We start from the raw sequence: 144,179 nt of genomic DNA, 5'->3' as shown, positions 1-144,179 counted from the left end.
TCCTACTCCCCTACTCCCCTGCTAACTATGTGTCTGGCTGACTGGTGGCTGCATGACTGGCTGGCCCCAGTTGTCTCCCTCTTTTTCTTCCTCATTCTCCTCTCCTGACTCCAGATTCCTCCTCCTATTTATTCTCTCTTCCTGCCAGCCCTGCCTAACCCTCTACTGTCATTCCACTTTTTATTAGATCAATTAGGTGCCTTAGGCAGGCAAGGTAAAACACCACATCTTTACATAGTTAGACAAATGCAGCATAAACAAATGTGACATGTTTAGATAGTTAAAATAATATTCCACAACAAGAGTTTTTTATTATTAAACTTTAAGTGTGATATTTAGTGTTTTATGAGATCTACGAGCTTTTGGCAACAACTTTTAAATTTAGATTTTCTTTTTATTTAGCAGGTATTATAGAGGAGCTACAAGGGCCTATGTGGTTAATTTGGGACTTCTGTGCCAACTAGTGCCATGTTAGTGTTTGTGTTACAGCTCTCTTGCTGCTACATGGAGGTCAGATCACATCACCGCACAGTATAAGGATGAACTTAGAGTTACAAGAGTGTTAAACATGGAAGGCAAAGTGGAAGCAATTACAGGAAAGTTAATTTGCATTCATATTCTTTAAAATTGCTGTTTCCTGATTTTCCTTCAGTCTGATGAGAGAATTAGAAGTGTTTTCATCAACACTTAAAAAATTAGAAATTAAGATTGGTTATGTCTCTCATTCTCAAATGTCATTGATAATGAGATAGCTCCCTAAATAGCTTTTAGTGGAATAAAATCGAAGGGGCACTAGCTCATTTGCACATGTGGCTCTGGTAAGCCTTGCCCTTCTCTCCCATCCCCTCTGACTTGCTAAAACCATTAGATTACATTCCTGAAGGTAGCCCCCAAGTCCTATCCCCTTATTTGGCCATTTCCTCCTCCTGAGGCTGACTTTCAAGGTCCAGCTATCAAAGCATTGAAGTCCAGCAATCAAAAGTCCCTTTTGGTTACCTTAATTAACCTGCCCAATTAAAAGTAAACGCCTCGCCCTAACACAGGGTTTCCCCCTTTACCTTAATAAATCGTCATTTGCCTATGTGGTAGGCAGGAGAAATATCCCTGCTTCCTTCCCCTTGTTCTCTTTTCCTTCTCTCTCATGCCCTATCTCCTTCACCACCACATCCTAGCCCATTCTAACAGACCTCCCCTTTCCTCCTCTTAAACATCACACCTGCAAGGTCATTTGCTGCTGTTTCTCTGCCTGAGTCCGAAAGAAGCCACTTTAGCTTTTCTTCCCCACTTAATAAAGGATCTCTGTGAAAACAGGTGTTTGGGTGTGGTTTCTGCCTAATCTGGGGTCCAGGAGGAAACCTACACTATGTTCCACCATGGGTCTCCTTCAAATATGATAACCTAATAATCAAATAATATATTTATGTTGTTATGAATTGCATTTAATGAAAACTTCGCTTACACTGCTTTGAACAACTAATGATGTATATGAGGACTTTGAAACTTACTGACAACTTTTGTCAAAGCTAACATTAAAATTTGTAACAGCAGGGTATGTCAAAAAATAACCTTAGATAATAATTAGCTATACTAGTTAAGGAACACTATTTTGCATGAAGACAGCAGCACAGTCAGGTAGGGGCAATCACAGCACTGTGTTCTCAAAGCATTTTGGATGTTGGTGTGTAGAACACACCAGTGTTTCTGGATGGATAGCTTGGCAGAATGTTGGGTGCTGCCATGAACCACCATGGGGAAGACTGATTGATTTTCAGAGAGGATTTGGGTGTGTACAGCCTAAGAACTAGAGGGGTATATAAGACAGGAGTAAGGGTCAGTAGAGGCATTCATTCTCCAGTCATGCTGAGGAGAGGTTATAGTCTGAGGCTTGGTGAGAGCTCATGAAGACAGGATCAGCCCATTCAGCTTGAGATAGAAGTAAGAAGCTAGTGGCCGGCTGCTTTGCTTCCCTGATCTTCAGCTTGAACCCCCATATCTGTCTCTGGATTTAGATTTAGACTTTAGTACTTAAACAACGTGTATTGTGGACAGGTTCCCCCCACCCACCCATTCTAAGTCCAGCTGCTTTCATCTGTACACCATGTTGTTCTAAAACTACACAAGACAACGTTACAAAAGTATGAAGAGTTTCTTACAAGCTTGCCACTTAGTAAGCAACAGCTGGTCATTAAGAGATCTGTTTCTCTGAGTATACAATGGACACTTTATGGGGAGTTCAGAAATCTATCTTTAATATTTTTACTTCCACTTTCCCATGGTTATCTTTTGATAGCTCATATAGACTCTCTATCTGATGCTTAGCAGACATCTGACCTTGAGCAAGATGAGTGAGGGATTTTGTGTCTTGGTTTTCACAGAAATAAATCTAGGCTAATGTATTTCTCAGTTTACTGTTAGACTTTAGAGGGAACTTAATATGCTTAGGACATTGCCTCTTACACAAGAAGCTGACATCAGCATCACTGGAAGCTTTTTTGATTGCTTCCTTCTGCTATGTCACCTGTTCCCCGACTCAGGTGCAAAGAATAGCCTGATTATGAGTGAAGACACTTAAAAATAGGAACATTCTATAATTGCCCTACAAGCTCTGCAATGTAATCGTTTTCAAAAATTCATTATTCTGACATCTAGAAGTGATCAAAACTGGGTTTTTAGTTAATCTCTTCTTAACAGCTTTATTGAAGAGTAATTACCACAAATAAACTGTCCATATTTGGAGCATAGAGCTAATGACTTTTGACATGCATGTGCACCTGCGAAACTCTCCTGGCAGTTAGTGAACAAACCCACAACCCTTACAGCTGTCTTTGTGCTTCCTGTAATCTATCTACCTGCACACATTGCGCCACCCCAGGCAACAACTATCACACTTCTACTGTTACTTATGGGGGCCGGTGTTTTATGTAAGAGGCTGTGCACAGGATAACATGTGTCTTATTTCACACCTGTGATTATTTTGAGGTTGATTCATGAACAATGTAGACCAATAGTTCATTTTGTCTTGTGCTGCTATGAATATTTGTGCACAAGTCTTTGGACATGAGTTTTCGTTTTTGTGGAATAAAGCTGGATGTTTGGTTGTAAAATTTTAAGGCATGTATATAATGCACTCAGATTATATTTGCCCCCTTAACTTCTGCAACAATCCCACCCTGTGTGTCCTTTGTGTCCACCTGACCTTATCCTGCCCTTGCCATATATAATGTTGTAGGTCCAGCCTAGTGTTCACATCTTGTGCTTTGGCCCAGCCCAGTGAGCCTAGCCTATTCTTACTCTTTCCAATCCCTAAGCCAACACAGTTTGAACATCCCATGTCCTGACCAGTCTGGAGAACCCCATCTGCCTCTGTTCATGACCTCCAGGCTTGGGTCAAGATGCACATGCTGTTCAGCAGCCTAGCCCCTCTGTGTAAGCCTGAATCCTTGGAGTGTGTTGTAGGAGTTTCAGGCAGCTCTGCTTGGCAGATAATCTCTTCTTAGTAGTCCTTACTGCTTGTAAAATCTTAGGCAAAAACATTGTGAATTTTGTATGTTTTAGGAACTTCCTGAAACTTGTGAGCTGCTTATTTCCTGGCTTATAAATTTTGTTTACTTTGAGAGTTTTTACCAAGCTTCTCTCCAGGGTGAAATGTTTCAATTTAGAGGAAACTATTACACAACAGTGACTAAGTCTTGAGCTGTGCACCTTTCTTTCCTAATAGACCTAGATTAACTGGGGAAGATTTCTGCTGGGTTTTGTACTTGGCTTAGTTATTAATTTTAAATATCTTGCTCTCTTTATTAAACTTGTAACTTATTATCTGGGTTGTCTTCTTTAATTCATTCAACTTTTTAAAAGTTCACTAATCTTTTCAAAAGTTTTGTTGAACAGTTGTGTCTTTGTGTCTCCACAAAGCAAGAAGACTAACTAGGTCAGCTCTGGAGATGGAGTTATATAGGTGGTTGTTTGCCTTCAGATGTGAGTGGTGAAACCCAACTTGGTCCTCTGAAAGAGCAATAAGTGTTCTTGACCACTAAGCTATCACTTCAAACCCCTTGTTAATCTTTTTTACAAAGTAATTTCAAAATAATTCTTCATCTGGCATTTCATCCAATTTAGTATCTTTGGAATGAGTAGTTAGGGAATTACGAACTTTTTGACTACTATACTTTTTTCCATGTATCTTGAATTTTTATGTTGAGCTTGGCGTGTCTGTTGGGGTGGCTGGCTAGCTATTCTAATTTTATGTGAGAACATTTTTACAAGGTGGTCATATTTTGACGATGTGTCCTGAGATACTGTGCTATTAAGAAGTGCTAAGTCTTTCTTTAATTTGGATTCTGCAGTTTTCTTCTTAAATCCTTGGTGGTGACTACTATACTACCCTTTGACATAGTGATTATATATCACAGCTTGGGTTTACTGCTTTCTCTTTATAGATAAAAAGATTGGGATATTTCTAGTGTATTAGTGACATGTGTTATGGAGAGTGGACTATATATACATCACCACAGAAAGTACTCTTCTAGTCTTGTCAACAGGATGTCCTCAAGCTCTACCTCTGAGCCATACCCTCCTTGCAGTTGTGATCAGTTTTGGGATTATCTCTGCCAGATTCTTTGCGTTATACTAATCCCTCAAGTTTAGTGGGGGTAGCTGGCTTTAAGCTCTCCTGGGACTCCTCAATGGCACAGTGCCTGTCTACATACACAATACACCCAGAATGCCATTCTCAACCTCCAGTGCTGTGTGGAAAGGACACATAAATTTCAGTACAGCTACAAATAGCAATGCAGCAGGAACACAAATAATGTGAAAACCAAATACTGACGATTACATCCTCAACTCTAACAGCAATAACAGGAATGGTGGGTTAACTAGAGACTTTTTAAAGATGATAAGAAAGAAAACAAAAGCAACTATGATAAGAAAATGGAAAGCAAAAGAAAACATGAGTGCTCAAAAAGTGAAAAGGGAGAAGACAGGAGAAAGATGACAATTGAAGATAGTAGTTAAAAAAATAGGCAAATATGGAGGGAACAAATGAAGTTAGTTATTAGGAGGAGAAGATGTAGAAGGGGGAAACACACACACACACACACACACACACACACACACACACACACACACACACACACACACACACACACACACACACACACACACACACACACACATACACACACACACACACACACACATACACACACACACACACACACACACACACACACACACACACACACAGAAATAACTAAAAACTAAACAATTCCCCCACACCCATTGGGTGGTCGTGCATGCCCTCTTTCCTGTGTTTTCATGGGTATGTGCACCTTGGAGAGAGGGAAGGCTGCAGGACATCCAACCCTCTTTGTGTGTGTTACCAGTCACGAGTGGTCTGAGTTAGAGCAAGTTGCAATGGCTTTGTTTCTCTGTTCCCTATTTCAAAGAGTCATGGAGTCAAAGTTTCCTCAGCTGGAGTTTTCTTTAGACAGATTATCTTGACACCTCACACAGAGGACTGGGAATGAACACCGATGTATGGGGATCTTGGCCACCATCATGAAACCCACACTGAAGGCATAGCATCACACTGTGTTACATGGATGGGATCAGCATGGGATCAGCAGGTCTCATGTTTTCTCCTCATGGCTGTGGTTTTCTGGGGTTCAACCCTGTATGCCATCTCACACCCTTGCTTACCCTCCTGATCTTTCTGACTTGACACCTAGGCTGCATTTAAAGAGAAAGCAAGCAACACTCCACCCCCCCCCCATGAGGTTAAGGCAATAATGAAGACTGAACCCAGGGGTTTTTGTGTTCTAAGCAACTACTAGAATACAAGAACTCACCAGACTGACCTGCGTGCTCCACCCCTTCTCTTTCTTTCTAATCAACTGTATTGAAGTTTCATCAGTTTAATTCATTTTATCAAATAATCTCATTGTTTTTCTCTATTTGGTTGATTTTTATTATAGTAAGTATATTCATATTAAACTACTCAAAGGCACATTTACATGACATTAGTTTGAACTGGAACAATCCCATGGATTTATTGAATTTGGAGTGCTATTTTTCACCTGTATCTTCATTTCTCTCTAGTGGTTGCTATGGAACTTCCAGGTTAAAGTAGTAAGATTGCCATAGTAAAAGCAGAACAGGAGAGACTAACTTTTCATGTCTGTGCAGTCCAGTCAGTACTAGGGACCACATAGGCATGGTCTTGGCTCTGCCCTATAATTCCACCTTGCTTTAGGGACTCTGGAACCTCTCCCTTCAGCCAGTAGCAGAGAGGCAGAAGGATCTCAAGAGCCAGGACTGACAGTCACAGTCTGGCAGGTGATTCATATCCACTTCACTGAGCAGAATTCCATCCCATAGCCTCTCCTAAATGTAGGGATGTATATCTCATGTGGTGTCAAAGAAGAAAGGCAACCCAGTTGCTTAACAACTCTCTACTCTGAGCCTGAGGTAATGTTGACAGAAAGAATGCTAAGAATCCTAGATTGGCCATAACTGGCTTCTCCCGAGGTCCCTTATCTGATTTGAACTTACATATACAACAAACTACATTGCTCCTCACCAGTAATGCTCCTGAGTGTGTGTCCCACGAGTCTAGTTCTTGCCCCAGTGTCCTGACTGTAGCCAGTTTCCCTGTGGCTTTACATTTTCTTGGACCATGAGTAAAATTGTTTCAATTGTTACTTTATATCTTAGTAATCTTTGTCAGTTTCCAGATACCTCACATGTTTCCTGGGGGCCTGCTTCAACCCAGGTGAGCCCACACCTCCATCCAGGACCACAAGTGGTACCACCCAGTACACTGGATACATTGAGCAGACACTGGTTGCTGTAGCCTGCCTCCCAAAGTACTTACATTAACATTGTCAGTGCAAAGACAATCACACTTCTGTGTCACTCTTGGGTTTTGTAATCTGGACCCCAGGCCCCCTATAGATACTTTTATAGTTTCAAGTGTTTTATAGACAGTATCATGAAAAAATCTAAATGTAACTGTTTCATAAAAATGATTAGTGCTTTCAAACTTTGTGATTCAGAATTCCTTTATATACTTCTATAAACTAGAAAGTGCTTTTTCCTCTCTTGTTGTGTATGCATGTGTGCGTGCTTGTATGCAGGTGCACCGTTTATACATGTGTTCATGCATGGGGACACCATACGATGACCTGATGTTACTCAGGTACAGTCACTTTTTTTTTTTTTTTGAGATAGGGTCTTTCATATAGATTCCACTTGGGAGGCTAGATTGGCTGGCCAGGGAGTGCCGGGGATCTGCCGTTTCCTGGCCCCCAACTCCTCAGTGCTGGGATCACAAGCATGTGAACCCATGCTTGTTCTGGGGTCCAAATGCAAGTCCTCATACTTGCAAGGCAAGCACTTTCCTGACTAAACTATTTCCCTAGCCCTAAAAAGTGTTTTCTAAAAATTAATAATATATGGCTGGAAAGGTGGTTCAGTGGGGGAAAAGGTATATAGCACAAGCTAAAAGAACATATCAATTTTTGAAAGAATAATATGTGATCTACATTATTTTCATTGAAGTGCTATTAATACATGGTGTGCTCACCGGTCACATCCATCTGTTTAGAGACCCAACTCACTCACTCATTAACTAGTTAAAATCATCATGCTGGGATTAAACCCAGAGTTGTGTACCTGAGTAAGACAAATGCTCTACTGATAAGGCATGCCCACAGCCATTTGTTTTTCTTTCTTCTTTTTTAAAAAACTATCACCTTGGGACTTCTTATCTGAATAAAACACATTCGGCCTTGGCTTTGTGTTACTCTGACGGTTAGTTGATGTACAAAAGGCACTTCATCATATATCTTTTTGCTAACCAGAGTTGATTCTGTTTTCAGGTAGTTTTTAGTCAGACTGTCTAAATGGGCTTATTGATCGAAGGGCATGAGAACTGAATTGTTCAGCCTTTTGAAACAGTAGCCCCTTTCCCATGTAGCATTCATTAGTCTCTACGTCATTGCTGTCCTGCGTAATGTTTTCTTAGCATCGATGTCTGCAGAGGCACAGATTAGCAATATTTCTGCTTTGCTCTCTGCGGCAGAGGTAGCAGATGCCTTTCTTCAATGATCTATGTCTTCTCTATGAAATTTTCAGTTCAATTCAAATTGACACACGTTAACATGATGAGGAGAAAGCAAGAATTTCCCTGACATGAACATTTCCTAGCAAACAAAGAGCCTCTGAGTGTTTGGAAAGAAACCACAAGCCCTCTCCCTATTCTCAGTCTAGAAAGACTGTGTTAGTGGTAGTGGGCTGAGTCAAGTAAGTGGAAGAGGTTAACTTGTCAGACTTTCCTGTTATATTGATCCTCTCTCTCCTGAGAGGAACAAGGTTGTTGATGTTCAGGGTTGTTATTCTTGAGATGGGGAGCCTGTCAAAGGAGAGAAAGGGTGAGTGAAAATGAGACTCTAATGAGTGGCTAACCAATGGCTGCAGGCATGGGGCTGACAAGCAGTAGGAAGCACACATCTTTGTTCTCAGCCAAAGTGCTTCGTTTCTAATGGAGATTACGGTAAGAAGAAGCTCAAGTTGTGTAAAGGAAAATAATGTCTCAGGAGCCTCTGCACCTGATTAGCCACAAGCTAATACTGTGTCTGGGGTTTAATGGTGAACAGCAAGACTATATTGTCTTTTAACACATGCCACTTATGTGCAGTCTAAACAGGTCAATCACTAGCAAGTTTCTGATGATCTCAGAACACTCTGGAAGTGTCAAAGAACAAACTCAGAGGTAAAGACGCACAGACCTGAGATGGGACACAGCAGCTTATGGAGATGGAACTTAATTTGGCAGAGAAATGAGAACAGGGTGGTGGATATTCATTTCTGTCAAATTAATTATTTATACAGGATGAAGTAAAATTTTACAAACCAAGAAATGCATATTATTTTAATTCCCAAGTATATCCCCAAGAGAGTGGGAGAAAAAAAGAAATACAGATTGGAGATTTCTTCTTCTTTTTAATATGAAACAAACAAATAAACAACAAAACCCACATTTCTTTGTTGCTAGGAACTCTGGCTAAGTTCAACACTGCAGGCTTTGTGGACAAGCAAAACAATCCTGCAGTAAACACAATAAGAGTCTATTCATCTCTCATAAATGCATATGTCTAACTCTCATTAATATTAATGGAGTCGCATACAAGCATTGAGGCGATAATAGACCCCTATTAAAATCCATTTGTATTCATGAGCTATTTTTTAAAAGGTTGCTCTTCAGCCACTTTTTTTTTTTGAGAAATATGAGTGAGTGAGCTTCTTAACTTCAAAAGATATTTCAAATGGAGCTGCCTAAATGTGTAAGAACACAATTAAAGTTTATTTGCAGAAGATTTCCATGAGGAATTTGACAGTAAATTGACACAGTTTCCCCCCCATCACCTTCACTGGCTTTATTAATGTGTATTAACTGGAAAGCACCACGTGAGTCCTGTTTCTTGCTTCTTTTAGTCTTTGTATTCTGAATTGACAGATTGTCAATTGTCAATCTGTCCACAACTAAATCCATCAACTGAATGTTTGCAGCTGGAGAACAAGCCAAGCCAGTCTACATGGGATTGCCTTTTAGACTGCACATCGCAGGCCTCTGCAAACCAGGGAGGCTTTAGAATACCCTCGGCTGAGAATCTGTGGGAATTTCTGTGTTCAAGACATAAACATTCTCTTTGCTCAAGAACTTGCTCTGATTTACTGTTGCCTGATTCCTGAGATGGACTGACAATGAAGGAGAAGATGATGGGTAAGAAAGTCAGTGGAACAGAGCCCATTTTTTCCATGCAGTCATTGTGTTTGTCTGAGGAGGAGGCAATGGGAAGGGTGAGGGATGGTGTCTGAGATCACTCAGTTCACTGACACATTTCTTCTGGATGTTATTATTAGAGCTATACTATGTGCTCTCTGGGGAAAAAAACCTTATACTTTTAGAATTGGAATTTAAGGGCAATTCAAACATTCCTGAAAATATGACACATTAAATAAAGGAGGTGGCTCATTTGTCAGTAATTCCTCCTTGAGAAAAGGACTAAGTTTAAATGACACAATTCAGTAAAATGGTAATGTGTATTTCTTGGCTAAGCCTTGTATGAGATGGTGAGGTCCCCAGATATTTAGAGTTTACATAGGAGACAGAATCTGTATTGAAACTGTAATATATATTTCAAGAAACTCCGTGTACAGCTTCAGAGAGGTGGCATGGATAAGCTAAACACAGGCAGAACATCAGTAAAAGCAGAATGTCATCCAATATAAAAGAGCCATGCTCATCCATGGAGCAGGGAAGGGTACAGTGAAGGAGGAGTTAGGAAATACATACATGCTGCATAAGAATGTAACCTGACCACAAATACTTGTCAATGTATTTCTATGTACATGTACACATATATGCATATTAAATATGCATTCTATTGCATTCAGCCACAAACATTTAAATGCATATATGAAAGTTTGCTGACTAGTTAGTAGATAGCAATGCTGGTACTATTAAAGGTCAAAAAGGCTGGATGGTGGTGGCTCATGCCTTTAATCTCAGCACTCGGGAGGCAGAGGCAGGTGGATCTCTGTGAGTTCGAGACCAGCCTGGTCTACAAGAGCTAGTTCCAGGACCGCCTCCAAAGCCACAGAGAAACCCTGTCTCGAACTGCCCCCACCCAAAGAAATTAGAGTGTGTAGGACAACTGAAGGGGATCAGCTCTTGAATACTGGCTCCCTCTCTGGCTTTGTGGGTTTCACATGGCTTGTGTGAGGTTCACTGACAGTACACAGCAAGTATCACAGAGCAGCATGACCAGATTTCGCACTTAACCGTGTCTACTCAAACACCTCAATTAAGCACCCTGTTTAGCTAGATGCTGGGCTACATTATCAGATAAAGGAAAGAAAGATGGATCCTTATCCTTGTCCTGGATTGTTTGACAGTGGAAGAGGCAACAGCGATAGATATAACAGCTAAAATCACTGATGGACATGACAACAACCATGAGCATGCTGGGAAGGAGGTATGGTGGTGGCTTCAAGGGGTGATTTCTGGAGATGTAATAATGATCAAGCTACAGTTTAGGAGATTCAGTCAGGTTTTGAAAAGAACAGTGAGGTATACAACACGCATTTGTTCACTTCTGTTGACAGAGGTAAGGGGTCCCAAGGGCCTTCACAAAAACCTGGGAAGGGGCAGAGCATCTTAGGAAGTTTTGTGTCTTATTTGGAAGCTAAGGCAAGTCATTGTGGAACTTTCAGGATTCACAAACCCAGGGCGGGTAGAATCATCACTTGCCAGTGTGGAGGATTGTTGCCGGTTACCCTATTCGGACACCCCTTGTAGGAGGAGGGTGAGAAGACCAGTACCAACAACCCAGGAACTGGGAGTCAGTGAGGAGCAGGGCATGCTGCAGACTCTTAGGCCTGCCTTTATATCCCTTCCAAAGGTCCCATTGGCTCAGGTGACTGACTCTGTTCGTTGTTCTTTTCACACTTGTTACTCCAGTCAGGTTCTCTTCATAAGCAGTCACTGGGCATAGAGGCAGGCTTGGCTCAGGGAGGAAGTACCTGCTGCGCATGCTCGAATGCTCATGCTCACTGTGGCTTGGGTAGGCTGGCCAGCAGTTTTTCCTACGGAAAATGAGGGAATGGGAGTAAAACTGGCGACACAGAGCCTCGGAACCCTTTGCACAAGTCTGTGTACACAGTTGGAACTGGAAACAAAGCACCAGTGATGTGCTGGCCATAGGACATGTCAGAAGCTCTCCTGGGGGTTGAATCTGTGGTGTATTGTGTACAAGCCGAGACAGGATGGAATCTAGGACAATTTCTTTATTTCTCTGGGTTATAGACAGAAATGATAAAAATAAACCTGATGGGGGCATAGGACACCATTTCAGTTTTGAGAAGAGATCAAGTATAAATTTGGGCACTTGGAGGTTGAGGCAAATGTGATAAATTTAATTGAAGATTGATCTCTTGACCACTGACTTGAAACACTAAAATTCAGAGCAAATGTTGGATTTCATATAAATCTGTGCATTTAGTTCATGGCTGTGGCTGATTGCTGGTTAGAGATAGGAAAATAAACTCTTCTTATTTTTGTGTGTGCTGTTATCTGTTTATTCTTCTTTTAGTCAAAGCTTTGATATTTGGGGAGGAGTCATCCTTCCAAGGAGGTGGTCATCTTGTTGTAGAAGTGGTCATCCTGCTGGGGAGGTGTCATCCTGCCCCTTAATCCAGGAACCTCAGGCACTTACTTCACCTCTGGTTCTGAGGGAAGTAGATGTCTCCAGCCTAACATGCTGGTTTTTACCTCCTTTCCCATAGTCATGGTGTTCAGCATGTGAACCACACCGGCCAATGGGGTGAAATTCCTACACATTAATTGTGGATTTTGAGAAGACAAACATGATATGTACTCACTCATATGTGGATTTTAGACATAGAGTAAAGGATTACCAGCCTACAATCCATACTGCCAGAGAAACTAGTAAACAAGGAGGACCCTAAAAGAGACAAACATTGTCCCCTGGAGAAGGGGAAAGGGTCACAATCCCCTGAGCCAATTGAGAGCATGGGAAGAGGGGGGAGAGAGCTATGAGAATGAGAAGGGAAGAAGAGGAAGGATGCAGAGGTCATGAGGGAGCAGAAAGGTTGAGTCAGGGGAAGAATAGAAGAAAGGGTATGTGATAGGTAGGGTTTTAGTTGGGGGGTGGTAGGGGAGGAAGGGAGGGAGAAGGGAACTGGGATTGTCAAGTAAATCAATCTTGTTTCTAGTTCAAATAAAAAAATGATATAAAGAAACATATGGACTGGGTAGGTTATATTTGGAAATACATATGTGTATACATATACATATATGTGAGTAATGATGGGAAAAGAGGCCATGGAATTGCACGAGGGCAAAGAGAGGTAAATGAAAGATTTGGAGGGAGGAAAAGGAAGGGGAAATGTAATATTATAATCTCAAAAATAACATAAAATAAAGATCTCTCACAAAAAAATTGTGGATTTTGAGGACCATTGTCTTGTATGTTTGGATAATAGAGACCGATTTCAGACTGCAGCCAAGTGTCAACTCTTCTTGCTGTCAGATGAGAAGACCCGGAAATGAAAACAAGACAGTGGAGAGAGAGCTAAGGAAATGAAAAATCAAGAAGAATAACAAAAAGAAACCAGCTGAGCTTCCTGGAAGAGGTTCTGACCAGAGTCACTTGGAGAGGACACTCTCCAACCTGTTGAGGTACCTGCAGGCTGTGCAGTGTGCTCCAGGCTTCCAGTTCTTGTGAACTGTCATGCATCCAGGGTGAGTTTTGGTGATGCATCTGTCTTTGAGTCACTTCAGCTCCTATAAGGAACCCCAACAAAACATTGTTTCACCAAGTTGGACCTTGGTGGTGTCCATACTTAGTTCTGTTGTGAGTTTCCCATCTGTTGTGAGTGAAGAATTGCATGTACATTGTGTCTTTCCTAGGAAAAGCCATATCTCCATAGTGACAGAAGAGAGAGTTGGGATAATTTGCCCATGGACAGAGATCTTATGGGAGTGTGAGGATTTGAAGCTTAGCCATTCTGTTCTAGAGACTCTGCGCTACCCCTGGTCTCCGCTCTACTCTAAAGAAGAGCCAGGGATGATTCCTCAAGAGCTGGGTGACAGCTGAGCCTTCTTCAGTCACTCCTTATTAATAGCAAATACAAAATGAATACAGAAGGAACAACGATGTAATTTATAGGAACACGCTGTGTCCCAAATTCTGCTCATCCTTCTGTCCAGCTAGGGATTGAGGAGAGGTGCATTTCAGAGTGGGTAAGAGGGTTACAGCCAGTTTTGGACACTCCACATTCTGAAACAGTAACTGGTAACCGATAGGGATTTAAAATGCTTGCTATGACACACCTTAAGGGCAACTTTAATGAATGCTTACAAAAAAAGATAAAAAAGTCAGTAACTTTATTTACCCTGTGGTCACACAGTTAATTATGCTTCCCCCCCATAAAAATGGGCTTCACCTTGGTTATATCTCAGGACAAGTAGAGCTGTGCAACATTTAAAACCACATTGACCTAAGAATCATACTTCCATGAGATGACTGCTCCAATTAAGACTATGTTTTTACTTATTAATTTAATATAAAATGGTAAAATAATTCCCATAACTTATTAATTGTTGGTGTTTCATTGTTTTCATTTCCTTTCCTTATTGTGGATATTAAAGGGTGTCTACATGTAGTTCTGGTATGCATAAATTTGAAAGAAACTTTACTTCTAGGGTTAAGAAAAATATGAAAAAATTATGACCTAATATGCAATGTGCATGAAATCTGGGGAGCAATTGCATTTGTGTATTTGTTTATTTGTGCATATTTATAATGCTTTACATTTTCTTACATTACTTACTCTGGGACTTAAGACTTGAAGAATTATTTTTTAAGTCTATGAGGTTTTTGTGTTGAAAGAAAAACTTGAACCATTGAAGAAGTCCTTTATAACTAAAATAGCTTCTTAGGTAAAAAGAAAAACTAAAAGTGTAACTTTTTAAAAAGTTATTTTATTGAGCTATTCAATTTTCTCCACACTCCTTTCCTCCTCCCCTCTCTCATCCCCCCTGGCTCCCACACTTCCAATTTACTCAAGACATCTTGTCTTTTTCCCCTTCTTAGGTGGATCCAGGTGGATCCTAGGTGGATCTTAGTCACGTAGGCTCTCTGGGGGGAAATGTAACTCTTATATTTAAATATAAATGAAAATATATCTTTTATTTCATGTGTATGCTTATTTGCCTATATATATGTATTGTAGCATGTATATGCCTGTGCCTGAGGGGGTCAGATGAGGGTATCAGATTTCCTGGAACTACTGGATGGTTGTGAACCACCATGTAGGAGGCCGTGAACTGCAGTTGGGTACTCTGCAAGAACAAGTTTTCTTAACCACCATGATATCTCTTCAAGAACTAAAGCATTTTTTTTAATAAACCATTACAAATCACTTATGGCTCTGTAGTAAGTTTTATGTTTGGCAGCAACTGAAATGTGCATATTCACTATATAATTCAAATGTTTTTGAGAAGATGTGTAACTGTGGTTTTAAAAAAATCACTCCTAAAACTTTTGACTCTTTTTTTAAAATAGAAAGCAGAAGGCTGTGTCAGCGCATACAGTTTTTCTAATTTTTAAAAAATCCATTGCTAGACTTGTTACATTGCATAGACATGAGTAACATTTTATTTTATATGATATAGAGAATATAGAGAAGTACAAAGAGCATTGGACTTTGGGCCTTCTTTGCTCTTTCTCTAATTAACTGGTTCTTAGTTTTTTCATCCATAAAGTCCACTGGAGTGGCCTGAGGGTTATCTTCCCAGAGCACATTCTTGGATTAGCAATACCAATGTAAATTGGAAGCATTTTAGAACTAATTATTCTTTGCTTCCATCCTGAGCCTACTGAATCATAATCTACATTTTAACACAAATCTCAGAAAATTTATGTGATGATTATAGTTGGAGAGAAACTGGGGTGGCTTGAATAGCACAGAATCTGAAACTGTTTGTCAGGAATGTTATGGTTTAATATAGAAACATCTACACACTCTTTAACCATAGTGTTGTAGTGTGAATGTAATTGGCCCCTATAAGCTCAAAGGAAATGGCACTCACTTACAGGAGGTGTGGCTTTGTGGAGTAGTATGGCCTCGTTGGAGGAAGTGTGTCACTGTGGGGGTGGGCTTTGAGGTCCCCTATGCTCAAGATATGTTCAGTGTCTTTGACACTACTTCCTGTTGCCTGCAGGACAAGATGTAGGACTCTCAGCTCCTCCAGCACCATGTCTGCCTACATGCTACCATCTCCCATCATGATAAATACTGAACTAAAACTCTGAAACTGTAAGCGAGCCACCCAAGTTTTCCTTTATAAGAGTTGCTTTGTTATGATGTCTCTTCATAGCAATAGAAACCCTACTAAGACAGATAGAAAATGTCCCAAGAGATAAGAGATTTGGCATATGACTCAGCTAACAATAGGCAATTACTTGCTCTGTATGATCTTGGGTTAGCTATTTAATTTTATGCTTTCTTATATAAAATTCAGACAATAAAAGCTACTTCTTAGGGATGGTGTATTATATGAAAACTTTGTTTTTTGAAGTAGGGTATCACTCTTGCTCATGCTGACCTGGAGCTTACTCTGTAGCCAAGTTAGTTTCAAACTCATGGAGAGCCTCCTGCCTCAGTTTCTCAAATGCTGGAATTACAGGCATGAGCCACCTGCCTAGTTCAAATAAATATCTTGCAATATAATGAACTTAACCATATTAGTTTTACACCAGGATATTCCTCTCCCCACCTATTACCAATTTGCACTATGCCACAGAGTTTGAATGGAATGAATTGAATTCTATCAACAGCAATAATATGCTCTTATTTCCAGGCTAAGTTGAGTGATTCATCCCAGTTAATGTCATACATTCTCTAAAGCTGTTTGAACCCCTCTACCTTTCCTTAAGTATAGAATGTTACCTCTCCTTGTCATGTGTCAGGCTTCTGATTGGCAAAGTTCATGACCTATAGCTATTTGAGGAGGATTTGATGTCAGGACCTGAAAGTATGATTACCTACACTGAGAGAAAACCATGGAGCACCTGTCCTACCATGTCAGCATCCCATCATGTTCAGATTCATACACAAAGGAGGGTCACTCCGTCATCTAATGGGAATCTGTGGACCTACTGGAAAGAACAGATAGTGTCTCTTTGCTTTACAGATAGATGCCTGGCACAATGCCTGGGAATGATTTCTTAGTGGGTAAGGCATGGCTGAAATGTTGAAGAGTAGACTAGCTATATGAGTGATTAGAAATGGGCAAGTTTGAAGTTTAGAAACACATTTTGTGCCTCCCCCAAATTCTCAAAACACTGCAAAACTTTCTTTCAGAGACAACCCACTGTAAGACATGCCTCTTTTTCTCCTGATTTGATGTCTGTGTTAATGCTTAATTTGTTAATAGGAAGACTGTTTAGATGAATAAAAAATTCTGCTTAATAAATGCAAAACAATGGGCAAGTTTGTTGTTAGGTTTCAAGACATCAAAATGGAGAAAGGGGACTCAGATATTAAGATATTGACCAGAACCATTAAGAGTGTAATGTATCAGGCAGAATACTGAAAACTAAATACAGAGGGAGAGAAAAATGGAAGTGGTGCCTTTGGGCTCAGTCTCAGAAACAACAGGAAGCCAGTTACTGAAATCTGGCCTCACAAAAGTACAAGGCCTTTGGCAAGAATCCTGTGGGGGTAGTTTCTATGGGGCTATCTGGAGACAAAGAAAGACCATGGGATTAAAATTCTGAGAAAGCAGCTGGATCCTTGGGAATATAGTGTCAGTGATTTCTGGCTTCCACCACGAACCCTAGGAACTTGGTGAGGTTAAAGGAGATGGATATTTTAAAAGCTCTGGGCTGACATGGCTTTGGTCACCATCATGCCTATATGACAGCAGAAACCTTTGGTGCTGATGCTGCAAGATGTCGTCATAACTCTGGGGATAAAAGTTGTGTTGTGTGTGACCTTGTCATCCCATAGAGCTTAGAAATTCAGAGTTAAGAATTAAATCCATTTTGAAAGCACTGGACTTGTGTGCTGTGGTGGTGCCCATTACACACTGGCAGTTACCTGGGCTGTAGGTGGACATATGTCCAGTTTGTGGAAACAGAGATGTATAATGGGGACAAGTATTTAAAGAGTATCTGCCTGAGCAGCTCCAGTGGAAGAGGATCCCTTTTCCAAGTTGTGCTACTGGGACACAAGGCCACATTCTCCATAAGACCCAGCTTCCTCTTTCAGGTACCAAACATTCTGCGTTTTAGGGCAGGCTGGGCAGGTTGCCCTTATGTGCAAAGCTTTGTGACATTGCCTAGACAAGTTGTTCTCCAGCCTCTTGGCTGCTAGTGCTTTTGGCTCTCAGCACTTGGTCTTCAGCACCTCAAAGAGTTCTGCTTCTGCTTCTTACAATGATCACATCATTCTGTTAGAGAGAAAAGTTAGGAAACACTTATTAAACATGATACGTCAATTATCTATTAACACAAATAACACTCTTCAGTGATTAAAGTAGTGTTTCACTGGTTTTTGCGAAGGAGGCAGCTGGCTTCTCATATCGGTCTCTTTAGCCAATCTGTCTCTCTCTCTCTCTCTCTCTCTCTCTCTCTCTCTCTCTCTCTCTCTCATCCATTTGGTGATTGGCAGGTTTATTCCCTGGTATTTAATTTCTGCAATTCTTTGTAAACTTTGGATATTACCCCCTTGTCTGAAGTGTAGCTTCAAAAGATATTTTCTCCCCCCACCTTGTTTTATTTTTTAGACAGGGTCACAAACTCACATAGATTCACCTACCTGGGTCAGCGTGAAAGGCGTCTGCAGGCAGGCTACACCAACGCCCCCTCATCGACCCGTAACCTACAAGTCTCACTCTTGCCCCAAACCCAGCCATCCCTTGAGACCTCAGTGGCTCCCTGAGACAAAGGCATCTGCACAGAGAGGACTGTGAGAGGACCGAGAGAGAGGACTGAGAGAGCTCCATCTAGAGGCAAGGACATTGCCTGCACCGATTGGAGGAAGAGATGGGTAGACACCAATGCAAGAATGCATTCAACAACCTAAAGAGCAATATGGCAACACCAGAACCTAGTGGTCCTACAATGGGAAGACCTGAATATCCCAACACAAAAGAAGCAGAAGAAAATGACCTTAAAAATAACTTTATGAAGATGACCGATCCACCTGCCTCTACCTCATGAATGCTGCAATTGAAGTCGTGAGCTACCAGCCCAGCTGTTGTGATATCTTAGTTTCAGGTCTCATGTGAATCCCACATGGTCAGGGCTGCAGTCTTGGGGTGGCTGTGCATCTCTCTAGGAGGACATCAGGAACCCCCTGGTCCTGGTTGTACAGTGTGAAAACTGCTAGTTTTCATTTACTTTGAAGTTTTATCTTCTATTTACCTGTCTGTTTCAATCTGGTATTTAAAAGTTTTAATTAGTGCAGCTTACAATATGTTTAACACTCTACAATAAATTTCTTTCTTTGTTTTTGCCAATGTTTTGCAAGAATTTTCGCACATTAGTTTCCAACTCAAACTTGGAATAATTGTGATTTTCAAAGACACTTTATGAAAATTATAATTAGAATTGTATTGTTGAAAAGAAATTTGGAGAGAATGGACATGTTTACAATGAGACAGCGTTTTGTCTTTTGTTCTTAGGAAATGGGAGGAGTATTTCTGTCCCACATACTCTCTTGTGGAGCAGGATTAATGTCCAGTATTAAGTAGCTGGAAGACCACATCTGGATTTAAGCTCTGGAGGATAATGAACATTTCTAATCTCAGCAACTGCCTTTGATGCGATGGTAAATGACAGCGGTTCACTTTTCCAGGGGTCAGCGTTAAACTATGGAATCTGGCAATTGGTTATTTCCCCATGAACTTCACTAAAGTGCTGTCTTCATGCTTAGGATGAAACCCTTGAGGCTTATTTGAAACTTGCAGAAATTAAACTCACTAAGCCTGGTTAGAATCTGCTATAGGGAAAGAGCATTATGGGATCTTCCATACAGGGCTGAGAGCTTCTACATTCTGGTCTGAGGTTTCTCCCTAACTCACCAGAGGTAAGGTCACTGTCATCTCTCAGGTTCAGCATCCTCGTCTCTGGAAGAAGAATAGCACACTGTTGTTACTCCATAGGGTAGTGAGGAATGGGAAGTATGGCGGTGGGCTTTGTGCCTTACAAATCCCTACTACACAGTCTTAGTACCCTGGAATGGGAGCACTGGGCTGGTGTCTTGAGGTTAGCTGGTTGGCGAGATAGTGGAAGCTGGGATATTTTCTAGCTTTATTTCCAGGGCCAGGAGCTGGAGTTGGGAGTCCAAATGGGAGAAGTCAAGTTGCTAGGGACATTGCCCATTTTGCTGTATGGATTGTGTTTATATAGTAGGAATTTTACTTAGAAAAAAAAGACAAAAATACCATTTTAAGCTATTTGAACACCTCTGGTGTAATTCAGATCTATTAAAAAGTTTTTAGATTTATTTATTTTCTTCTATGTGTACGAGTATTTTGCATGCATGTATGTCTGTGTACCTTATGTCTGCCTGGTGCCTATGGAGGTCAGAAGAGGTCTTTGCATCCCCTGGAACTGGAATTAGGGATGGTTGTGAGTCACTGTCCAGGTTCTGGAAACTGAATCCAGGTCCTTTGCAAGAGCAAGTGCTCTTAACCACTGAGCCATCTATCCAGCTCCAAGACGCCCAAGCTTTTTGTGTGGTGCTTGGATTGGAACTCCAATTCACATGCTTGCACAACAAGTGCTCTTACCCACTGAGCCATCTCTCCTGCCCTCCAAACTCATTTATGCAGAAGAGACTAACAGAGAAGCCGTTTGGCCATTTGTTCATCCTGATAATCATACTGCCGATACCAGAATCATGGATAAAACTTAACATTGGGCATATACTCAAATTTTTCAAAACTTTAAAATATATATATCACTTGATTATCATAGGCTTTGGGTTTACAAATGACTTTTTTGTTCTTTTCTATCAGTAGCCAGGCAACAGCCATAAATAAAATCATTATAGACATACGGTATAGATGACCCTTAGTCTGTCAAACATGTAAGTCCTTACCTTAGAACTAAGACGCTTTTACAGACTAGATTTCATGCATATTTTTGTATGGAGACATTAGGAAACCTAGATATTTAGAAAAAAATAAAAAAGGCACTTGATTGAAGTTTATCTTATTTGGGACAGAAAAGAAAAAAAAAGATGAACAGTTCTCAAATCTAAAAAAAGAAAAGAAAATTCTGGAGAAAGGTTCATATAGCTTCTTATTGAAGCATGCTTCACCTCCCAAATGGTTTTCAAGTAGTGCAATTCTTTGGGTCGTATCTACTGGTGTCAAGCATACATGATTCTGACATGCAGGCAAGAAGAACAGATGAATATTTTGTTTGGTGTCACCGTTTGCCCTTCAGATGAGCCTCCTCTATAGGCACAGATACATGGATTATTGCTTCAGAATCCAATACTTCTGAAAGAAAAATGACATGGTTGGTGGACTCTTTCTAACATGTCCTGATTTCAGCCTGGTGGACCTTAAGCCAGAATCTCAGTTCCTTTGGCTTGGAGGATGACAATGCCCAGGGTGGCTTCTGCCTGCAAACCGAGCAGGCATGTGGGTACTGCCTAGTGTGTCACTTTCAGAGTAATCCCAGCCTATGAGAGCAAGTGCCTAAGCAATATTCAACCGCCTGCAGGAGTGGCTTCCACTTGGAAGGACTCTCAGAGAAACAGGCAGGTGTATATGCTTCTCACTGCCCCTTCCCACTGTGGGGCATTGACCAGCATCTGACACGAAGAGGAGTAAAGACCTGGCTAATGTCTTCCTCACAGGTATGCTCCCATTTCCTGTCTTCTCATCAGAGTCCAGGATCCCACATTGAGAAAAATTGAAAGCAGATGATTTAAGTAATATATTCCGAGTTTCTTAGCTTTGCTGAATTCTTTAGTTCTGCAAGGCAGGGGATAAGCATCTTTAAATTTCCTGTTAACGTACTGGGCATGGCTTGAAGTTCATACTCCTGAATTACAGCTATGTGGCAACCTTCCGTAACAGGGCTTCCACCCCAGGGTCACATGGTAAACTCTGCAGAGAGCAGTGAGACTTCCCATCAGAAGGTGTTGGGTACGTATGAAGACAATGTGCTTCCCCACTAATGGGCCTTTGTTACAAAAAATGATCCACACTGCACGCCGAGCTCTCTTTAAACTGGCAAAACGCAAGTCTCGTTTTACACACACTCTGCTTTTAATTATAATTTGACAAAAGAAATAACCACATTACCCATTTGATTTGCCAGAGCCTTATCTTATACCACCTGTTGAGCCCAAGGCACTCAAATGCTGACATATTGCAGGGAACAAAATTATGTAGCTGGCATACGAACTAGCGTGAATGCCAACAAAAGCATAATATAGCCTTTGTACTTGAAATAAAACAAAAATACATTAAGCTACCAACTGCAAAGGTTTAAGAAAGCCACATTTAATTATACACAGCAGATCCTTCTGACAAAGAAATATAATGAAAAATGGTCCTGGAGTTAAAAGGCTGAAGTTTGCGAGGTCCACACTCAAAACTCTCATGAGCTTAAACAAAAACAGGATTTCACGGTACAGCTGACATATTAAATATGACAAGGGGATACTGAACTTGTTTTCGTGAACTGATGGGTTCAAGAGAGGAACATGCAGTGCGAGGGAACAGCAAAATGCATCATCAGAGCAGGGAGAACAAAGAGCTGCAATTAGTTATTAGCTGTGAGTGTACAGCTCCTGGGGCTCAAGCTCATGAGAATGCATTGCCCTTGAAAGACCACCTGCCCTTGCCTTTGCCTGTAAGTCGACTTACAGAAAGTCAGTGCTGGGAGATTCAGGGCAGTCATCCAGAGGTGTGTACGTGCCCCTTGATAAGGGCCAATTTAGGGGAAAAGCAATGCAAAATATTTGGGCTCGTCAGGCACTATATCTGCTTGTTGTTGAGCCCTTACACTGGGCCAAATCACTGAACTTTGTGTTATTTCATTTATCTTTTCAACAAATCCTACAATTATGTGTTATTATTCTTATGCTCCAGGTGATGACTATAATGTGAAGCAAGTGAGCTCGCTTTTCTGAGGCTGCCCATGAATGAAGCTAACTCGGTCCCATCTCAACATGTGTTCTCAATCTTCTCGAAGTAACTATTGATGTAACAACAGTTAATGAAAGGAAGAGGTCATGTGTTTGAAAGAGGACAAAGAAGAGATATATGGGAGGCTTTAGAGGGAGGAAAGGGAAGGGGGAAATGATGTGATTATATGGTAATTTCAAAAACAAAATAAATAAATAAATAAAAATAACTATGAAGGTCTCCTTGCAAAGATGACTTACAAACTTGTGATTTGGTATAATCAGGTTAACCCATGTGGACAAAGTCTATTTATTGCCAAGGTATACTAACAAGGTAACTTGTATGTTACATCAAAATGTAAACACACGAGAAGTGATTATTAGTGGGATGGCAGCGTTCTATGCAGAGATTACAAAAACAGTCTATGAGAAAGTAAGACATGTTCAAACTAGGACGGCACCGATGACCTTGTAGGTACAAAAGGCCAGTTGATCCTAGGAGCAAAACCATCGAATGTAAGAGAAAACAATTGAACTCACATCGCTGTCCCTCATGCATGATGGTTTTTCTTTAAAGCCGATTCTCATCTCATCAGTCAAATTTCTAACTTCTAACTCAGTTTCTGAGACAAATGGATAGAGTAGGAGGGGTCAGTCCAAATAGATGAGCAAAGTCTGTTAATCTGACATCACTTATTCTCAGTTAATAATGACTGTTCAGGTTTTAGTTGGCATGAAGAATTCTCTTTGCATGAAATTGCTTCAATATACCACTTGGAGGAGGTTCCTGCATCGGAATGAAACTTGAGGACCAGAATCTAAAGCACACTAATTTCACTGAGGTCATGCCTATCCTATCTTTGTGCTCTGCCTTTTCTGTTTGGGTTCTTGAGGGGGAACAGGGCTGGGAGCTTCTTAGCTCAGTCTCCTCGTATAGATGGAGAAAACCAGGCACAGTCCCCTCATTCATAAGATGGAGAAAACCAGGTGCTCAGTCCCCTCATTCATACAGATGGAGAAAACAAGACAGAGCAGTAAAGCATCCTGTTCAGTAGGAATAGTGATGAGTGCTGACTGCACTCTTCCTGTTACGCTCTTCCATTTATTTGCCTTAGTTCCACATACTCTGAACATATAGTTCAGTTGTCACTCATTCTAATCACCAGCTGTAATTTTAGACAAAAGCATTTAAACCTCTCCAATCTGCTAAACATCGCAGTGTAATGCTTTATCAGTTGCAGTTGGTAGAACCCTAAAGTATAGCATCAAAAGTGCTATTGAGTTGTACAGGATGTTTACACATCATCATGATAAGTGAATTTGAAAAATGTGTCACTCATTAAAACATGCCCTAAGCTTTCACAACTTTTGCAAATGACAAAACTGATTGTTGGATTGTTTATATCATGTTTCTGTGGTCTGGTGGGGCTCTGAGTGCTTTAGTGGTCAGCTGTCACTGATTTGAAATTGTTAATAATTTCCAAATCATTTAAATATGGTATAGTGATTCCCACACAGCTAATAATTAGTAAAACCTCAGACTGTCTTCAAAGTTTATGAATTTCTCCTGAAATAAATGCTGCTGTTGGATTTAAAAAATCACAATTGATAAGGATGGATTTAAAAGTACTGAATGACATTGAAAAATATGCCTGATTTAAGTGAAATATGTTTAAAATAAATAGCACCTATCTTTAAGTCGATGGAAGGCACTTCTAGAATAGGAAGGATGTTAATAAGTCTCTAGATTTTCATGCACACAACTAGAAATTTACAGCAGGAGAGGGCTTCCATCAGAAGAAAATGTTCTATTTTCTGAGTACCAACAGCTATGTCAAGCTGGCAAACACTTTACCTGGCATCATAAAACAAAAGGCATTTGGTTAGCAGTAATGGCTCATTATGCAACAGACACTTTGCAGGTGTTTGATACACCAGACTCTGCCCATGAGGTATTGCTCCCTGCCCTTACAGAGCATACATCTAACGAGGGACAGAAGCAATACATAATCCACACATGGGTTCTAAGATGGTCTGTTCTAGGTGAACTAGGTAAGCAATGCAGAAAAGGATTGGTTGCAGTTTTCAGTAGAGTCACTTGGAGGATCCTCAATAAATAGTTGATGTTGAACAAAGACTTGAACTTGTTGATTTCCAGGAAGAGAAAAGGCCTTTTTCTTTGTATCGACTTGGAACCTTCCAGTATAAAGGCCTGATACTGAAACATGTATGTCAATGGAGGTCAAGCAAGGGGTCCATGTGGCTAGTGCAGAGTAGGTAAAGGGAGGTGGTAAGGTTGTCAGAGGTGCCATGGGACAGGACATTTAGAGTGCAACAGCAGAGGGACATGAGTTGCCTTACCTTTTAACACAATTGCTCTGGCTCTTCTACTGAGAGTAGTCTGTTGGGGTCAGAGGAAGGGGGCATGAGGCAGGTATTGGTGAACCCTCTCAGTGGTCTACTGCAGTAATTGAGGAGACAGGTGCTGGTGATTTGGATAAGGGAGTGGTACAGGAAGGGAAAGAGTGGAATGTGTTTTGGATGTATTTTCAAGATAAACCCCATGGAGTTTTCTGAGAACTGGATTATAGAATATGAAACAGACAAGGATAATGTTACAGTTTTTACTGTATGCATCTGAAGAAGATGAAGTTGCTGTCGGAGCAACTGGAGAATTGTAGATGGAGAAGCTTGCTGGTTGAGGAGTCGAGATGCTTGGTGAACAAACAAGTGAAGATTTCAGACAGGCAGTTGGATGTCTGAGTCTGGTGTTCCTGTTAGTGTCAGGATTAGAGATGTGCTTTGGGAACTTAGTGGCATATATGTGATATTTAAAGGCATGGCTGTGTCAAATGATTATAGAGAAAAGGATATAACATGGAAATCTCTGGAGTAGTCCATCCCGCAGGACAGAGGAGAAGAATTAGCAATGACAATTGTGAAGGATCAAGCAGTTGGAAACCACAAGGATCTAGAAAGGAAGGGCAGGGCTGGAGAGTTGTCTCAGTGGTCAAGAGCATGTGTTGTTCTTGCAGAGGACCTGGGTTCAATTCCTCGCTCCAACACGGCAACTCACAACTGAGTGTAACTTTAGGTGACCCCTCAAAGGTACCAGGCATGGGTGGTACACAGTCATACATGTGAGCAAAATACTCATACATGTTGTGTTGGTCTGAATAGGAATGGCCCCCATAGGCTCAAATATTTGAATGCTTGGTCATTAGGGAGTGGTGCTTCTTGAGAGTGATTAGGAGGTGTGGCCTTGCTGGAGTAGATATGGCCTTGTTGGAGGAATTGTGTCATTGAGAGTGGGCTTTGGGGTTTCAAATGCTCAAGCTAGGCCTGGTGTCTCTCTCTTCCTGCTGCCTGAAGATCACAATGTAGAGCTCTTAGTCCAGGACCATGTCTGCTTGCATGCCTCCATGCTTCCTGCCTTCACAATAATGGACTAAACTCTGAATGTAAGCCAGCCCCACTTAAATGCCTTCTTTTTATAAGAGTTGCTGTGGCCATGCTTAGTCAATAGAACATTGACTAAGACACACATAAAATAAATAAATCTAAACAAATAAATTAAAAATATAAAAACAAAGGAGGAACAGGTAGTTGTGCCCAGTTGTGCTGTTGCATCTGGTAAATGAGGCTGAGGACTGCCCACTGGATGCTAAAATGTGGAGGTGATGGGTTACTTTAAACAGGGTGGTGGTTTTATAGCGCTGAATGGAGTGGGTACAAAAATCCTGTTATCAGCACATTTATACAGAGTATACGTGTAGTTGATAGATGAACTTTTACTTTATTGTAGGGCACAAAAGTCCACGAACCTTATCGCACAAGTTAATGGATAGCAATATTTGCCACATTTAAATTTGATTTATAATAGTTAAAGTAAACAAAAAACCCTTATCTTAACATTTGTGGATTCCTGGAGCAATGCTACCATTCCAGAGAACACAATTTGAAAACCACTCATACTGTGTGTAGCAGGAGCTGGAAATGTCACACCCGAAGACCTGCCTGTCTTTTGAGACTCTCACATAAGCCACAGGGTCTTACACAGCTACAGGATCTCACACCAGCTACACGATTTGCCGGGCAGGATAACTTCACTGAGACTTGATTTTCTAAGCTGTTAAAAGTGGATCATGACCTTTACCACACTGGATTTTTGCCAACACTAAATCTTTTACTATATGTTAAAGTATCCAGTATCTAAAACATTATGCCACATGGACGAGGCACAAAGATCCACTGCACGTGGATCTTTGCCAAATGTATTCAAAGAAGTCAAAAGGATTTCTAAATATTCAGAAAAATACAGGGAAAAAATAAAATAATGAAGGGTGATTATTTTGTTTGATGTGAGAAAAAGTGATTTTTTTTTTCTGGAGAGATTTTCCTAGCAGGATACGTGGAATAAAATGCCCTGCTTTAGAATGGGACAGAAATGTTCGTAATTCTAGATTGAACACTCTGAAACATTGAATGATTCACACCTAATTTAACAAACCAACCACCCTCCTTTTAATTTTTTTTTAATTCAATGGTCTTCTTCAGCTTTCCTGCAAAGCACTAGAAAATGACTAACAAAATGCCTACCTGTTGAAAAGGCACAGAGCCTTCGTGCTGCTTTCTAATAAACAGACGCCGTGTTCTAGAGTTGAAGGGTCAGAGGTGCTGCCTCTCCGTGAGCACAGTGGCTTGGGTCACCTCACTGTTACCAAGCTGGAACGGAATGCTGCAGAGCTCTCTCATCATAGACGCAGGAAAATCACTTGTTGTCTGCAGGTCCAAATGAACCCGTACCCCCTGAACGAACTTTTCCTGACATCCAAGAAAGAGCCAGAAGTATCCATGGTTTAGTGACTTTCAATTATTCAAGTATATGGGCCAAAAGTCACTGATACAAAAGATTACATATTAGTGGTTCCCAAACTTGGCTGCTCACCAGCATCATCAAGGAAGCTTGTCTGTGGAACTCATTCCCAGGGCTTACCCCAGAAATGCTGATTCGAGTACAACCATTGGCTCCGTTCTTACCAGAAGGTAAAGTCCACTGTAAACAGACTCACTATGAGACTAATATACACAAACCCGTGCTTTCCTTCAGCTGTGACAACCGCATTCCTGTTATGGTTCAAGGCACGGAGCTAGACAGCCATCTAATTCACATGACTCCTCATTCCGTTCCCTGCCCTGTCCAGGAACCAATTGTGCAGTGAATTAAGAACCACCCTTTGGTTTGAAGTCTTTTCATCTAGTCTCCCTTGTGTTTTCCCATGGCTCCCAAAATTCTCTTTGGTTTTTCTGTAAGGATTCCGGTAAATGCTTAACTTCGGTGGGAAAGCAGTCTACTGAAGGATCCTGCTAAGGGGGTAATTTCGAGTGTAGAGAACTGTAAGGAAATTTAGAGGAGCCTTGAGTAGAACTTGAACTTATTCACATAGTTTCTGTGTTTTCCTGTGTCAAAGGACCCTGAATTCATTAGTCAGTATCTCTTTTCACTTCTTACCCTTTACACACACTTCCTGCCACAGCGGGGCCGGGGGGGGGGGATGGCAGTCAAATAATCTCACCTTATTGTACTGAACGTTCTTTTTGAAATTATCTTCAGTTTCAAAATTTTTACTTATACCAAAATGTTCGGAACCTTTAAACATACAGGATTGAACAATAATTCAATAAGCGTTATGTATCCACCATGCAAAATTAGCAGAATTCAACATCTTGTTACAATTTAATCCTTACATTTTGTTGGCAAGAGTCTAAATGAATTCAGCCACTTTAGTAGGTTGTTTGACAATACCCACTAAAGCTAATCCTATGCATACATTGCAACTCAGAAATTTCACTCCTGGGTTTGTATCCCAATCTAAGTGCACACATATGCATTTGGTAGACATAAAAAAAAGACTTATTGTAATATTTATAATAGTCCCAACCTGAAGCCTCTCAAATGTCTATCAAAAGAGAAACTAAAATAAATTGAGAGAATAGTCATAAGGTGGAGTGCTCTCACAAGATGAATGAGTTTGACAGACAGACTATGATGTCAAATGAAAAAGACCCAAGAGGGTACACACTGTGTTATGCTACTTATATAAATAATATACAAAACTAATAAATGATGATAGAAGTTAATTTTTTTCTCTTCTGGGATCTTGGGAGAATCTTTTTTAAAATTATTTCTTTCCTTGAGATTATAATGTAATTTAATAATTTCCCCTTCCCTTTACTCCCTCCAAATCTTATGCACTTCTCCTTGCTTTCTTTCAAACCAATGACCTATTTTTAAGTAATTGTTGTTACATGCATAGATGTGCACATACATATATATTCCTAACTATAACCTGCTCAGTCTGTATAACCTTACTTGTATGTACATTTTCAGGGCTCACTTTGTGGTATTGGATAACCAAGGTTGAGTTCTTCCCTAGGGGGAGACCATTTCTCCCATTTTCAGCATTCCTTGGTTGCATGCAGTTCTTTGTGTCAATTTGTTGCTTTCGTGGTCTTTCCCTGTCCACTTTGGCACCTCATATTTGGGCAGTCATGTTGGTGAGACTTTATGTGTGTAGCTTCTGAAATTACCAGGAGACACCTTACAGTAAGTTGGGTTGTTGGTAATTTCTTGAGTTGGGTGGTGATTACATGAGTGCATTTGCTGTGTGAAGATACTGAGCTGTGTGCCTAACTTTTAAATGTCTTATGTTACACATATTTTTTTTAAATAATTTTTTATTTGAATTAGAAACAAGATTGTTTTACATGACAGTCTCAGTTCCCTTCTCCCTCCGGTCCTCACCTATCACCCCCCCCCCCTATATGTTATACATACTTCAGTTTGACAGTTCACACAAAAGACAGGAAGCACAAGATGAATGATTTCTGGCTTTTGAGATACAGAAATTTTAAAGAGAGAAAACAAGAGAAATTTTATTAGCTACTTTCTAACCACATTTTTAAAACAACCATACAGAGAAACTTCTAGAAAGTCCTAATTGGAAAAGAACATGAGTACTGTGAACTTAAAATTTCTCAACACTATTTCATGCCAGAAGAGAAAAGAGTAATACTTTAAAATTCCTAAAGGAAAGAAAAGGTGCATCCCATTGGTCCTACAATTTTATATCTAGCCAAATTCACACAGAATGTTGAAAGCATAGAAAACTACTTTCAGGCATGTCAAAGCTCTGCTACTTTGGCATAGCAAACAATTTGCAATGTCCTCTTTCAGAAGAAGCCTCCAGATGAATAACATAACACTTTCTTTGGTATAGAATGAGAAGCTAAGTGAAGTAAATATGTTTAGATAAATTATTTTACGTTTAAAAATTTCACGTCCTTTTAAGACTTTTAGGTCACATAGTTCAAGTGATTCCAGTGGCTAAGAATCTAGAATTCCATCTTCCTACTCATGCTTGTGTTATATATGACCTCAAGCAAACCATCCTGAAGCTGGGAGGAGAGTTAGGCAGGACCTGGGGTGTGGTTTTTAAGTCTAGGCAAGATTGTTGGCTGGGGATCCTTGCATATGGAACTCATGAAAACAAGTAGGGCTAAAAAGTCTGTTAAACATCTCAGGAAATTGTATTTTCAAAGCAACACAAGCTTGTCCAGCAAATGTTATGCTTGTTTTCCATCTAATTCCCCAAGAAACCCTTTTACCAGAGTCCTGGCCAGGCAGTGAGTTGGCTAAAAATTTGCACTGCTCTAGTGATAGCATCACTGCAATTCCCTCATGGGATGTGGACATGAGCAGAGTACAGCAGGCAAAGGAGAACACCAGAGAACAAATGTATGGGCTGTAGTAGATGCTGGATGAGCAGTCCTTCTAGGGAACCAGTACTGCATGCCACCAAATGGTTTCACCATAGACTTTGTGGCCAGGTCAGGGAGTATAGGAATTAGCATTTGAGAACAGCTCTGGAACAGTGATTTCCCTGTTGACACTAGTGTCCCTCTCTAAATGGACACTTCTGTTCTGATGGCCTTGTTTTCCTTCTGGTGTTATAAATTGGATGTAGAAAAAATGAGGCAGGGCTACTTGTGTCTTAGTGTGTGGTTATGGGATCACAGGGCACTTACTTTTTGGATCTGTTGGAAAGGATCATCTAGAAATCCAGACCAAGGGCTAGATTTACAGCGGCAGGAGTTTCTGGAATGGTCTTCCTTCTGGGGAGTCTTTGCATGCAGCAAGCCCCCAATAGCATCTCTTTGCTTTCTTTACCAAAAGATATTTGCATAGAATGCTGATACTCAGTGTTTTGTGCTAGGTGTGGACATGCAGCCAAGTTCTGGCCAGTGGAGTGTTATTGGAAGGAAGAGTCACTCCTTTTGAGATTAAAAAACAAAACAAAACAAACAGAAAACTAAGTAAAACTGAAAAGAGATTGAAAATTTGGCATCAGAGGAGCACAAATTATAGTATACATAGGCAAGGGCAGGAGATTCAAAGAATATCAATTCAAAACTGTCTATTGATAGTGCCAACAATTGGAAACCAGAGGCAGTGGAAGCCAGCTTGGGTTATATAGTGAGAACCTGTCTCAAGCAAACGAACATACATAAAAGTAAACAAGTGTATAGTCCACAGAAGAAATCTAGGCTAATAATCTTAATGTCTGATGAAATGAGGGTTGAGATAAAGAGAGGGAGAGCAGGTGCAAGAGCCCTTGGAGCAAGAAGTACATCCATGATGAGCTATGCTCATACAGCAACAGAGCCTCCAAACATGAGAAGCAACAAACAAACAAACAACAACAAAAACTTCTCAGCTAAGTAGATGAGCTATTATCCGCTCTTGAAATAAACCAAGAAGGAAAATGAGTACTGTATATACATACGGTTATATACAACATCAAGAGCCAACAAATAGAAACTTGCATACATTTCATTATTTATTGTATAATATAGACAAATAAATCTCTTTCTATATACCTGCCTGTCAAGGGCCTGTCTTTTAAACTGCTTATAGTGAGATTTACATCTTTCTTTTCAATCATTAGATTGCACTATATTCATATATTAGATCTTTAAAAATGTACCAAATTTCATTGATTTCCATACAATGTCTTTATTTTAGTTCCTTCCTGATTTTGTACCAATATTTTCCCTTTTTTATGCATTAATTCCACTTTTATATAATACCTCCTCATGCATGTTCACACACATAGGCAATTTTAAATCTAGGTTCTGCATATGAGAACAAGCATGTGATGTTTTTTTCTTTCCAGATCTGACTTATTTTGCTTAACACAATGACTCCCATCCAATTCATATGATTCCATATTTCTTTACATCTAAATAAAATTCCATTGTGTAAAATAGAGTCCTTTTTCGAAAGTCTGTAGATGCCTGTAACTTGAAGTGTTTCCTCCAGCAATTTCAAAGTCTCAGGTTTTACATTAAGATATTTGATCCATATTGATTTTTTTTGCAGGGGAAAAGATATCGATCTAGTTTTATTCTTCTAAGTGTAGAAATTCAGTTTTCCCAGCACTATTTGTTAAGGAGGGTGTCTTTACTGTGTGCTTTTGACATCTTTATCTGACAGATTTAGGTGGCTATAACTGTATGGGTTTACTTTTGGGTCTTCGATCCTATTATTCTGGTCCACACATCTTTTTTTTGCCATTACTATGCTATTTTTATTATTGCAACTTTGCAATTTAAGATAAGGTATTGTGGTATCTCTGGAATCACTCTTTCTGCTCAGAGTTGCTGTAGATATTTGGCCCTTTTTGTGGATTCCATATGAATTTTAAGATTTTGAGAGAAGGCTAGTGAGATTGCTTAATGGGTAAAGGTTCTCATGGCCAAGACTGACGACCTGAGTTTGACTCCCAGGATTCCACATGGTGGAATGAGAGAACTGACTCTCTCTAGCGTCTTCACATTCACTGTAATGCATACACACACACACACACACACACACACACACACACACACACACACACACACTAATAAAGGCAGTAATACTTGTGTTAGAATTGATTTTTTTATTAGTTCTTTGAAAGTTTCGTACAACATGCTTTAATCTTACTTTCCTTCCTTCGCCTAACTCTTCCCAGGTCCATTCCCTCTTCCTCATACACCCAACATCTTTTCCCTTTTTAAAAAAAGATTCTTAATTTGTGTTGCCAAAATATTCTTGGATGTGTGGTCTTCCACTAGAGAGTGGTTCACTCTCCATGGACTACACTGTTAGAGAAAACTATCTCCCCTAAACTCCATCAGCTAACAACTGCCAATGGCTCCATAGCTAGGGGGCTCAGTTTCCCCTCTTCATGCTGGCATTTGATCTGGCTTGAGCTTGCACAGATTATGTTCATGCTGCCAGTCACTGTGAGTTCATATTTGCAGCTGCCTTGCTGTGTTTGAAGATAATGTTTCCACTACCATTTTTGTTATTTATTTATTTATTTATTTATTTATTTATTTATTTTTTACACCCTGACCAAAGTTTTCCCTCCTACCTCTCCTCCCAGTCCCTTCTCCTTGGTCCTCTATCTTACCTCCACATCCACTCTTCCTCCTTCATTTTTCTTCAGAAAAGGGCAGGCCTCTCATGGATATCAACCAACCATGTCATATCAAGTTGCAGGAGACTCTCCTAATAAGGCTGGATGAAACAACCTGGTTGGAGGAAAGGGTCCCCAAAGCAGCAACAGAGTCAGAGACAGCCCCTTCTCCCACTGTTAGGAGTCTCACAAAAAAACCAAGCACAACTGTCACATATATGCAGAGAGCCTAGGTCAGTCCCATGCAGGCTCCCTGGTTGTCAGTTAAGCCTCTGTGAGCCCTCTATGAGCCCAGGCTAGTTGATTCTGTGGGGGTTTCTTGTGGTATCTGATGGGGAATGTACTTCTGTGTATGTTCATCTTATTGATTGTTGAATAAAGTACTGTTTGGCCAATGAGGCAGCAAGTTAGACAGGACTAGGAGTCAACGAGGATTCTGGGAAATGTAGTAAAGAAGTGATGATCCAGGCAGGAAATGACATAGCAGGGAGACTCATACATAAACAAGGAAAGAAGGAAGTGGGTCCTCTCTTCCTCCAGATTCGAGATGTGATCCACTGGCAAGAGAGGACGCCAATGGAAGGTGTCTGGTAAGTCTTATAAAATATATAAATTTATGATAATTAAGACTGAGCTAGCAGATGAGAAATCCTAGTCATTGGCCAAGCAGCATTTGTACCTAATATAAGTCTCTGTATTATTTTGTCCATCCATGTGGTGGGCAGAACTCAAGCGGGTGGCAGAAAGATTTATGTAACAGGTATCCTTGGCTCCTTGGCTCCTACAATCCTTTTTCTTCCTCTTCTGCAGGGTTTTCTGAGCTTGGTCTAAAGTTTGCCTGTGGGTCTCTGTATCTGTTTCCAGTTGCAGGGTGAAGCCTCTCTAATGAAAATTGGGCTAGGTACTAATCCATGAGTATAGCAGAACATCATTAGGGATTATTTCTAGAGAATGGGAAAAGATCTTCACCAAACCCACATCTGACAGAGGGCTGATATTCAAAATAAAGAAAGAACTCAAAAAACCAGATATCAAGTCAAGTAATCCAATTAAAAAATGGAACACAGATATAAATAGATAATTCTCAACAAAGGAATCTCAAATGGTCAAGAATCACTGAAAGAAATGTTCAACACTTCTAGCCATCAGAGAAATGCAAATCAAAATTACTCTAAGATTGCATCTTACACAAGTCAGAATGGTTAAGATCAAAAATACAAGAGACAGCTCATGCTAGTGAGGATGTGGAGCAAGGGGAACATTCCTCCAATGCTGGTGGGAGTGCAAACTTGCACAGTCATTTTGGAAATCAATATGTTGGTTTCTGAGAAAATTGGGAATTGATCTACCTCAAGCTCCAACTATACAGATGCTCCACCATACCATAAAGATACTTGCTCAACTATGTTTGTAATAGTTTTATTCATAATAGCCAGAACCTGAAAACAACCTAGATGTCCCTAAAATGAAGAATGGATGAAAAAAATGTGGTAAATTTATGCAATGAAATTTTACTCAGATATTAATAACAATGATAGTATAAAATTTGAAAGGAAATGGATAGAACTGGAAAAAATCATCCTGAGTGAGGTAACCCAGACTGAGAAAGACAAATATGGTATTACTCAGTTATAAGTGGTCATTAGCTGTAAAGTAAAGGATAACCATGCTACAATCTACAGATCCAGAAAAGCTAAGTAACAAGGAGAGCTCAAGGGGGATGCATGAATTCTCACTGTAAAGAGGAAATAGAATAGACATCACCAGTGGAATGGGGGGGGGTCTACATGGAGGGTGAGGATGCCACCATTATCTTTGATTCTTATATTTTTTCCATCCTGTCTTCCATAAAGATCCTTGAGCCTTGGGAGCTGGTGTAGTCTGTTTCCTTTATGCCTGACCATTCTACAGCTTCTTATTTTCTTCATCTTGGCTAGTTGTGGGTCACTGTGTTAAACACCATCTACTGCAAATAGATGCTTCTCAGATGAGGACTATGACAGATGCATTGGCTTGTGAATATAACGATATCACCAAGAGTTGGTTTAACACATGTCCATTTTGCATCATGACAGCAGTAGGTTCTCCTCTAGCCATAAGCTCTTATACTGAAAATAGTGCCAAATATGGATTTCATCTTCTTGAATGGGTCTTAAATCCAACCAGAATTATTTGTTTACTTTCATGGTATCATGCCACTATTGCTCCAGTGGGTGTATCTTGCTAGGCCAGTCACTGTGGCAACGTCTAGCATTAATAACTAGAAATGACTGATGATTTACTTTTCTCCTCTGGTAACTTGCTTAGCATTTTCAGCTCCATGACAGCTAGCTAGGGATGAAGCTTCCAGGTTCATAACAACTTGATATCTTCATGTTCTATGACTAAAGTGTGTGATATCTTAGCAATAGGGTCTTACCATCAAGTTCTGAAAGTTAACCATGAGAAATTTCAGTAGACTAAATGTTTAGGGGTTGTCATAGTTAGGGTTTTATTGCTGTGAAGAGATACTATGACCACAGCAACTCTTATAGAGAAAACACTTAATTAAGGTGGATCTCTTACAGTTCCAGAGGTTCATTCCATTATCCATCATGATGGGGAGCATGGCAGTGTGTAGGCACACGTAGTGCTGGAGCTGAGAGTGCTGCATTTTTTCAGGCAACAGGAAGACAACTGATAGGGATGCTTGAGCAAAAGAGATCTCAAAGCCTGCCCTCACAGTGAAACACTTCCTCCAACAAGGCCACATCTCCTAATAGTGACACTCTATCTGGGGATCATTTTCTTTCTAATGGCCCAGGGATCTTTGGGACCTCACCGGTTAACAACTCCAAAAGAAATAACCTCCCTTCCTGACACTGGGCTTTTATTTGTTAGCCTCTGGTGTTAAGTGGGGACATTGTTGCTCTGTTAAGGTAACTCCATTTTGACTATACATATTAGGTTAAATTTATTAATTTTTATATAATTAAAAAAGTATTTAATATAATTACTGTTTATTATATCTATAATACTATATTTATAATGTGCATTAATTTTATATGTTACTAAATATTACTCTCATGCATATTTTTAATTTGTTAATGATATTTAGGTATTTTTAATTATATATATAGTATTTTAGGAAGCTTCTGCAGTAGGTTTCTATATGTCTTTTTCAAAAGGTCATTCATGTTTTAAAGTTTCTTTTCTAATTCTATGAAGGATGTCATTGGAGTTCTGAGGGAGTTTTCATGGAATTTGTAAATTGCTTTCATTAATACATTTACGTTCACAGAACTGAATCTGCCAATCTGCAAGCATGGAGGGCTTTCTGTCTTCTATCATCTCCTTCTGTTTCTCTTTCCTTTGTAGATGTCTCATCTCCTTGCTTATGTTTTGTTGCTGGTTCTGCAGGTAGAGAGGAGCCATCCAGCCTCAGTAATTCAGACAACTTTTCCACTCACTCCCTTTTGAGAGATGTCTCTGAGCCCTCCCTCCCACCAGCTGGATGTAACCCAATCTCTGGTGTTCTTGGGTCTGCATTCTCCACACAAGGCTTTCTGGCTCTGTATCTGAGGCTGAGAAGGGAGTCCAGAAGTCATGTCTACACATGTATTTACCTAACTCACTGGATATTCTCTTCTAATCCATGTCTTGGTTATTTATTTATTTATTTATTTATTTATTTATTTATTTATTTAGGCCAGTGCCCCACAGTTCTTGACTCTGAATAGTGGCATCCATCCATGAGATTGTGCTAGGATCAGCACACTTTTTGCATGCCAGTGTTGTTACTGTGGGGAGGTAACTTCACAATATCCCCAGGCTATTCATTCTGGGCCTCACTTTTGTGTTGTACTGTATCGTGTCTCTACTAAAGGTAGACTGGGCTCCCAGCTGTGTCTGTGAAGCCCATTCATTGTCTGTACAGCTTATATTTCCCAAGGAACCAATGCCAAAGAGGGGAAAGCATCTCCCCCATGAAGATCACACACAGGCATCATGGTTTATCTGTGCACTAACTGGCAACCACTCCTGGCTGTAGTTCTAAATGGAGGGTTTGGAGAACTTACCTTACCTTATATATTACTTTCTGCCATCTTGCTTTTTCTTTCAATTTTCAACTATCCTACCTCCCTTTGTGTGTTTTTGAAGTTTTTCCACTTTTTCTGTCTTTTTCTGTCTCAATTCTCATCCTTTGCCAGGTTATACGTGTGTGTGTGTGTGTGGGGCAGCTTCTAATCATTGTCTTGTCTAAAATGCCCCAGTTTTGAAGTGTCCTGAGCCAATGTGTCTTCAACCACAATCTCTGTTGTCTTCTCTTAAACCCTCTATGGTGAGCTTGTCTGAGACATAGAGAAGATTTTCTTTATAGTCTTTGGCTTCCATGCCCTACTTTAGATTTTCTTCCTCTAAACTTCTGTGCTGCACTCTAGATAATTTCTCCAATTTTGTCTCTTAAATTACAGATTTTCTTTTATATCTAATTGGCTCTTCCATTTGTAGAATTTTCATTTTCATTGATTCCATTTTCTTTTCCAGATTTGCCTTTGAATATTTTCTATAGTGCTAATTCTTTTCTGCTCTGCTTGCCTTTTCATTTCCTCTCTAACTATTTAATCATGGCTACAGCCTTCACTGTCCTCGCTTGCCACCCCATTGTGTTGAAGTCTGAACTTCTACTTTCTTTGTCTGTGACTGTATTTGGAGACAGGGTCTTTTTTTTTTTTTTTTAGGAATGTGTACATAATAGAAATAATATAACAATATCAGTCTGGTCATGATGCTGAGTAGAAGAAATAAACTTTTTTTTCTCTTTTTATTATTATTATTATTATTATTATTATTATTAATTCAAGTTAGGGAACAGGCTTGTTTCACATGTAATTCCCCTCTCCCTCTCCCTCCCCTCACCCCCATTCCTTCTCCCCCACCTCCAACCTACCCCCCACCCCATCCACCCACTCCCCAGGCAGGGTAGGGCCCCCAACCGGGGCTCCACCAAGTCCACCAAATCTTCCTGTGCTGGGCCTAGGCCCCTCTCCATGTGTTCAGAGACAGAGCAAATCCCTTCAAGTGGGATGGGCTCTCGAAGTCCCCCCCATACACCAGGGCAAAACGCCAGTCCACCTCCGGAGGCTCCCAGGAGTGCAGGGGCCTCCCCATTGGCATCCATGATCAGGGGGCTGGATTAGTCCCGTACTGGCCTCCCAAAGAGCGTCTGGGGTTGATATGCTTTCCCTTTTTCAGGCCAACTGTTTCTGTGGGTTTCTCCAACCTGGTACAGACCCCTTCGTTCTTCATTCCTCCCTCTCTTCAACTAGGTTCCAGATTTCAGCTCAGTGTATTTCTGTGGATGTCTGTGGAGACAGGGTCTTTAAAGAGACAACTTAAATGACACCATTAACTAATATCTGATGAAATTAAATTTGAGACAAAGATAGCATAAGGAGCAAAGTGAGAGACTGAGGCAATTAGTTCATGGAGAAAGAAGATAGAATCATGATGAATACAACACTGTCCTACCTAAAATGGTCTCAGATCAGGACATGCTCCCATTCAGGGGATAAACCATGTGAAGACAAGAGAAAACAGGTGCTCCCAAAGCAAAGAGAGAGGCATAGAGGAAACCAATCCTGTAGGCACTGGGGCCAACTTTTGGAACTTGAGACACTGTTCTTACTATGTGAGTGCCTCTGTCTGGGGCACACTGTTATGGCAGCACTAACAAGCAAGGCAATTATTTAAGTTTCTCTCTCTCCTTAACTGTTTTGGCTTTTATAGGTAAATTTATTCATGATTTCTTTTTGTCTTGTTTTAGTTTGTGATTTGTAAGCTAATCTATCTATATCAGAGTTTACTTTTTTCCCCTGTGGAGAATTCTATGTGGCCTACACAGGTAGTTGTCTTATCCTCCTCCAATGAATGTGAGCTTGTTCTTGCCAGATATCCCAAGAGCATCAACAGATTGTGTGTGTGTGTGTGTGTGTGTGTGTGTGTGTGTGTGTGTGTGTGTGTGTGTACGTACACATGTAGAGGTTAGAGGTTGATTTCTGGTATAACCCTCTCTTATCCCTCATCTTATTTTTGAATTACTGAACCCAGAGCTCTACATTTAAGAGAGTCTGCTGAGTCCTGGGATGTGCCTGTCTCCACTCCCTCCTCCTCCTCAGTTCTGGGTTTACGGGGCATTCCTCCATGGCCAGCTCCTAAGTGGGTGCCAGGGATCTGAACTCGGGTCCTCATGCTCATGCAGCAAGCCCTTTAGCCCATGAGCCATCTCCTCAGTTCCCCGGCAAGGGCTATTTTCAAACGTCATTTTTTCCATTTTGAAATCTTACAACTTTTTTAGTGTCTGAATTTAGATCTTCAAACAACACCACGTGCAAGATGACTGTAGCAGTGAGTGACTATAGTCATTGCAAAGAATTCCCCCCTTCCTCAAAATAGTAACAAACTTCCTTGTCTCCATGTGATATTTGCATCCTCACTTGGAGAGTGCAGCTTCTGCACTTTACACTGAGGGTGAAGTTCTAACTCTGCCTTGACTGGTCCTGAGAAAACCCATCTCTGAGATGAGAGCCTGCTTATCACATGCAACACCTTGCGCAGGTGCCTGGTTGCTTGCTCTTCACGTCACACTCTCTCTTCAATTCAGGACGAGGCATGCTTTCTTTACAATTTTTATTTAGATCTCAAGTGTGCATCAAAATAGTATTTTAATAATTTATGAACATAGCAGGAGAATTTCAAGTTTTATCATCTCCCCTTTTCCTGGAACCCGAAGGCTTTTGTTCTGAGGGCCCAGTGCTAGAGGCATCCAGTTATAAAGAGTCCTTAAAGGTAATGAAGTTTGGGGCATGCAGACCAACTAAGGATCATTTTAATTACAATACATTTAATATTTATTTTATACAACATAGCATTTATAATCCTTGCTCAGTGACACTTCAATTACTTCAAAACTTTTACATATTCCCCTCAGATTCCATGTGGCCCTAAGAGGAATTTTGTGCATATTGTCTTTGAGGGAATTAAACAAAAGCTGCTGGAACCCATATTGACCATATTTGCAATATTTAAAACAATTTGCTAGTCTTGTAGATATTATGAAACTCCCAGTATTGTTTCTTTTAAATTTGTTCTTCAATAATTGTCAAAATTCTTTTTTCATTTATTTAATTTAAATCTATTTTTTCTTTCATGGATCATATTTCCAAATTTCTAGGCCATGGCACATTTTATTTCCTCCATTAATTATTTTTGTGGCATCATTAAAGCTAGCACCATCTCAAAATGCAATCTTTAAATGTTTACTCCTCTTTCCAAATAATTAAGATGGCACATAAAATCAGCCTTATCCCTGGCTTCTTTGCCACCCATTAAACATTTTTCACCAGAATGTTGACATTTTTCATTACTTACTATTTCAATCTCAGTGACATACTTAACCTAATCAACTTAGAAACATATTTTGGAATGCTTTATAACACAATGTCATAGATGTCTTTCCAAACCACAGAACACTATATCTACTGAATATTTTTTTAAAGTCTATGAGTGTCTGAGAAGTTTGGGACAGATTTTAAATGTATTCTGTCCTTTCTAATTTCTTATACTTTTCCTTGTTTTACAAGATTTACAATATTTTACACAGAATGAATTATTTGTTATTGTTAATATTATTTAGAATCTGAAAAGAAATGAGGGCAAAAAATTGTACTTCTACATATTAATGTGACCTTTAAAAAAACAGCAAGGGAGATATTTAGTAAGATTCTGTGGCCAGTGTAAAAATAAAGTATACAAATTGCCTCTCTGCAAGTCATCTAGGACCATGTATGTGCAGAGTGAGGATTTGCACAGAGAACAACTGAATAGTAAAACACCAAGTTCTTGAGGTTGGAGAGATGGCTCAGAGGTTCTGAACAGTGTCTACTCTTCTAGAGGACCCAGGCTCCACCCCCAGCATCCATATGGTGGCTCACAACCATCCATAACTTCAGATACAGGGGATCCAATACCTCCTCAGACACTAGGCACACCCATGGTACAGGTATACATGCAGGCAAAATACCTCCACACACAAAGAATAACTATAAGGTATTAAGCAAACAAACAGAAAACACCGAGTGCTATGAATCCTATCTTGTTACATGAATCACCTAGTCCCATGGCACTTGGGCTAGAAATTGTCATAAACTGGATGACATTTAAAGTAATAGCAATGTATCTTTCATAGTTTTGGATGCTGCCAAGTCCAAACTCAAGGTACTAGTTGACTTTGTTCGAAGAGGGCTCATTCTCTCTCTCTCTCTCTCTCTCTCTCTCTCTCTCTCTTTTTTTTGTGTGTGTGTGTGTGTGTGTGTGTGTGTGTGTGTGTGTGTGTCCTCACCTGGGACAAGGGGAAAGGCACCTGTGGAAACTATTTTTGTTTGTTTGTTTTTTGTTTTTGTTTTCACTGTATAGTTCTGGGGCTGTCCTGGAACTCACTCTGTAGACCAGATCTCTAACTCAGAGATCTGCCTGCTCCTTCCTGCCAAGTGCTGGGATTAAAGGCGTGTTCCTGTAGCACCACCTGGCATGGGAACTATTTTTAATGGCAAAGGTGATGTAGAGTTAGGTTTTGAATCATAGCTATAGTAGTTCTAATGAACTCACATTGGGTTCTGTGGAAAGCACTGTCTCAATGGCAGGTGGGACCGCATCTACAGCAGGGGCTATACAAGATGGAGAAAGTGAGCTGGGGACCAACAAGCATGCACCCACCATTCTCTGCTCCCTGACCTGGGCACACTTTGCCTGGGTCCTTCAGACTCAAGTTGAGTAGCTTTTCCTGCCACGGTGGATGGTGCCTTGAGCTTGAGTCAGCATAGACTTTGTCTCCTGAGTTGCAGCAAAGTGCCACGTTAATGGGAAAGGAAATGAGGGCAGATTGGTACCAAGAGGTGAGACTATTGATGAATGAGGTAGATGTGACTATGTGCTGCTTGGACCCCGGAGCTGATTTTCAGGGGGTTTATGGAGGAGTTTAGAGTTTTGGGTTGGAGGGGCCCTCAAGTACTTCACCATTCTTCTTGAGGGGCATAGATAATGGGGGTACTAGGAGCGATGTTACAGTGGAGGCCCACCAAACTCGTGGGGTTTCAGAGGCAAAGAAAGAACCAGGAATTTAACTTGGGACCATTCATGTGATGTTTTGGCCAACAGTCCAGCTTCATTTTGCCTACAACCTGAGAATCTGAATGACGTTGGATTGAAAGACAATGGATTAATCTATGTGTGATGAGGCATAAAGCTTCTCACAAGCAAACTGCAGATAGCAAAGCACCATTGGTTGTTAAAGCGATTGGCACCACTAAATAGAAATGCAGGTATTCTTGCACTAAGACAGTAGACAAGGTGCCTTGAGGGCATGATTCCACCCATCACAGGCTCTAACTTGTAAAGACGCAAACTCTGTGAAAGGAGAAAACATGACCTGAAAATGAATTAGAGGATTTCACTGCTCCTCAAAGCAACTGTCTAGAAGAGCATTTCCCCAGACTCAGCACACAGAAGCGGATGCCACTGTGGTTCAAGGGGCCCAGGCTCTAGCCAAAGCTGACAACAGAACTTGGCAGTGTTGTCTGTGTAACAATGGTTTTGAAGGCATGTAAGATACAAACCCAAGGGGGTCATGGAGTCTTGCTCCACAGTTTCAGAGAATGGATGAAGTCAGGCAGAATATATCAGGATTGGAGACTCTGAAAGGAAACCCCAAAAAGCTACAGTGTGGAGCTGTGATGGTGAAGCCAAAGTACAGACTCCAGGATGTTGAAATTGTCAGAACAGTGAGATGCTCACCACGAAAACTACATGAAAAGAGTGGTGACAGCCTGAGACAGAGGAAGTATGTGCCAAGCAGGCAGCTTCTTCAAAATGACATGATTGCATTGTGAATCCCAAGTGTCTGACACAGAGCTGTAGGCTTTGCTATTTTCATTACTGAGTTACAGGGTTATTTGAAGTTGTACTGAATGAATCTTGCATCAAGAGATTGCTACCCGCCTGTAAGAGTCAGGTATGGAATTTTGTGTTCTGAATGTGAGATGGCCGCCATAGGCTCATGTGTTTTGAACATTTGGTTCCCAGATGATGACACTGTTTGAGAAGGCTATGGTACTTCTAGGAGGAGGGAGCCTTCCTGGAGGAAGTGGGTCACTGGAGGCGGGGATTAAGGCCCCACTTCCTGTTCACTGTTTGCTTCTTGAGTGTAAATACAGAGTTAAAAATACTGAAAATATGGCCAGCTTCCTGCTCCTCCTACTATGTTTTCTCTGCCTGTTACCATGCCTTCTCTACCAGGATAGATGCTGTTTCTTTGGAACTGTAAGCTAAAATAAACCCTTTCTCCCTTAAGTGGCTTTGGTCAGGGTATTTTTATCACAACCATGGGAAAGGGGACTAAGACGTTATCATGAAGGCTAACCAATGTAGAGTCTAGAAAATTCCTCATGAGCAGAATTCATACTGTCATAATTAGGATATTTAAAAATAAACATGATAGAGAACAACCAAGCAGGAATGGCCTATGTTCAACTATGCACAGAGCTTCAGTGAAGGAAGAGGGGCGGAGAAGAGAAGCTGAGCTCTTCTCAGGCTTCCTATGATCTACAAGGATGAACCAGCTGCCATTTCCACCGCTGGTGAATCTGAGGGAAAGTTAGAGCAACTCTAATTCAGAAAATTGACCCCACCCAGACTTACTAGCAGTATTCTTAGTCTATCATATTGTAATGAGAGATGTAAGAACAGAGGGAAATGAATGAGAGACATTTGAGAGACTTACTCGTAAAGTGTTGAGTGTGACAAGCACTCAAGCTGCTTGAGTTTTGAGAAGGAACTTGAAGTAAGGAAAGTGAATGGTGTGAAAAAAAAAACCCAGTTTCCTGGCTAGCCTAGGCTACACAGTAAAAGGATGTCTCAAAGAATAATAGGTTTGGACATTGAGGGGTAGAGACAAATAGTGCTCTCCCAAAATTCTGTGAAGAAAAACATCTGTGTCTTAAGAGGCGAGAAGCATGCGGTGGCAGGGGCAGGTCACAGTATCCCGGAGACAGTGAGTGACTGGTTAACACACAGAAATACTCAGTCTTAACAAAGGAATCAGCCCCCACAACTTAGAGGCAGTGTGGAAAGAGAATGCCCCATCTCCTGTTTGACCTGCAAACAGAAGAGGGGAAGAAGAAAACACAGCAAAAGTAACATTTTAGCTGGTGTATCTACACACTGCATGAAGCAGATGCTGAGGAAGAGATCTGGTACCCAGTATGTCATTTATCTAATAGGTTAGAGTGATGCAATAAGAATCCGGAGAGCAACTCCACATTTGATCTGCTCTTCTGGGAGAGTAGAACATTTGGCATCACTGACATTATTACATCTCTAAACCCAAACCAGCCCAGCCCTCAGCTGACTATGAAGACACCCAGGAGCACATGAACACTGCATGGGAGATGATATGGACACAAATGCAGTAGACACAAATATTCTCAGCATAGATGGGGATACTGACTTAAAATCAGTCTGACTCACGGTAAGATGAGGATATCCAGCCGTACAGGGAGGTAGAAACAAGGGCTCAGCCATCTCAGAGACTCATGTTTGAACATGGGAAGCATGGACCCTGGATGACATGGAGGACAGTGGCTGGCAGGGTGGGCTTTGTGCTCAGAGACATTCCAGTGGAGGGCTGACTACTACTCATGGGTTTCACCCAGTAAGGAAGACAGAGGGTAGCATGCATGCATCCCAGGGTCTAAGCTGTTAGAACTCTAGAGATAACAGCTTCTGGTCTTCAGCCTCCAGTTTTAACTCCAAAACAGTTCAAGGGGCAAGGAATTCACATCTATCCTAGCAAGGAAGAAATACTGATGTGTCATTTGGCTTTGATCTGCTTGCTTAAGCTTCGTGAATGCTTTGTCTTTTGCCATGCCCATTGTGTCATCCCTGGTGTTTTTCTTCCCTCTTATCCATGGGATTGTTCTCCTTCCTCCTTGGCTTCCTTATCCTCTTTCCCCATTTCCTTTTCTTTGTACTTGTTAACTACAATTTTCCTTAGCATTTGTGACTTTAAACTTCACTGATTCTCATCATATCTTTACACCCACTGAACAGCTAATTGTGACTGAATTCGTTCACTATACTCTCTGCTTTCCCATTTGGCAGTATCCCAGGATTCCAGAACTGCCCAGACAAGGTCCCATTCCTGTTCCCTTCTTGCTTACCTCCCAGCAGTAGTGACCCTCTCCCCCACCCCACTCCACTCCCAACTGCCCTCTGAATGGCAAGAGAGCTTCCTTAAACTTGGGCTTCTGAGCCTTTTTTGAGCCAACCTCAGAGTTCACCTTACCGGAACACATTGCACACACAATCTTTGTTTTGTCTTATTACTGGAAACTTGATTATCCCCCCTGAACTTCCTTAGTGCTGGCTAACTGTCCTCTTGACTGCCTGGCTTCAACCTCCCTTTACTCTCTGGTTACTGCCCTCCACATTAGTGCTAGCTGGGCTCAGTCCAACTGCACGCCTTTACACACAGGCTCCTGTTCCATCTGGTGGGTGGGAGTACTAAGTAAGCCCTGAGGTATTTACTTGGGCCCAACTGCTACTGGCATAAATAGCCAGTTACTGGATAACAACATAAATGCCATCCTTGTTTTTTGGGAAACATCATGTATTCCCAAAGGCAGAACAAAGAATGAAGGCTAAGTGGGGAAACTGCTCTATAGAGGTGGAGATAAATCAGTATATTTAATGGGAATACTCAGGTTTTGCTAGGAGGCTAGAAATTCTCACAATGACTTTTTCTCTATGTCCTGGTACCCCTATTTCCACTCTCAGATCTTATTAGGCTTGCTTCTTGTCTTTACATGGGATACATTCATGTACCTTTAAAGAGACTTGGAAGGCAAATTCAAAAACCAAAGTCTGATTTCCCTTTTCTGTATTGATTTATGCACGTGTACTTTTTTTTACTTATTATAATTATTCTTTCAGTGGCTCTAAAGTCATAGGTAGCTAAAACTACTTAGAAGCGCCATTAAAATGAACACTGCACATTATTTTTATGCGGCATTATAACATGAATCTAGACTTCAAGACATTGAGACCATTTTTTTCTATTCTATACGTCACTGATCATGTACTTGAAAGGGTCTTTTTAGCTAATCTTTTCCACAAACAATGTAGGAAATGCAGGACCACATAGACCCTGAAGACAAAGTCTAAGGTCTTTTTGTAGTTTGCCCCAGAAAGCTAACATTAACATTATTTTTTTTGAGGAAAAGAAATTGATACTTTAAAGTATGTCCATTCTTCATTTGCTTTGTCAAAAACTGTCATGTGTCCACCTACCAATAACCTTAGTGTTTTTTTTTTTTTTTTTTTTTAAGAACCATTTGAGCTCACCGAGTAAGCACTATACGACAAAGCTGTGTGCAAAGCAGTAACATGTTTTCCATTTGAAATTGGCTGGGAAAATGACACAAGTGGTGTGTCCAGTGGTCTAAAATATTTTGTCAACTTTAATTAGAACTGAATTTCACAAACTGTTCTGAGATTGCCAAGAAAAGCAACGAACAGAATTGTAAACCCAAGGCAATTTGTTAATTTTAGTGTCTAAATGCTGCAACTTCCTGACTACAAAAAACATTCAAAGAAACTAAAATAAACATGTCTGAAAATCATAAAGCAATGTGAACACTTATTGCCCAAGCTACCTGATTGGAGGCATTATCACGGAATTTTGTAATATAAACTTTATGCCATGTTAGGTACCATGAAGAGATTTTGCTTTCTTAATATATTGTGATTTGAATCCAATTTCAGTCAAGGCATCCATATTAAAGCCATATTAATAACGTTTTTACATATTTTAGAAATATACACACTGAATCTTTAAGGAGCATTGTGATGTTAAATTGGCTGTTGCTTTGTGGGACGTGCTGTACTGTCAGAGTGGAAATCATCTGGGGAGGTTGGTTTGTCACCAGCCAGGGTCACAGTCTCAGAACTGTTTTATTCAGTCATCTGGAGGGAATTAGTCTCCAGGGATTGTTTCCCTGTATTCCACCAGAGAAAAGAGTGCTAGAATTGCTAATGTGCTAATGCCCTTCCTTTTTCCTTATACGAAATTACGTAATCATTTGTAAACAAAAATAAGGGAAAACTTCAGCCAAGAGATCTTCTAACTGATGCAATATACAGCTGAAGAAACCCATATGCATCATAGCAGAGGTTCTGTTTCTGTGATAAAAGACCGTGACCAAAAGTAATTTGGGAAGGGCAGGGTATATTGCATCTTCCAACTTGTTCATCATCCAGGGAAATCAAGGCAGGAACTCAAGGCAGGAATCTAGAGGCAGGAACTGAAGCAGAGACCATAGAAAAAGATAGTTACTATCTTCATCTCCCAGTTCTCCCCTCCCATGGTTTGATTTCTTTTTATTTCTAGATTTTTTGGTTATTTAAATTGGAAACAATCTTATTTTACATACCAATTCCAGTTCCCTCTCCCTCCCATCCTTCCATGCTCCCCACCAACCCCCTATCCCATCCCCCTTCTGCTCCCCAGGGAGGGTGAGGCCTTCTAAGGGGGATCATAAAAGTCTGCCACATCAGCTCAGCCTGCTTTCTTATAGCACCCAGGACCACCATCCTGATGGTAGCACCATTCACAGTGGGCTGGACACTTCCACATCAATCATTAATTAAGAAAATGCCCTATAGATTTGCCTACAGCCTGATCTTACGGAGGAATTTTTCTCAGTTGAGTTCTCTCTTGTTCAATGACTATTGTATAAAGTTGTCATAAAACCATGCATCACAATGTGCATATCCTTCTTAGATATCTTCTGAGTGGGAGCAGGATTAATTATCTAGGAGGACTGTGGTTTGGACTGTTATACTCACATACTGCATGTGCAACTGCCGCTGGTATCTATTGTCATTTACTTCTGATCTATGGCTGCTCCTCTGAACAGATCTCACTTAGACATTCATATGTGCTTTTTATTACTTTATTATTGCTGTTTATTACTAGTCTCTCTCTCTCTCTCTCTCTCTCTCTCTCTCTCTCTCTGTCTCTGTGATGTATGTGTGTGAGTACAGGCACATTTATGCTGCAGCGCATATGTGGAAGTCAAAGGCCAACTTGTGAGAGTCACTTCTCTCCTCCTACCATGGGTTTGAGGTCAAGCCCTGGGCCACTTTTGGGTACTTAGCACCTTTACCTCTTGAGGCATCTTGCTGGTGCTGTTGCTTTTAGGTAGAATAGAATCCAATTTGGAAGAATGTTTTTGTGGGTGGGTGTGTAATTCATGTGTGTGCGTATATCCATGGGTGGGGGTGCATGTGTGTGTATGTATATGAGTGTATGTGGGTGTGTACATGCGTACATGGAAGTCAAAGGCCAGCCTCCCTTTGTTGTTCCTCAGGCATTGTTTACAGTATTTTCTTTTCTTTGAGACAGGCTTTCTTACTGGCCTGGAACTTTCTAAGTGGACTAAGCTGGCTGAATCTCTGCTCAGCGCGGAGATTATAAACATACCACCATGCCTGGCTGCTGCCCCCCAACATAATATTTTTATTAATTTTGGGAATTCCATACAGTGCACTCCGGTCACACATACTTTCCATTCCTCCTGGGTCCACCCTTCCACCCTTCACCCTTCCCCCTGCCAAAAGAAAAGAACAAAACCAACCAAGCAAAAAAATTCCCATCAAGTCCAATTTGTGTTGCCCACATACTCATTGGAGCATGGTCAAACTCCCAGTGGCCAGTCCCTTAAAGAAAATGGAGTCTACCTCCAACCCTAGAAGCCATCAACCATGAAGAGCTACACTTCAGCATCTCTGTCAAAATTTTAAAGGACTCTTTTCAATAGCTTCCTGTCTGGACTTTTTTTTTTTTTTTGGCGGGGGGAAGGTGTGGGTGTGTGGGAGAAAAGAGGTTGTAATAGAGACATCCAATGTCTCTCTTAGTTATGAGTCTGTAGTCATCAATACTATTGCAAAAGAAGCTGCCTATGGCATTCGGCAGCAGCATGGAGTTACACAGGGTTTTTGGTTGACAGCACAGATCATAGACCTCAACCTGGTCCCTGGCGGCAGCACAGATCACAGACATCAACACGGTTTCTGGCGCATGGTTGGCGTTTTACATGGATTTTGGGGATGGAGCTGTGGTCTCTGTGTTTTCTAGGCAAGCATTTACCAAGTGAGCCATCTCAGGCAAAATCATGAATTAAATTTATTTTTATTTGCTGTATTAAATTTTAACATAGCTATTCACTTTTGCTCAGTGACTTTGCTTTTCTCTTGGGTCAAATCACACAGATACATACACTGGGGACAAATGCTGGGGATTGGTGATTCAACAAAGGTCCACTATGCTATCATTTGTATGTTCATTCAGGAGCTCTTCCTCTAAATAGTGAACTGTGATTAATTAATTACAGTTCGTTAAACTGAAACTAACTAATAATTTGCTATTTCCCTGTGGTGAAAATATGTTTCAATTTTCTATGCCTTCTTAAGGAAATACAAAATTCACAATATTTAGTAATTGAACTTTTTATTCTCTCAAGGAGCATATGAATTTATATTGCAGCATTTTAATCCTGTCATTCACAAATCCTTCATCTATAATTTGATTCCTAGTGAGGTTGCAGGTTCCTCAGGTACTGTTATAGTTAGTCTAACGTGAGATAGGACTGTTAATTTAGCTCTCAGATGACTTGATGCATTTTAATTTGTGTTTTGAAGTCTGCACAGGTGAAGTAGAATGACACACTATAAACATTTGACAAAGATATCCAGTTTTTTTTTTTTTAAAAAAAAGCTAAACATTTTCTTTTGGAATAGTTGCAGATTTACACGAAAGCAGACAGAGTTTCTGTCTACTATTCACATAGCAATTCTTGTGAAAGATTCAAATTACTTTGCTTCATTTGTAAAAACTAAGAAACAACATTTGCCTTTTCAGGAAACTGCTGACTTTGGTCTAATGTGATGCAATGTTTAGAATTGTTCTGCAAACTCAAGTGTCATACACCTAAGTTTGTATTACCAGAAAGTTATGGAAGGTGAGTACTCAAACTTGCAATGTGAATTAGAATTCTTTCTTCCCTCAGGGGTTGGCGTCACGTTATGCCTATTAAATTTCTTGATTGTAGAAAGGCTTCAAAGACTAGTGCAGCTATGGAGAATGGAGGGCTGCTTTTCAATATTCTAAAATCAGCTCAGAGAGAGTGTGTTTCAAAGTCTCTTCCTAATTGCCAAAGAGATGGCTGCATAGACACGTGGAAAGTCACATAGCATTTATTACCCACAAATGGGAGGCCCAAAGTTAATCTCAGAACGCCTGCCCCCAGGTCATTGTACAAATGGATGCTGGGTAGTTGTAAATTTGAGCTGGTATTTGGAACTTACTCTATATTCTAGCTGATAGTTGGAATTTACTTTTTTTCTACCTCAAACAGAGACCGCCTCATGTTTTCTAAGCACCCTGGCATCAGCTGGTCCCTTAGCCTGTGTCTTAGGCAGTGTTCTGTTGCTGTGAAGAGACATCATGACCATGGCAACTCTTGTAAAGGAAGACTTTATTGGGGCTGGCTTACAGTTCAGAGGTTTACTTCACAGAGAGATAGAGAAGGACAGAAACAGAGACACTGGACCTGGATTGAGCATTTGAAACTCTAAAGTCCACCCCCATGACACACTTCCTCCACAAGACAGCACCTACCTGGAGAAGGACACACCTCCTAATAGTACCACTCTCTAATGACGAAGTATTCAAATATATGAACTTATGGGGCCATTCTTATTCAAACCACCATGGCCCCTTTCTCTGGGAGGACCCTGTTTTCGTTTTATTTCTCTGCTATTTTCAGGCAGGGAAAGGCTCTCAGATCCACCTATGTTTCTGTTCAGAAGTGGAAGATTGATGTTATGATTAAGAAAGGGCAAAATTGCCTTTGGGGACTAAATTAGCTTATGCTGCCAGCTACAATTTTATATATTTACACAGCTACTTCCTTTCCCTTTATCCGCCAAAGCCCTTTACCCTTGTTTTCTCCATCAGATAAAAACAATGCCATCTGTTTCATACTCAAGAGTCGATGCAAATCATTTCATGTGCAATATCTCATTTAATTTCAAATACTCTTGACATGTCCATGAACATGGCTCAGTAATTAAAATGTTTCGGGATTAGCTGGGAAGAGTTCACTCACCTCGGGTTTTACTGACTAGATGACAAACATTTGACTTCAGGGCTCACCCCTGGAACAGCGGTAACAAGGGCAAGCTGCTCTGCCTTCTCCCAGTCTACTCACTTTTGGACTTCTTGCTGCGGCCAAGTCTCCCTTTTGTGAATGCAAGACTTTCATTTGGCCTCTGCCCAGGCTTCTCTGTGCTGAAAGTCTCCCCAAAGCAGCACACTTCACATTTCCTTTCTTTGTGTCTTCCGTGATCGTGACCATTTACAACGTCTGCATTTGCACTTCTTGGCTCGTGGTTTACCACGGTGAACTCTCTCGGGGACGTTTGCATCTTAGGTGAGAAATCCTAGAGATAAGGTGTTATCTGGAAGCAAATCTAAACAGTAAGAGGAGAATTTCATATATAATGACCCATACAATTTAAGAATAGACTCCCAGTTGTGACTTGACAATGAAGCATGGCATTTCTGGGAGGCATAGTATGTACAATTGAGTAATCAATACAATGGTTGCTTTTGACATTTGTGTTTCAATGTGGAATAGGAAGATCATGTCTCTGTTATTTGCTATTGTGTTTTGAGAGTAAGCTCTGAAGTTACACTCTGTGTATAATGTAGCTCATTTACTACTAGCGAACAGGTTTAAAAAAATGCTTCAGACCGCAATGTCATTTCTGGATTCTTAAATCTTTCCATTAAGGGCAATTAAACTGCTGACATCAGATTAGAAAGGTATTTGCATACCTACTTAGGAGTAATGGAGCACAGTCCCTATTGTGCTTGAGTGAATTAAAGGGAACATGCTGCTCATTTGGCTCAGGATCTCTCAGTTTCTATTTGAGGAGACAGATACCAAAGGGCTAACTAACTGGTGCCTGGAAGCACAGGGTGCTGGCAGGTCACTAGGACAAACCCTAGGCTGCCTTACTGTCCATTTACATCTCCCTACAGTATGATTTTCACTCTAGCTGTGAACCACAATCATAGGGGGCCTGTGGAGCAAACTGTTCCACAAGCTTGGCCTAGGCGACCTACACCCAACCTCAGCCTGTGAGCTGCAATGTGGATGACTTCAGAGTCTGGTACCTGTTCACTGGGCCTGGAAATCCTTCTTTATGCTCTCAGCACATTTGAAGGAATACATCTGTAGTCTCTGGACAAATAGAGCACATTGTATATAGGATGACAATGCATGGGGTTTTTTATATTAAAAGTCAAGCAATGACAATTAGATAGCCCCGAGCTGTTCATTTATTTCCTCACAGGCAGAGACCTGATTCTGTACACATTTGTCCCCTTACTCTTCCTTAGATGCTAGCAAATCATGGACTTCCATAACTATGCAATGAATGAATATATACATGAATAAAGCAAGCCTTTTAAGTCACACCTTACTTTTTTTGAGTAATTCAGAAACCTTGCTGCTGGAGCGACATTTTAAAATGCTGTTTAACTTCCTCATTAGTGGCATTTGCTTGAAAACGTGTTGTATGGGTTAAGACTGCATCATTATATGTTGGACACTAAGCACAAACTTTATTACGGTCACTGCAGGTTATGTGACAATTTAGCTTATTTCAAATTATCTTTCATATATTTCTGCTCTCATTATTGGATGGCAGACATCACCCACACTCATCAAGGAAAGAAAGAGTTTCCCTGAATTGAATTAGAAGTTTTGTTTTGCTTTTTTTTTTTTCCAAATTACGGTTAAATACTCTTTGGTTTTCAGGTCTGCGCAAAATTTCACACTTAGATTATTTCTCTGGTTTTGGTTGAGCCAGCAGCAAGCTTCTTGGGAGGCACACCGACGCGCAGACCATGGGCAGACGTATCGATCCCTCAGACCCCTGAAAGCTCTGTCTAGCATGCTTTATTTTGCTCAGGACTCAGTGACTGCCTCTGCTGCCCAATTTAAGAGCCTGTCAGCTGCCCGATTGCTGTATGAGTTAGAATTTCAAGCTCTACCAGTGATGAGCACTGCTGGGGAGAGAACCCAGGCTGTAAGGCAGTAGGTGACAGTCTTTTCCTCCAGTGGCTTTTGTTTATCCCTATGCAAAGCTTTGAGGCTGACACCACACTGTGCTGCTTGCTGTTTAGGAAAACCTTCAGTGTACTTCATGCCCAATTCAGAGCTTCTACTAAGAAGTGCTGGTTAGGTGCTCAACACAAATGCTAACAATAATAGCAATTATTACTCACCCCATCATCTCTCTTACTAAGGAGAAAAGCATCATCATACATTTAGTAATTCTTCAGACGAGATAATGTGTTTTCTTTCCCTTACCCGAGCTGCCACTGTGCCACGTGCTTCAGTGGAGTGGCCTGTCTTGAAGACGATTCCTTGTGGCAGCAGTTCCTTTTTACAATGTTTACAGGAGAGTGGCAGCAGCCAGACCAGGGCAGATCTCAGGCACAGGCAAATATAAGAAATGTGTATACTATTATCACCGCAAACTGCCTTCAAAGGAAGGCAACAACTCTCTAAAAATATACAAATATAACTTGCTCCAGTTATTTCATTCTTTTTAGATTTCCTCCATTTCTTTTTTTCTGACAATATTTTAAAAACTGCCGACAAGTGGAAGCTATTGCCAAAACTCTTTCTGTAAATGAACGTAAGAGCTAGTTAAATGGGCTGGGAAATCACAGTGAATTTGAGTCAATCATCAATGTCATGTGTCCTGTTGACATGGCCTCAGTTCACATGTAATAAAATCCATCTTTTTTTAAATCTCTGATCATCATACGTGACTTTTAAAGTATAAGGTTTGATAAATATAAAAACAAGGAAGCCAATGTTTCTTCCCAGAAAAGCTTGTGTTTAGCTATAGAAACCAGAGGTAGGAGGTCTATGGATGTCTGTTCATGCCCCTCCTGGATGTTGTTACTCTGTAGTTATCTGTCATCTTCAAGATCAATAGTTTCTCACATACTATCCAAATAGACCATAGTGGATGGAGGCGAACCTGACACAATTTTATATTGGAGGTGTTCGGTTTGTGGCTCACATCCTCTGGCTTAGCTTATCAGACTCTCAACTTACTTTAGTACCTTTGTGGCGGGAATGTGAGTGAAATCAATAGGGTTTTCCACTAGATGTCTTCCTAGTGGGGAGGTGAGTTTTGTACACAGCTACATTTCCCTTCATGGGAGAGTGCTGCATTCATACTGGATGACTATGTTGGATTCTGGTCTTCAATGGAGTCACCTTACTGCTTTAAAATCACTTTAAAACAGTACTCCCTCAAAGACATTTGCAAACCATTAGCCCATGCAGCTTCTGTTCTAAACAAATAGCTAACAAACAAATACATAGATGTTTTACATAGATGAGTGAAGGCCTCTAAGCGTCTTCTTATGTCTAACCCTCATAAGCCAGATACAGAGGGCTGAGACAAACAAAGTCGAGGGGCAGACATGGGAAGAAATTGGAGGGGAAGGAGTGGGGATAGATGGAACAAAATACATTATATCCATATATATATGTTTGAGCCAATGCAACACAAGTGACCTCAAGGTGGAGCTATACAAAAACTTCAAGAAGCAGAGATTCTTAGATTATCTGGTCCATCTGCATAAGTCTGACGATCCTATGTGGCAATAAAAGAAATGCTTCTTAAGGAGCAGGAAAGCAAACCTGGTCATTGGCAGAGAACTCACCATTGGACCATAAACAGGCACTCCCCTTTCCTGAACATCGGCTTTCTTCATAAAATAGATGACACTGGTCACTGTGGCTTGAGAAAATCCAGACACCTTTGGGTTAAGAATGCAGGCTAGCTTGTCTAGTAGGATGGAGGCAAAGGATTATTATACAGTAGGTTTTTATTTTACATTATGTATCTTCCCGTCTGGGGCATAGTTTAAATTTCAGTGAAAAAAAAAAAAGTCTCTGCTGTAACTGTGTTCTCATTACTGCCCTTGCAAACAGGTGAGAGGAAGAGTCATTTTCTGGAACCCTTGATTTTGGTTTACTTGGCAGTGAATTGACTCCTTATAGATTTGACGGATATTTTACTTTTGAGATCCTAAAATGGAAACGTAAGTTAGACATGGAAATGCAATTCTAAATATGTTGTCTATCTAATTAAGCTTTCAGTTTAGTACCTGAAATAAGTTTGGGATGAAATGATTTGCAACTTGACTTGGCTACTATCTGATTGTGTGAATGTTTCAATTTGTTTGTAAATTGCTGTTTGACATTTTAAAGCCTTATATTGGTTTATCTCTATTTATTAATTTATATATAGGACGACTTCCACATACATGGTTAACTATTTTGACTTATAAAATGGCATTTTCACATAGTTTAAAAAATTTACATCTGTCAGTCTTCTATCTATCCATCTATCTGTCTATCATCTGGCTCAATGTATATGATTTATAACAACTCCAAAACTGGTTTTAGGGCAAAACCAACAGAAAGGGGACCAGGAAAGGAATTTCTTTCATAGTCATAGTATATCCTTAGTTGTACTAAAATTCTTAAAAATTACAGTTATTTGAGTCAACATCCCCATAAACAGTGACTATATCTGAGGGGATAGGTGACACATTGAATCTTCTGTAAATCAGTCAGTCCTATTTTCTCCAGTGTGTTCAATTTCCCTGTCTCCAATGTTTTTTATTTTATCAGAGTGGTTATCATGTATCAAAATAACTTGTCTCTCCCTCAACTTCTTTTTAGGTAAACAGGTCCTGACAGAGCAAATCAGCAGGAGTAGAGAGAGAAGGGAAGAGGTCAGCAGTAGACTGACATCTGAAATTAACTAGAACTTTATGTTTCTTTCTGAGAGGGAAATGTATTCATATTTGTCCTCTCCTGTGATTTATTATAGTCATGAATGGTATCTGGAGAACTTATACTATTTATTTCTTTTCTATCTGAACAGAATGCTATTAAGTGAGTCCATACAGTCCCCCATCTAGCTTTACATCAACAGCACATACAATTACATATTGACTGCATTCACTGTTAACGATGCGCCAACAAAAATTATTCTTTGAGCAAGCAAGAAAAAGGCAATTTCAGGATTTCTGAAAGGCTTTTGTTACTTTGGAATTAATGCCTATCTCTTGAACTAGCAAGAGAAAATTAAATGATTTAACAAATTTTGTATTGATTTATGCTTTTCTGATTACATGCAAAATACAAGCTAATTGGCTTGACATCAAAGCACATAGTAAGCAATTATACATACATATATACATATATATAAACACACATATACATATATATAATGTAGAAATAGACCTTTAAATTTCTTTAATTAGAAAACATACTTGGAGTGCTTAGCATTAAGTAAACATGCATAACATTCTTCGGAATTCTTCACAGAGCACATGTGTTTCTTTGTAAAAATTCCTCTCTGACTTTGTAATTGATCCCATCCTAGCAGACAGTATGTATATGCAGCATGTGACTGCAGTCTGTTTCCTAAAGTGTGAGTTGAAGCCCATTAGAATTCAAACAGGTGTTAATGAATGTGTAATCTCTGCTGCTATACACAACACCTCTAGGTCAGGCATGGTGCTTTTCACACACAGCTCTTGAATGAACAGATTTGTGAATGGGAGGGGCATTTCAGTGTAATAGGTCAAGTGATCTAGGCCACATTTCTATCTAGTCTTCACCAAGATCTTTACCAGAAACATAAAGATGCATATACTCATTTCTTCAGAGATTACACACACACACACACACACACACACACACACACACACACGCCTACACCCACCCACCCACAAACACACATGAATATCTATGCACACACAAACACACATGAACATCTATGCACACACAAACATGCATGCACATACATACATGAACACACTTACATGGCCATACACACACATGCACAAACACACACATCTACATACACACACATGAACAGAAGGGGGTGGAATGTAATGTGCAGTCTTTTCAAGTTGTTGGTCAGTAACATGTAATTCAAAATAATGGGAAGTTTTCTTCTATATTTAAGTACTAATTGTAGTTTAAGAATTAATATTATTTTTAATATGACAGACTTCGAAGATTCCCCCATGGAAGGCCTCATTCTCCCTGGTGAGCAGAAAGGGAATGGGCTAGGGGGTTGGTGGGGGGCAGAGGAGGAGGCGAGGGAGAGGGAATTGGAATTGCCATGTAAAACAAGCTTGTTCCTAATTTAAATTTAAAAAGGGGAAAATGAATTAAGATTATTTTATGATAAAAATCATGCTGGTGCTTTTTTGTAAGAGGATGTGTATTTAAATGTTCTGAAGAGATTTATCTTTTTCTGGGATCAGTTTGGATAAAGAACTCATTTTTTTAATCTGTTGTAAAATTTTTCTTGTTTCTCTGATGAGGACTGAGCAATGTTCTTCTCTATGAGTGTAGCAGTATGTCATTAGAAGTCATTTTATTGCATGTTCATTTAGAATAATAGTACTAAGTTTTCCCCTATGACCTATGACCTATCCAATCTCAGGTTCATGGCTACTTTAGCAGTGTCAAGTATGGTTCTATCTCATGAAGTGGACCTTAAAGCTGGTAAAATTTCGTTGGTTTCTTCCATAACATTTGTGCCACTATTGCACCATTATAACTTGCAATTGTGTTGTTGTAGGATGAAAGGTTCATAGCTTGGTGAGACTGATAATTGCTGTTCTACAGTAGTGTGTATAGTACATTCCAGTGCTACAAATACTAGTTGGTAGAGGTGAAGATTCTAGTTGTACACCACATAATTTCTTCATGTTTAGTGATATAAATAAGTGGATTCTTCAGCAATAGGGTCTTACCCTCAAGTTGTGGAGGGCAACCAATAGCACTGGCAATAGCTTATGGTTGGAGGGGGCATTGTATGGGACCTCTTTGGCCAATGATTCAACAAGATGTAACCCATTCCTGGTTTGGGGGATATTACTGAGAGGCATATGGTGTCCAATTGAGTTATCATCACTCCAATTTTATGGTAACTCATTTCAATTCCTTTTATATTTGTATATAGTTTAGGAAGGTTCTTGAGTTTTCATATGGGTTTTCAGAAGTCTCCACATTCCCTTCTCTACCTTGATCTCCTCACTCCATTCACATTTAATCCTCCTATTCTAGTTTTCCCATTATCTCCTTATAATACTGTGTTCTACTTCCTCTTCCTTGCAAGATCCTCCCTGGCCCACATTCCTTTATGAACCACCTAAACTCTGTGGATATTCTGAATAAAACACACATATTTGTAGCTTAAAGGGTAACATCTACATATAAGAGAAAACATGCAAAAATTATTCTTTTGTGCCTGGATTACTTTGCCAAGGATGATGTTTTTAGATTCATCCATTTATCAGCATATTTTGTAATTTCATTTTCTCCTAACAGATGAAAATATTGCATTGTGTAAATATGGCACATTTTCAAGATCCATTCATAAGGTGATGGACATCTAGGCTGTTTCAAATTTCTATTATGAATAGGGAGAGTATCAGTGAACACTGATGAACAAGTATCTCTATAGTAAGATGTAGAGTCTTTTGAGTATATGTTCTAGAGTGGTATAGATGGATCTTGTGGTAGACTGATTTTCATCTTTTTGGGGAACCACCATGTTGGTTTCACAGTGGTTATACCATTTTGCATTCCCACCAGCAAGGAGTAAGTGTTATCCTTTTCCTGAATCTTCACTAGCATCTGCTGTCATTTGTTTTGTTGATTGTAGCCATTCTGACTCGGGTAAGATGAAATCTCAAAGTAGTTCTATTATTCATTTCTTTGATGGCTAAGGATGTTGAATATCTTAAAAGTGTTTCACAGCTATTTCAGTTTCATCTTTTAAGAATTTTCTGTTTAGTTCTGTACCCCATTTTAAAATTGGGTTATTTGTTTCCTCGATGTTCAGGTTTTTGGATTCTTTGTATATTCTAGATACTAACCTTCTGTCAGATATATAATTGGTAAAGATTTTTCTCATTCTGTAGGTTGCTACTTTGCTTGAATGATGGAGTCCTTTGCTGTATATTGGCTTTTTGTCTTCATGAAGCTTCTTCTAGAAGTATATGGTAATTAACATAGAGACCCAAAGTTGAACAACGGTAGACAGTAAGTGACTTTGGAGTACTTAGTTCTAAATAGTATGTCTTCATTAAAAACCTCCTCTCATTGCTCAGAAATTTGTTCATAGGAGGCAGGAAGATTGTAAGAGCCAGAGCTGGTAGGTTACTCCAAGAAGACTGTCTTTCAGATGCAACAGGACTCATGAACATATGAATTAGACAGTATAATGACATGTACAAGGGCTGCACAAATTCAACCAAGAAAAAAGTACCAGCATGAAGAAGGGGATATGAGCACAAAGTCCTATCCTAAGGAAGAAGTTATTTGCAATTGGTACCTGTTGGGAAAGGGAAAATCATGTTTGTCCAAAGGACACTGTGTTTATCAATAACACTTAAGGGCAGGCCTCATGTTCAGGACTAACCTATGAGAGAGAGAGAGAAAGTGAGAGAGAGAGAGAGAGAGAGACAGAGAGAGAGACAGAGACAGAGACAGAGAGAGACAGAGAGAGAGAGACAGAGAGAGACAGACAGAGAGAGAGAGACAGAGAGAGAGACAGAGAGACAGAGAGACGGAGACAGACAGAGAACATGGAGTTGGGTGAGTAGGGATGTGAGAAGGATATGAGAGGAATTGGGGGAAGTAAAAATATGATGAAAAGATATTGTATGAAAAATATTTAAAAAATTAAAAAGTAACTAAAAAATGAAGAAAGATTTATTTGCCAAGATTATATACTTTGATTATATACTTTCTTACTTTTGTATATAAATTCTGTATTCTATTTAAGATACAGCTAGATTTTGGACTGGGGATGTAAGTCAGTGGTAAAGTCCTTGCTTAATACGTACAAGGCCCTGGATTCTATCTCTAACATCACACACACACACATGCACATACACACACACACACACACACTCATATATATACACGCATATTCATACACACATGTATGCACACACACACACACACACAGAAGCACAATTTGGTTTTATTGATGGTATAAGATTTCTCTTTATGCTCTTTAGCTCACTAATCTTTTGATGTTAAGCGTTTGTTCTTTTTTATCATGTGATTTGTTTGGTTTATTTGTTCATCTTTTCTAGAATTCCAAGGTAAGTTTCTCTTAACAAGTAAATCTAGATTATGATTAATATAATATTTTATTCCTTCTCTGAGCCACAACTTGTCATTTGTCCAGAGTCATTGTTTTATTGTCATTATTTCCTACCAGTTTGGTTTTTATCTTTTTTAATGCAAAAGTTGCTTAATATCATTTGAAAACATTGCAAATAGAAGAATCTCTTAAAACAATCATTATTAGTTTATAGTTTTTGTATTATGGCCAAAGTATATGATATTATTTATGTTAATATTGTAAAGCTATTTCTGTTAGACTTTTTGTTGATTGATTTTTATTTTGTAATTTCACACTTATTTCTGTTTATGGGTATCTGAGAGTGTGCACTCTATGGTGTGAATAAGTTTCAGAGGGCAACGTGAAAGAGCTGGTTCTCACCTTCCACCATGTTCGTGTGTGGGCTCAGGGAATTGAACTCATGCCTTCAGGATTGGTAGTGTAGGGCCCAAAAGAGGGGTCCAACCTCTGGAGACACACCCTACAGAGTCACTCACAGGACACAAGTTTGATGCAAAAGCAAAAGTATTTTATTTCAATATGTTGGGGGTCATTCACTGGGAAGAGAATGACCCCGAGTTTCTAAAGCAAACAGTTTTTATACCTCTTTGGTCACTAGGCAGGAGTGTGACAACACATTGATTGGCTATAACATACATGAGACATTTACTGATGGTTGGGAACTGAACTTACAATTTTGCCCACGAGGGGTTTGGAATGTTATTTTGGTTTTTACACCTGCAAGGCCATGGGACAGCTAGTGGTTTTTCTGGGAACAGAGTGGTTTATACTTATTTTCAAAACATGGGTGCTCTGGAGCAGGATAACACATTACAATTTTTGGATCAGACAGTTGTTGAAGGTAATAACATTCCTTGGAAACTAGTAATAATAACAATTTCCAGAGACTGGTCATCATGACTGACCATTTCATGTGTTCTTTTTCCCAAGAGCTCTGTGTGTAGCCAGAGTGATTTTTAAATACATGCTGGTGGGTATCAGGCTGGGTTGAGTTGGGGCCTTTCAGTAGCAAGTGCCTTTACCTGATGAGGCCCTCATTGATTTTCTATACAGGCTTGAGTGTAGTCAATTTTTATGTGATCCATGTTTACTTAAAACATTTACTTCTAGTACATTTTAAGTTCTGGATTATAGTGTGTACCTATAATGTATACCTCTCTGTAGTCTGAATGTAAAAAGTGCCTGGCAGGCTCAAGTGTTACACACGTGGTTCCCAGATGGGTGGTGCCATCCTGGAAGGTTGTAGAAATTTTAGGAGGTGGAGTCTTATGGGATGAGGTAGGTCACCATGGACGACTAGGTTTGTGATTTGCTAACCTTACTTCCCACTCACTCTTTGCTTCCTGACTGGGAACAGATGTGATAAGCTGCCTCACGTGCCTGCTGCTATGTGCTCCCTGCCGTGATGAACTGGATCCCTTCAATCTACGAGTTACAAACAAATCCTTTCTCCTTTGAGTTGCTTTTTGTCAGGTACGTGGGAACAGCAATGAGGAAAGTATTGGGTATGACTTTGAGGCATGTTCTTCATTTATCAAGTCATCCACATCAAAGCTGGCTAGTAGTATATATGCATTTAAAACACCTTGTATGTAGTATGTTATTCAATTTCTTTTATATGTAATAATTTGGTATCTATGGGGTATATGGCTCTTGAATGTTATCATCCTTCGCTGTGAATTGTAGCCTTCAACATTACGTTATTTGTCCTTTAATACATTTGCTATATTAATATTTTTCTTAACATCAATATAACAATTCTTGCTGTTGCTTTTCTAATGTGCTTCTGGAATGTTGCATTTCTGACCCCGCGACCTTAGCAGCTTTGTTAGACTAAGCGGGAACTCAGCCAGGCTTGAAAACAAGGGGGCTGGCTTATGATATGGGAAGTCAGGTTGGGTATTTTTCTCCTTCCTCTCTCTCTGCCGTGTGTCTGTGAAAGGCCTTACCTAAGGTGATGCTATTTCTAGTTTGGCCACTAGGTTGTATTGTAATCTGTTCTGAGCTTTAAAAAGGTGTTTGCTGTACAGGTTGTATTGCTTTTCTCTCAATTGCTTAACCAAAATGAACAGTTTAAGCCCAGGAAAGTCTCTTTGTCTCAAAAGAGCAAAACATGGGAAAAGTGAAGACAAAAAAAAAAAAAAAAGAAAATAGAGACAAAAGGTAGAAACTAGGATTTTTCTCAAAGATGTGGTCTTTTGAGACATTTTATCCGTCATTCTCTCTGGTTTGGAGGGGCTGAGATGAGCGTGCGAAGGGCTTGCCAGCCAGCATGTATCTCTGCTTTTGTCTTTGGAATTCAGCCCAACAGTGGTCTATTTAAAGATCATTCTCTCTAATAGTTCTTCATTAGTTTATATATTTGTTTGTGACTAAATAGACGAAAGGGAAAAGACCATTAGGGCAGATGCCATGCTAATTGTTTACACACGATTTCCTCCCTCTCTGAGTACAAATCGTCAAATTTGGGGCAAAAGGGATAAAAACATAAATTTGGTAGTGTCTGTGAAGCCGAGAAGGGCTCTCCTTCAGTGGCACTGTGGGATATGATTTGGAGGACCAGATTGGATGATAAAAGTAAAAAGAATATCCGTGTCTATTGCTTACCTTTAATAAGGTACATATTTAGTTTTTCCTTTTTTCTGTAGGCAACACAGCACAGTAACAACCTCCAGGCTGCCAGTTGGTACAAAGTGTAAGTGGGTCCAAGAGCAACAGGGCAGTTTATAGCAGCAAAGGAAAGTTATTAAAAACCTCTAAGGCGTCTCAAATAGCCCGTTTACTCACTTCACTTAAAAACCAGCCTAGAATTAGTTCCTGACTACAACGGACTCCCCCACTTCCAATAATAAAGCAGTGTTTCTCTGATAATTGTGCTGGATGTGCAAATATTAACCAAATGTCAGTTGACTAAGGACATGTGCTACATGCCCTCCACATAAACACAAGTGACAAGGAGTCTGGGGCCCCAGAGGCTTTAGACAGCTACTATGCGTCCTCTTGAGAAAATGCCATCTGCACTGCAAATACAGGCAAGGCTTCAGGATAATTAGCTTCAAGGGACAACTCTCCAGGGTGCCGATGTGCTGCACCCAGGTAATAATAGTTTCCGTTTATTGAGTGGTTTCTGCATTTCTCATTACCCCATTTCCTCTGCTAAGAGAAAAATCACAAATTCATGCCATCACTCTGTTAGGTATTATTGTAATTATTTTTCACTGTAAATCAAGAGGCTCTGACAGACTGACTGGTTCAAAGTAGCCATAGACACAGAGCTGGGATCCACAAAGAAAAGCAGTGACAGACGGAGCTACAAATATGTACTGGTGTGTGAGGGTTATGCATCTTCAGGTTAAGGATATGGCCCAAACGAATTTGCTGGGTCCTAGCCTTTGTGTGTCCACAGGAGGACTGCTCCTGTCCTTGTCCGGTGTCCCTTGGTATTGTCAGTCTCTGCAGAAAGCACATTGTTATAAAGGACTGGGCAGTGATTCTTCAGCGCTTTCTTCATTTACAATTCCGCTATGCCAGGGTTAGCACTTTTTTATTTTAATCGCACGTTTGTATTAATTGATTCTTTGTGGGTTTCACATCATGCACCCTGATTCGATCCATCTCCCTATCTTTTCATATACACTCTCTGCCCTGGCAATCCTTCCAAAATAAAACAAAATTCAAAAGGAAAACAAAACAAAACAAACAAAACCTCAAACAACAACAACAACAATAAAAACACACACACACACCTTAGTGTGTAGGCTGAAGTGTGACAGAGTAAGTCACACAATATACCTTTTAGTCCATTCATCTTTACTTGTTAGTGTTCATTGCAATGAGTCATTGGTCCAGTTAGAAGCCTCTGGCTTCTGTTACACCTTTCAAACTGGGCCTTCACTGAAACTCCTCTTGGATATCCTATTGTTGTCTGTGTCATGGAGATCCTGAAGCTTTGGATCTGCAGGTCTGGCCCTGTCACATGCTCCAGCTGTCCATAGTTGAGGTGGATGTTGGCGGGGAGACAACTCATAGCCCTGGTTCTGGGCCTGGGTGGTAGTTGGGTTGGTCAGCCTGCCAGCTTTCTCTCGTTGACACCAACAGGGCAAGCTCTCCAGCACTGCCTTGGCTTAGCTTACTTCTGTAGCAGACTTAAGTAAGGAGTGGGCCAGTTCTCCGGTTCTCATGCTTTATGGTGCCCATACTACCAGAACCAGCTCTACTATTTTGCCCAGGCAAGGTGCAGGACCTGTTCTCCCTGCTGCAGCTGGGAGAAGGGTAGGGCCAGCACTCCCACCCACCACAGGTAGTGAGGGGCAGTGGGGGGGGTCAGGGTTAACACTTTAAAAGATTCATTCCATTTGACTTCTGTAAACTACCCCACAGATATACTTTAATCATTGTCCTGCTGACCCATTGTTTTGCTTGCCCCTTTCTTGCTTTTTTATGAAATTATCTACCATTAAATACTAATTGTGCTACTTACATTTTGTACTCCAGCTCAAGGCAGGGGGAGTTTTATTTGGGCACATGCTCTCATAGTGTTAGGTCCTTGTTTGCTTGACCCATTTGCTTGAGCAGAACATCATGGCAGTGGGAGTGTGTGACAAAGGGCCTTCCTTACCTATGGTGGAGGCAGCAGAGACAGAGGACTGGGTCACTAAAGAGTTACTGCTTCAAAGTGCATCCTCAGTCACCAATTTCTTTCAGATAGGCCCCACCCTTCAACTCTGCTCCACCTTACAGAATAGTGCCACCATGTGGGAACCTGAGAGTACAACATGTGAGCCTGGCAGTCCATTTTGTATTACAAATTGTCTTTATATTATGTATGTTGAAAACATCTTCTTTGATACTATGGCTTATTTCTTCAATCTGATTTCTCTATCTCTTGGTGAATAGACCTTTGAATATAAGAAAATCAATTTATTCTCTACAGATCATCATTCTTGTGTTTAAAAAGTTCCTATTGGACACTAAGATCACAAAGACATCTTTTCTACTGTTTTTAAGTTTACTTTTGCTTCTCCCATCTAGTGACTTAACATCTTTGGAACTGATCTCTTGGAGAAGTGAGATCTAATTTTTTTTTAATGCAGAACTGGTTGCCTTTGAGCATCCCGTGACTGCATCACTCTTTTTGCACAGGTTTGCTGTGCTAAGCTATTGTGGCCCATTCACACACAAATGTACTTATGTCTGGGCTTTCTCTCCTGTTGGTTTACTTGATCAATCATGTGCCTTTACTTAATTGTTTTAATTTTATAATAAATTTTTACAACTGATAGCTAATTTCTTAACACAGAGTACCATCAGTATTGTCCTTATTACCATGTGTAGATTTTAAAAATAATTCTATAAAATTTTACCCTGTTTTAGGTTTTCTCTTATAGAGTAACTTTATAGAAGTGTCATTCATATTGCATATTTGTATTAATTATTATCCTATATTATTTACTTTATGTGCTAACATATTGTATTTATTTGATTAATAATATAGAGTATTTCTTGAACATAATATGTTTCATCACTTACTTAAGGTCTATTATGAAGACAATTTGGACTATAGTAACAATAAAATTATTTTTTTTTGTATATTGGATAATATTGAAGGATAATGTCCATGTCCAAAAGTACTACAATAATTTGTATGTAGATTTTTGTATGAACTTGAGCTTTCAAAAAGTTGAGTGGACCTGGTAGTGGTGGCACGTGCCTTTATCCCAGCACTTTTGGGAGGCAGAGGCTAGTGGATTTCTGTGAGTTCAATGCCAGCCTGGTCTACAGAGTGAGTTCCAGGACAGCCAGGGCTACACAGAAAGACTCTATCTCAAAAAAAGGACAAAAACAAACAAACAAACAAACAAACAAAAACCCAGAACAAACAAACTAAAAAGGTTTGGTTCCCAGCATCCTTGTTGGGCAGCTGACAACCATCTGTAACTCTAGCTCTAGGGGCATCCAATGCTTTGGCCACCATGAGCAACTACACTCAGGTTTGTACACACACACACACACACACACACACACACACACACACACACTTAAAAAATAAAAATGAAGTTAAATGAACACCTCAAAATATGATATGACCACAATCAGTTTTGTGATTGTTTTACATTTCCCACCAGTTTTTTACTGCCCACAACACATTTTAATAAATTGTATTTTCCTGTAGTTTAAGATAATGTCCTTTAATTTCTCTTGTAGCTTCTTTACTGTTACACATATAAAATATGTTGTTTTCTCCATAAATATTTGGGTGAAAAGTCTTGTCTGCTATTGGTGTGATTCAAATTCTACCCTTGGAAGTGGTCCATGTAGTAATATCTAGGAGGCCCAAGTTGCTGTTGCTGAAGGCCATGTCTGGGTCCTTGGTCATACTACATCTGGGGCCTGTGTTGATGTCTGTGACCCGTTTTACCACTGAGTGCCATGTCTGTGTCCGTGATCTTTGCTGCCACCTGAGGCCATGTTGATGTTCATGAACTATGCTGCCACCAGGCCTCAGAAGGAGGTGCAGGCCATTCAGATCAGGCCATGGTGTTGTCTGGGTCCATGCTGCCATTGAGGGCCATGACTGGGTCCGGCATAGTCTTATTGCAGCCAGCATCTGTGTTGATGACAGTGACCATGTTACCACTGACTGCCATGTGGATGTTTGTAATCACTGCTGCACCCAAGAAGCCATGTTGATGTCCATGTGTGATGTTGACACTAGGGGGCAAACTGATCTGAATGGCTTGTGCTGCCACCTAAGGCCATGGTGATGTGGATCCATATTGCCTAACCCTAACCACCCTAACTCCGTAACCCTAATTCTAACCCTAACTCCCTAACCCTAGCCTTTACCCTAATCTAATCCCCTAACCCTAAAACCCTAATCCTAATCCCCAACCCCAACCATAACCCCCAACCCTAAACCTAACCTTGCTCATCTGTTCTCTACTTCAACCCACCTGCATCTCTTACTGTTGTTAGGTAACATCTGAAATTCCATACTGTTTCATTAATGATAAAGTCTATGAATACAAATCATCTCACTGCAAGAACTGATATTAAGGGGAAGAATTAGGAAATAACTCTCTCAGGTGATTTTTATCCAGGGAAAACATTCTGGAGTAAGTTCAGAAGTGAGTGTGAATGAGATGCAGGATCTGAAATTGAGGGATGGGATGTGCTAATGAGAAATGTCAATCTAAGGAACTGATCTGATGGTATGGAAGATGACAAGGGGGCTAAAACACTTTCAGTGGGTGATGAACATTCTTTGTAGATTTAAAAAAACTTTTTCAATCATTTATCTAGAGTAGGTTTTTAGGAAAATTGAATTTTGATTCTTCTTTGCTCCAAAAGAGTAATAAATTGGAAATCTAAAAATAAATTAAGAAGTCCACTTCTTCCCTTCCCTGTCCTATGCGTGTAAAGCGTTGTGCAATGATCACTGTAGTGCTTGCTGTTTTTTCTCTGCACACTTCTGTGTTTCTCACCATTGGTGTCATTGTTATTTTCAGTAGCCTCATTGTATTTTACTTTGTGGATGAGAATCCTTTTACTCCATCTATTTTCATTTTGTAAGATGCACTTTTGTTTGTACAAACACAGCATTAATTTTGTTTTCTTTACGGCACTGAAGGCAAGAACATGGGGCTGAGGTGGGTTACTCATTACTGTCTCCTATGTGACTTAGGCATGATTCGTCCATCTCTACTTTAGGGTAAAAACTAGTTAGACAAAGTCAGTGAACACCTGGCATTCAAGAGGACCACTAGTTCCATGTTGATTCTGGGTGTTGAAATGAGATGGCAGAAGTATGGATTCCAATGTATCCCTTACTGACCACATGACTTTTATTTTTTTCATCTTCAAACTAAGTAATAACAATATATCAAAGTTGAATGGACTGCTAATTGCTGATTTACTTTCATTTCTAAAAACATTTATGAATGCTTAACCCAATGCTGTTACATATCAAAAGTTCCATGTCAATATTTCTTGGTTCGGTGATTTGCTTGCCTAGTGCGGTGTCATCAGAAAACAACTTAGGACAAGATAAGTACATATCTGATAGGTGTGTGTGTGTGTGTGTGTGTGTGTGTGTGTGTGTGTGTGTGCATCAATGTATATGCATCTCTGTGTGTGCATTCATGTGTGTGTGTTCAGTGTCTGTTTTTTGTTTTCACTTTTAATTCTTAAATTGTATATTAATACCTTAGCATAGTCTTGTATGTCTTTCATCTGTTCATTATTTATTATAAACTCACTACCAGCACCTATTTTATACCAGTCATTATTGTTGCTTCTGAGGAACTTGGAAGCACAATAGACTGTGCTGGGAAACCTCTTGACTGGGGAGAGGTATGATGTGACTGCAACTTGAGAAGAACCACCTGGGACTGAAGAGATGGCTCAGCAGTTGAGAGCACTGGCTGCTCTTCCAAAAGGAGCAGGGTTTAATCCTCAGCACCCCATACAGCAGCTCACAATTGTTTGTAGCTCCAGTTCCAGGGGACCTGACACCCTCACACAGACAAAGATACGGGCAAAACACCATTGCACATAAAATAATGATAAATAAATAAAAAAAGAAGAATCACCTTTAGAGATTCTCTTCGGAGATTCTCTTCAAAGGGGGGAAAGAGAAGCAGGGAAAATGGACAGGAACCCAGTGAAGAGTGACACTGACCCTGGAAGACAATGGGGTAGCAGAAGAGCTAAGAGATGGGATTCAGAATACACCTGCTTACTAAACTCTTTTTTAATAATTGTAATTAGACAAATTTTAAATTAGAAACAAGCTTTTTTTACAAGTCAATCCCAGTTCCCTCTCCCTCCCCTCCTCCCCTGACCCCCACCCCCTATCCCAACCCCTTTCTGCTTCCCAGGGAGGGTGAGGTCTTCCATGGGAGATCTGCAAAGTCTGTTGTATCATTTGGAGCAGGGCCTAAACCCTCTCCCGTGTGTCTAGGCTGAGAACTTGCTAAACTTTTAAACAATGACCCCAGTAAGTGAGGACTGTCAGTCTCCAGTGCAGCCTCACACCCTTGCACTTAATATACTTTGTTTTATAGAGCCTCTTAGAGGGTTAGGGTGGAAGTAGAAGCAACCTTTTTTCCTGTGGCTTTTGTAAGTTGTTTGTTTATGTATGTGTAAAATGAACAAACATTTCCCCTCTCTGTATCTCTTCCCTGCTTCATCCTAGTCTAATACTTTTTCCCTGATGCTGAACTTAGCAGGAACTAGAAGCCCTCAGGAAGAAGCTGCTCCACAATTGATCTTTGGCAGAAGTGATTTAAGACAACAATGAAGCAAGAAAATAGGATCAGCGAAGTTTCCTTTTTAGTCAGCATAGTACCTATTCTCCTTGTTTAGTCAGCATAGTACCATTTTTCAGGACCTGAATGGCCTCTCTGTCTGTCTGTCTTTCTGTGTCTCTCTGTCTCTCTGCCCTCCTGTCTGCCCCCCCCCTTCTCTCCTTTCTCTCACTTCAAGCAGAAAACCAGCAGAGGGCGCTGGTATCCCTGAACATGCAAGATAATCTAATGGAAAGATCCTTACAGAAGGGGAGCCCAGGGTTCCAACAGGGAGGGAGGCTAGACAAGTATAGGCTTCTCGATTTCATGTCTGTGTTTTGTAAGTCACAACTGTTTCTATACTAATGGGTGCAGACTTTCCCATCTCTCCTTTAGAATGTTTGAAAGTTCCTACCCCAAAATATTCTAGTACTGCATTACTTTTGGTAGAGTGAAAATAGTTAATATTATTTTATTCTGCAATTATAAATTATTTTATTTGACTCAAAATGTTTGCATTCATGTGGACAGGATTTAGTTAGAAAACTGAAAGTATGCTTTGCCCATAGAGACGCTGTATTTTTACTTGGTTTATATTTCACACCGTGCGTGTGTTTTCCAAGTTTTAAAAACTATTCCAGAACAGTTACATCTATCAGGAGTGTACAAAATGCCCATAAATGGAAAATACAATTGCTTGTGCCTGTTGTTAAAAGCTTAAGCTGACATAGCTATTTAGTTGGAATTTCAACCAATGTGTAAACAACTCCAGGACATTTGTCTTTGGGATGAAAAGCTCCCAAGCAGGTTAGTGGAACTGTTCAATGGCAGACCCTTAGATGGACCTGCTTTTCTCAGCACCCAAGCCTGTATGACAGAGTTCCCTTGGAGTAAAGTGCTCAGGTATGCCAGAGCTCTCAGGATTTCATTTGTCAATGCCACTAAAACAATTCACGTGTACACATGCTCTTGTCCAAATACTGGGCATTATTATACAGGGCGGATGTCTTTACTTCCAAATAGACAGTTGATAGCCAGGAAATAGAGCATTTCCCCTGTGATGAAGGATAATGGGCTGCCCCTGTCAGCTGCTAGAACATAACCTCAGTGTCACCACTGCAGCACAATAGCTTTAAAGCAAGAAAAGTATGTGTTCAAAGACACACACAACACTCACTCTGACAGCCATTGGGGCAGTTTGTGCTGTGGCCAGCCTGAGATCCGAAGGCTACTTTTCTGTTTTCTTTTTTCGCTATGACCAGCTCTGGAGAGTGCTGGAGACTCTGTCATCCATGATGGCAGGAGGACCAGAGACCCAGTGACATTCAGATTAGAGACCCAGTGACATTCAAATCTTGGTATTTTCCAGTTTTTTTTTTAAAACGATTTAATGACCAAAACTGCAACAACATACATATTTTTTCTGGCTTTCTTCCTTCATGGTGAAGCTGTAATAGGACACGGCAATTCGTGGCTTTCTGCCTCTGGATGGCAGTAACCTCTGCTCGAATGTTCATGACCCTTAACTGTAATATCTTAAAGTAAGGATTTCCTGTTCTTTGTCAGTTTTCTGTCCAAAGAAAACACTAATTTTGAATTTTGCTTGGTCTGAAGCACACACACACACACACACACACACACACACACACACACACACACACACACACTCCAAGCAAGGAGTCTGTTTAACATTAAAAGTCGATACCCCCAATCCTAGGCTAGAAGGAAAATGAGGACTCTGGGAGCTAACCTAAAAAAAAAATTGGCATTTGGGTATTTCCATATGTTTATATGTGATTCATTTTCCTTCTTACATAAATTAACAAATGCTGCCGAGCCAAGCGTATTTTTTCCCTCAAGACAACGAGGCCCTGCAAAGCTCTAGGAATATATCCAGGCTTTGGGAATAAGCATGTCTACCACTGAAATTATGTGCTCTGATTAATATAGTCCATCTGGCTTTTCTGACTGAGGCTTTTCATAGACACAAAGAATTAAAGAGCTTAAGCATTAAATACAGAGCAGCGCACACATGGTAAATGTGGCTCACTAAACCTCCCCCTCCCCCCTGCCCCGTGCTGTGGCTACTGCACTACCATGAGCCGACATCTGGAGTGGGCCGTGGGCTGTAATTTATTGTCCTGTAATATTTTCCGGGTCCTCCTCTTGCGTGTTCTTTTAAACCTGCTGTTTCTTTTCTTTGATTCTCTCTTTTAGCCACAGACGCTCCTGTGCTGTTTAGCTCCTATGGGGAGGTGAGCTAGGCTTGAAAGCTGTTCCAACCTTCATTCCCAGCTCTTCGGCTCTGCACGGAGGTCCCACGGAAAGGTCTCTGGGAATCCCTTCCTCCGTATCTTGTGGAGCCTGCAGTGGGACCCTGAACAGCATTGTTCTTGGGGAAGGAGGATGGACTATTTGTGAGGAAAAAAAAATCACATTTGGGCATTCTTTCTTTCTTTTTTTTTCTTTAAATGTCCTTCTGAGAATTTATTAAAAAGTGACGATTAAGACCCAAACATGGCTAGGTGGGTGGTGGTGTCGCAAGCCTTTAATCCCAGCACTCAGGAGGCAGAGGCAGGCAGATCCCTGTGAGTTCCAGGGCAGTCTGGTCTACAAAGGGAGTTCCAGGACAGCTAGGGCTGTTACACAGGGAAACCCTGTTTTGGAAAAAAAAAAAGACCCAACCCTTACCACATGAGCTACAGTCCCGGGAATGTCAAGTTTTGGTGTCTAATTGAAATGACATCGGCTCCTGATGGCTTCATAATAACTAGTCTCAAGTCGTTGGTGATTTGAAACACTTCATTGCATACTCATGCATTTAATTCTTTACAATTCTGAAAAGTGAGTGTAAATTATATGGCTTCTGGATGCCAGATTTTTTAAAAAATATAAATATTAATACCAAAATGATTGTTTTTTACTACCAGGTGAAATTTGTTTCTGAAAGATGAATGTTGGGTTTTCTTGGGCTAATAGTGGAGAATATATACCCAATGTAAAGATAGACATAGAAATACCTGGGATATGATAAAGCTCCAAATATATAGTTCACATAGCAAAACCAAGTGGAAGACAGAGAGACACTGACTCCAATAGTGCTAAAAGCAAGGAGAAATTCTGGGATACAATTCTTCAAATCTCAGGTCAAATTGATAGAAATTGGTATAAGAAAGGGCTAGAAGGATGGCTCCGTAGTTAAAGGCTAGGCTCACAACCAAAGCACAGATGAGAACTCAGGAGTAGCACATTCCTAAAGCATGCCTCTTTCGTGTTTCAGGCTCTGTGTATTTGAAATAATTTTATAACCTTCTTAGAGACAGAGGGCTTCTTATCACTAATTCAAATGAAGTCCAGAGTCTGGGGAGCTACTGTGTCTGACTTCATATGGCTTGGGTTATTTCCAGCATGCAGCGATGGCCTCATCTCCAACAAAGCCAGAACTGAGTATGTTGCCAACAAGAGGAATGTCATAGTTAGACAGGAGTGGTCTGAAGATTTGTATCCAAGAGGGTCAGGGCCCATAGTAACTCCCACTCTGTTCATTTCTGAAATTCCAGGGTATCTTTATGAAGTGTCTGCAGAGCGTCCTTTGAATCAGTGGTCTTCTAAATTCTATTCCCAGCGTTTCTGTCTGCATCATCTGTTGATTAGTTTTTTGTCTTTCTCTTTGTGATTAGTCATTCATCCCTAAATAATATCAAGCATTGTGAAGGTCAAAGATGCTCAGTGTGCTGTGGAGAGAAAGGCACGAAGGGACATGGGTAAGTGGAGACTTACACACAGTAAGGTTCTGGGGACCTCTTATTCAGACACAGGGGGAGGTCCAGAAGAATATCACAAGTTAGAACAGTCCTACTGAAGGGCAGAAATGATCAGGTTCCAGGAATGCTTCCACCTCAGCACCCATTGTACTCCATCCTGCTGGGAAAATCTGGGAGAGAGTGGGTCCCTCCAACGATGGATCTGTAAGCTGTAACAGCGGGAGACTGGAACTCCTTAGCCATTCTCCTCTTTGCAGAGTTTCTCCTGAAGGGTTATCTAAGAGGCAACCACGTGGAAATCTCAACAAAACCCTTTCACTATATTGTTGAAAGTCATATTCATGTTTAGGATACAATTCCTCCCTTATGCTTTTTAAGGGAGAGGCAGGTTATGTATGAGGATACACAGGTCTGTTGTTGCAGTTGGTCTCATAAGAGATTGGTTCTCATTCTTGTCCATTGTTCTTTATAAATGAACTAAGCATCTGGAATGAGCTATATAGGTCTTTACAGCTTAGTTGATGGTGGGTCCAAGCCCTGTTTTCTGATATTTTGAACCCCAGATCATAATAACTTTTCTTAGAGCGAATCTGATGCATATTCTCATTAGTGTTAGGTTGGTGCAGAAATAATTACATGTGGTGATATTATTTATGATTTGTTAAAACTTGCCTGAAGATTCAGAAAGCAAGGTCAGCCACAAGCCATAGAAGCCAGGCACACATCTTTAATCCTAACAGCCAGAAGCTAGGAGGTGGCAGTACACACTTTTAATCCCAGGACTCAGTATTAAGAGGTAGACAGTCTGAGGTAGTGGTAAGAGCTAGTGGTCTGCTACTTTGCTTTTTTGATCTTCTGCTTGAAGTTTGAACCCCAATATCAGTCTCTGGCTCTTTTATCAATTAGAGTTACAATTGCAAATTTTGTATTGTGAAATTTGCCCTTTCATATTCTAATACACTTGTGATAAATGTGGTTTAAAACATCATTTTAATGCAATCACCCACTCCATGATTTTCTGTTAGAGACTTACTACTGACTGTTTATATTTCTTTTATGCTATGGACATGATGCTAAACAAAAGGCACATTTGAGTAGTTTTCTTATTTAGGTTCAAAATGGGTAGTCAGTCAGTACAGACAATTCAAATCTGCAATGCATTCATCACAGAATCTGCTAGCAACTGGACAATGTGGTCGCTGGCGGTTGAAAAAGTTTTGCAAAGATGATGAGAGCCTTGAAGATGAGGGGTGAGAGCCCAGCCATCAGAAGTTGACAATGACCAATCTAGAGCAATCATTGAAGCGAGTCTTCTTATTACCACATGAAAAGTTGCAAAGAGCTCAATGTGGACTACAACAGTTGTTCAGCTTTGTAGCAAACTAAATGGTGTGAAAGCTTCCTAAGTGGGTGAAATGGAAAAAAAAGAAGTCATTTTGAACAACAGTGTTATTCTATGCAACAGCAATGATCTGTTTTCTTAATTGAATTGTGATGTGTGATTAAAAGTGGATTATATGAGGTAGCCAACGATGACCAGCTCAAAAGAGCTCTTGAACAATTCCCAAAATCTAACTCCTACCAGAAAGTTCACGGTTCCTATTCTCATCAATGAAGATATGGGTGGTCTTAGCTATAATGATTTATAGGTCACCTGTCTGAAATTGCAGTTCATTTTTACAACCTATTGGGCAAAGTGGCTTTAATTTCCAGTGTATCCAAGTGGATCACCTGCTTCTGCCTACAACCCTCACTTTAGTTCTGTAGTGAGTGAAATAGGCACACATTTTGATGGTCAATATTGAATGCCTTGCCTTGATTACCACTCTGTTCCCTGGAACAAGTCATAAGTTCCCGAGGGGAAGTTACACTTTGCAGCTCAGTGTGAGACTTGGTACCTTCTGTGGAAAGTGTGTTTCACTGAAGATCAGGACTTCTAACATAGACCTTTGGGTCCATCAGTGACTTCCCAATGAATGTGACATACATCATTTCTAACCATTGATTTCCTAGTTCACATATTCCTGTTGGGAACAGTAGCATATAGTGGGCTTCTGTTTTAATTAGGGTTTCTGTTGCTGTGAAGAGACACCACCACCACTGCAACTCTTATAAACGAAAACATTTAATTGTGTCGGTTTGCTTACAATTCAGAGATCCAGTCCATTATCATCATGGTGGGGAGCATGGTGGCATGCAGGCAGACATGGTGCTGGCTACATCTTGATCAGAAGGTAACAGGAAGTGAACTGAGACACTGGGCAGTATCTTGAGCATAGAATATTTCAAAACTCACCCTTACAGTGACACAATCCTCCAAGGCCATACCTACTCTAACAAAGCCTCACTTCCTAATAGTGCCACTCCCTATGAGCTTATGGGGGCCAGTGACATTTAAATTACCACATTTCAGTATGTATACTTTGTATAGTTTACTAAAGATTATAATGTTCAATCACCAGATGTAGTTCTATAAGAGGTAATATTGTAATATTGTAATGCTGTAATATTCTTCAGGACTCCAGGTGGTTCAGATTTCTGAAACACTTGGTAATGACAGAGGAGGGGAGATTGGCACAACCTAGAGGGAGAACTGTAGCTCTACCCTCTTTCTATTTAAGTGTGAACTGCTTTGGAGTTTCCTTCAAATTGATGGTTCTACAAATACCTTGAGTGTTATACATATGGGATAGCAGTGATAAACATAGTTGTTCCAGCAGCTGTAACTAGAGTGACTTTTGGTTAGGTTAGAATAAGTCTAGTGTTAGTCTTTAAGTCATTTAGTTTACCCTTTTTGATTAGTGCATCTGATTTCTATAGGAAATAAAATGGATAAATGGGACTATAAAATAATGACATATAGGATAATTTCATGTTTTCTTTCTCCAGTAGGCTCTAATTTCTGCTATCCCATGTGGGAAGAAGTGCATTTTGTTTATTCTCATGGTAATGTTGTAAGCTGTGGGGGTTTTCACTTCATTTTTCTTAATATGTTTGATCTGAACACATTGACATGGATAAATAAGACTGGTATTACTTTTAGTTGGACATTATGTTTTATTCTCTCATTCTCATATGAAAAAAACCATATGTTGTCAGGTGTTCATACAAAACTATAGTATATCTTGGCTTGGCTCCCTCTGTATTAGAATACACACACACACACACACACACACACACACACACACTTCATAAATTTGATACTGAGGCATTAGTATTATTTATACTGATAATATCATAGCTACAGCAAATTCTTTGTTCACTGCAGAGGTCAGAGGTTACTTGCTGATGCTTCTTGCTCTTTGTGATTTTAACTTTTGTATTTCTGAAGCCATATTTAATTATATCATTGAGATGTCTATGTGTCCAGGAGAATGAAGAGGTTTTGTTTCTGTAGAAAAGCAGAACATGCCTCCATTGCTTTCCCAATTTTAAATGAGCAGTAGCTTTGAATAACACAACAACAAGAAACAAACAGCCCCACACCCCCAAAATGCAAAACACAGCAAAGAAAACTTTACTAGATGCTTTTATGCTGTTATTCAGTTGATCACACACACACAATTTTCCAGTTTGTCACTTCATTACATTGGTTGAGGTTTTGTGGCAGGAGCTTTCTATCTAGCCCAGGCTAGTCTCAATGTCATGATCATCTTGGGTCACCCTCTTCAGTGACCAGCTTGTAGTTTTGAACTGCTAAACCAGACATCACTGCTTGATTTTCATATTAAATTCACTTTGATTTATAATAAATCTCATTTTGTCATAACTGATTATCCTTTTTATATATCATGAAATTCAAATTTCTAGACTCATTGATTGTCATTTCTCAGGACTTCCTTACTATTTTGTTACAGGGTGATATTATACTCTTGACAGAATGAGAAATATTTCTCACTCCTCAGATTTCTAAAAGGGTTTGTATGAGAATTGTCCTTAAATATTTTGTAGTTTCATCTCTGTATGTCCATATCTTCTGTTGTGAATTATATATTTTTAGATCCTTCATCATTTTTTAAATTGAATTTTCACTTTTATAGTTCTTTCTATGTTTGAGACAAAATTCTATTGTTGTGTGTGTTGCTTATTATTATGTTAATGATTTTTTTCCCACTCTTCGTGTGTTACTAAAAGGCAAAAGTTTTTGGTTTGGGTGATTTTCAGGTTAGCTCATGATTTTCATGCTAAAAACTCTCCATATAACTCAAGGGCAACATCATTTTAACCCACATTTTCATATAAACTATTTGTAATTGTAGTTATATATGAATGCCTGTAATAAATTTGCAGTTAATTTTTGCATAATCCATTAATATAGGTTGATAATCATTTTTTAGTATGGATGACCAATTCTTTCAGTATTGTCTATTGGAGAGTTTTCATGTCCTCTTCATTTTGCCTTTAAGCTTCTTACAAAGTTAATTGACCACATTTGACAATATATTGTCTGAATTCTATGTTCTATTTCAAAGATGGAGCTGTTTGTCTTATCAAAATCACAGTGTTTTGAATATGTATATTTCTAAAAGTCAGGTGGCATTTATGTAGGGCTGCATTAACTAGCTTTGTAGAGACAGGAATAAAAAGATGCAATCCAAGAAATGCTAACTTTTCTTGCACTGTGGGTCTGCTAATAACACAATCTTTCATACTTTGCATTTCCCTTTGATTTTAAGTTCTTGTTTCTGGGTATGAAATTCTAGATGGGCAATTATTTTCTTCAGTACATTTAAAATATTACTTGACTGCTCTGTGTGGCTATTTCTGATGTGAAACTGCAATTATCCATCCTTTAATTCTTATATAATTAGACTTTTCTTCTGTCTACTTTTTAAAGCTTTCTCTTTCATCATAGGTCAATTTAGGAAATTTCATTTAAATTGACTTTGCTCTACTTGCTTTTGTGTTTTTAGCTTTACATATTACCATCATGGTTGCTTGATCTTTGTGGCCAGTGGGTTTATAATTTTTAACAAATATAGAAAATATACTTCCTCAGAAAACACTTCTAAACATAACATGAGTAAGAAGAAATTTATGAGAAAACAAAGTTAAAACACAGATATCCAAATTCATGGGACCCACTAAAGAAGTACTAAGTGAGAAATTATATTATTGGATGCCTTTTAGAAAAAAAAATCTCAAACTAATGTCCTAAGTTTTTAAAAAAAATTTATTGAGCTTTACATTTTCCCCACTCCCCTTTCCTCCTCCCCTTTCCCATTTTACCTCTCTCCCTGCCTGCCATGCTCCCAATTTACTCAGGAGATCTTGTCTTTTTCCCTTCCTAGACGGATCCATGTATGTCTTTCTTAGGGTCTTCTTTCTTACTGATGTTCTCTGGGGTTGTGGCCTGTAGGCTGGTTGTCTTTTAGATCTTATTTTTAAAGATTAAAAACCAAGTGTACATTATACACAAAATAAACAAAAAGACAATTCTATAAAAATCAAAATAGAAAGCAACAAAATTTTCAATGAGTAAAAATAACAGAAGATTTAAATTTATTTTTATTTATTCTTTCAGAGTGTCATATATAATATGTTTTCAACATGTTCATTCCTCTACTCCAAGTCCCAGATCCTCCCACACCACCCTACCAACTTTATAACCATGGAGTCCAATGGAGTCCAGTTTGTGTTGGCCTAATACACATGATGAGAAAAATATATATCTTTGTTACTATCTCTATGCTCTCACAAAACTTTTAAAAAAGTCTATAATCTTTTTCTTTAAGAAAAAGTAAGTGATGTCCTGGTCTACAGCTGTCCATTAAGTGCTAGAGCAGTAGTTCCTAACTTTCCTAATGCTGAGGACCCTTTAATATAATTCCTTATGTTGTGGTGACTTCAACCATAAAATTATTTTTGTTGCTACTTCACAACTGTAATTTTGCTACTGTTATGAATAAATTGTAATGTAAATATATGATATGTGATCTCCAAGAAAGGGTCATTTGACTGTAGTTTTTTTTTTTCTCTCTTTGGGGGGCCTGCCACCCAGCTCCAAAAGAAATGGACACTTATTCCTATTTATGAATGCCAGGCCTTAACTTGGCTTGTTTCTATACAGCTTTTCTAACTTAAATTAATCCGTTTCTCCTCTTCTATGCTTTGCCTTTGGGCTTTTTACCTTTCTTTTTCTATATGCCTCTCATCCCTTCTTACTCCATGGCTGGTTGTGTGGCTGGCTCCTGGCATTCTCCCCTCCTTTTCTTGTTCCTCTCTCTCCTCTTCTTTGCTGGAGCCTAGGTTTCTCCTCTATTCTCTTTGCCTGCTAGCTCCATCTCTCTCTCTCTCTCTCTCTCTCTCTCTCTCTCTCTCTCTCTCTCTGCCCCCCCTCTCATGTCTATCTATTGACTGTTCAGCTCTTCATTAGATCAGTTAGGTGTTTTAGACAGGCAAAGTAACACACAGCTTTACAGAGCTAAACATATGCTATACATCTTTGCACCATTAACAAATTCACAGAATAAATGAATGTAACACATCTTAAAATAATATTTCACAACACTTGACACCCACTACCCAAAGGATTGCAACACACAGGTTGAGAACCGCGGTTATAGGGGGTCCAGTTTGGCACATGAGATGGAAATTTTGTAGGAACCACCTCACATCCTTTTCTCTAAGGTGCCATTCCAATTTAGTAGCAGTTTAACAATCAGACCATCTCTTGCTCCCCATTTACCACAAAAGTCAATAATTCATTGTTAGGCAAGTAGTGAATAAGCCAGGTCCAAATACAAGCATCATGTATTTAGTTGTCTGTAGATGATTCTGAGACAGACTGGGCAGCAAGCATTTTGTAAGTTCTTAAACTGTTAAGTAGGAGGAAATGAATGTTCCTTCAGCAGAGAAAAATTTGAACTGTAACAAAGCTTTCAAGCATGTGACAGGGAATTTTCAGCTGTTGTCCATCAGAGTTATTTTGCTATGGGCCAAAACAACAGAGCCTTTATACTTATTCCCAAGTGATGTGTGTAGTGTGTGCTGTGTGCTTTAGGAAGATTGTGATGTCAGGTCAGTAGTTCTTTGCTAATCACCACCGCCAAGGAACTATCATTCCATTAATAGGCAAAACCATGGCAGTCCGGGAAAGTTTGACACCAGTAGGTGACTGTCAATGTTTATATGATGTTAAAGCCAAAATGATTGGTATGGTTAAAAACAAGGAGCTTGAAATCATGATTATTATTTGTTTTGCACTGAGTGATTTCTACAACCTTGTATTTCATTTGCATTATCCTCACTTATCCCCAAGATTTCCAAGTAATGACAAGCCACATGATGGAAACTATATGCAAGAGTGTAAATAGCTTGCAAAGACATACATTTACTATATGAAAACCCAGAATTAACTGTTTACATTTAAATCCCATTTTGTAGTGAAAATGCATTTGTTAACTTAGGCCATGTGGTTTTTCACTTTGGCCTGGTAATTCTATATGGAAAAATCTGGGAATGGATTCAGGTACCCATAAACAGACTGGGAGCAGATTATACCAGAATCCCAGGTGGGAGATGGTAGTGGTCTGTGAGAATGTTGGGGTAGAATGATTGGACATATTGGAGATAGTTTATAAAGCCAAATAGTAAAAGAGTTAAGAATAGATGATAGAATAAAAAGTTCCAGTGAGTAAGGGTGATACAAAATGAATCCCCATATCTGGATACATTGTGCATCGTCAGGTTGATAATAGCAACTGTATTGTTAGAAATAGTTATTTGCATATGTGTGTATCTTCTCCATCTGAGTGTGGATGGGCACTACTGGTCACTTACTGATTCTGGCATGTAACACAGTATTTGGTTAGATCAATTTGTAAACTGGAATGAACTTTACTAATAGTAACCTAGTTATCAGTATCATGGCATGAAATTATTAGTCAAATCAATATCATTAAATAATAATGATCTTACAAATATAAAAATTATAGTACATCATAATTTTCACTTTGAAAGAATGCAATTTTTGATACTTCAATATTTATTATTTCTCCTAGAATATCCAATTTAAATTTATTTTGAAATAAAGGTGTATTTTAGGAGGAAATTATATTCAAAGCAAGGACACATGAACTGAATTTGTCTGGTGGGAATTTCCCTTGAGGTATCGGCTAGGCAGTGGTCTAAGTTAATGTGGGAGGAAGATTTTGACACATTTATGTAGCAGAGTCTTAATTTAATGGGCTTTCCAGGATCTATCCCTGTCAGTGCCTTCTAAATAAAACAACTTTTAACTAGAGTCTTTTAAAATTTCAGTTGCTAAACCCTTAAGCTCCATCTGTCATAAAAACTTATGTCCTTTAGAGAGATGATAATGTATTTGTATTAGCCAAGCACCTAGTTCTCTAATGTGATTTAATTAGGATAGACAGTCCTTGACTGACCGTGGTTTGACTTATTCATTTTTAATTTTACCTTTGTGCAAATGAGATGCATTTAGTAGAAATAATACTTCAGATTTTGAATTTTGATCTTTCTAGGCTATAGGCATGTGATATAGACTCAGTGCATGACATTATTGTGACAGAATCTTATTTTAAGTCTAGTATCATTTGGGTATGCAGCATGCACATGTCCTTGTATCAGGAAACATTATTCAGTCTTTTTTACTTTTTTGCCCAGTCTCATGAAAGGAAACGCAGTAAAACAATTTTGAGGGAGAAACTAACATCCCATTCAGTTTGACTAAGATCCCATTTGAGTCTTACTTCAGTGTTAGAATGCTCTAATTATTTATAGTGTCTTTTACCCAAAATCACATACTGATATTTACTCCCTAATGTGATGGTATTAGGATGTGTGCATTTGGGAAGATAATTGGATCGTGAGGGTGGGGCCTCATAAAAAGGATTAGTGCCCTTTAAGTCTAGGTATAAGGTATAAGGGATTTTCCTGTCATGCAATGAGAAGGTGCTGTCTTTAAGAGATAATAAAGGAATAAATAAGCCCTCCCAGACACAGGCTTTGCCAGGAACTCACTCTTGAACTCTCCAGAAGTGAGAAATAAACCTGTTTTCAGGTCCCCAAGGCATTTTGCTATACTCACCCAAGCAGAATAAGAATATTTGATTATTTTCTGTTGTGTAACACAAGGCTAGTTGTGTAACTTCCATGAGCCTATTCCTTGATTATAAAATGAAGAAACTAGTACCTTGCAGGATTATTTGCAGTATGTACCTGGTATTCAAAAGGTTCCCAGTAGTGGGAAGTTTTATTATTGTGTTATTTTGACTATTAATTATCACCATCAAGCCAGGCGTTGGTGGTGCATGCCTTTAATCCCAGCACTCAGGAGGCAGAGGCAGGCGAATCTCTGTGAGTTCGAGGCCAGCCTGGTCTCCAGAGCGAGTGCCAGGATAGGCTCCAAAGCTACACAGAGAAACCCTGTCTTGAAAAACAAACAAATAAACAAACAAAAACAAAACAAAACAAAAATTATCACCATCATTCTCAAGTCAGCCTCTAGGCTTAAGGTTACATCTATCTAGAAGAGCAATCTCTCACCCCCCCCCCCGCCGCCGCCCTGAATCATTTCTCAGTTCTGTCTCTTAAGGAATGTGAATTATATTCTAATTCTAGTCTAAGTGTAGTTGTAATAATAAGGCCAATATGTTGACCCAGGGGTAATAGGAATGTATCCATGCTACCTTTAGACAATCTAAAAGCCAACCCCTGACTTGCTCAGGAGTTTTCCAAAGAACTAGGAGAAAAGCCTTGTGCTATAAATGTTCTTTGTGCTTTCACTTGCTGAAACCTAATGGAAAGTGGCCCAGTGGGGATTGTCAGCATCAGGGATGCCTTCCATTAGCATGGATAGGTGAAAGTTGACTGCAATGAGCTGTAATTAGCCACTGATCTTTTAGGACAACCAGAAAATCTGTTCTTTCTTCCCTGAAGACATTACAAGGGTGCTTGGAAAGGACAGATTTTTTTTTCTGCAGATCATCTTGGATCACAGAATCCTTCAAAGGCAGCCATTTCACCATCGTCAGGTCTGTATCTATTTTTGGCATATTTATTAAGATGTCTCACTGTCCCATGGGGAGAAAGAAAGAACAAAGCATGAAGGAATTTTGCCACTGCACTGTATGTAAAACAATGAAGCTAATTGAACTGAATGGCTTTGAGCCCTTGGAAGTCACAGAGTGATGAGGTTTACTTGACAGCTAGTGAGCGATTATTTCCCATCCCACTGATTAATTTGGTCAATTAGTGGCAAATAGGAATGTCACAAGTGGAAAGGGTAATGGGAGTCATAAATGTAAGAGTAAAATTGAGGGCAACCTTGTCACAAAAAGGGGCTGTGGTGGCTAGCTCAGGAACTGACGGGGCCCTCAAGCTAATTCCCCAGTCTGTTTTTCCTTTTCTAAGAAACTGAATCTTAAGTCAACCAGACCTTTGATGAAATCCAAATGGACTTCTGGCAGCATTTTCTCAGGAAAGAGAAATATGGGAAAGAAAATTCATGTGGCATGTAAAACTTTCATTTCTAGTTGAAACATTGAATCACACCATGCAAGTAAGGTAAACTCAATTCCGAACACCCTGAATATGGAGCATGGATGCCTACAATGCCCAGTGGGGAACTGCTAATTCAAACACCGGGACAAGCCCTGTGGCTGCTGCAAGAAATTGCCTCAAAGTGGGAAATATAAGACAATGGAAATTCATGATTCATTCCTTGGGTGGCACTGGGCTGAAATCAATGCTTTAGTAGTATGGGTTCCTTCTGCAGGCTTTGAAGACAAGGCTGTTCCCTGTCCCCTCTGGGTGTCTGTTGGTGGCCCACAACCCTTGGCATTCATTGGTATGTTGATACTTCACTCTAACCTCAGCAGTCACCCTCTCTTGGAGTTTTGTTTTTGTGTCTTCTCCCTTCTCTTCAAATGATCATTCTCATTGCATTAGGTGACCATCTTAGTCCAGAATGATCTTATCATGGCTCCTTTATGAACTGCATTTGCACTACTTTCCAAATAAGATCAAATTCATAGTATCTGGGTGGCAGATATTTTGATTAATAGTTGCTAAACATTTATTGAACTTGTTCTTTGGCAATTTCATGTGTGCCTGAAGTGTATTCTGATTACTGGAATACCCATCCTTTCTTGGCTTCCATCCACCCCATTAACCATTCCACTATACAATTCCCTTTTAAAGTTTTTTTTCTAGATCCATTGAGTTACACAAGATCATCTGTATGACCATGGATTTGGAACTATCCATTAAAGATTAGTGGATCATTAGTGGGTACCTAACTGAAGACAATGACCACATCTCCCTCAGAATCCATCAGTATCAAATGCTTCAGCAGGGAGGGGTAGGGTCCTATGGGCTCCTCCATGATCTGTGACAGACTACTGACAAGCTCAATCTTGTGTGGGTCCATTGCAGAGAGCTGCAGCTATTGTAAAGTTGGCTGTGACATGCTCAGAAGACAGAATTTCATATCATTTCCCCCTATCTTCTGGTTAAAAGCATTTTTATTAGTTCTATGAGAAATTTTTTACGTGTTTTGGTGTTTTGAACAAACTCACTCCCTGCCTCAACTCCTCTGAGATCTGTACCCCTTCCCTGCTCACCCAAATTTGTCTTTATTTTTTCATATATACCAATCAAGTCCAATTCATGCTGCCAATATATTTTTGGATATGTGGCCTTTCACTGGAGCACAGTCAACTTACCAGGGACAATCCTCTTAAGAATAACTGACTCTCCCTCTCCCAGAAACCATCAGTTGCTAAGAGCTCCTTAGCTTGGGCTGTGATTTTGTGAGCACCTTCCTTCTCCATGCTAGAGTTTGATCTGGCTTGAGCTCACACAGACTTTGTGCATGCTGTCATGTTGTTGGGAGTTCATATGTGCAGCCTCCCTGCTATGTCTGGGGGGCACTATTGCCTTACAGTCATCTACCTCCTCTGGCTTTTATACTCTGCCCTCTCTTCCACAATGATCCTTGAGATTTGAGAAGGGCTGTGTTATAGATGTCCCATTTAGAGCTGAGAATTTTGCAGACTGTTATTCTGTTATTGAGCAGTTGTGGGTCTCTGTGGTAATCACCATTTACTGCAAATAGAAGCTTCTTTGATGAGGGCTGAGATATGTATTACTCTAAGAGTATAATGATATCTTATTATGAGTCAGTGTGCTACCTTGTACGTCTGGCAGAATAATAGTAGTAGGCTCTCTCGTATGGTCTATGGTCTGTCTAACTACTGGTTCTTGGCTTACAATGGTGGCAAGTATGGGTTTCATTCCATGGAAAGAGACTCAAATCTATCCAGAAAGTCATTGGTTGCTTCCATGTTGTTTACAGCATCCTTATACCAGTGGGCATGCCTTTCCAGCACCATGACAGCTAGCCAGCAGGGAAAGAGCTTGCAGGTCAGTACCAGCTTTACATATCCATATTAAATTAGTCAAGTACATGGTGTCTTCAGCAATAGGTTCTTATTGTCAAGTTCTAGTGGGTAGCCAAGAGAAATGGCAGTAGCTTGTAATGTTTGGGTATCTGTGAGACCTCACCAGCTAAAAATTCCTGAAGAGGTAACCGATTTTCAATATTTTATTTGTAGTCTATGGTATTTTTAGGGCATTGTCATCCTGCTATAGGGTAGCTCCATTTTAACATATGCATATTTAAAACACACACACACACACACACACACACACACACACACACACACACACGCACACATGTGCACACACACACACACACACACACATGACACACACACACATGCACACACACACACACACACACACACACACACACACGCACACATGTGCACACACACACACACAACCACATACACATATGTGGAAGCTTCTACAATAATAGATAGGTTTCCATATGGCTTCTAAAAAAGATCTTAAGTGTTCTTTATCCCATCTTGTATTCCCTCCTCTATCCTATCCTCCTGGCTTCCACCCCAATTTAATTCCATCTTTTACTTCTCCTTTAAGCCTTTAGAGCAATGAATTCTGTCTCTCGCTCCATTGAAAGTCCCCCTACCCCCAGCCTCTCATTAATTCCCTGACCTCTTTGGGTAGCCTGAATGAAACATATGTATCTGAAGCTTCAAACCTAACATTCAGAAATGAGAGAAAACACGTGATGCCTTTCTCCAGGATGATTATTTTCAGCCCTATTATTTACTTGTGTGTTTCATAATTTTGTTTTTCTTAGTAGTTGAATAACATTCCATTCTGTAAATATATCACAGACTCATTATCAATTCACTAGTTGATGTATGTCTGGGCTGTTTCCATTACTTGCCTATTGTAAATAAAGCAGCAATGAACATGGATGAGCAAGTGTCTGTATAGTGGAGTCCTTTGGGTGCCTTCCCAAGAGTCGTGTAATATATTGACTTCTAGCTTTTTGAGGCCTCTCCACACTGATTTCCAAAGTGGTTGTACCAGTTTGCTCTCTCACTAGCAGCCCTGGCCTTCTTCCCACCATTTGTCTTCATTGTACTGGTGTCTGTGTTTGAATTGCTTGCTGTGTCTTCTGCTTTGCACTCTCTCTGATTAGTCTTACAGGATGTATTGTGTGCATCACTTCTTCTCTCACATATCTGGCACTGGTGGGGACAGCAGAAGTCCACTTTCTCCACTTAGCATTGTATTTATGATTACATTATATGAACTATGAAGCTGGATTAATAGTTTATGAATGACCAATTATTCAAAGATGTGATTTTGAGATCACTGTGCCACTGGAACTATACATTGTAAATTTTTGGATATATTTACTACCTTCCTTAGTCATTGAGCACCATGGGGAGACAAGTGGACTTTGTTTCTCCAGTGAGATCTAAGTAATTACTTGAGTAGATGAATGTACAAACACACAAGCAGAGGAAGAGACTGATTGTCACTGACAATTATTTTGGGACATTCTGATACTTTATATAGTAATTAATGACTAGTTTTGATTTATGTATGGTTCTTTATATTTAATGACATAACTTATACAATATTTTAAAACAGAACTAATCCAATATTCTGTTATATGTGGTATGTTAGAATAATAACTAAATGGTTGAGAAAATACTTAATAGGGCCAACTCCTGGCATCTCTTTAGAAGTTGTGCCAACAGTTTACCTTCAGACAATCTAAAAACCAATCTCTTTCTGAAAATCTCAAAGAAAAAAACCAAACAAACCAAAAACATTGTCTTAGTGAAAAGAGTGTTGTTTGGGCTCTTCAGTGTTTTCTGACTTGACAGCATGACATAGTATATATATTACATCAGTGTGCTTACTGTCAACTTCCAATCTTTCTGCTCTGTCCTTGTGCATTGTTGCAGATGGAATGCAGCCCAGCCTGTAAATGTGTGGGGGCAATGGGCCCTGCATTTGGTGATAAATGCAAGGGCACTCAAGACATGCCTCAGGTTGACATGTAATACCTAATTCAAAGTTTCATTATCATTAAAATAAAAAGGCAGGAGGTAGTGAATAGGAAAAGGAAAGGTAATTCATAGCACAGATGGTGTCCTGGGCTTTCATATGTCCTGCTTTATGCAGCAAGGCCAGCCTTCGACTGCAGCATCCTTCATGGCTACACACATTGACTTTGACATTTCCCTTTGATAGATGCGTGGCCAGTGCTTGTGACTACACTCTTTTTCATTTATTTGGCTGAAACAAATAGTCAGTCTTCCATTTTTATGTTCCATACTTCATTAAGAGGATCTCTGCTGATGCCCATTTACAGAGGAAATTAGCTGAATAGGAAAGAAATCAATTTTCACTCATGTGAAGCAATGAAATCATAATCTCAGAAATCTAAGACACATGTCCTACATTGCTCTCATCAAGAGGCTAACAGCCTCTGAAATATGACGTGGCTCATGCACTGTTCTCAGAGTCCTCCAATTACATACCTGGAAATACTTATGACCTCAATTATGTTATTTATTAAAGGCAGATGAAGTTTCCCCTCATGTAATGCACATTTAAAAACATTTGCTCTTTAAAATATTTGAAAAGTTCTATTTATATTTATTTTACAATTGTTTGCCTATATATATGTAACTGTACCACATGGAAGCAGTACCCTCAAAGGTTGGAAGAGGGCATCTGGTCCCCCAGAGCTGTAAAACTACATATGGTTGTGAGCCACCATGTGGATTCTGGGAACTGTATCCTGTCTCTCTCAAAGACAGCACATACTCTTAACCACTGAGCCATCTGTCCAGCCCCTAAATATTTATTATTTTGTAAAATATTTTTTACCCTTCACCCTTCTTCTTCCATATTAAAAAACAGTAAGGATATCTGAAAAGTCATAAGGGAGTTATAATATTAAAAAACCTATAGTATATATAATTCTGTGCATAAATATACATATATAGTTTAAGTGAAAAATTCCCTATCTGGGTTGAGAGCCAAAGACCACCTAACAAAAACTGCAATATGAGAAACTGTCTTTTTAGTTGTTGGTCAGGGTTGTCCAAGAGACTTCTAAAATATTACAGGTTATTGCTTTTGCCCTTCGTTGCTCCTGAGTGGTTTAAGTTAAGTTCCTATTGCTAAAGATACCATGCACTTTAGACACAGGGCCCTGAGGCCAGTGAGATGGAACTGATCTGAAGCCTTCTTCCCGAGGACTAGCTTTAAGGGAGTGGAAGAGCATCATGCAAGCTTCCAAAGGAGTCAATCAACCAATACTCTTACCTAGCTATGAAGCATATGCGCTACAAAATGACCAGCATGGCATGGTAACCCTAAGGGTGCAGTAGTTGTACATGTACCAGGGTGGTAACAACACATCTTTAATTGAACTTAAGACTCACTCAGCAATAGGGAAACAATGCCTGGTACTGGAAACTTAGGCAACTCCTCAGGATTAGTGAACTCACAGACCTTAGGGCAGAACCTATAACCATCAAGTTCCTGAACCAGCACAATCATCTCTAATTATATTCTAAACATTTGTCCCTATAACTGGAGATAAGTCTCACCTCTCATCAGCAGATCACAGCCAAAGATACAGCAGAAAGATCATAAACATTTATTCTCAATTAGCTTTTTTTGTATATGTTAAAGACAAGATATAAAACACTAGATGAAGGTCAAGAAATGAGAGATTGGCCAGCAGGAAGTACATTGGGGAGTGCAGGTTGAAGTCAGCAGTCACAGAGAACACAATGAGGAGGTTCCCCATCAGACTTGTTGTATAGAACACCGAAGAAAACAGGAAGAGAAGTAACTGGATTCCCCATGTATTGGAGAGTACCAGGAACACAAATTCAGATACAACAGAGTGATTGTTTCCATCCATTGCACTGGAGAACAGAGCTGTTCCAACAAAACCTGAAAAAGACAGAGAAGAGAAAAAGCATGTTTTTTGTGGAGTTAGTAACTTCATCAATTTTGCCTTATGCAAGCAAAAGCCATTGCTGCATAGAGTCATTACACCTCAGCATAACTGCAAAAAATTGAGAGTCACTCCATGCAATGAACCACCACATCTATTGTCCTTTATTTCCTAACATTATCCAAATAAAGACTGTGGAATATTTAGGGATAAGTATTAGAAAAGAAAAAAATGACTGGCCTGAAGAAAGACTATGAAAAGACTAAAGACTTATTGACAATAATATGCATGGAATAAAATATAAATGAGAAGAAAAAAAAACACTAAATGATGTAAAAAGCAAAAGAGTCGTGTGATATCTGTTGTTCACTTGTTGGATTCATGATTTCTAGGCAAGATATTTATTCTTCTTTGTCTTCAGGTGTCATCTATAAAATCATAATGATGAATCATTATACGCCACTTTGTTTCTTGACACTGTAGTACGTCATTTCCATATAACTCATTGAATACTCACAGAAGATCTATGAAATATTTTCTATTATTTTAAATGATCTATTATTTTAATACTTGAGGAATGGAGGCCATAGCAAGAGCAGTAACTTCTCTGAAGTCAGACATCTGGTCATGTCATGGAAGTGTGCACTGGAGTATGTTGGCTTTAGGGTTGGTGCTTTAAAGGACTACCCTATAGTTCTTCCAGCAACTTAGTGAGCATGTTTTCACTGTTGAGTAGGAAAGAGAAGTGATATCTAGAAACTAGAAGATCATTTTGTATAAAATTTGTTTTCTTGCCCAGAATCTGTGGGAGGTGTTCATTCATACACAAAGCCAGGATACATCTGTTTGTAAAAGCCTTTCATGAAACACTTTCTTGAAAGTCTTAAGAATCACCATCACTGAAAGGACAAAAATTAGACAGTGTGGTTGAACCTGGCTCTGCACCTTTGAAAGAATTTCCACCTCTTAATGATTTGGGACTCACTCCACCATAACAACTATTTTCTAGGGACACAAATCCTGGATTGGATAAAAAAAAATATGTATGATGGCTATATGCTTCGACATGGCAGCTGCTTCCATACAGACATAGAGGAAGCGATGACAGCATGCATTTGACCATGGACAGAGCTGCATTTGGTCTGGAACCAGAATAATATTGCAGCTGCCAATCAGTGGTGACAGTTGGGTTTTGTGTGAAAATGTGGTCACTGAGAAAACTTTAAAATGACAGAGAAGATGCTTTACCTCCAGTAACAATTTCACCAGCACCAGCAATTTCACAGTGTTCCAGAGGAGGAAGTTTGTGGCATTTGGGTTCCAAAGGACAGAGCTTGAATCTGGGACCTGTCATTTCATTGCCATTTGACGTTGGGACATTTCCTGTGCTGTCTACAAACTGGCTAGCAGTTGCTTACCTTAGAGGAACGTCTTGTAATTTGTATGTTTTGTGTTCTTTAGGCATAGTTATTACTGTCATGAAGGACTCATTAGATATGTACTGTTTTTTTTTTCTGTTTAGCTTTTTATTAAATCAGTCAAAGTGACATATTTTTACACAGTATCAACAAATATTCTGTGACATTTCCCCCCTTTTGTCTAAATAAAAAAGAAAGATTTTAACTTCAATGTACTAAACCTATAAACAATAAGAACAATTATCAGATAAGAATTACATTCACAATGTCCAGTCCAGTTGTATTTGGCAAATTTAAAGAAAATACTCTATTATTTATCTTATCTTGGTCAGTCCAAAGTTTTGTATCTATTTTTTTTATGCATCAATGGCAGCAACAGTGATATGTACTATTTATGAGTATGTAGTTCTTCCTTTTCTAGTTTTCAGTTTCACACTCATATTTTTTTGATTGCTACATCTAAAAGTTTAAGGTGATATTTCCTTGATTTTTAATATTCTAATCAGAGACATTGTTTTAACAAACAACATATGCCCATGCAGACGACAAAATGAGATGAAACTACCAGGGAATGGATAATAGAAAAGAAAACCTCAAAGGAATTAGAATGTATTATTCATGCTTTGCATTCTCAACCATAAGAGTCTGGAATATTCAACTGTGCTTTAGTAGTTATCTCTTAGTCTCTACTGATTGCAACTCTCAAGTTGCTAGACACACCGAAAAGAGTGACTTTGTGGGCCACACTTGGCTAGTTATTTTGTCTCTCTCACTAGGTGGATTCATTAACACTTCAAGAAAAACATCACCCTCTTCCCGTTGGAAGAGACAAAGTGTAAATATGAGAACCTTTGTGGCTTCACCCACCTCCGTGCAATAAAAGAAATTGCAACAGGAAAGTATGGAACCAGAATACAGAGAGAGCAAAGCTGAAATAATGGAGTTAGAAAGCCCCAAGAGGCTGCAGGGGGCTGTTTGTGGAGCAGGCTGTTCCCAAGCCTGGTTTTACCTCTAATTGTCTTAGGTATTGGACAGGTATTTAGGTGTGCCTAACAACCATGTACCAGGCAGTGTTTGAGGCTTTTAGGATTCAACAAGTTGAAAAACTCAAACCAAACATGACTGGAAGAAAACAAACAAATAAAAAATCAAAAAGCATTCTGCTATGCTTATTTCTAGACCACAACACAGCCCAGTTGTCATGAGAGGGGTTTGATCCAGCTAGTGATGGGAGCAGATGAAGAAACTCACAGCCAAAAGCTAGGCAGAACTGGGGAACCCCACAGAAGATGGTGAGAAAGGGTTGTAGGAGCCAGAGGGGTCTAGGACACCATGAGAACACAGCCCATGCAACCAACTAAGCAGGGCTCATTGGGGCACACAGAACTTGCATGATTCTGTACTAGGCCCTCTGTACACATGTTGTGGTTGTTTAGCTTGGGGTTTTTGTTGGACTCCTAACAGTGAGAGTGAGGCTGTCTCTAACTCTTCTGTCTGCTCTTGTGACCCTTTTCCTCCTATTGGGTTGTTTCATCTGGCCTTGATATGAGGGTGTGTGCCTAGTCTTACTGTAACTTGTTAAGTTACAGTAGGAAGCCTAGTCATTTATGAAAGGTATCAGAAAAAAATCTGGGGGCAAGGGAAGATGTGTGTATTGTGAGTGAGTAATTCTGCTTTAAATATCCTTCCTTCTAAAGCAAGCTTCCTTCACAACTGATTTTCTCCTTAAGGAATATGATGAGAGTGAACTTGTTTGGTTAAGGTATAAGAATACCTGTAAAAATCTCATGAAATGACATTAAATTGTCTTGCTGTTTAGGCATGTTTAGCACTCATGGGGAAATTCAGAGGACCTCTGTTCTCAGCAGGAAGTTAGTTCATCATATGTGACATAAACACATAGTTGATTGTGTGTGTATGTATGTGTGTACACACTGCATTCATGTGTGTATGTGTGTGCATGTGTGGAATTCATGGATAACCTTGAGTGCTGGTCTTTCCCTCCTATCTTGTTTGAGACAAGATCACTGTTGCTTTCCCCCAGCTAGCTGGCCTATGGACTTCTGGGATTTTCCATTCTCAGTTTCCACATTTCTGTAAGGTGCTAGAATCACATGTGTTTGTTCTAGGTGCCAGGCTTTAATCTGAGTTCTGGTGATGTGAACTCAGATCTCCATACTTGTATGGCAAGCCTTTTACCCACTAAGCTAATTCCCTAGTCTGTGAACACATCATTTATACCAGGTCTCTTAGACACTGGGGATCAGGAGCCCTGCTGCAATCAGATGGGCTCAAGGTAAGGATTGTGACTGTCCTTTGGTTGATATGGATGACTTCTAGTTCTCAGAAGTTGCTCTTTTACTTTGCTCTCCCCTACTCTCTTGTTGGAAAAAGTAAAAATACTATCTTTACTGTGGAGGCCTGTTGGCTTATTGCATGTAGTTTTTAGCTTCTTGGACCAAACTGTCTTGGGTTAGATTTTAGTTATGGTCTGGCTTCCTATTCATAGATGGGTTTGTAAAAATTCCCTAAGTTTTTGCATCTAGAAAGTGAGGATTCTAACACAACCAATACCTCTTGATGAGGATTAAGTGACCTAAAACATTCAAGAGAGTACAGTATATCTTACATACAAGATTGCAACAAAACAAATCAAGCATTATTCCAGTGTTGCCATATTGGAAATGCTAAGGTAACCATCAGTCCAATATTTATTCAGGCTTTTGATGGGGGCGGGGTAAAGATCTAAAGCCATAGTGACAACAAAAACGTGATCAGGAGAACATCTGTGCCACCATAATCAGAACAGAGAGATCTGATGAGGTGTTAGACATGGGACTTCTGAGGCATGCTTACACTTGAGGTGCTATTGATTAACCCCATAGGACTAAAATAGTTCTTTAAGACATTATCATCACCTTCACTTTATAGATGAGGAAAGTAGGAAGGGAACAAATGCAGTGACCCACAACCAGGCAATGTACATAGAGTGAGAGACCTTGGAACACTTGACCTCATATAAGATGTCTCCATCAAATCCCTCCCCTCAGAGCTCAGAGCTGTAGAAGAGGAGGCAGAAAGAGTGAAAGAGCCAGAGGTGATGGAGGACACCAAGAAAACAAGGCCTTCTAAACACAGCAGGACTGACACACATGAACTCACAAACTGTGGCAGCGTGCACAGGACCTGCACAGGTCTGCACCAGATGGGGTCCCAGTGCTGTGAAGGGAAGTGGACACATGCCCCAAACCTAACTCAGAAGCTATCTCCAATTGATAACCTCTGGCAAAGGAAAACTAGTTTTCTCCAAAGGAGTCTCACAGGGTATACAAACCATACATAAGGGCAGGCCCCATACCCAACAGTAGATGGCCAACACAAAATGAACTCAGTAGTTTTGGAGGGTTTTTTTTTTTTTGTCTCATAATGCTTTGTGTGAACATGTTTTTACATTACAAGTTTTCTGCTTACATAGTATGGTTTCTGATTTTGCGTTTTAATGGATTTTCTGTGTGTGCAAATGTGCATGTCTCAGTGTCTCTGTGTGTGTTTCTTATGCTTTGATTAATTTTTGTTTGTTTTATCCTATTCTGATTTGTTTTTATCTTATTTATTTTCAGATGCCTCAAATGAGAGAGGGGTGTGGATTTGGGTGTCAGGGGAGGATCTGTGGGAGCTGAGGGAGGGGAAACTGTAATCAGAATATATTTTATGGGAAAAAAAATCTATCTTCAATAAAAAGGGAAGAAAGTGATGAGAGAGAGCTGTGTTTGAATCTGTGTTGATACCCTGCCATACTGTTAATAGTAGTGAGTGGGGGATTGGTTTTTTAAAGATATATTTTATTTTTATTTTGTGTATGCATGTTTTGCCTGCATGCATATCTGTGTACATGGAGGGCAGAAGAGGACATTGAATCATCTGGAACTGGAGTTGTAGACAATTGCAAGTGACATGTGGGTGCTGGGAATTGAACCCAGTCCTCTGGAGGAGCAGTCAGTGTGTTGAACCATCTCAGCCTCCCAGGGAATTATTTTAAAGACATATAATTAAACATAATTTATAAAACATTTGCTGTAATTATCCACCATTCACCTCGAAAGTTACAATCTAAATAAAGGCAATGATATTCTAAACAAAGGTGTTTTTCAATGAAATTTATTTGAAAAAATGAATAGAACAATTTAGATTTTGATATTATTCTCATTTTTCTTTAGAATTGAAACACACAGGGATGTAAAGTTCAACTTTTATGTGCTGTGGGTGGTTATATAAAAATGTTAGTTTTGCAAACATTGCACCAGTTTTTAAACTCTACTGTTAAATAAGGATGACAAAAATCTGGCCTGAATGTCTTTATTACACCAATCCCCAAAGGTCCTGAATTGTGGTGGCTGCTCCTGGAAGGATTTCCTTTTGGAGTTCAGTGTTTATTCTGCAATATGGAGTGCCATCTGACTCAGTAGTCCAGGCCTAGCATTGCTGAATGTGAGGAAGCTTGGGAAAATATTGGGTAAATATTTAGGAATGGAATTGCAGGTTATTCAGTAGCTATTTGTTTTTTTTTTTGTTTGTTTTGTTTTGTTTTGGTTTTTCGAGACAGGGTTTCTCTCTGTAGCTTTGGAGCCTATCCTGGCACTCACTCTGGAGACCAGGCTGGCCTCGAACTCACAGAGATTCGCCTGCCTCTACCTCCTGAGTGCTGGGATTAAAGGCCTGTGCCACCAACGCCCCAGATTCAGTAGGTATTTGGGATAACATACAAATGCAAAATAATTCTCTAATGTGGTGGTCCCCCCACTGGGAGCAAACGAGAGCTGTCACTCACTCCCATGCACATGGCTGCCTTGTCTAGACTTCTGTCACTCACTCTCATGCACATTGCTGCATTGTCTAGACTTCTGTCAGTCAATCTCATGCACATGGCCGCCTTGTCTAGACTTCTGTCACTCAGTCTCATGCACATGGCTGCCTTGTCTAGACTTCCGGTCCATGTGAAATAGCATCATCATTCAGTTGTCATTTGTGTTCCTGTTGTGTTAATCACTTTTTTGTTTATTCTTTTTTTATTTAAATTAGAAACAAGCAGTTCCCTCTCCCTCCCCTGTGGAGAGCCACAGCCCTAAGATGGCACCTGGCTGGATACCAGGAGTCCAAGCTTAGCTGTAAACAAGCCTTATTTGGAAGTGCTTGAGGCATCTGGTGTGCTTCCTCCTTCTGTGGCGTATCCGGGATTGCCAGATGGCATGAGCTGATTGGGCACTGAGCATCTACTTAAGGGCTTGTGTGTGTGTGTGTGTGGGGGGGGCGCTGGGCGAAGAGAAGCTGATGTACAAGGTTCCTGAATAAACTGCTTGAAGAAGAGTCGTGGTCGTGTTTCTCTTGCTGGTCGAGATAGATGCAACACTCCCTTCCTCTCCTGCCCCCCCCCGAAACACTCCCCTCCTCCCCTGCCCCCCCCAGACCCTTGTCCCCTTTCTGCTCCCCAGGGAGGGTGAGGCCTCCCATGGGGGATCTACAAAGTCTGTCATATCATTTGGAGCAGGGCCTAGGCCCTCCCCCTTGTGTCTATCCTGAAAGACTATCCCTCTGTGTGAAATGGGCTCCCAAAGTCCATTAGTACACTAGGGATAAATACTGATCTACTATCAGAGGCCCCATAGTTTGCCGAGGCCTCCTCACTGATACGCACCTTCAGGGGGTCTGGATCAGTCCTATGCTGGTTTTCCAGCTATCAGTCTGGGGTTCATGAACTCCCACTTGTTCAGGTCAGCTGTTACTGTGGGTTTCTCCAGCCCACTCTTGACCCCTTTGCTCATCACTCCTCCCTCTCTGCAACTGGATTCCAGAGTTCAACTCAGTGTTTAGCTGTGGGTCTCTGCTTCTGCTTCCATCAGCTACTGGATGAAGGCTCTAGGATGGCATATAAGGTAGTTATCAATCTTATTATTGGAGAAGGGCATTTTAGGTAGCCTCTCGACTATTTCATAGATTGTTAGTTGGGGTCAACCTTGTAGATCTCTGGACGTTTCCCTAGTGCCATAGTTCTTTTTAAACTTATAGTGGCTCCCTCTATTATGGTGTCTCTTTTCTTGTTCTCCTCTATTCTTCCCCTGAGTCATTCTTCTTGCTCTCTCATGTCCTCCCTTCCCCTCCTCTTCTCCCCTTCTCTTTCTCTTAATTTCCTCTCTCCTCCCCCATGCTCCCAATTAGCTCAGGAGATCTTGTCCCTTTCCCCTTCTCTGATGGACCATGTATGTCTCTCTTAGGGTCCTTCTTGTTTCCTAGCTTCTCTGGTGGTTTGGACTGTAGGCTGGTAATTCTTTCCTCTATGTCTAAAACCCATATATGAGTGAGTACATACCATGTTTGTCTTTTTGTGACTGGATTACCTCACTCAAAATGGTTTCTTCTAGTTCCATTCATTTTCCTGCAAATTTCAAGATTCCATTGTTTTTTTTTTTCCCACTAAGTAGTACTCCACTGTGTAAATGTACCACATTTTCTCCATCCATTCTTCAGTTGAGGGGCATCTAGGTTTTTTCCAGGTTCTGGCTATTACAAATAATGCCGCTACGAACATAATTGAACAGATGTTGTTGTTGTATGAATGTGCTTCTTTTGGGTATATACCTAGGAGTGGAATTGCTGGATCTTGTGTTAGACTGATTCCCATTTTCTTGAGGAGTCACCATACTGATTTCCAAAGTGGCTGTACAAGTTGGCACTCCCACCAGCAGTGGAGGAATGTTCCCCTTTCTCCACATCCTCTCCAGCATAAACTGTCATTGGTGTTTTTGATTTTGGCCATTCTGACAGGAGTAAGATGGTATCTCAGAGTTGTTTTGATTTGCATTTCCCTGATGACTAAGGATGTTGAGCACTTTCTTATGTGTCTTTTGGCCATTTTAGATTCATTGATTGAGAATTCTCTATTTAGTTCTGTACTCCACTTAATATTTTTATTGTCTCTGAGTATCTTACTTATAAAATGTCTTATATTGGGTTTATTTGCATATTTTCCACAGCATTTTTAAGTTATTTTTTTTTAGAGTTATTTTTATGAATTCTGGAAAGGATTTTTTTTTTTTGCAGATTGACAATATTGACAATATTGTTTTCCCATAACCTGTGGCTTGTGTATTAGTAAAAATTCATATACATACATATATTCACATATATATATATACATATATATATATGTGTGTGTGTGTGTGTGTGTATGTGTGTGTGTATACATATACATGTATATATACATATAAAATGTATGTATATATATTCCAAGTTTAATTTTGTTGTTGATTTGATTAATATGTTTTGGTTAGCATACAAAGTAGTAGGTTTCATTTTCACATTTAATGCATATATGTCATAATTTTGCTGTCATTTGTCTCCCTTCCCCACTTCCTTCTCCATGGCCCCTGCTCACCTCTGGCTTATTCCTTTCCTTCTCAAGAGATAGCCCTCTTACTTTTGTGCAGAATGTATTCCATGTTTCCCCTTTCCCCTTCCCTTCATTTTCTAGTTTCATGACCTCAACACACACACACACACACACACACACAAACACACACACACACACACACACACACAAATCTATTTTATACATAAGAGAGATAACTTTGTTGTTTTGAATCTTGTTTCACTTATAGTGATTTCTAGTGCCATCAGTTTTCAGAAAATTTAACAGTACACACTGGCCCTCATGAATATATAGATATTCTATCTTTATTTATGCATCTGTAATGGTCCATTTTCTGTTGCAATAACAAGCAGCACAATGACATCTTGCACCTCTGCACCTGCGTATTTGGGTTATACATCACCTTCTGAGCAGCCTGACCAGCACCATCCCTGCTTGCCTCACGGCTGCCTAGGCAACTGGATGGCTATGGCAGAAGGGCAGCGCTTGTGCTCTGGTGATTCTTATTCTAATTTATATGAACACTACAAAGACTAACACTACATCACAAAGCCTTTAGCATTAGCCTCATTCCATCACATAAGCAACACTGTATCATCTCACACCACCACAACATGGATGACGGTGGTATGACAAGATACTTGGAGAGAATTCACTTATGATTTTTTTCCTTTTTATGGCATGTTGTCTTTAACTATCTAATGTTATCTATTGCTGTGACTGTAAGATTTCTATCATAGACATATATGTACAAGAAGAATATAACACAATGTGTATGTATGTAGGGTTCAGTCTATTTCAGTACAATACAATATTGTGTTAGGTATTTCAGATTAGGATTGGGAATTTCAAGAATGTAACTGACAGATAGGATGGGATCAATATATATGATCATAGGAACCCTTAGAAGTGTTACCCAAAATATTCAAGTGTTATGATGGTAGGAATATGTTGGCTTTATCTGATTACCAGTTGAATGCTAATGGGATTGCAAGTTATAAAAACCAAGAGTAATTTTTAGTAAACCAAAAAATATGTTCTTGAGTTCGTAGGAAGATATTCATTTAAAATATGGGACTGAGAAGAGATGAATATTTCAATCCACGAGAAAGGTAATATCTATCAAAAACAATTTAATTCCCCCCATTTTTAACCTAAAACTACTTCTCAGTCTAAAAGTTCTCCTAAGTGTTTGCACATCTTTTGTTTATTTGTATGGGAAAACAATGTGTAGTCAATACATTTTGACTATTTCCTTGAGCTGCTTTTGAAAAATTATGTGCTGTGTATCACCCCTGAATTGTAATATCGATTTCACAAACTATAAATAGCAAGTGTGCCTGCTGGAAAAAATTTTCACTCTTACTTACATTTCATAATCATTAGTTAACTATGTCAAAACACCTTTAAAAGTATTTGTAAGGGGAATTGACTGGGCGGGTGAGAATAGTTTACATCTTTAAGAATAGTCACACCTAATAAAGCTGCACCATGGAAACAGCAGACATATACAGAGGGATTTTGTTCCTTCCCTAAAGATTCTTTAAAAACTATCTATCACTCTTATGAACTAGACGTAAAAATGTAGATATATAGTACTTTTAAATACATACTAATGAGTTGGAAGAATAGAAGAGTCAGCTTTTATGCATTAGAAGTTTTTTTTTTTTAATGTAGATGACCTGTAGCAAATCAGAAAGATCATCATCAAAGTAAGAAGTTCTTTGTTGCTAATTGAAGCATCCAAATAGAATCCCAGAAAGACATAACCTACTTAAAAATACAACATTGTGTTAGGTGTAGGCATCTATTTCCATCACTGGGAAGATAGAGACAGAAGGATCCTGAATTTCAGGGCAGCCTAGGTTTCAGACTCAGTTCAAGGCTAGCCCATGCTAGATAGCAAAAGCCTGCATCAAAACACCAAACCTTGTGGTAGAGAGTTTGCGATCAACCTACACTCCTGAAAACAGTCATGTAATACCGTTTGTAACTGTCATGGACTAAGCAATTGTTCTCTCTGATCCATACAGTAGCATACTTCCCAGCTCAATGCAAGACAGGAGAAAAATAGTCCAGAAAGAAGGGTTGAGAGAAAGCAGAGAGAACAAAAGGGAAAATTACAAAGTTATTTCTTCTTACAAAGTGCTTCTCTTTGTGTTTGAGATGGTTTTATTCCTTGGTCTAAGCTGACCTGGAACACACTATGGAGGAAAGGTGAGTTTTGAACTCCTAATATCCCTATTGCCTCACTTTCCGAAGTGTGGGATTTATAGGGATCCCTCCCTCAATGAAACACTGTTTATTTGTCTTTACAGTACTGAGAATTGAACCCAGAGCCTAGGCGTGTAGACAGGCACACCAGTACTGAGCCACATCCAGTTCAAATTGCTTGGTTTTATTCCTTTTCAGCTCTGTTATATCACAGACCTTTCTAAAGACAAGGGGAACAGTACAAATGGGCAATTTGGGGCTTGTCTTGCTTAGCTCCTTCCTGTATCAGCTTGCTCTTGCTTTCTTAGTTTCATGAAATGGTACTGAAGTGAAGAACTAAGACCCAATGTTTCTTCAAGCTGTTGGCTCAGTTATATCACGTGGAGGCAGGACATAGATTTAAGTCAATCACAAACCCAGTGGCTCCTCTTGGCTGATGAAAGTTAGCAGATGCCACGGAACTCAGGGTTCTGAGAGACAAAATATACTCTATAAATAGTAAAGAGGCCACACTGGACTTATTAAAATTCCATTAATATGCTTATTATATAAGAAGGCCATACTATAGCTGAAAACTATACTGTCCAACATGAGGGTCACTGGCCAGATGTGGTTATTTAAATCTAATTAAGTTGAAATAAAATTGAATCAAATAGGTAATGGTTCACTGGGATTACACTGAAATTTCAGTTTCTTAGGCACACTAGCCATAGTTTTGGTGACTTACAATCACATGGACCTGGCAGACACTATGTTAGAGCATGAGCCATGTAGTACATGTCTATTGTTCAGAAAGTTTATTGACAGCTCTGCTTTGAAGTATAAGATTTAGCCAACTATAGACACAGAAAGCTACATTCCCTTTAATATTCTAATGTCCTATGTAACAGGTTTATTCTGTGGATTTTCTGTGTTCTTCAGAGAACACATGATTCCTTTTTGCTTAAGTTTAAAACAGAAACACAAGTTTTAATCTGCACAAGAAATGATACCTCAGCAATGTGTGAGTGAAAGCAAATGTAGCCAGGAAGGGCCCCTCTATTATTTTTTTTTTCCCAGAAATATCAACTTTCACATGGTGTTAAAAATTGTTTCGGTTGGCTGAATCCAGACTATTCCCTTTCGGACATCTGCTCCCCTTGCAGGGGCATCCGAAGGACTCTTGTGATCAGGATTTCAGATGGTCTTAGGTCATTTTCCAGAATGCATGGACAACCCGAGAATATGTCATACCAAGGCAGTGACTGTCTATCCAGCCCAGCATGCTGCCCCCCACTGGAGCAGAGAACAAGGCATCAAAGGACAGCCCACATTCCTCACAACACATTTAATTGTGCAATCCTATACCAGAGAAACGCTTTCTCTGACCCAGACTGGTAATCAGCTTATGCCCAAAAGCATGAGGAAAGGGTCATTAATTACACAGTGAGCTGGGTCTTATAAGGATCACTTTGGTATGAAAAACAATGCAAAATGCCTTTAACTAATGTGTTTCTATGTCCCTTCCATAAAATCAGAACATGAAGGCTTTATACCATTCCTTATTTTAAGAAGAAAGAGTGAGCCCCTAATTAGAAATATTGTTGGCAGGCTGTAGAGAGAAAGAGAAAGCAGGGAAGGAATGGAAATATATTATATTAGGTCCACATGGAAGGCATGTGAGTGCCTGTACCACAGGATTCTCTTTCTTCTCTTTTAGCTACTATGTATATATACATACATACATACATACATACATACATACATACATACATACATGGTATAGGGGCAAGGAGAGGGTTTTTTTTATTGCTTTGTTTTAAAGCCATCAGAGTGACTCATGGAGATTTAACTTTTACCGCTAAGCAAACCTGGAGTCTTCCCTGAAGAATCATAGGCAGGGAAGACTTGAGAAGGGAATTGCTTCCTGTGTCTTGTCCTGAACTCTCACAAATCTGCCTTAGCTGGAAAATTATTCCATCTGTATCTTCTCCCATACAACAAGGCTAATAAGATCTGCTCTGTCACATTGCTCTGAGGAAAAGATAAGATTGTGTTTGTAGAAGCCCTGGTACATTGTACACTCTGGGTCACTGGTAGCTCCTGTGGTTGTCATGAGCCAGGGGGCATCTTTTCTTGGTGGTTCCAATGTTCTTAGTGTCTGTCACCTACATCCAAACAAAACTTGCCTGTCATACCCTGCTTTCTTGGGCTCTTCTTTCAGCATTGTGAAGTAACAAATAGACTGGGACATAAAGTGTTTCATTCCTGGGGCTTCCCTTTTATACTCTCTGAGAACGTATGTACTGTTTCACACAAATGGCTTCTTTATGTTCTTTCATGATACAGTAATGAAATCAAGGAGGAACTACAAGAGGGCTCCAAAGTAGAAGAAAGGAGGTGGTTGTAGAGAGGCAAGAGTTAGGGGAAGTTTGAAGCCAAGGGAAGAGCATCTGTGGAGGCAAGGCAAGATCCTCTGAGAGAGGAAGGGGGCTTAACATGAAGAACGGTTGGACATTTTGAAATCTAAGACTGTTGGATGTGACTGCTGTTTACGTGTGTGTGTGTGTGTGTGTGTGTGTGTGTGTGTGTGTGTGTGTGTGTGTGTGCAATTGAGCATGTTCTGGCTAACTCGCGTACACCAATGTGTGTTGGAGGATGTGCTTGCTGACTGGTGTCCTCTTACTCACCTGTGGTTGCACCCACTCTCACTGATGAAATGTCTTGCTATCTCATGCACCGTAAGATATGCAGTTATTCACATCAGGGAAAATATGCAATCTGGATAGTGCTTCTAATCAAATCAGGAGACCAGTTTCTACATCGTGTGTAGCAGCATGAGTGAGAGGAGAAGGCTTGGGGCTAAGGCGTTTTAACCACGAGAAGTTATGTCAGGAGACATACAGTTGGAGGGGAAAGCCGAGTGCTTTCTGGCTACCTCAAGGGCTGCATCCTGAAAGGATACTATCCCACCCGAGCACGGCTCTGGCAGGCTTCACCCTTCTCTCCCATTCCCTCTGATATTAGATTATATTCCACAAACTAGCCACCAAGGTCTATTCCCTTATTTGGCCATTTCCTTCTTCAGAGGCTGACTACCAAGGCCCAGCTATCAAAGTATTAAAATTGAGCAATCAAAAGCCCTCTTTAGCTCATGCAATTAATATGCCCAATTAAAACTAACCACCTCATGGAGTTTCCCATTTTTCCTTTATAAACCACCATTTGCTTATGGGCCATGTATGTCTCTTTTCTATCCAGAGGCAACCCTCTTTGCCCCTCCATGGGGAGCAACAAATATCCCTGTTCCCTTTCTCTGTTTCCTTCCCCTTCTCCCTAGTCCTCTATTTCCTGTCTTTCCCCCTTATCCATGTTCTCTGTCCATGTGGGACAGATAACTCTCCTTTGTGCTGAGAACTTGGGCATCCTGAGCCCACACTTTTCCTTCACATCCTTTAACAGTCTAGCGGAGAATGTAGTTTCCATTGGTCCAAGGTCTACTGTTTAGGTGCAAGGCATGTTGCTCCAAGCCTGTCATGCCTAGCTGTGCTCTTTATTTCTGAGGTCATTATGCTGCTCCATTCAAAGACTTAGAATTGCAGGCAGCTTAAGGAAGGTCATGCCAATACATTTATAATGCCTTAAACACTGGGAAAAATGTCTTCCTCCTCACATGCAGTCAAAAATAAATACAGTGCCAAATGACATGGGAAGGTAGCATAATGGAGGACTTTGGTTTTTTGTTTTAATTATTATTTACTTTGATACTTGCATCTGGAATATCAAATGGACAACCTTGAAAGAGTTTTTGGGCCTCTAGATTAAATGTTTATCGCTCTAAGTATGTGTTTAGGTTAGTCACTTCTGATCTCATGGCACAATAGTTGACAATGTCTAGAGAAAGCATGTGGCTGAAGAAGGAAGCCTCCTCTGAGCAATGTGTGTGGGACACAGACCTCAGAGTTCAGTAGTTCAGTAGGTGACAGTTAAGTGGAAGTCATTATGATTCCAAAACTCTGGTCAGATAATCTGGACTGCTTATACTTTTGCTTCTCTGTTAACACAAAGACATTTTGATTTATGCCAATCTACAGGCTGATCTCTAACCAGAACATTTCTTGGAAGTTATCCACCAGGGCAACACATGCAGAGCATTTAAAAATTATGCACACTTTTTAATTTTCTTCCATCTCTATTATCCAAGTTCAGAAGCTGCTAAAATGATCTCCCTTAAAGCAATGAAGTCATGACTATATTACTACGGCACATAGTAGTACCAGCACAAATTACCGATGCTGGCCATGTACCCTCCACATGGAACAGGTTCTTTTCATTTACCAGTTGTGGGATGTAACAGGAGAGTCCTGTAAAAGTTAATGAGCAAACTTCCTTCACAGTCAACAGGGCCTTTTTGGAGATAGGATTTCTTGACACCAAAGATCAAAGTTCTGTTACCAGTTTATACTCGTAGTTTTATTTTATTATTTGACTTTTTGCAGGGGGTAAGGGAGAGGCCTCATTGGCACCATAAAGAACACACCATAAAAAAGATTTCTTTTCATTGAGTTCTTCTCCTTTACAGGGCAGGATATCGTAGCCCCCTTTTGTGAAACTGCTTCAGTGACCACTTTTTACTCTCTGCATGGCTGTCAGAGCACTGTGTCCAAGCTGCCCTGTTTGTTTCCTCCCTAGACTGTGTGTTCTGTTAGGATGATTTTGCTCTCTTTTGTATGACCAATGCTTACTATAGTGATGGCCCATAACAGATGCTCGGTAAATCCTCTTGACGATCCCTTTAATGAACGAATGGATGAGTGACTCAATTAATGATTGGGACCAATGATGTGGGCTGAACATAGGTCACTGAATCCAGTTTTCTAAATTTGTCAGGAATGTTCTAAGCTGGGGGACCCAGAAGAGCTCCAGGAATTTTAACTCTGAGGATCAGTCTGTTGACATCACTTGAGGCGTTAGATCAGCATGCCAGAGGCTGCATCATTTGAAGGGCTTCAGAAAATGTCGCCAACAGCTCGTGAAGCGCATTTTACAGGTCTGTCCTTCCTATATGTGGAACACAGAAGAAACAGAAAGCCATCTGATCATTTCTCCAAGCCTTCCTTGCTAAGGAAGATTCACAAAGACTGGCACTTGGAGGCAAAGATCCTAGCTATTTTCTTTTTTCCTTGAGGTGGGGGGCGGGAGAAAGAAAAGAACAAAAAAATGCAGACGTGTACCGCGTCCCATGATTCCGGCTGCGGCTGCGGCAGCTATCATTAGCTCCGTTAAGCTGCTCTTCAGCACTGTGACTCCACAATGCAGGAAGCTTGCCCATTTTCTTCTTAGCTCAGAGAGTGGTAAAGTGGTGTCACAGTACCACTTTGGACAGATTTGTAGCTTCCAACGCGCCATCCACAGAGTTCTTCAGGGAAAGCCAGTTGCAGTTTTTACTTCACACCTTGGTACATTAATAACATTAATTTCACTCAGCCTTTGTAATCAGAGCGTTCCACCTACAGAGACATTTATTTGAAGATGTCTAGGGGCCCACACAAGAAGGAACGTAGTAATAATACTTCTTCTAAAGGAGTCTGCTCCACGGAGAAGGTAGAGTTTAGGAAGAGTAATAATTACACCTGAAGTGTTAATAGCTGGATGGCTTTTCTGAATCCTTACCAGTATTTACATTTAAAAAGATAAAATTGCTTGAAAAATTAGATGAAGAAAAAGAGCAGTTTCAGTGAAAAAAAACGGGCAATTTTCTTTTTTGTTGTTGATGTTACTGCCTGGTTCCCTCAGCAACTGGAGTCTTTGTGAGCCTGGAAACTGAAGGGACCCATTATTATGCAAAGCACCCTGGAACAAATGGCGTGGTACATCTCATATAGGAGGGATTTTCTTGGAAAAAAAAAGCTAGGAAGAAGGTAGGGAGAAAGGGAGAAAGAAAGAAACCCTCAATGTTTAGAGCTCTCAGTGTGAGCCTTTGCTGCATTGCCAACATTATTCTGCAGCTGGGTGTCCACTGCAGGAAGAGAGAGAGGAGACAGAAAGAGTCCTAACAAACTCTGAATCTTAGGTTGAGGGTAACGGAATAGAACTTTTAATAATTTTAGGCATTTTTTGTCTTTACACGGGTCACATAATAAATATTTTCCACAGAGCTTAGGAGAGTAGAGAGAAAAACATCAAATTAGTGTTTTAAACTCTGAGTGAAGGCCTCCCACCCCATCCCATGAAAGTAGCTGGATCTTTAAGTTCAACATTAAGGGACAGTAATGATGATGGCACACTAATAAAGCATGGACTTCCTGATGGAGAACTCCAGGGATGCAACTTCAGGTCTGCAATATTTATTGTGTCTCTTGGCAGACTTGCTCTAGGCCTAGGTGGGAGTTGGGCCTTCCTAAACACAGGCAGCAAATCAATCATGAATACTTCATGATTCATCATGATTCATAGAATACATCTATGGGCTCATGAAAGAGAGGTTCCTGGAGGGCTGCAGCCTGTCTTCCCCTTGACACTAGCCAGAGCACAGCTCAATGACTGTTGCTTCCATACTTTGTCCCCTGTTTCCTTGGGGCAGATGTGAGCCTGGCTAAGAGGAAAGTGAGCTGCTTTGTGGGTAAACAATCCTCCATTTCAGAAAGGAGAATGCTTCAAAGTGTCTGATGGTGTTGCTCTAGTGGCATTTGTACGCAGTCTTGGCGATTGGAACAAAATGGCCATCAGGAAGTAGAGAAAGACATTTCACTATCAAGAGTTTTATGCAAGAAGAAGAATAGAATAATAAAGTCCCTGGAGACCTGATACATGACAGGTACTTCTCAGTTATTTCATTCTGTATCTGTTCATACATCCACGTTCAGCCTGAAATTTTGAAGCAAGTGTCAGAAATCACCTTAGTTCATCTCTGTGCACTTAAGTGTTTCTCTACAGGGGCTCACTTATAGAGAAAAGATAATTAAACGCAGAATCAAAGAATAATTTCTGTACATGTCAAATATCCAAGAACCATGCAAAGCATCAGTTTTTCATTAGTGTCATATGTGAATTTATTTTGTATTTTGCTTGAATCAGTATTCAAATGGGCCCATTTATAGCAACTGATTTTTTTTAAAAAAACTTTCTTCTACTTTTTTTTGTCCTTTTCCATTTTTGTTTTTCTTTCTTTCTCTTGTATTTTCTGCTCCTTCTTGTTATTATATGTATTTGAGCAGTTCTCCCTGTCTTCTGTGTAGTGTGTATTTGGGGTATTAGCAGCTAGGCTAAGAGTTTTGATCAGCTTTAGGTTTGATTTGGTTTTTCCAACACCGTCTTGAAGATGGAGTGCTCTACCAGAAGGCAAAACATACCTGATTGTCTCTGTGTTTGTGATAGTTACAGACTTAGAGAGATACTCAATGATTACAACAAATAATCTACTGGATGAATAAAAGGGTGATATTCCTTTTCTTTTGAAGATCAATTACAGTTCTCCATTCCCTCTCTTCTCTCCAAATCCTCCCATATACCCCTCTCCATTCTCCCTCAAATTTATGGCCCTTGTGGGCCCATAAATTGGTTACTACATGCATAGATGTATAAGCATATAAGATATATATATATATATATATATATATATATATATATATATATATCCTGCTCAGTAAAATGGTGTTTTTTTTCTATCCATCCTTTCTTGTCCAAACTCCCTCTGAACTCCCAACAGACTAACCAATAGTACATTAGTATGGGAAAGGCAGGAGAAAGGTTTGATTCTATTCACTCATAATATATACACTAGCATTGCACATACTATAGTTATATATAATTGTATTATACATATATTAGCATCTGAGAAGGACTCATTAGACTGTTTACATTGTAATAACTTCATGGAACCAAACATGCTAATTTGTTTCCGTACACTTCAGGTATTATTTTTATTGATGGGCAAATTACATAATTTTTGCTAGTGAAAGCCACTTCAATTTGTCTCCTAAGGACTTTTGAAACTAATTGAATACTTTTGGATTCATTTAAGGTTATCTTGACACACAAAATATTTCTTACACTGCCTCAGACTTTCAAACACTGGGATTATAGACAACTGCCATCATGCTTAGCTCCATCTTATTTGTTTGTTTATTTAATTACAATAGATTGTATTTTTTTAAAACAGCTTATATTAATAGGACAGTAGGGCAGATACATAGAGGGTTCTTGTAGGCTCCTTTCTCCAACAAAGTTTCTTCTTTAATGAATCAATATTACACATTTATTATAATTAATACAGCTATGTTTTGATAAGTACCCACAGATTTTATTTTTTTGTCATATAGTTTTTTTGGTTTTAATAAATAAGAAATGTCCATGCTCCTTCATTGTTGTAGCATACATAGTGTTCAATGCTCTAAACAATCTATGTACTCACCTATTCTTTCATTGTTCTATCTACCAGACATGTGGAAACCACTCATATTTTGTTTTAATTGTATTTTTAATTGAAACAGAATTACTCTACTTCTGCTTTCTCTTTTCTCTTCCCTAGCCCTCTTAGCTCCCCTCCATCAAAACCTTCTGCTGCACCAACTCTAAAACTGACAGCCTCGTTTTAATTAATATTGTACGTATACATGTGTGTATGCACAAATACATATATACATATATATATATATGTATATATTAATTACGAGTCTATTTTTGCTGTTGCTGTGTATATTAGAATCCATGCTCCAGTTTTACTTTACATTTATTGGAATCGGCATTCAGATTTTCCACAAGGCTTTGTTCATTTGTTAGTGTTCATGTTTTCATGGCTTGGTAGCTCAATTAATTTTCTTTCTGAATGATGGCCATTACACTGATGTACTACAGCTTACATGTCCATTTGCCCAAGGAACCTTTTTCTTGAATCCAGTATGCAGTAATTATGAGTAAAGTCATTATCATTTCCAGCAAATACTGTTTCACTGCAAGCCTATGCTACCCCTGCATCTTAAAATTTTTCTGTTCTCTTTCTTGATTATCCCTCAGCCCTTGATAGTTAAGATCCCATAGCTGAAAACACCATGTTTTTTAGTCATAGCACATGAAGGACTCAAGCTCATGCTAACCTAGAAGTTTCAACCCTAATGACTAGCTTTCATAGTGTTGGAAGGTTCTATGAATGTGATCAGGGAAAAGGTAATGAACAGCTTCGCATAGTTGAGAACCCTGTGAGTTGCATATTAACTGGCCTGGCAAATTATGTCCATTGGGGACAATAGCGACATGAATGTGATGGGAGTAACCAACTACTTTCTGTTCTGATTTAAAGCCCATTCCACTAGACAGAACTCATGCTTAATATGGTTAACTGGGACAAAAATCTGTGGCTGGCTAGACCCTAGGGAAGACCGTAATACTATCATCTTACCAAATGAACATAACAATAAACTGTTCCCCCAAGTTCTGGTCTTTATATAGACAGGTTAGCCCATTTCTCAAACCTCATCAGAAAAATTTCCTTTTGATGTAGATGGCAATTAAAGCATTGATCTACAACTGCAGAGAATAAAAGGGCATGGGATAGTCAGTTATAAATGGGATATGTTTGTATCACATGCTTCCCCCAAAGCAATTCACTTTTGGGGCGGATAAATTTTCTTTAGGAAGTTGAGGAAGTTCTTTCTATATACAAACTAATTGTGTGAGTGTGTGTGTGTGTGTGTGTGTGTGTGTGTGTGTGTGTGTGTGTGTGTGTATGTGTGTGTGTATTAAAATCTGGAGGCAGGAGACAACCTCTGGGGGTTATTCTATAGGGATTATCCACTTTGTTGTTTTTTAAAACGATTTTAATTTTTAATTATGTATACATACATGTATTTGGGTGGGAGATAGTATGTGTGATTGAGTGAAAGTGCCTGTGGAGGCCAGAAGAAGATCCCTTGGGACTGCAATTACAGGCAGTTGTGAGCTGCCTGACTGATGTAGGTGCTGCAAACTGAGTTCTGATCCTCTGAAAGGGCAGTATAACCTATTGAGTTCATATAATGTTACTTGTATATATGTTTTAAGGGCCGACAGTTTGGAACTGGACAACAAATTGGTGTGCTCTTTCCTAGGAAGGGCCACCTCTCCTGCTCCCAGCTTTAATCAGTTGCCTATAGATTTTTGTGTAGAGTTAAGACCTTATGTGACCGCCTACATTTATTTGTGGGTCCTGAAGATCAGACTCAGGTTCTCATACTTGCAAGGTGTGCACTTGACTGACTGAGCTATCTTCCCAGCCCTCAATTGGTAGGTTTTTATAATTAATGGATGTTAGATATTGTCAAGTTCTTTTTTGCATATCATAACATTCTTTTCTTCTTTAGCTTGGTGATAGGATGGATGTCATTAATTTTTCTTTGTTATACTCTGTAATTACATCTGTAATTTAAGATGTAATGCTTTGTTTCTGGTAAATAAGTAAAATGATAAATTTGAGACTAACAATGAAGTTGTACATGAAAATATTGACTTGTGCCATGTTCAGAACCAGTTGGATATTAACTTCAATAGTGACTGAAAATGCGTAATGCTTGATTGCATCCAGTTCTAAATGCTATCAACCACAATGTGGCTTAAAAGGTTTTTTGCAAGTTGCAGAAGACACACACTTCAAGGGGACATAACAAGTTTGCTTGTAAATATTAGTTGTTATCGGTACAAATGGGTATTTATCTATTGTGGACACAACTTCAAAATATAGGTCAATGTCTTTTGACAAATGTAATTCATATTTAAATGAAGGCATAGAGCAATTTTGTCAGGATTTCCTTTGTATTCTGTTTTATTCAGTTCCAATAATCTAGTTGCAGAGAGGGAGGAGTGATGAACAAAGGGGTCAAGACCAGGCTGGAGAAACCCACAGAAACAGCTGACTTGGACAAGGGGGAGCTCTTGGCCCCAGACTGATAGCTGGGAAACCAGCATGGGACTGTCCCAGATCCCCTGAACATAAGTGTCAGTTAGGAGACCTGGGCAGTCTATGGGGCCTCTGGTAGTGGATCAGTATTTATCCCTAGTACACGAATGGTGTTTGAGAGCCCATTCCCCATAGGGGGATACTCTCTCAGCCTAGACACACAGGGGAGGGTCCAGGCCCTGCTCCAAATAATGTGACAGACTTTGAAGATCCCCCATGGAAGGCCTCACTCTCCCTGGGGAGCGGAAAGGGGATGGGATAGGGGACGGGTGGGGAACAGTAAAACAAGCTTGTTATAATTTAAATTAAAAAATTAGAAAAAGAGCTAACTACTTTTATGATTTCCATCAACATAGATTAGCTGAAAGAATCAAGTGAAATCTGGAGTGAATATGTGTTGTTGACAAGGGCATGGTCATGTCAAGGACTCAAATACCTTGAAGAGTCCCATGGGCTGTCAAAGCCTTCCCCAAGTAAGGGGTGGCATAGGGATGGCAAAGCCGTCTTCAGGTTTGAGTGCACATGTTGACAGTGTATGCAGAAATGCCCATCATAGTTTTCTTGCTCCTGAAGACTGCATCTCCGAGAGACTGTTTCTGCAGAGATTAGATACCCCTGCCTCCTTGTTCAGCTGTATGGAATAAACTCATCTCCCTGCCTAATTGTATATAGTGAACATGTTAAGTTTCTGGGGTTCTGAGGGGTCTTCATCAGAGCCTAGCCCAACTGATCCCAGATTTTCTGTGCATGTGTTTGTCTTTTCTTCATTCCTTCCTTGTCCCAGGCAGGTCAGTTTCATGGGGCCATGAAGAGTGAGGCACGTCGTTGCCCATTCTTGGCTTCACATCAGTGCAGTTAAATACTTTGTGTTCATTCCCTTAACATAAAGCTTTTGATATTTCTTCATTTTGTCTTCTCATTTCTTTCCTTCTTGTTCATGTGTAGAAGTGTGATATTATAGGTTCTGTTTGTCTGTCTTTCTACAGCAGGACCCTCAAGTTGTTTCTATTGGATTTTCAAACATTTTCACAAATTTTTCTGTGGCTGTAGATCTGTATTTTTCCAGAAGACATATTATTAGAACTTGTGAAATTTTAATTTCATAAAAAGTACCCCTTCATGTTTTTGAAATGATTGGTCTCCCACTAAAAATATGTAAAATTTTAGTTGCTCCACAAATACCAATACTGTTTTCTATTTATTTACATTTTCCTTTATTATTCTGGAATTCAAACCAAAGTTTTGTGCATGTCAGGCAGATCTTAGAAGATAGGATATGTGTGAACATCCCCAGCACTAATATTTACTGCCAGTTGTTTTAAATTTAGCTATTCTAATGGGTGTGAAGTTCCTGTCAATGTTTTAATTTGCTTTCCTTGCAACTGATATTGTAACAGCTACTAGACACTTAGCAGCCTAGCAGTCTCATTTTGTATGTTTCTAGATCCTTTGACTACTCATATTTATTTTTGGAATTAATTCCTTTGGAGGTATTTTTATTATATGTGTCTTTAATTTAATTTAATTTATTTATTTAATCTAATACTCTATTAATTAAAATATGTCTTTTTTTTACATCTCTTATTTAAATGTTTGAAAACCTTCTGGATTAGAGCATGTACCAGCATACCTGGCCTCATTGTATTTTTTAAAGTTTTTTTTCAGTTAAATATAAGCTCTATTTTCTAGACTATGAATGTTTTATTCCTTTAAAATTAATATGTTGAAATTTAATTGCCAGTGTGAAAGGGATTAGCAAAATATTTGGAGATCCGATCTTTAGGAGTAACTAGATGATGATAATGGAGCCCTTGTGATATCAGCAGTCATATAACAGAATGGTGGAGAACTGGTATACCCTCTTCTCTTGTGTGAGAATTCAAGGAGCAGCTGGCCTGCAATATGGAGGAGATTTCACCAGGCCTCAACCATGCTAGCACCTTAGTCCCTAATCTCCAGCTTCTAGAACTGGGGGAAACCAATCCTTAAGGTCATTTGGTCTATGGTGTTTGTTACAGTGAGTCCCTCTCTGACTTCCTTAGCCCCTCTCCAGTCAGTTTTCCTTCCGTCTTTGTATTTCTCTTTCCTTCTTGTAAATGGATGTCTAACTGTTTTCTGTCTTACATTTGTTTAATAAGACCTCAGAAGTCATTTTTTGAGGGTAATATGCTCTCCATGTCTGAATTCTCCCAAGACTTGTTTTATATGTATTACACTGAGAAACTTGAATGTAGTGCACCTAGATGAAACTTTTCTAATTTTGACAGCTCAGAGTTTATTGAATTTCCCAAATCAGTGGGTTTATTTTTAAACTGAAGTTGGGAAATTTTTGACAACTTTTATTCAAGTCCTTTCATCCATTCTCATGTCTCCATCCTCGCCTTTTGAGGTTGCATTTGCATGTTTACTAGATGACTTGACATTTCACATACCATCTGTGTTCTTAGGGGTTTTCTTTTTAATCTTTTCTTTCCCATGCTCTTTTAGTTTGAATTTCTCATTCAAGTATTCCAGTGTCCTTATGATTTGTTCTAGTAACCGATCAGATTCTAAGATCATTCAATGACAGATTTCAAACCTTAGAATTGTACTGTTTTATCATTTGTGGCTCTCATATTTTTCTCTCTCTCCCCTTCTCCCCCCTCTCTACATATTTGCAAATTGGATACATTGTATGTTAGTTACTTTTGTGTTGCTACCTTAATGGAGGAAAAGTTTGTTTGGTTCAAATTTATAAAAGCTCCAGTTCTTCTTGTCCTTTTGTGGAACAGGAAACACAGAATAAAATCTGAACCAGGAGGAGTTACATATACTCCAAGACTTACTCTTCATGACCAACACCTACCAGCCAGGTCCACCCCTTAAAGATTACTCAGATTCCCCTAAGTACCTTCAACTGGGGAACAAGTGTCAAACATGATCCTATGGCAGCCGCTCCGGATTTAAAACACAGCCACATGTTTATTATAGAAGTGCTGATTCTGTTAATTGAATTACCTGTTCATTTACTTGTAGCTATATTTTTTCTTGACTCTGGATTGCATTGTTCTGAAATTTACATGCTTTAGATATTGCTTATAAAATGAAAGTGAAGATTATACACATTCATTTTGCTATTTGTTTCATAGGCACATGCAAGTCCCTTTCTCTGGCTGGGGTTCAAGGTAAAGGTGGGATCTACTGTAAACTCTTAAAAGCCTGAATATGAGTTCCAGTTGCATTAGGTTCAGTGACTGGCCCAGACTGCACTCTTTCAGAAAAGCCTCCTAGTTTTGAACAAGATACTACTCGAGTTGTGCAACAGTTTTTGCTATTTCTCTTTTTATTCATATCTAATATCAGCCTCAGTAGGTCTCTACAATCCAAGTGTAGATAACAAGTTTAAACAGGGAAAGACTAGCCTGGAGACAGGGTGATTAACAGTTGGGCTATTATGTTGGTTAGGATAGCAATAATGAGACACTGAACTAAGAGGCTGAGGAGCAAAATGAAGATGACTCACACTCTGGAAGTCAGATTGCCTGCATTCATATTCATATCCACAGGCAGCATGCATGAGAGGGTACCATTGCCTCTCTGTGCTTTTAGGATAATAGTAGGGTTGCTTCTCTAGGGTTATTAGGAGAATAGCATGAGGTAATATCCTATTTTTTTCTTTTTGGTCTTTGGTTTTTAGTTTTTTTAAGACAAGAGTTTCTATGTGTAGACCCAGCTGTCCTGAAATTCACTGTGTAGACAAGGCTGGCCTCAAACACAGAGATCCACTTGTTTCTCCCTCTTCAGTGCTGGGATTAAAGGTGTACACTACCACCACCTGGTTAGGTAATATTCTTTAAAGTGTTCAGAACAATTTCTGCCATGATATATTTGGCAAATCAGCTTAAGCATAATGAATCAATAGGTGGGAAAGGATGAAGTCAGTTGAGAGCAAGTTCAGAACAGAACAGATAGTGTTGACCCTTCATCTATGGCTGTGACTTTAAATTTTCAGGCTTCCTGTGTGGCTTATGATGCCACAATGCAAAAAAGAAAACAGGGTATCTGTCATTTAGGAGAAATAAATAGTGTCAGCAAATGCACTGTTTTGATCTTTTTGTTTCCATTGAAATCAGTTCCATAAAACCAGGATTGGAGAAACTCGGTGTGAAAATAATCGACATAACAAAATCCACAGGAGTTGGGTAGCAGAAAGCCCCATGTGAGCAGCATCTTGGCTTGGTCTGAGTTAACAGAGGAGTGATGTTTATGCTGCACTCAGCAGGAGCTGGACCGAATGTTAAGGTGTGGCGTTAAATGCTTGGCTCCATGTGAAGTCTGGTGTTTATGCTGTGGATTATAGCCAGGGAAAAGTGACAAAGATGGTGAAGAAATGATTACAGTTGTATGTGTTAAACACTGAATAAGTCCTGGAAACAGTTCATCTATAGGTCATTTCACATAGTGCCTTGCACATACCATTTACAGCTTAGTGCAGCTTGTATTGTAGTCTAGTTGATTGCTTTCATGTCTGCCTCTTGTAGTACACTATTGAACCCCTCCTACCTGCTTGGCATCACACTAGGCACTTTTGCACAAATTGTATTGTTCAGTCCACACAGCAATTATGTGGAAAGAATCATAAATAAATAATCATGTGATGGACTTTTGTCTGAGTGTACAAATACAAGACATATGATACCATAGAACTGATGTTGGCAAAGCCACCTGAAAGTAGTAGATCACATGGCCTTCATAAGTTACAAATCTAGAGACATAATTGCAACAAGAAGAAAGTTGGGTTGTTTCAGAGGCACAGGAAAAGGAGGTAGTATGCAGAGCTATCAGCATGGCTTCAGCTATTGCAGCACCATCTAACAAAGTCACCATTGTGATCACATGGGGGTACCCTGCTCTTAGCCAGATACTATGAGATTTCCAGTTTTCTCAGTGCCTCTGTGTTATCTCCATATTTACCACACAGCCTTCTAGTATCTTGTAAGTTTATATGCACATGAGAAGTGCTAATAATGTACTTGCTATTTTTCTTCCCTGCTTGACAATAAATCTTTTCCTAGAAAAATGTCTTCTGATTCAGCTGTGCCTTTCTCTCTAGCGTGAAGGCAGGAGAGCAGGTTCATAGCATATGGTCATCACATGTCTGTGTGTGAAGGGATTCCTCACTGTGAATCATCGAGTTAACATTCTGATGTCTGGACACATCTTTTGTATATGTTTTAGCACTCATGAATCAGTCTATCAGGTGCTGAGTACCTTTTAATACAGGAATTAGTTTGAGGGTCTTCTAAGTAGTAGGCCAACATGTTCCTTTAGAATGAGTGTGTCCTTTAAAACTCTTTTTTTGGCTAAATATCAATTACTTGACTATCTATCTATCTATCTATCTATCTATCTATCTATCTATCATCTATGTATGTATGTATGCATATATGTATCTATCAATCATCCTTGTATGTATCTATCATCTATCAATCATCTATCACTTGTCTCTATATATCAATCAATCATCTTTCTTAGCTATTTACCTATATTTCTATCTACCAATCATCTGTCTGTGAAATGTGACTAATTAACTCTGATGGCAGTATAAAAGGTGTTATGGATACAATGGAAACCAAAGGTCTAATCTATGTGCTATGGGAACAGTGACTCAATAGTAGGCCATATTTGGCTCATAGGCTATAGTTTGGCAATGCATGGTTAAGACTATTACTGCCTGGAGAAAAGATGAGTAACTAAAGCATCATGTTTAAATCATATATGCTGACGACAGAAACATGGTAGAACAGGAGGCTTAGGAATGCTGGGCATGTTTTTATGTATAGATTCTAAGACAGTGACTCTATGGATCTTCTTTGTGCAGCCATATCAAGCCAGCACAGCTGCTTGACAAAGGTCTAGCAAAGCTGAACTGCATGATGGCCATTGTGCGACTTTGGGTTTTGATTTGCACGTATTGCACACTTGGGGGACTTTTAATACTTCTACAATTTGGGAATATTGGATTGATGGAAAATTTCTAATGACTCATTTGTGCCTTCTCCCATGACTACTAAGTTTCTAAGCTTCCCCAGAAGAGTCCCGAGCATTCTACCCATCCTGCATTTAGGGAGATATCCTTATCTACTTGAATGTCTTCCTTATGCCTTGGAGTAACAGAGTTAAAGAAGTCAGAGGTCTCTTCATGAGGCTATGAGATATTCTTGAAACATCTGGCCTGTATTTACTCAGGAACAAGATAATCAAAACAAAATAAACTCAAAAGGTCAAACAAGATTTGGTGGGAAGCTGGCAACATATCAGATTACAAATCTCTTTTGTTGTTGTTTTTCGAGACAGGGTTTCTTCATATAGCTTTGGAGCCTGCTCTGGAACTCACTCTGCAGAACAGACTGGCTCTAACACATAGAGATCCACCTGCCTCTGCCTCCTGAGTGATGGGATTAAAGGCATGTGTCACCACTGCTGGGCTACCTACTATACACTCAATCGACTACATGGCATATACAGCAACAAAAATTAGATTAGCTGAAGTTACCTCTTTCCTACACAGGGACTTACATTGATGGGCAAAGAATGATGTGGAAAGATGATAAAAAGAATGAGGTGTCAGGACCTTCCTTTCTTAAAAATGTTAGCTCGTGCAGAGGCACTATGGTGTCATATGACCAAGCAGTAAAAGAAGGCCAGGATCATACATATAAATAAATTCTATAATGATGTAAAATATAAATATCGCATTATGACAGAATTTGAATAATAACTGTAGCAGCTTTGGCCTGAAGATTTCTCTTGGACACTCTGACCATTAAGAGTTAATAATACACTGTTTGGGACATGGCAATCTCTCTGGGTTGGCTTGAGATTTTCTTTCTGTCTGGAGTCCTTGAAGCCACAAGAGCTACCAGCCTGAGAACAGATTGTCATATGCCTCTAGATTCTTAAAAATTGTGTTATGGGATTGATGAGTAAAAATGATTATAAAAGATAATTCTGTTCATCAATGATGACTAAAATTCAGGGAAAATGATTGTAAAAGATCACTCTGGTCTGAACAGTTCATCAATGATGACTAAACTTATGACCCCAGATATGCAAGACAAAATGTTAAACACATGTTCAGAAACAAAAATTATATGATTCCTGTTTCTGAACAATACAAATCTATCCCTGCTTACTAATTTCTGTATAAATCAAGAGGGATTCTGACTGCCAATCAGTCAGGCTTCAAGAGTCTCCCAACCAGCATCACCTGGCTCAATCCTTCCCTTGCCTACTCCTTGACTCCTCTCTGGAAACTGTAAAGCACTTGGGCAAGCCCCTGGCACTTTCTAGACCCCAGAATAAATTTACTAAGAGGATTTAGAAGATTCTTCATGAAATCACTGTTACAGGCACCAGTGCAAGGCACCAGTGGTCTTCAAAGTATCCAAGGGATTTTCCTCTGTAGTCTGGCATGACAGAGGACAAGATTCTTTTGAAATGAACTCTCTCACTCCAAAAGGGATTATTGTGGTTTGAATATGAAGTATATCATCAATAGGATTTCGCTTTAAATCTGGATTCCCATACTTAGTGGTGCTAGTTAGAGGTGATTGGGTCATAAGCATGCTAGGTTCATCATTGATGAGTTCATACTTAATGGGATGCTAGGAACTGGATCTTGTTTGGAGGAAGTATGTCTCTTGAGGTATATCTCTGAAGGGTATCTTGCATCTGATCCAGTTTTTTCTTTTTCCTACTTTCTGGGTATTAAAAGGGAAAAAGCTTTGCTTTATCACGCCTCTTTATCATTATGGACCTGCAATGCATGGCAGTAAGCCTACATGGACTGAAACTCCTGAAAACATGGGCCCAAATAAACCTGTCTCTTTTTAAGTTGTTTATCTCAAGTACTTTGTTGCAGTGTCAAGAAGCCAAATTAAGCAGAGATCATAGGTTTTGGCAAGCCCAAAACTAATATAGAAATACTTAATTGCACTGACTACAAATTGAAGGTATGGACAGAAAGGTGATTGGAGTTTTGACCTTCAGAAGTTTTCATATTCAGAAGGTGATTACAGCTTCTCTTTTCTGTGACTGAGCTTTTCCTCTTTGAATCACTGGTGTTCACTGGGGTTAAGCGCAAATTAGTCTTCGTAGGAGTGATAAAGTTATGTGTGTATTTAACAGCAAAGACATACTAACATGAGGCTGTTATGAATGCTGTCACTGCTAAAGGTGTGATCTGGCTATGATATAGATAGCATTCAAACCTTCCTATGGGTATTTTTTTTTAATCTTTTTAAAATTTGAATTAGAAACAAGATTGTTTTACATGACAATCCCAGTTCCTTTCTCCCTCCCTTCCTCCCCTACCACCCCCCCAACTAAAACCCTACCTATCACATATCCTTTCTTCTATTCTTCCCCTGACTCGTAGTTTTACAAGAAAAACAAGGCACTAAATGGTAGCAGATTGTGTTCCTAGAGACATGCAAGAAAAAGCATTTCTTTTCTGAAACAAGAATTTCTGGAGGCTTGGGAGATGACTCAGTTGAGAAAGTGTCTACTGTGCAAGCATGAAGATTGAGATCAGACACATAACAGCCACGTGAGAGCACACATATAAAAGCCAAGTGCTGCCAGTACATACACATGCTCCTGAATGCACACATGCATACACTCATAGTAACACATACATATATTCCCCATAAAGGTAGCAGTCCCCCAAATCATTCTGAACATAGAAGTTATAGAAGTTTCCTTCCTTCCTTCCTTCCTTCCTTCCTTCCTTCCTTCCTTCCTTCCTTCCTGCTTTCCTTCCTTCATCCTTCCTTCCTTCCTTTCCTCCCCCACTCTTCCCCTTCTTCCTTCTCTTTCTTCTTCTAGTGATGGTATACTTTATTATGCATTTTGGAATTGTGATAAATTCCACAAGAAGGTTACCTAGAAGCTCTTGAGATATTTGAGTACTCATATAATTTGAAAGATGATAAAATAATTAAATGTTCATTTAAAAAGGATGATCTTTTGAAATTCTAAATATTTCTTTTAAAATTCTTATGAATTAAATAATTATTTTTCATTCCTTCAGATAGAATATATATGCTATTATATATAAATACTAGACTTACATATTTTACTTGTATATTTTTTCTTTTATTGAAAAAACATTTTCTTTTATAATATTTCCTGATTATAGTTTTCCCTCCCTCTACTCTTTCCAGTTTCTCTCTACCTCTCCTCCCCTCCAGATCCATTCCCTTTCTGTTTCTCATTAGAACAGAACAGCTTATAAGAGATAACAACCAAACATGACAAATAAAACATAGTATTATATAGAAAAATTACCATATCAAAGTTGGACACAGCAACCCAACAGGAGGAAAAGATTCCAGAGAACAGACACAACAGTCAGAGACCCACTCAATCTCACACTCAGGAGCCCCATAAAACATTAGGCAGAGAACTTGCTGTAGACCTGTGTAGGCCCTGTGCATGCTGCTTCAGTCTCTATGAGCTCATAAGCACCTTGCTTAGTTGACTCAAGGACTGTGTTCTTCTGGTGTTCTCTTACAGTCTTTCTGCCTCTTCTTCTGAGGTTCCCTGTGCTCTGAGAGAAGGTTTTTGAAGGATACCTCCAATTTGACTCTCTCTCTCTCAGCTCTCTCTTCTCTCTCTCTCTCTCTCTCTCTCTCTCTCTCTCTCTCTCTCTCTCCCTCTGCATAATGTCTGGTTGTGGTTCATTGCATCTGTTCCTGTATGCTGCTGGAGAAAGCCTCTTTGATTATAACCGAACAAGGCACTTTCTACGAATATAGCAGAATATCATTAGGAATCACTTTATTGAGTTTTGCTTTGTTTTTGTTTTTTGTCCAGTAGTATTTTGTTTTACTCTACATTTCTGGGCTATCTAGTCTCTTGTTCATGGTTACCCAAACATTGTCAGGTGTGGGCTTCTTCTTGTTGAGTGGGCTTTAAGTCAAATCATACGTTGGTTGGTTACCACCACACTTTCTGTGCCACTATTGCCGTAGCCTATTTTGCAGGCAGGACAGATTGTAGATCAAAGGTTTTGTGTCTGGGTTGGTATCCATGCTTCTCTTTCAGTAGTTTGCAGAGTACATTCCTGCACCAAAGATACTAGAACATGGAGGAGAAGGTTCTATGTAGGCACCAGCTCAACTTCTTTAGGTTCAATGAATTTTGTTAAGGTTGTCCTCAGCAATAGAGTCCTTCTGTCAGTTTTCAGAGAGCAGCCTTTTATCACATAAACAGCCTGGACCGTTTGAGGATTTCTATGGGACTTCCTTGGCCAACATCTCAACTGAATGCACCCTAAGCCCACCACTGGAAGTCTCACCAGTCTACAAGAGATGACTAGTTGAGACTCTGTATCCCTCGTTATTAGGAGTCCTCCTTAGGATCACCTTCATAGATTTCAGGAAGTTTCCATTGTCCAAGTTTCCATATCACCCTCCAAATGCTTCCCAATTCCAGCCAACTCCCATATTCTCCCCCTCCATACTATCTCCCCCTACATGATCCCTCCTGATCTTGACCCCAACCTTCTCTAGTTCACCCATAAAATCTATTCTACATCCTCCTCCCAGAGACATCCCTGAGTCCCCCCAGGACTCCTTCTTTTTACTTAACCTCTCTGGGTCTATGGATTATAGCTTGGTTATCATTTACTTAATGGCTAATGTCCCCTTATAACTGAATACATATCATATTTATCTTTCTAGGTCTGGGTTACATCACTCGGGGTGATTTTTTCTAGCTTTATCCATTTGCCTGTAAATTTCATGTCATTTTTAAACAGTTATGCAATTGCTCCATTGTGTAAATGTACCACATTTTCTTTACCCATTCTTCCATTTAGGGACATCTAGGTTGTTTCTAGTTTCTGTCTATTATGAATAAAGCTGCAATGAACATGGTTGAGCATGTGTCCTTGTGGTAGGATGGAGAGTCCTTTGGGTATATATCAAGAGTGGTATAGCTGGGTCTTGAGGTATACTGGTTTCTGAGGAACCACCATGATGTAGAATAAACTAAACTATCAGCTGAGCATTTATAAGTAATAAGTCTCTGTGCATTTTTGGGGAGCTGGTGGTCCTGACAAAAAAACTCTGCCTATAATACCATATTAATTCATATTAATTTCCATAGTGGCTGCATAAGTTTGTGTTTCCGCCAGCAGTGGAGGTATGTTCCCCTTGATGCATATCCTTGTCAGTATGAGCTGTCACTTGTGTTATTAATCTTAGCCATTCTAACAGGTGTAAAATATAATCTCAAAGTAGTTTTGATTTGCATTTCTCTGATGGGTAAGGAAGGTGAATATTTCTTTAAGTGTTTCCCAGCCATTTTAAATTCCTCTGTTGAGAATTCTGTTTAGACCTGTACCCCATTTTTTTTTTTTGGTTTTTCTAGACAGGGTTTCTCTGTGTAGCTTTGGAGCCTATCCTGGCACTCGCTCTGGAGACCAGGCTGGCTCGAACTCACAGAAATCTGCCTGCTTCTGCCTCCAGAGTGCTGGGATTAAAGGCGTGCACCACCAACGCCCGGTGACCTGTACCCCATTTTAAAATTGTATTTATTATTTTATTCCTGGGGTTGTCAATGATTGCCATTCACAGAAGTCACTTAAGAAAAAAGCTTTAAAAACTGGTTTGGCAAAGATAATTTGCAGAATTCCAATCCCAGTATCAGATTGTGTTCTAGTGAATTCCATGCCAGATACTATAGGTAGAAAACTAGAAAAAGCTGTACTTGCAGCCAGTCAGTTTGCACATGCATTTCCCTGTTTTCATTCAGACTGCTGAATGGCAACACCTTCCTTGTGCATCTTCTTAATAACCCTCTCCTAAAAATGTCTGCACAAACAACACCAGAACAATGGCACTATCGATGGGCATGTTAACATGGAAGTGGGGAAATTTTGTGGGTTGAAGTCCTATCCCCAGACAAAGAACTACAGGCAACTAATGACTGGTGGGAGGAGAAAGTATTGTTACACATTTATAACAATAATAATGAAAGGAAAAAAGAGGCCATCAGCTTGACAGAAGTGGGGACATGGAGTGGTTAGAGAGAGGAAAAAGGAGGAGGGTGATGCAATTCTATTTTAATTAAAAAAAAAGAATTTTCTTAATGGCCAGGGAGCTGGATCAATTGGTAAAGTGCTGGCATACAATCTTGTGGACCTGAGTTCTATCCCACACATACATAAAAAGCAAACATGAGTGTGTGCTTGTAGTATTAGCACTGGAGAAGGGAAACAAGAAAAGCCACAGGGCTCACTGGTCAGCCAGCTGAGCTCAGTTGGTGACCACTAGGCCATTAAGAGACCCTGTCTCAAAACAAGGTGGACAGTTCCTGAGAAATCATACCCCAGATGATAACTGACCCCCCCTCTCTGTCTGTCTGTCTGTCTGTCTGTCTGTCTGTCTGTCTCTCTCTCTCTCTCTCTCTCTCTCTCTCTCTCTCTCTCTCTCTCTCTCACACACACACACACACACACACACACACACACACACACACACACACACACAATCTTTGGAGCTTGGGAGATGGCTCAATGAGTAAAGTTCTTCCTTCACAAGCCCGGGGACCAGAATTGGGATTCTTAGCATCCAAGTACTGAAATCCCAGCTCTGTCAGAAAGAGACAGGAGGATGTCCCAGAGTATCAGCCTATTCCACCTTCTGCACATAGAAGTGGCCTCTTTCTATATTTCCCAATATCAGAGATGCCATAGAGACCATAGTTGTTTCTTGTAGACAACATTAGCTGCCTCACTCTTTCTCACCCTTATATTCTTAGTAACCAATTGTCTGTGTTGAATGCCATCAACTTGAAATGACTACTATTCTTTTTCTTTCTCTCTTTTTCTCTCTGCCTTGACTTGAGGATAGATATTAGCTCTAATTCTGCCCTGATTTTTTGGCATGTATCACAACTGTAATGGCTAATCTTGATGGTTACTTAGATGAGATTTAGAATCACCATGGAAACAAACTTTGGGACATCCTTGTAAGTGGGATTCTAGATTGGGTTAACTGAAGTGTGAGGACCCACCCTAAATGTGGGCATCACCATCCCAAGGGCTGTGGTCTGAGACTGAATTAAAGGGGTAAGCCCAGGAGCACCAGCATTCCTCGCTCCTTGCTTCTCAATTATGGTTGCAATGTGACCAGCTGTATGTAGTTCTTGCTGATGGATTATATCCTACAACTGGGAGCTGAAGTAAAACCTTCCTTCCTTCAACATGTTTTTCATAAGGAATTTTGTCACAACAATTGAAAAATTAAGTGATACAATAGCACCACTGAATTAATGCAAAAAGCCATAAAAATTTTTGTGATGTGGAATCTTGAAATTCTCAGGCAAGTGGATGGAACTAGAAGAAACCATCCTGAGCGAGGTAACCCAGTCACAAAAAGACAAACATGGTATGTACTCACTCATATTTGGATTTTAGACATAGAGCAAAGGATTAGCAGCCTACAATCCACACTGCCAGAGAAGCTAGTAAACAAGGAGGACCCTAAGAGAGACATACATGGTTCTCTGGAGAAGGAGAAAGGGACCAGATCTCCTGAGCAAATTGGGAGCATGGAGGGGAGGGGAGTGGGAGGTAGGAGAAAGAGGAGGTGAGAGAAGGACATGAGGGAGCAGGAAGATGGAGTCAGGTGAAGAATAGAGGACAGCAAGACAAGAGATACTGTAACAGAGGAGCCATTATAGGTTTAAAGAGAAATCTGGCACTAGGGAAATGTCCAGAGTTCTACAAGGATGACACCAACTAACAATCTTAGCAACAGTGGACAGGCTACCTTAAATGCCCTTCCCCTTAATGAGATTGATGACTACCTTATATGCCATCCTAGAGCTTTCATCCAGTATCTCATGGAAGCATAAGCAGACACCCACAGCTAAACACTGAACTGAACTCCTGGAATCCAGTTGCAGAGAGGGAAGAGTGATGAGCAAAGGGGTCAAGATCTGGCTGGAGAAACCCACAGAAACAGCTGACCTGAACAAGGGGGAGCTCATGGACCCCAGACTGATAGCTGGGAAACCAGTATAGGACTGATCCAGACCCCCTGAACATGGGTGTCAACAAGGAGGCCTCAGCCGTCTATGGGGCCTCTGGTAGTAGATCAATATTTATTCCTAGCCTACAAATGGTCTTTGGGAGCCCATTCCACATAGATGGATATTCTCTCAGTGTAGACACACGGGGAAGGGCCTAGGCCCTCCTCCAAATGATAAGACAGACTTTTAAGATTCCCCATGGAAAGCCTCACCCTCCCTGGGGAGCAGAAAGAGGATAGGATGGGGGGAGATTGGTAGGGGGCAGGGCAGGAGGGGAGGGAGAGGGAACTGGGATTGACATGTAAAACAAGCTTGTTTCCGATTTAAATAAAAAAGTAGAAAAAAATTTTGTGATGACTTTGAATCACCAAACAAATAGGAGAGGATAGATAAGGATCTTTCAGTTTTGTGTATGGTTATGGTAGAAACTATGAAATGAAAAGAAGGAAATTTCTGGCAACAGAATAGGCCGTCATGTATAAAAATGATGTATTTTCCCATCATTAGAACTGTTTAGGCTGTAGTCAATTGATTTTGTCAAGGGTTTGGGAAAGGAAACAGCTCTGCTGGCTTGAAGTTAGGAAAGTGATGGAGAAAACATTTCCCCACTCTACTCAGATGCATCTTCTTCTTGGTGGTGACCTAGCAGAGCAGCAATAGATCTTTAGCCTTGAGGGATGTCTTGCATTCATTTTCATTCAATTGTGCAGAGTTGTAACCCAGGAAGAATAATAGTTACCTGTTATAAACCCAAGGTGCCATGTTTGTGGGAGTCAGGGAGTGGTTAGAAGAGAGATGCCAAGAAGAAATCTCAGACCTTTGATTCACAGATGACTTGGATTTGAAAAATTTTAATATGTTACTTTCCCAAACATTATTTCTGCTTTCTCCTATAAAATGCATTTTAAGATCAAGCCATTTGGTCCATAAATTCAAGAATAGCTAAGTTATTTTTTTTAGAATGTTTTCTTTTCTAAAAATCAAGTAGTGTACTGTATGTTTATGTGTTTTTGAAATGCTGGGGTTAGAATCATTCCTGGTTTTGACTTTTTCTCTTGCTTTTGGCTCTGCAGAGCTCTAGGTTAGGTTTTGTGTCTGAGGGTTTTATGTGTACAAAAACAAAGGAAGGAGCAAATATTTCTGCTAAAAAGAAGAAGTTATGGGAACATTCCTTGGCACCGATAGCTTCAGAAGTCTGAATTTTCAGACCCTGAAAACAGTGTGGCATTTAAGCAGAAAAATGCATACAAGCTTTTACTGATCTTTAAAATTAGTAACAGAAAACACAAAGTTTTGGAATTGAACTCAAGGGGCTCAGTATGCACTTGAACTAGGAAAGATACCAGGGAATGTTGGTTTAGGCCCATGAGACATTTTGTAGGTTAATAAATGTGCCCCCTGCTTCAAATGTTTCCTCCTAAATTTAAGCACTCAACTACATAAAATTGTATTTGTGTATGCCGCTTGACATGATATATGTGCAAACACACACCCCTATTTCATAATGCTCTTCCACATGCTTTAGGATTCATAAGCACTAATCTTCAGAGAGAAGCAAGAAGTCTCAAGTGATTTCCCCTCGTGGCTTACACTGGAATCCCCTGCTTCTGTTCCCCTTCACATGGCCTTAGCAGATTCATGCAATGGGGTGGGGTTTATTCTCCAAGACACCTCTCCCTGCTTCTTCGGAGTGTGATAGACAATTAGTATGAGGGAAATCTGCTTCAAGTATAATAAACCAATGGCTTGACCAAAGCCAGGCTGGTGTTCTGCAGTGAACTGGGTTAAACCTGGAAGAAAGAAGAGACTAAACTGTGACTGTTCTGTGCCTCCATGTCGTCTTCCTAGTTCTCCAGGATCATTGAGATAATATTCTGTGCCTCAGAGTATCTGTGGAAACACATGAGTTACATTTCCCCTTTTGTTTTTTAAAAATAAATAAGCAAACCCCCCAGCCCCTCTTCTTTTGAGATTGAAACTACATACATAATCCAGATTGGCCTTGAAGTCAACCTCCCAAGTGTTAGGATTGTAGTTGATGTATTTAATTCCTTTAATTTTATCGTTACTGTTAGATCTTTAAAATGTTTAAAAATGCATATTGAGATTTTCCTCACTTAGACTTTAAAGATATAATAGTGAATGAATTTGTCTATTTTTTACTGCTATGTTAAAATACCTAAGGCCAGATAACTTTATAAAGAAAAAGATCTCCTGAGTTCACAGTTCTGGAGGTTCAGGCTGCGGTGCCATCACTGGCTCAGCTCTGGGGAGGGCCTCATAGCAGATGTTCCTAGTGTGTTGAGAATGTGTGTGGGGTGAAGATACAACCACAGATTAGGAGGCCAGGGAGGATGATATCCCACTCTCCCTCCTGAGGACATCCCCCTAACTGACCTAAGAATTTCCCAGCAGGCTCCTTCTTAAACAGCCTCACCTTTCAATACTGCCACATTGGAAGTCAGACTCTCTGCACATCAATCATTGGGGGACATCCTCACATCACTACAAACCAAAACTGTTAGTAAAATGCACTGAAGAGGGATGCCAAAGTTAGGGATGCAGACTGAGTCTTTTCCATGAGATTACTTAGGATGCAGCACTGATTTTTATTGTATTTAAGTGAAAACCTATATAAGGTCAAGGACTCAACCACGTGTCTCTCTGCTGAAAGAGGAATTCAAGGAGAGAGAGGCAAACACGTTCGTGGCCACTCATTAGGAACATAACTGGTCTGTTTAAGAAACAAAATGGAGTTCATTCTGTAAGAGGAGGGGTCAGAAATGCATCAGAGACAGACAACATAGGACAATGTAGGCTATGATAGATAACTTGCATTATACACTGTGTTAAATTAGAAGCCACTATGAGGCTGGGAGGTTCTGAACTGAAATTGTTTGGCTTACATTTAAACAAATCACAAGGCAAAAGCAAGGAGACCAGTTAGGATAATATGAAATAATGTAAATGAAGGAAGATGTAGTGTCATAAGTCAAAGAATCCGTCAAACTTTGGAAATGATATCCACAGTTGGGGATTGAGTTCTGGGCCTCTTGCATGTCAGGCCCAGTGAGATACACTCTGCAGCCTTCTCTTTTATGTTTTACTTTGAGATGGCATCTCACTAAGTTGTTCATACCAGACTCAAATTTACTATTTTACCTATGCTTAAATTAAACTTGTGCTCGTCTTGCCTCAGTGTCTCCAGTGTCTGGGATTGCAAGCCTGTGCCACTATATATGGATATATTTTGAGATCCATATAGCATTCCTTGACACTGAATGATAGAAATGAGAATATGTCCAAGGATTTCTGCTTGAGAAACCAACAGAGTCCAGATGCCCTTTCCTGGGATCAGAGGAGGGCGAGGTCAGTAGGTAAGAAACTTGCTGTGAGGTGATGGTTGCACACCCTTTCTAAATATTCTGCTGGCAGGAATATTTTAATGTGCAGCCACTATTAGGATTGTTTTGCAAGGCTCATGCTACGGTGCATATAATCTGGGTTTTGGGCTTGCTTTTGACATGCACAGCAGCTTCCCTGAAGGCAGCACCAGCCAGAACACTGGCACAGGCACAGCAGAGAAGCACAGCAGCATCTTCACCTAGCATCATCAATCTCCAGGACATGGAAATGGCTGTTGAGTATGCATGGCAGCTAATTCCACCAAGAATTTCAAACGCAATAAGTCAAGGGGGGATCATTCTATTTTCTCCACTTCAAATTAATGACAGTCATCTGAGTCTACATGATTGTCTAAAGAAAATAAATGAGTAATAAAGAAAGGTATAATGCTAGGAACAGGAGGCAGTTATGATATGTGACTGTGCCATCAGCCTCCTGTCACCACAGAAATAGTTAACCTGTAAAGACAAAAGATGTGCTGGATGTGGTGGTGCATGCTTGGAAGGCTGAAGCAGGAGGGTCACAGGTTTGGGACTGCCCTCAGCCATGTGTCAAGGGTCAGGTTACTCTGGGGTGAATCAAAACAGAATAAAAAATACAAAATGATAAATAAACAGGTTTTGTTCTGAAACCATCAGTTAAGCAAACTGTTCACCCCGGGATTAGCCACTGCCCCATTGACCCAAAGACCTATCACCACTAGTTCACCTCCTAAAGGTCCCTCCATGAATCAGTGGTGTCACCTTGGGGACCAAAGCTCTGACAATGTCCCTTGAGGGACATTCATCAACTAAATTATAGCACTTTCCATGGTCCTTCTTACAAAGCAGAATGGATTTATTCCATCTCTAATAACACTCGTTCTTAACTGATTCAACATTGCTCTAAGGTCCAAAGTCTCCTCTGAGACTCCAGGCAAACTCAGCTGTGGTCCCTATTAAAAAAATTAAGGCTACATATTTATAAAATATAATGATAGGGCAGACAAAGGACAGGCATTCTTATTCAAAAAGGGAGGGGTAGGCATCCAAAGCCCAAATCCATCAAGATGAACATTTACCCTGACACTTCACATCTGTCATCCAGGGAGCAGTGTGGTAGCATGCCGTCTCTCAAGGGCTGCAGCTACCTTACTCCTGTGACCTGACTGATTGTAGCCACCATGGCCTCTCTCTGCCTGGACCTTTCTCTGGTGAGTGCTTCCTGTTGTTGTCATGCACTTTCCCTGGCTTTCATTGCAGCTTCTGCTTCACTCCCCTGCTTCCACCATGTAACTCCTCATTCTCCTTTGAAAGCACAGTGGAAACCTCTATGGCACTATGATGCTCACATTATGAATGTCAAACAAGAACCACGATGCTCACACTAGGGCTGTGGCTGCAGGAGCTGTGCCTGTGCCTCTCGACCACAACTTCAGTAGTGGGGTGCTTTGTCAGCAGACGATGAGTAGATAGATATTGAGCCTGTTTTGCATGTTCACTGCCCTCTGCATTTCTTCTCTGAAATGTGTGACTTGGCAAGTCTTTAAATTTGAAGCTCTGTATCTTTGGTCTGTGATAGGCATGGCTTTGCTGAGTTCAGAGATGATGCTCACATCTTCCTAGCATTCTGATGTAAAGCAGTTGGCTTTTAAACAGAGCTAATGACTTTACCCTTCAAGGCTGAATCTTTATGTATACATTTAAAAAACTAAACTTCCAGAATCTCCTCTCTCTCTCTCTCTCTCTCTCTCTCTCTCTCTCTCTCTCTCTCTCTCTCTGTACTTATATATGTGTGGCTGTATGTGTGTATATCAGTATATATGCACATTTGCATGTGCCTCCGGAGTTCTGACGTTAAGTTCCATGTCTTCCTGTATTACACTCTAATTGCTAATTGAGATTTGGTTAAAAACAGACAGAAATTCTCACTAAAATCCTGAATACTTCCTTGGAATCCATGTTCATCATCTGCCTGGAAACCCATTTCTATCATCTGCCTTGAAATTCATGTCTATCCTCTGCCCTGACATCTCCATGTCCATCATCTGCCTTGGAATCTCCATGTCCGTCATCTAACTTGACATCTCCATGTCCATCATCTGCTTTGGAATCTCCAATTCTGTAATTAAGCTCATTCTCCCTCAAAGTATGAGGGCAGAGAAAAACAATTTCTTTCTCATGAGATGACATGATAGCTATTAGCACAATTGTCAATGGAGTTTCCACTTCATGTGAAATATCATCAGCATAGACCCTACTGTTCATGTTACCATTGCTGTTTCAGTCTTCTGAAACCTTCACACAACTGTGAGGCTTTCTCTAGTCCATTCTTACAAATTCCCCCCCCCCATGATCTTCTTATAAACCATTTCTAAGAATCAATTAGTACCAGTAGGGGCAATTACAAGAGTAGCCCCATTTCTCAGCTCCAGTTTTTCATGTTATCCAGCTTTCTACTACAACAACAAAATAACCATAGTCATTAATTTATAGGGAAAACCGGAGATACCGATTGAATCTGATATAATTTTTTAGTTCTTGTCTTACTGAATCAATGATTAGGTTAGCATCACCTTCATTCTGATTATCAGTATAATTCAAGGAAAGAACATGTTTACCAGTACAGAAAATAAGGACAGTACAGGAAAATTTATGGGTAATATTCCTTAAGAACACATATGGTTAATGCAAAAAAAATCCTATTTGCAACTAAAGAAGATATGTAACTGAGAGATTAGAGGGCCAAGACAGGCCAAAGCAGTCAGTATATTGTTACCTGACTTAGAAAAGTCAGCACTGGGCCAAGTAATTTATTGCATTCTGCTGCAGTAGCATGCTGAGTTCTCAACACTCATGAAACAAGAGCTAGTGTTAAGCATCTTCTTGAAATAGAGAGGCAAAGACAATCACAACTCATCAAATAAACCACGTTCCTCCTTTCCCTTATTCTTACTGTGGGTCATAGATATGCTGGGTCTACAAGGCACCTTATCATTGAAGAAAGGGTAGCCATTAGAGGGAGAAGAGTTCTGGGAGGTGTGAGAACAGTGTTTCTGGGCTGCAGAGGATGGGAGGTGATGCTGCAGATTTCCTGCTGCTCAGTGAACATCTGTGCTTCGACATCAAGATGAGCATCTCTCTCTGCTCCTGCAGCTCAGGGAGCATCTGTGTTCTGGAACCGAGGTGATCATCTGTGCTGTCATTCTAGGATCCTGGGATTCTTTACAAACAAGCATCACAAACTGAAGGTGTGTTGAAAATGAAATAAAAAAGCAAGAATCCATTTGGTTTTGCATTGCATCCCATATATTAAGGGAGAATATATATATATTCTCCCTTATGCATACTATTATATATATACATATGTATATTATATATATATATGTATATAGTATCAATAGAAGAGTAGTGTTACATAGAGCTTCTGAACTGTTTTCTGTTATATTTTAGTATCATTTTGAAGATTAACATTTAAATTTTATTCATATATACAGTCTGAATGAAAGATGTTTGATATCTGGGGAACAAATGAATGAAATTGATACATGCTTTGACTCTGTGGAATCAAAAATCGTAACAGTACAGAAAGGATATTAATATAGATACATCTTATCTTTTGAAATTTATGATTAAACCACTGATGTCAGTAAGAGAAATAACACCAGCCACAGCAACATTTACTTAGTCAGCTTCAATGCTATTTAGGAAAATCTACCAAGAAGCCCTCTGGGTGAAGGATTTTAAAATTATTCTTTACAAAAAAGTTTCTGATAAAATAAAAATGTATGCAAGGATGGGAGAAAGTCCATCACATGAGGGCTAATTCCTTCACAAAGAACTATAGGCAACTACATAAGACAGAGAGAGAGAGAGAGAGAGAGAGAGAGAGAGAGAGAGAGAGAGAGAGAGAGCGCCACTCTGGTAAGAGCACAATTGGTTATCCAAAATCAAATGGTCAGCACTAAAACCTATATCCAATTAACATTATACAGACTGATCAGGTTGTGGTTATATATCTAGGAATATATATTCATATACATGGATATAAAATATTAAAAATATCAATATATATTATATCCATAATATATGAGTATAAAATATACCAAAGATATGTGGTAAATATACAAAGAATGAACCTTTTTGGAAAAACTGAAAATAAAAAAATATAAAATAAAAGAAATAATTTAAAGTGTATGAGGAAAGTCAGCTTTGGCCATTGGAAGCTGAATGAACATTATTTTATGAGAAAAATTAGACTTGTTTTTGAAAGTGGAGGAAATTGCCATAAACAAAGCAGTTTATGGGGGCAGTTTCTCAACATCAAAAGTAAGTAACGTGTCTGAGACCAAGTGATGTCCTTAGCTGCTGCCCAGGGCTATGATGGTGTCCATGGCCCAGGCAGTGGCAGAGGGCCTGTAAAATCATTTTGTACACTGTGGAGATGTGTGTTTGCCTTTTGATTGATTGAATAATGAGTTGAGTGACTAAGAGCTAGGAGGAAGAGGTTAGGTGGGCCTTTCCAGAGAGAGAGGAACTCAGATGAATCTAGGTGTGGGAGAGACGCCAGCGAGATACTGAAGTTGGAAGTGCAGTACAGAGGAGAGGTAACTGAGCCGTGTGGCAGGATGCAGATTAATAAGCAGGTTAATTTAGGTTATAAGAGCTGGTTGGTGAAAAGCCTAACCTAGGGCCATTCTTTCATAATTAATAATTATGTCTCTGTCATTATTTGGGAGCTGGAAGTCCCCAAGAGAATGTCTGACAAGAAAGACTACTAGAGTCCATGACCTGAGCAGCGGCAGAGAGCTGTGTTGATGTCCATGGTGTGTACTGCCATGGGAAACCATGCTGAGGTTCATGACAATTACTGATGCCAGAGACCATGTGGATGTGTGTGGTCTGTGCTGTCTCCAGAAATCATGTGGACATCCATGATCCATGCTCCAACTGACTGAAAATGCAAAGAAGTTACTTTTGCCATCATATTGGTGACCATAGACTCATAATTGAGAAAGAGGGACATAGAAGGATACTGTAACAATCCCTACCCTCATTCCTAGTAATAGCCTAGACAGAAAACCATCAAAGAGAACTCTTAAAAATGACCATAAGGATGCTAAAGTGTAGCTTTTCACAGGTGATGGTTTCTGGTGGGGAGTGGGGTGAAGGTGGGGTGTGGTGTGGGTGTGGAAGGATTCAGTTATCTTTAAGGGACTGACCACTGAGAATTTCACCATGTGACAGTGAGTTTCTAGACAATACAAATTTGACTTTCTTTTTACTTCTTTTTTTGGGGGGTGTCACATGAGTAAGGGGGCCAACCTGGGAGGACTGCAAACTGAGTGTGCTTGGGTTCATGATGTGAAATCCCCAAATAAGCAATAAAAATGTTACAAAAAAAGTAAGTAGTGCGTTTTCTTCAGCCTCAGAATAGAATGCAGTGGTTCTAAAATGGGGTTACATTTTCATTTTTCCCAAAATAGACCTACTTTGGACACAAACCTCTAGACATTCAGGTTTTATCAATGTACATTAAAATACTTGTTTTGCTTTTAATTGTGTGCATGCAGCAAATGGAGGACAGGTGTACACATGTGTGCAGGTGCAAACAGGGGCCAGGAGAATGCATTGAGGTTCTTTGGAGCTGGGATTATAGTTGGTTATGAGTCAACGGATGTGGGTACTAGGAATGTGTCCTTTGAAAGAGTAGTATATGCTTAATCACTGTTCCATCTCTCTAGCCCCAACACTGTTATACCCTTTGTCAAAAGACTTAGACTGTCCATCACTATACTTATTTTTTTTTTCTAGATCAATATGGCTGTTAATTTTTGTACAGTGCCAACTCAACACGGTAAACTGGGATACTTTTTTCCAAAGTTGTCAGCACATCTAAAGTTTCCAAAAATTCAATATATATATATATATATATATATATATATATATACCAATAATGGCAGTATGTTATGCATCAATAGCAGCAACAGCTTTTCCAGGTTCTGCAGTCATTTGAACAAAATAGTAGAGACATCCAGCACACTCCATTAAAAAAAAAAAGTAGAAAACAAAATCCCAGAAAACAGCACAGTTCTGTTACTCTTGTGGTACCTGGTACCATTTTTTTAAAAATTAGCTTCTCAATCATCATCTGGAAGGAAACCATTCTGAGCAACATCATTAAAAACAGCTCTGATAAAGCATCATCACTACTATGTATCATAAAGCAGGTGCACATATAAGTGAGTACATATCATGTTTGTCTTTTTGTGATTGGGTTACCTCTCTCAGAATGGTTTCTTCGAGTTCCATCCATTTTCCTGCAAATTTCCAGATTCCATTTTTTTTTGTGCTGAATAGTACTCCATTGCATAAATGTACCACATTTTCTCTATCCATTCTTCGGTTGAAGGGTATCTAGGCTGCTTCCAGTTTCTGGCTATTACAAATAATGCTGCTATGAACATGGTTGAACAGATGTCCTTGTTATATGAATGTGCTTCTTTTGGGTATATGCCTAGGAGTGGAATTACTGGATCTTGTGGTAGACTCATTACCATTTTCTTGAGGACTTGCCATACTTGAGGAGTTCCAAAGTGGCTTACAAGTTGGCACTCCCACCAGCAGTGGAGGAGTGTTTCCCTTTCCCCGCATCCTCTCCAGCATAAACTACCATTGGTGTTTTTGATTTTAGCCATTCTGACAGGAGTAAGATGGTATCTCAGAGTTGTTTTGATTTGCATTTCCCTGATGGCTAAGATGTTGAAGACTTTCTTATGTGTCTTTCAACCCTTTTAGATTCCTCTATTGAGATTGTCTATTTAGTTCTGTACCCCATTTTTTAATTGGATTGCTTGGTGTTTTGGAGAATAGCTTCTTGAGATCTTTGTATATTTTGGAGATGAGGCCTCTGTCAGATGTGGGGTTGGTGAATATCTTTTCCCAGTCTGTGGGCTGTCGTTTTGTCTTGCTGACTATGTCCTTTGCCTTACAGAAGCTTCTCAGTTTCAGGAGGTCCTGTTTATTAATTGTTGATCTCAGTGTCTGTGCTACTGGTGTTATGTTCAGGAAGCGGTCTCTTGTATCAATTAATTCAAGGGTATTTCCCACTTTATCTTCTAGTAGGTTCAGTGTGGCTGGGTTTATGTTGAGGTCTTGATCCATTTTGACTTAAGTTTTGTGTAGGGCAAAACTGTAGTCTTCTACATATTTGCATCCAGTTATGCCAGCACCATTTGTTGAAGATGTTCTCTTTGTTCCAGTGTATGTATTTGGATTGTTCATCAAAAATCAGGTGTTCTTGGTGCCATCACTATACTTCTAATGGGAATAGTTGGAAAGCAAGTGGGAATAATTAACCATGACATTGCTTCTTAAGACACTTATTTTCTGATAAATGTTTTTTTCATCACGTGACCATGGAAAACTAGCACAATGCACAACATTTAAAATGAAATTTAGTATAATTTCAAGAAGAAGTCTATAATGAAGTATGTGTTCATGAAGAAAGATACACATCTTACAAACCGTGAAGCACTCTCTAGGAAGCAAGCCAATTTTGTGTAAGAGATACCCAGGTGTCCGTTTATAGATTTTACAGTTGAAAGTTGGTGCATCCTATGGTTTGGTTGACTTGCTATAGATATTAAGAATCCCCCATTTAATGTTTTGTAATGTTGTAATTTTTGGCCAAATGAAAAATCATTGAGATGATAGGTTTTGTAACTTCTCATAATGTTAATTTTAGTTTTCTGTCTTTTGGATAATTTTGCCCACGTTCTTAGCAATAGAGAAGAAATAAAATGCAATGCTGGGACTAAAAAGTATTGAGACATACCATATGTTTCTGTACTATTCTGTTTCTAAACAAAGCAGGTAGTGATGGATTTCTTTGGTGCCAAATCTCCTGGTGCCAAAATGTCAGAATGCCAAAAGCACTTGAATACTTTTGTATGGATCCCAAAAGTTGGTAAGGTGAAGTCACTTAGATGCTCAGAAGTGAAGTTAGGGGTGCCAATCTACTGACAAATAAATGGAGAAAGGCTAATTTCTTCCTTGGATTTTAAGCCCATTCCCTCTGGCTTCAGGATCATGGAGGAATGTGTCCACCCCCTAATCCCCTACTTCAGTATCTTGGAGGAGTGTCTCCCAGTTGTTGAAGTTTCAGAGGGAAATTGTACCAGCTGATCTGTGTGGTTGCTCATTTTTAGATATTCAGAAGTTTGCTGTAAAGATCTCTATTGGAACTTAAAACATGAACGCCCCAGCCAGAAATGAGTTTTATTTTCTTTAGTTTGGAAGAAATTTCAGAAGATTGAATTTCTAGAAATATTAGAAGTTAGACATTTCAAAGACGTCATGTATTTTTTTTTTTTATAATGGGACTCCTTTATTCTTCTAATTATATAAAGCAATGCCGATGCTGTTAGACTGGACTGTTCCCACCCACAAGGACCATAGGCTGGATCACTTATTAGGTAGCCAATGGCTGTGAAAACATTTCACTGACAGACCTGGCTAAAATAGTGATGGAGTAATAGGAAGTTGCAATTTATAGAGAAAGTCTTTTCCAGTGAGCCCTCTGGGACAAGGCCATTCAGAACACTATCTGATAATCCATGAGACCAAATGAAAACAGTCCAACATGAAACATTGCAGTGCTCCTAATTTGAACTAAATGGCAAGGGCAAAGGGCAACCTGGATTTGTCTGAACTTGCCAGCCTTTTAAGGAAGTAATCATTAAGGGAGGATGAAAGTTCAAGCTGGAAGATTAAATGAGACACAGTTGCCTCAAGTGAGTTCAAGCCTACAGGCCCACTCAGGTCATACCGCAGGGTCCTGAAGGATCTACGAGATGAGAGTACTAAACCCGTGTCTGTCTCTGAGGAAATGTGGGCAGCTGCGCACTTTCCAGGAGACTGGAAAAGGGCCAGTTATGTGCATCTTTCAAAAACAACATAGATTGAGTCTAGAAAAATGACAAATCAGAGAAAGGTTAATGATTCTCAGCCAATGACAAAATAAAATTCAGCAAAGCTTTGTGAGATCACAGAGCAAGAGCAAAGGGAAGCCTCGCTGTTCAGGAAGCAGAGGTAGCATTGCTCAGTCCAAGGGAGTCTCAGTCCACCTCACCTACCTCCAACCCCCACCGCCCTCCTCCCGCCTCTGCCCCTTGATTCACTCTTCCGTGTGAACTCTGTCCTCCAACTCAAGAATCTTGTTTTTTGACTTCATCATTCTTTCCGTGTTCACTAGTTAGAAAGACACTTAAAGCCGGTAAGATCTAGGGTCATGAATCTGACATTTTTAAAATCATGTTTTAAGATAATTTCCTGTTCTATTGTTCCAGACTTCAAAGGAGGCGTTCTACATTTTACAATTGAAAATGTTTTTAAGTCAAATGTAACTACATCATGCCCCTCCCTTGCCATTCCCTCAACTCTTCCCGTGTTCTACCTTCTTCCTCAAATGCACTGCCTCGCTTTTTAAAAATGATCATTTTTTTTTCTGATTATGAAAATAAGATTTTCTTTGAAAATACATTTTTGGCACAAATTAAAAAATGTATGTCAGGGAAATTTGATTTAAGTCAGTATTATATATATATTTATATATATACATCCTAAATTCTGCACATCCGACCAAGAAAGAGTCCTTTTTGCTTTTACTCAACTGTAAACTGTACATCCAATGAGTTGAAGGTAGTGGCGGCGGCAGGAGAATTAAGAAACATGACATGTCCGAAGAGCCAGGGAAGAGAGGAGGAAGAGATGGGGCAAAAATACCCAATGAAATGTTCCTTGACACCAAGGCTTCAGCACAAGTCCCAAGTCCTACGTGAGAGTCCAAGGCAAAAATGATCATTTTTATACACACAACATATATGCATGCATATAAATATGAAATATATTACAGGCTGTGATACATTTTATATATTATATTCATATAATATATGAGTATGTTATATATATACATTACATTTATAATACATGCATAATTATGTGTATATAATATGTAATGCACATATTATACACACATATGTATGCATATTATTATATATGTGCATGCATATTACATAATGTATATCAAAAGTTGTAATATACTCCTTTACTACTGCCTGTATTATGTATATGAATTCAGAACTAACCACTTGGTATTTGATAACCAGTTAAAGGGGCTGATCGTGGGGAAGACGGATGGATTGCCATCCTTCAGCCGTCATTAGTTGCCTGTAGTCCTTTGTCTAGGGCAGGGGTTTTGTAAGAAATCCTTTTTCCACGGTAGCATGTCTTTGTTGTCATTGTCAAGTCTTGCTTAGACAGCAATACTGTTAAGGTACCATGTAACTACTCTTTCACTTCTCATAGTAGACCTCCTGGTCCTCTGGCTCTTATAATCTATGTGCTCCTTGTTGAGCAGCCATGTTCCCTGATTATTAGGTGTAGGAGGCGTGCTGCAAATGTATCCACTGGGGCTGGGTAATATGATCTGGTTTTACTAGTTGTGGTTTTCTGTAATAGCCTCCATTTCCTGTAAAGAGAGGCTTCCTTGATTAAGGGTGAGAACTACACTTACCTGTGGGTATAGTGACAAGTATTTAGGATGCAGTTAGGAATTATTTTAAGCTAATACTTTGTTGTTGTTTGTTGAGATAGATTTGTGTTATATAGCTCAGGCTATCCAACCACACACGGTGGTTCTCCTGCCTCAGCCCTAGTTGCTAGCATGAGCCATCATATTCAGAAGACAAGTTCTTTTTCAGACCCTTTAAATGATTACAAAGTAGTTAAACATTTTTATTTTTTGTTTTTTCTTGAAAAGAAGGGAGAAAATATCACCATGTCTTTCACAATAACTCTTCTAGTTTTTGAAGGCAAGAATGACATCTGTTTAGCCATTCTTGCCCACTTTTTTCTAAGTATTTGTAATCTTGCTTCTAATTTCCATTACTCTGATGAAAACTACTTTCTCAAATGCCATTTAGACTTCATTATGACAAATTCTGTGCTAGTCTCATCCTAATTTTTGCCTTGAGTTTTCTGTGACGTGGCACAGTCTTTATAAAAGTATTTTTGAACATTTTGTTTATTATTTTTTATATGTATGGGATTAAAGGCATGCACCACTATCCCCAGTATGGAAACATTCTTGAAGTGTGATTGGCAGCTGCTTATCCTACACTGTTATTTCAAATTTTCAACTACAGAAGGGTGAGTGTTATATCTGTGTTTTTGCTAATGGACATACCATCACTTGACAATTGCTAAACTTAATTCAGTCTGACACTCACTTGTGCTCTAATTCTATATTTTGCTGTGTGTTTGTTTTATGTATGCACATGTGTTCCTATGTGTAGACATGTATATACAGATACATGTGCCTGTATGTGTATGCATTTGGAAGCTAGAAGTAGATGTCAGGTATCTTTCACTATTGCTCTCTACTTGGATTACAAGTGTATGTCAGCATAACCAGCTTTTCCCCATGACTGATGGATATACAAACTTAGGTCCTCATGCTATCCAGACACTTTACCAACTGAACCACTCCCTGCCCCCAGCTTCTAATGTGATCCCTTTTAATTGACAACCTCATATTTTTCCTTAAAGTTAATATACTAAAATTTAATTTGTATCCATTTCTGTTTATCCCTTATATTATTGTAAGAGAGGGTCCAAATTAATCAAAACTAGAGATGCAAAGGTAGATATTACAACAGACACAAGGGAAATCTGGAGAAATCACAGGGCATTAAAAATCTGTATTCCACCAAACTGAAAAAAAAACCAAGATGATATTTCTTAATATTTATGACCTACCTAAATTAAACTAAGATGAAATAAAAAATTTAAGCAGGCCCATAACCCCTAATGAAATAGAAGGTGTAATAAAGAATCTCCCAACTAAAAAAAGTACAGGGCTCAATGCATTCAGAAGATAATTCTACCAGACTTTCCAAGAGTTAACATCAATACCCTCAAAGTATTCTGCAAAATAGCAACTGAATGAACAGTTCCAATCCTTTTATAAATTCACTTATTACTCCAACAGGAAAACCACACAAAGACTCAACAAGAAATTATAAGCCGATTTCCCTTATGAACATAGATGCAAAATTTCTCAATAAAACACTTGGAAACTGCATCCAAGAATACAAAACAAAGATTATCCACTGTGATTAAGTTGACTTCTTCCTAGAGATTCAGGGGTGGTTCAACATATATAAGTCAATAAACATAATATACTTCATAAAGACAAAAATACACGTAATCATTTCATTAGATCCAGAAAATGCCTCTGACAAAATCCAATACCCCTTCCTGATAAAAGTCCTAGAAGAATTAAGGATATGATGTTCATATCTCAACTTAATAAAGGCTATACAAGAAACCTACATCCAACAGTATTCTAAAGAGAGAGAACAAGACAAGCACATCCACTCTTTCCATAACTATCTAATACAGTGCTTGAAGTATTAGCTACAGTGGTAAAAAAAAATTGAAGATGTCGAAAGGATACAGACATCCATGTTCAGGGGTCTGGGTCAATCCTATTCTGGTTTCTCAGCTATCAGTCTGGGGTCCATGATCTCCTCCTTGTTCAGGTCAGCTGTTTCTGTGGGTTTCTCCAGCCTGCTATTGACCCCTTTGCTCATCACTCCTCCCTCTCTGCAACTGGATTCCAGGAGTTCAGTTCAGTGTTTATCTGTGGGTGTCTGCTTCTGCTTCCATCAGCTACTGGATGAAGGCTCTAGGATGGCATATAAGGTAGTCATCAATCTCATTAAGGGGAAGGGCAGTTAAGGTAGCCTCTCCCCTATTGCTTAGATTGTTAGATGGTGTCATCCTTGTAGAACTCTGGACATTTCCCTAGTGCCAGATTTCTCTTTAAACTTATAATGGCTCCCTCTATTATGATATCTCTTTTCTTGCTCTTTTCTATTCTTCCCCTGACTCAACCTTCCTACTCCTTCATGTCCTCCTCTCCCCTCCTCTTCTCTCCTACTCTTTCTCCTAGCTCCCTCTTCTCTATCCCCATGCTCCCAATTTGCTCAGGAGATCTTGTCCTTTCCGCTTCTCCAAGGGACCATGTATGTCTCTCTTAGGATCCTCCTTGTTTCCTAGCTTTTCTGGTGGTATGGATTGTAGGCTGGTAATCCTTTGCTCTATGTCTAAAATCCATATATGAGTGAGTACATACCATGTTTATCTTCTTGTGACTGGGTGACCTCCCTCAGTTGTATATGATATATATATATATATATATATATATATATATATATATTGTGTGTGTGTGTGTATTTGTATGCTATCTAAATACACACACAAACTCACACACACTTAAAAAAGTAAAAGCCTGTAGAAATTAGAATCATGAAGACTCATGCCTCTCTGCTTTTACCCTCATGGCCTGTTATGATTCTATAATGAACAGTAATTCTCAAGATGGATTTGCCATGTATGCAAACATTGATTAGTAAACTGGAACAAAACAGTTCCAAAGCCTCTTTGAGATGGGTATGGTCCTCACTTCCCAGATTTTCTGATATTTCGATGGTCATGCTCTGTGAAAGGTTCCTCAAGCTAAGCTAAAAGCAACAGAATATTGTGATGCAGATCGTGAAGTTTTTAAATGATGCAACCCTCTTTTCTGTAGAAGGAACCAAAACTAGTGGTCTCTCAAGTTGTGAGGTTGTTCAGTTTCCTAGTGTCTTTTGTTTAAGCTATTACTCTATTATTTTAGCTAGCATACAAAGTAATAGGCTTCACTGTCATGTGTTTATCATTATCCATTTTTCTTATCCTCTGCCTCTTCCAAGTTCTGTACCTACTCCTCTTACTAGCTTTTTCTCACTCTCAAATAGCCCCTCCTCTAGTCATGTCACATATGTTTCATTACCTTTTTGATGGATAGTTCTAATTGTCAACTTGGCATGTGAAACTACTTGGAAAGAGTATCAATGAGGAATTATCTTGATTAGGTTGGTTTGGAGGAATGTTCTTGATTGTTAATGTCAATTGATAAGGGAAGACACAGATCCCTGGGGGTGCCACCATTATCTGGTTTAGGGTCTTGGAGTGCAGAAGACTAGAGAAAGATAACTGTGGTAGATTGAAAGAAAATGGTCCCCAAAGGGAGTGGCACTTTATTTGAGTAGGTATGGCCTTGCTAGAGGAAGTGTGTTACTGTAGGGATGAAGTTTGAGGTTTCATATGCTCAAGCTATATCCAGTGATGCAGTTCACTTCCTGTTTACAGTAGAACAAGATTTAGAGCTCTGAGCTCCTTCTCCAGCATCATGTCTGCCTACATGCTGCCATGTCCTACCAGAATAATAGTGGACTGAATCTCTGAACTGTAAAGCACTCAATTAAATGTTTTTCTTTATAAGAGTTGCTATGGTAATGGTGTCTCTTCACAGCAATAGAAACTGTAAGACAGAAGCTGGTACCAGGAACTGGGGTATTGCTGTTATAGGCCTGACCATTCTTTTGTTTGAAGAAATATGGACCTTGTCACTGTGAATTAGAAAAATAGTTGAATATTTTATGTGCAGCTTAATGGGCTATACTAGTATGATAATGGAAGACAGTGGTGCTGAATATAATTTGATGAACTGTGGAGGCCTGACTCAAGAAGTTTTCAG

The 144,179-nt window shown here is 39.7% G+C and overlaps 2 long non-coding RNA genes across 21 annotated transcripts; both read left to right on the top strand.

Annotated features, from left to right (window-relative positions):
- The first annotated feature begins 33,801 nt into the window (after nt 1–33,801).
- LOC103163206 lies at nt 33,802–129,827 on the top strand. Of its 20 annotated transcripts, none has more exons than XR_004770047.1 (12): nt 33,802–33,859; nt 50,284–50,383; nt 55,454–55,563; nt 56,210–56,262; nt 57,551–57,589; nt 57,993–58,054; nt 59,479–59,599; nt 62,071–62,186; nt 72,218–72,328; nt 73,681–73,764; nt 86,087–86,154; nt 95,139–96,679. It is a non-coding gene; the product is annotated as an uncharacterized LOC103163206 (long non-coding RNA). The 20 variants fall into 20 exon arrangements; XR_003485707.2 differs by lacking the exon at nt 95,139–96,679 and adding an exon at nt 91,110–92,676; XR_003485705.2 differs by lacking the exon at nt 95,139–96,679 and adding an exon at nt 89,335–91,103.
- Nucleotides 129,828–130,640: 813 nt separating this feature from the next.
- On the top strand, nt 130,641–135,260 carry LOC103163206. Its single transcript, XR_003485720.2, has 3 exons — nt 130,641–130,746; nt 132,689–132,783; nt 134,272–135,260. It is a non-coding gene; the product is annotated as an uncharacterized LOC103163206 (long non-coding RNA).
- The last annotated feature ends 8,919 nt before the right edge of the window (nt 135,261–144,179 follow it).

This window comes from Cricetulus griseus, chromosome 5, assembly GCF_003668045.3.
Source record: "Cricetulus griseus strain 17A/GY chromosome 5, alternate assembly CriGri-PICRH-1.0, whole genome shotgun sequence".
Taxonomy (NCBI): Eukaryota; Metazoa; Chordata; class Mammalia; order Rodentia; family Cricetidae; genus Cricetulus; species Cricetulus griseus.
The sequence above is the reverse complement of the archived record's forward strand: the minus strand, read 5'-3'. Positions and strand labels throughout refer to the sequence as shown.